General features: G+C 41.3%; 2 protein-coding genes across 10 annotated transcripts; one reads left to right on the plus strand and one right to left on the minus strand.

The window, feature by feature from the left end:
* The first annotated feature begins 6645 nt into the window (after nt 1-6645).
* On the plus strand, nt 6646-100673 carry KIDINS220 (kinase D interacting substrate 220). 9 transcript variants are annotated; one of them, XR_008200121.1, is made up of 34 exons: nt 6646-6766; nt 12382-12525; nt 21531-21629; nt 22784-22882; nt 27325-27423; nt 28311-28412; nt 31292-31390; nt 33059-33256; nt 34933-35031; nt 36930-37028; nt 38035-38133; nt 39272-39449; nt 42277-42441; nt 43399-43578; nt 44564-44729; nt 46388-46539; nt 46699-46988; nt 48072-48212; nt 49013-49256; nt 49417-49505; nt 50980-51124; nt 51801-51963; nt 70861-71039; nt 72248-72474; nt 74751-74864; nt 75606-75662; nt 81942-81974; nt 86112-86240; nt 90630-90728; nt 92211-92444; nt 94786-94866; nt 97574-97758; nt 99184-99241; nt 100301-100673. XR_008200121.1 is itself a non-coding variant. In XM_052648346.1 (33 exons), exons 2-32 carry the CDS (start codon nt 12418-12420, stop codon nt 99238-99240), a joined length of 4224 nt encoding a protein of 1407 aa, XP_052504306.1. In that variant the 5' UTR covers nt 6646-6766; nt 12382-12417; the 3' UTR covers nt 99241; nt 100301-100673. The 9 variants fall into 9 exon arrangements, 8 of the variants coding, with proteins under 8 accessions (XP_052504306.1, XP_052504305.1, XP_052504298.1 ...); XM_052648346.1 differs by lacking the exon at nt 97574-97758; XM_052648345.1 differs by lacking the exon at nt 97574-97758 and having other exon boundaries at nt 100374-100673.
* A 20811-nt stretch (nt 100674-121484) lies between these two features.
* ID2 (inhibitor of DNA binding 2) lies at nt 121485-123823 on the minus strand. Its single transcript, XM_052649229.1, has 3 exons — nt 123358-123823; nt 122973-123036; nt 121485-122175 (listed from the first exon to the last, which is right to left on the minus strand). Exons 1-2 carry the CDS (start codon nt 123703-123705, stop codon nt 122980-122982), a joined length of 405 nt encoding a protein of 134 aa, XP_052505189.1. The 5' UTR covers nt 123706-123823; the 3' UTR covers nt 121485-122175; nt 122973-122979.
* Nucleotides 123824-144179: the final 20356 nt, after the last annotated feature.

Consider the following 144179-nt stretch of genomic DNA (forward strand, 5'->3'; position numbering starts at 1 on the left):
AGGAGCCTGGCAGGCTACAGTGCATGTGGTTGCAGAGAGTCGGATACAACTGAGTGTGTATATGCAACCTAACTCCTCCCTTAACCTGCATAGACTCTCTGCTCTGTAATTAGTTTGTAGTAATGCTTACTACTACGGCTTGAGCCCTGTTGACTGCTACAGGCTTCTGTCCTAAAAGCACAGAGATTCTGATGAATTCTATGTTGTGTGACCCAGCAAAGAAGAAAAATGAAGTGCTGAACATTGCAAAAATATGTTCTCAAATAACAAGTTTATTTTATATATGTGTATACCAAATACTTTGGGACTTCCCTGATGGCTCTGTTTGTAAAGAATCTGCCTGCAATTCAGGAGAGCCAGGTTTGATCCCTGGGTGAGGAACATCCCCTGGAGAAGGGCACAGCAACCCACTCCAGTATTCTTGCCTGGAGAATCCCATGGGCAGAAGAGCCTGGCAGGTTATAGTCCATGGGGTTGCAAAGAATTGGACATGAGTGAATGACTAAGCACATACCAAATACTTTATACATATATACGCTAAGCTTTTTAGAATAGTCTTAGATTTACGGAAAGTGTGGTAAAGATAGTATAGCATTTCCACATACGCCACATGTTTCCCAATGGTTAACATCTTACGTTAGCCACAATAATAAACCAATGTTAAATAAAGTCCACACTTTATTCAGATTTTCGTGGCCTTTTTGTTTCAAATCTCTTTTTTAGAAGTCAGGAAACTCTGAGTAGTAAGTTAAGGGAGATCGCTTCTTCAGATGTTTCTGTATTTTTTGAATACTTTATAATGAACACATATTCCTTTTTTAGTCAAAGAAAAACATTTTTTTAAAGCAAGGTGGTGTGTCAAAGATCTTAAGATTTCCGTGGAAAATCTGATGTACAATGAAATTGAAACCATGTGAAAAGATTGAACTGCTGAAGTCATTATCTCAATATGCTGATCCTGTTGAAACAGATGAAAGTGTGATTAAAATTACAGTCTTGACGGGAAGAGTGGTGAGAACTTGAAAGCTAACTTATGTTCTTCCCTCTCTATAACATCACATGACAAGTAGGAAAGCCAGAGTCTTGAAGTGATTTGAGTGATCCTGAAGCAAGAAACCCTTAGGATGCCTTTGCCAGAAAGATTCAGGCGAGCTGCATAAACCCCCAAAAGACCAATGGACAGAGTGATCCATTTGAAACAAAATTGAGGAGAAAGCATTTCAGTTCTATTTTTACAACTGTCATATCATCACAGGATGAGAGTTTGAGTCCACAAATATGAAAGGAGTCAATGGCATTTGGCAGCAGTGAGAAAATATTTATTAGCACGATAGATAAAATTTACTAAATGTAACCACTAAGTGAATGAGAAGAATGAGCTACAGTGGAGTTAAAAATCAACTTTAAACAAGGTCCTACTGTAGAGCACAGAGAACTTTACCAGTGTAATAATGGAAAAGAATATGTAAAAGAATATATATATATGTATAACTGGATCACTTTGCTGTAGAGCACAAACTAACACGACACTGTAAATCAACTATGTTCCAATAAAAAAAGGGAATTAAAAAAAATTTTTTTTAAACCACTGTATTTTTCCTGAGGACAGCTCCTGTAAATGCTCCCTGTCTACTTCTTGTTTCCTGGACATTTCTGATTGGCCTTATAATTTTCATAATCTTTTCTCCTCAGTCTTGGATCATCGAATATCACCTAATCACGTTTAGTCATTAAAAGTCCTTATTTTAGTAATGAAATGCCTAATCTGAACTGTTAATAAAACCCCTGAATATAAGATTTCTCCCTTCCCCAGTTTAGACTTGCCATAGAGGGGAGGCGTGTGTGCATGCTAAATCTCTTCACTCATGTTCAACTCTCTGAAGCAACGCTATGGACTATAGCCCACCCGGCTCCTCTGTCCATGGGATTCTGTAGGCAAGAATACTGGAATGGGTTGCTGTAGTGGGAATTTCTAATAATGTACTGTACTTTCACAGCCTTGAGAAATTTCATAGAAATAGCACCTGGAAAAACAGCATATATCAAGAAACTGTGTTGATGATTATTTTTCGTGTTTTTCTTAGAATAATAGCCTTGTTACAACCCTAAGGCCATACCCAGAAGGAAGTATAATTGGGATCATGAAAGCATGGACCTTGGAATACTGGGTTGGCTTGGCATTAGGTATGAACACTGCCTACGCACTTGCTGATTGTTCCCGAGACTATCCCAGAAGGAAACGACCTAGGGTAAAAAACAAGGAGAGCTGGATTATGTCAATGTAGTGTCTTGGGAAAGATAGATCAAAGAAAGTTTTGTAGTCTGCAATTAGGAATAAAAGCTGGACTCAGAGCGGACTCTGCATCTCAGTTGAATAGAGGCTGCTGGTCCCCTGACCCATTGCAGTAGATTTTGTGCTCTGTTTTCATTCTCTTTGTTTGCTCCTGGACCTTTAGGGCAACAGGTTGCCACGTCCTCCTTCATGGGATCTTCCCGACCCAGGGATTGAACCCATGTCTCTATGTCTCCTGCATTGGCAGGTGGGCTTTTTTTTTTTTTTTTTTTTTACCACAAGCACCACCTGGGAAGCCCATGGAAGGGGGACTCTTGTCTATAAACCCATTCCCCGTCCAGGGTTCCTCCACTTTCCTGCCATCCTTGAACCCCACCCTCCTCCTCCACTCAAATGTTCACTAAAGGAAAGCCTGTTTCTAGTAGCTTCTTTCAGGCTGCCATCTGGACTACTTTGAAAACGTTTCTAAAAGGACGATTTGTACACTACCTTCAGGATTTTTACACGACAAGAAGAGGCAGGGAGGGGGTTCGGGCAGCGTGGGCAGTTGTTTTGACAGTGTCGGAGAAGGAATGTCCCACTTCTAGACTGGGGTTTGCAAAGCTCTTGACTGACAACCCCCAAACTGTGGTGGTGTGGTGTTTGGGACAACCTGAGCTGGAGAGCCACCACGTCCTGCCCCACCCCGCCCTCTCGCCTACTGTTGGATTCCAGTTGCCCCCAAGGCTGGCACCCTGTTTGCACTGGTTCAGTGCCCCTCCCCATGGTTCATACCTGGAGGGCAGGAGCCAGCCTAAAGCCAGCCCCTGGGCTTGTTGTGGAGCAGCTGGTTCACCAACCAGGGGGTGCTGCTGGAGTGAGAGGTTATGAGGTGAAGGGGCTGGGGCTGGCAGTGGTGAGGGAGGCTGGAAGGTGAAGTCATAGGGGAAGTTCTTCTCAAAGAGATGTTCCATAGGGGGAATGCTCAGAGACTCGAGATCCCCGTGTCCCCGAGGCACCATTTCCCAGCCCACACACCTCATGGAGACCTGTCAGTGTCCACCTGCTGATACATAATCTACATTTTCCCTTTGGTTCCACAAACTCACCCAGAAAGCCTGTCAGAATCCCCAGGGAAGAGCCAATCTGTGCTCAGGAGTAGCTCAGATGTCAAAAAACTCAAAGGCGAGGCTTAACGTATAGACAATGTTCTTAGAAGCACAGCAACCTGCATTTTCCCAGTACTGGGAATGCTGGAAACAAATTTAACCACTGAGAGATGAGAGTGCAGCTTTTTCGTGCATGGTATCTTAGAAGGTGTCAGGAAGTCTAGTGAGTCTCATCTCATTTTTAATATTGTTGCTCAGGGATTCTTAACCATGTTTTGCGTTACAGCCCTTTTTGGCAGATGGGTAAGACCTACGATTCTTTTCCCACAATATGTTTAGATTGATAAAATAAATATGATTACAAAATACACCAAATACTTTGCCAACAAATGTACATATAGTCAAAGCTGTGTTTTTTCCAGTAGTCATGTATGGATGTGAGAGCTGGACTATAAAGAAAGCTGAGAGCCAAAGAATTGATGCTTTTGAACCGTGGTGTTGGAGAAGACTCTGCAGAGTCCCTTGGACTGCAAGGAGATCAAACCAGTCAGTCCTGAAGGAAATCAGCCTGAATATTCATCGGAAGGACTGATGCTGAAGCTGAAGCTCCAACACTTTGGCCTCCTGATGCCAAGAGCTGACTCATTAGAAAAGACCCTGATGCTGGGAAAGACTGAAGGCAGAGAAGGGGACGACAGAGGATGAGATGGTTGGATGGCATTACCGATTGGATGGACATGTGTTTGAGTAAGCTCTGGGAGATGGTGAAGGACAGGGAAGCCCGGCATGCTACAGTCCATGGGGTTGCAAAAGAGTCAGACACAACTAAGTGACTGAACAACCACAACAAAAGACACCATAATATTAAATTGCAGTCATTTAAATATAAAAAAAGAACACCACCACAACAATAACAACAAAAGAAAGCCTGTCAAAAGCCTTGCTGATTTTTCAGATGGTTCATTATGATGAAAGCCCCAGCTCCCATACTGGGGCCACAGATCCCCATGAAACTACACATTCCAGTTCCCTTGTTATTCTCACAAACAGTCCTACTAAAGGGCCACCTGCTTTCCCGTGCAGGTCCTCAAAAGATTGTTTGACATTGAAAAAGGACATTAACATTTGAAATCACTTCTCTGGACACACTGGGACAAAACCGAAGATTGAGAATGGTGTTTCACTGGGATCAACTATGGAGATATTTTAAAAATCTCCAGCAAGAGTCAAGTTTTTTTTTTTTTTTTTAATGAACTAAGGATGATTCTGATGTACCAAGTTTGGGCACTATTGAAAAGCATCTCCTAATGAATCAATCTGACAACTTATGGAAAAAGCCAACAAAGAGCCAGCATCCAGTCCCACATCTGGTGTGGATGCCTAGGACCATGAGAGGGCACCCAAAGTGTGTGATAGAGTCTTAAATTGTGCTTTTTCTTCCTTGAAGGCTTGCCAAGGCCACTCACTACTCTAAACCAGGTGAGGGAAACGTGTGAAATAAGGATGGAGTGAACTTATAGTGTGGAGAAGGCAATGGCAACCCACGCCAGTACTCTTGCATGGAAAATCCCATGGACGAAGGAGCCTGGTAGGCTGTAGTCCATGGGGTCGCTAAGAGTGGGGCACGACTGAGCAACTTCACTTTCACTTTTCACTTTAATGCATTGGAGAAGGAAATGGCAATCCACTCCAGTGTTCTTGCCTGGAGAATCCCAGGGACGGCAGAGCCTGGTGGGCTGCCGTCTATGGGGTCGCACAGAGTCGGACATGACTGAAGCGACTTAGCAGCAGCAGCAGCAGCAGCAGCAGCAGCAGCAGCAGCAGCAGCAGCAGAACTTACAGTGGGGGAGAGACAGGCTAAACATGCTTTCACAAGTACTTTCTAGTACCTCCTGTGCCCCAGGACTGTAGACTAAGAAGTTAATAGAGTTAATAGAAGTTAACAGAAGATAGATGATGAACTCTTCTTGAGGTCACACAGAAAGCTACACAAGAGAGGACCTCTTAGACCGCCTCCTGTTGGTCTAAGACAAAAAGAATTCATCTGTTGGATTCAGCTGGACAAGATGTGGAGAAGAATATCCAGAGGGAGAGAGAACAGCACTCTGGAAGCAAAGTGGAGGTGAGACTGAGTATGGCCTGATGTTCCAGGAACTGAACTTGCCAGCCTGGGATGGGGGCAGGGGAGAGTGGTGGACAGTAGAATGGCAAGATGTTTGGCAGGGGCCAGCTCCATGGGAGCCTCGTGTGTTAGGTTCTATTTGGGAATTTGTTCTATGGAAACTGAAGGCTGCTGAGAAGTTTAATCCAAGTGACATGATCCCCAATCTCCTGGGGATCGCCAGCAGAGGGATGGGGAGGGTAACTGGGGGCTTTTGATAGAGTCCTGCTGGGGAGCTTCTGAAGCCTTTAAGCAGATGAGGGATTATGAAAGTGGCTATAGTCAGGCAGTGGGCTGACTGGGTGACATCAGGGAGGGGCAGAGGAGGGGGTGTGTATCTTCCCAATTCCTGTCGTCGTGGAGGGAGACAGGAGGCAGGTCCCCTGCCACCGTCAGTACACCAGGGTCACATCAGGTGTGATCACAACAGGTCGGAGGCTGAGGATCCCAGATTTGAGCTATAAACCCTGGAAACAATCAACCAATTTGAGGGAGGCGAAATGCGAGAAAAATTAGGAGAATTAGTCACAGAAGCCCAGGGAAGGGAATATTCCAGGAGGCAATGGTCAAGGAAACTGTGAGTGGAAAAGCTGTCAATCACGTTTGGCCGCAGGCAGGTCAAAGGTCCCTTGTGCGGAGGCCGGGGTGAGGCTGGGCTGCGATATTGCTGAGGAGGGAAATAAGAAAGCGGTCAGGCGGTGGCTCTGGGCGCCAGGATTACAGACCCCGCAGAGGCTCTGGGTTCGGGAGGGATTTCAGCCGGCCTCCACCGGCAATGTGTTTTGAAGTTAAAGATTGCGGTTTATTTCCCTGCATAAGCTTTGATGATAATGGTGAGCAGGGATAATAAACTCGCCAAAATATGAAGAGTGACAGTGACGATGAGTTATATACTGCCTGGGGCGCTTGCCAAAATACATCTACTTGGAGGTTGGAGACAACGTGCAGAGGATGGCTTGCCTCTTCGGCGCCCGCAGCCCCGCCTCCTTCAGGCTCCCTGGTCAGCTGGCAGGGGGCGTGGCCACCCGTCACCCCGCCCCGCAGCCTAGTGTCACGTGATCTGCCAGTTCTGGGCGATAGCTTGAAAATGGCGGCCGGGTGTGGTGAGGGGCACGCGCCGAAAGCCCCCGTCACCCCCTTTCTAGTCTTCTGACAGCACCTGCGGCAAAGCGGCTCCTTTCCGCCTCAGCGGTGGGCGCCGTTCTGGGGCCAGGTTGTGAGACGGTCAGTGTGGTGGTCCGCGGGGAGGGGCGGTGTGTGTGTTTCTGTGTGTGTGTGTGTGGTGAGGGGGGCGAGGCCTGTAGGAAAGAAGACCTGGTTTGTAGGGGGATGTTGCCGAGCGAGGAGAGACGGCGGCGATCGGGCGGGGAGGGAGCGAAGGCCTGCTGAGGAAGGGTGAGGCCGGGTGTAGGGAAGGGAGGGTGGACGGGTGAGGAGGGGGCGACGCAGGGCGCGCCGCTGGGTCGGGGAAGGTAGGGGGCGGGCGGGGGCGCGGGGCCTGGCTCTTGGGGCGGATCCGCGCCTGCCGGGGGCGCTGGGACGGTCTCGGACTTGCTGTCCCCAGTGGTCAGCCTCTCCCGGGGCTGCGATGGGGGATGTGTGTGACACAGGTGGGTTTTTTTTTTGGTTCGTTTTTCACCGGGCAGCCTCAGGCACACCCACCACCACCTTGAGAACCACCTTAGGCGGTCGCGCGAAGGCAGGCGTCCCAGATTCCTTTTCCCTGGGCTTTCCAAGGGCGTGGTGGTTGGGTTTTCTCGTTTTTTGTTTTCTCACCGGGCTCCATTACTCCATTGTCCACTACAGGCCGTTATTTCAGCTAAGTATCAGCGAGCCATTGATTACGATGCTTCCATGATTTCTTTATATCGAAGCGACTTCTTTCTCAGCCACTGACGTTCGGTTAGTTTTCTTTCAGATTGTTTTGACACATATAAAGGTTTAAACCTATTATTATTTAAACCTCTTTTATTAATAACTATGGACCCGTCTTTGGTAGCCGCTAGGGGCACCGGTTAAAAATGTGGCTTTCTTAGCCTTACCCTCAGAATTCCCATTCAGCAGACCTGGGGTGTGGCTCAGAATTCCTAGCCCCCATCTCTACCTTCCGACGGGTAATTTTAATGCGTTTTGTCAGTGCCTCAACTTGGAAGACACTGAGGGTGAGACGTCTAAATTTTTTTTTAAGCTCCTGAGGTGATCTGATGCAGAGCCAAGGTTGAGAAATACGGGGGCAAGGTTGTGTTCTTTGTTCTCTAGCTTTACCAGCATGGAAACCTTCATCAGAATCATTTTGCGGTGCTTGTTAATAAAATGTCAGTTTCTGGGCCCCAGATCTAGTTGGGGGAAAGCCCAAGGAATCTGTATATTGGCAAGCTTCCCCAGCAACTTTGCATACAAGTTTGAGAACCTTTGTTTTACACTCCTGAGTGATTTCCAGATTTGTTTTTCCTAATCCGACTGCAGGGAGATCCAACCAGTCCCTTCTAAAGGAGATCAGTACTGAGTGTTCTTTGGAAGGAATGATGCTAAAGCTGAAACTCCAGTACTTTGGCCACCTCATGCGAAGAGTTGACTCTTTGGAAAAGACTCTGATGCTGGGAGGGATTGGGGGAGGAGAAGGGGATGACAGAGGATGAGATGGCTGGATAGCATCACCAACTCAATGGATGTGAGCCTGAGTGAACTCTGGGAGTTGGTGATGGACAGGGAGGCCTGGCGTGCTGCAATTCATGGGTTGCAAAGAGTCAGACACGACCGAGCGACTGAACTGAATCCTAGGTGGATTCTCCAATTGAGGTTTTTTGGAGCACCTCACATTCAGCCTGGTCTTGTTCATCTAGCAAGGGTGGTGGGGAAGGAGGGGCCAGTAACCAAGCAGAGGAAAGTCCTGAAACTTTCTCCTGATTTTGCTGTTTGTTAATGGGACCACCATCTTCCCATCACCGGTGTTTGGTATCTAGTCATCTTTGACCTGGTCTTTCATTTCCAATCACATAATTTTTAAAATTTCTACATCCAGAATCTTTGTTCTAGATATTTTGGTAGGTCTAAGGGTCCAGTATGGGGGATTTTATCCTATTCAAGTTCCTGTCTCTCATTTCTCCATCCCTACTGCCTGTCCTCTCTCCTGTAGGCTGTTTTGGTGGTTCCCTGACTGTCTCTAGGGTTCTGATTCCAGGCAGCACATCCTACTGGGGGAAGCTTTTCCTGGGATCATCCCCCTCTTCCCTGCTTTTGCTCAAGTTCTTTGTCAGTTTCTCTGTTATTGTGTTAGTCAGGGCTGTTTAGAAGGCAGGAAACAGAGATATACTCTTTTACCTCGGGGAAAAGGTAATTTATAGGACTGACTGAGAATCAGCAAGAAATTGGGATCTAAAGCAGCTCCCACCTTCTGTAGCTCCCTCAGCGGCCTCATTTGTTTTCTCTGGAGAAGTCTTTTTCTCAGTTCATACCTGTTGAGTCCTCTTTCTGCTGCCTGGCTGCCTCAAAACTGTAACATTTTGTTCTTGGCCTGTAATGAATGGGTATCTGGTTTCTAATTTCCAGGTTTAGAGAGAGGAATCTGATTGGCTAAGGTTTTCTTTTTGAACAGTCACATGTCCTCATATGCTCATACCTGGATATGGCTGATGGTAGTAGAGAAAGGAGGGAGAGAGCAAGCCCTAAGCTGGTCTGGGAGGAGGGTGGGTGGTCAGGGAAACCTCCCTGGGGGAAGGGACTTTGAAATTGCAACCTCTAGGCTGTCTCTGGGTGGAGGCGGTGGGGGTGGGGGTGGTGGGATGAGTTGGGCAAATGAATTTGCCCGGAGGAGGGGAAGATCCTGGTCTTCTAAAGGTGAAGGGGAGAATGGTTTGAAGCTGACAGTTAATTTCTGAGTGACAAGAGCAGAGGATGCTCTCATATGGAGAATGTGTGTGTGTGTGTGTGTGTGTGTGCGCGCTCGCGTGTGCGCTCGTGGAGAATGGGGGTGTGTGTGTCTGTTTTGAGATAGGTGAGAATAGTGTGTATTTGAGATAGGTGAGAATAGAACCTGTTTAAAGGATTTCTCTGTGTGTGTGTATGTGTGTGTGTGTTGAGATAGGTGAGAGTAGAACCTGTTTAAAGGATTCATTTAAGAGGGAAAGCAGAGATGAAAGAAACCTCTGAGGGAGGGATGGGGGCCTTCCAAGAACATCATCTGATTTATGGGCACACTTGGGATCAAACTTGATTTGTTAGAAGTCTGGCTGATGAGAGTCATTTTATAACTGTCAGCTGTGGCAGATGGTTTTGTCCTGTTCAGTTAATAAAATGTGATGTGACTTGATCAAATTCAGTTCAGACAACATTTATCAGTTCTTTTCATATGCACAAGAAACTGTTTTAGGTACTTCTGAATTTGTGAAGGTGAGACTTATGAAGTTGCTCCTATTAAGAAATTTAACAGTAAAGAAGTGACGGGTGGATGAATGCAGAGATTACCAGATTTCAGGCATGTAATATTCAACGATCAGTAAGGTCTGCCCTAGTATCCGCCCCCCGCTCCCCAATACACAAAGCAGAGCAGCATCTAATGCAGCGCTCCCCAACCTTTTTGTCACCAGGGACCAGTTTCATGGAAGACAGATTTTCCACGGACCAAGGGGGTGGGGGACGGTTTCGGGATGATTCTCATAGGGAGCCCACAACCTAGATCCCTTGTGAGCACGGTTCACAGTAGGGTTCATGCTCCTGTGAGAATCTGATGCCCCTCCTGATCTGACGGAGGTGGAGCTCAAGTGGTAATACCAGTGCTGGGGAGTGGCCTCAAGTACAGCTGAAGCTTCCTTCGCTCACCTGCTGTGTGGCCTGGTTCCCAACAGGCCCCAGTATGGGGGTGAGGGACCCCTGACCTAATGAACCCTTACGTACCCATCCCCCAGATCCGACAGTTATCAATATTTTACCAATTTTATTTTGGCTGTTTGTTCCCCCAATACCCCTTTTCTCCTCCAGTACTTTAAAGAGCGCTGAGACTCTGTAGGGCAGGAATAGTGTATTGTTCAACTTACCAGTGATAACCTGAAGCATAGTGCATTGCAGATTATAGCCTTTCAGCAGACTACTGTTAGATCGGACTATTACTCAAATACAGCAGTGTAGAATTGCATGCATTTTCTCAGTTATATAACAAAGATCATCTTTCCTTACTAGATTTGTTTAAAGAGTATCTTTCTGGTAGCTTAAGGGATGCAGCTTCAATTTCTAAGTTGGTTTTATAGAAAAATTTTATTACCATTTTCTGCTTAATCTTAGTCTGAAGGAATGTATGTTTGAAGTCTTAATCTTAGTCACTATCTATGATTGATGACTGTTAAGTTTTATGTGTCTTAAAGTGATATACATGCAATCCACATAATGGATTGGGGAGAGAGGTAACAAGATTTGAAAATCTAAGATTTTCAATTTTTTTAATAATTGGTCAATGTCTGTTACTATTTTTCTTTACTCATTCTAGTCTTGTGGGATTTTGTGCTGAGAAAAATCTTTGATCCAAATAAGACTTTGTCAGGCATGTGTGTGTGTGTGTGTGTGTGTGTGTGTGTGTGTGTGTGTGTATGTGTGTATGTATATATGTGTGTTTATAAAGTAATTGCAAACTTACAGTCAACTTGTAAGAATAGTACAAGGAACTCTCTTCCATGCCTTAACCAGATTCACCAGGTGTAAAATTAAAAGTTAAGGTATATATGGTTTCTGTAATTATATTCATATTAATTTCATGTGGGAGAGGCCTATGTGTGCAGGTCTGGTGGAGGAGGGATTTAGGCAGAAAAGCTAGCCAGAGGCCTGGACGTGGCACAGTGCTTGGCATGTTCAAGCAGTGACGCGGTGAGGGAGAGGGGTAGGAGATGAGGTCAGCAATGTTAACACCCTGTCACTTAAAGTCATCTAGGCCAAGGTCAGACATTCGATTTTTACCTTGAGGGCTCTAGGAAGCCACTGGAGGACTTTGAACAAGAAAGGATGGAATCTGACTCAGTACTGCTTAAGGTGTGGTTCTTCAGCCAGCAACCACAGTGGTAGCATCACCTGGGAGCTTGTTAAAGGTGCCGGGGCTGCATCTGGACCTACTTGTCAGAATCTCCGAGGGAAGGGCCCAGGCGTCTGTTTCACAAGCTCTCCAGGTGATTTTGATGAATATGATGATTTAAGAAGCTCTGGCCCAGCCTACATTTTTAAAAGATATCTATGGTTGCCTTGTGGAAGACAGACCATCAGGAAGGCAAAAAGGGAGGTAGGGAGAGCAGTTGGGATCTAGGTGAGAGGTCACAGTGACTGGGCCAAGGTGGTTGTGATGGAGGTGGTGAGTAGGAATCAGATGTGAAATATATTTTATAAGTAGAACCAAAAGGTTTGCTCTTAGATTGAATGTAAAGTGTAAGAGGAGGTGATGAGTCATTCATAATTCCAAGGTTTTGGCCTTAGAAGGATGGAGCTGGAGTGGCCATTTACTGATTGGGATTATATAGCAGGGGGAACAGTGTAGTGCTTTCTCTTGTTTGTGGGTGATGAGGGGTGGGTTTGGGGGTGTGAATGAGTTAAGGCAGGAAAGCCTGGTGTGCTGCAGTTCATGGGGTTTCAGAGTTGGACACAACTTAGTGACTGAACAACAATAATGAGTTAAGAGTGAGATGAGTTTGAGTCTTGGGAAGAGGGGGTTGCACATTTTGACAGCTGAGCTTTGGGGCCTTGTTTTAACTCCTGCCAGTGGAGGTGTATTTGTACAAGCCTAAGGTTAGGAAAGATATAGTTAGTAGTATCTTTTTTTTCCCCAATCCCAAATTACATGTATTTTGTCTAATCTGCTTTAACAGGTATTGGAGTAAAGAAAATTATAGCTTTCTGTGAAAATGTCAGTTCTAATATCACAGAGTGTAATAAATTATGTAGAAGAAGAAAACATTCCTGCTTTGAAAGCTCTTCTTGAAAAATGCAAAGATGTTGATGAGAGAAATGAGGTAAGACCAAGATTCTAAAGGTTAATTCTTCTTACAAATGTTTGTGGACTACCTACTCAGTAAGTGCAAGGCACTTTGCTAAAAGGGTAAAGGTAAGTAAGAAATACATAGTTCTCACCCTCAGTAATATTGACATAACTTCTCACAGTTAAAAGTACTTCGAATTTTGTACCTTTGAAATACATCTGAACCTCTATAAATGACTGAACATTGAATTAATGATTTAAATTTATGATCGAGAATTGTGGTTGACTTTTTTTTCCAGATAGAATAATCACTATTCAGAAATGATTCAAGAATTACTACAGAAATCAAAAGTATTTCTAGAAAACTTTAGAAGGGCTTCTAATCGCAATCTTTTTATAAAAGATGAACCAGAAAAAATAGATTAACCAGACACTATTAGGGCTTTTTGAAATATTTTCTTTATTGGAGCCTCAGCTGTCTTCCTTAGTTGTTTATTATACCCAGCTTGGGGTTTTAAAGACCTGCATCTTTAAGAGACAGCTAAATAGGTTGTGTGTTCTGTTTACTAAGATTGGGGAGTAAATATTTATTGTTTTCATTAACTTGTATTAGATATTTCTGTTCAACAATCCTAGCAGATAAAATGGTAATTTTATCATGAACAGCTGAGCTGCAACATTTTAGGGACTAATAAACTTTTTGTATGATTTTTTAAGTGGCCAAGTATGTACGTTTTATAAAACTTAAGAAAAATAATTCTTTTTATTAGAATTATAGTTTCAATACAGTATAAATTTTTTTTGCCTGTGAATAAGATGAATAAGGACTGATTTTATTTTTATAGAAATGTATATGTATGTATATATGTGACTTATGTGTTAGACCTGCAGGATTTTCTTTATGATTTTTTTTTTTTTACAGTGGGAAAAAAGTAAAATTTACTGTCTTAACCATAGTGTGCTGTTCAGTAGTGTTTAGTAGTATTAAGTAATTCACATTGTTGTGAAATACCTCCAGAATTGTTTCAAAGCTGAAACTCCATAACCATTATACAATTGCCTGTTCCCCCCACCCCAGCCCCTGGTAACCACTGTTATACTTTCTATCTCTGTGAATTTGACTACTCTAGGCACTGAATATACGTGGAACTGTACAGTGTTTGTCTTTTTGTGATTGAGCTTCCCTCATAACTCAGTTGGTAAAGAATCCGCTTGCAGTGCAGGAGACCCTGGTTCGATTCCTGGGTTGGGAAGATCCACTGGAGAAGAGATAGGCTACACACTTCAGTATTCTTGGGCTTCCCTTGTGGCTCAGCTGGTAAAGAATCTGTCTGCAAAGTGGGAGACCTAGGTTTGATCCCTGGGTTGGGAAGATCCCCTGGAGAACGGAAAGTCTATCCACTCCAGTATTCTGGCCTGAGAAGTCCATGGACTGTATAGTATGTGGGGTCCCAAAGAGTTGGACACGGCTGAGTGACTTTCACTTACTTCATTTAGTATAACATCCTAAATGACATGCTGGTTCATCCATGTTGGAGTGTGTGACATGATTTCCTTCCATATTAAAGCTGAATACTATTCCATTATATGTAGAAGGGCTTCCCTGATAGCTCAGTTTGTAAAGAATCTGCCTGCAATGCGGAAGACCTGGGTTCAATCGCTGGGTTGGGAAGATCCTCTGGAGAAGGGAAGGGCTACCCATTCCTATAGTCTGGCCTAGAGAAGTCCATGAACTGTATAGTCTATGGGGTTGCCAAGAGTTGGACATGACTGTATTTTGGTTAGTTTACATCATTATTCCCTTCTATGATTATGCATAGTTAACAGTTGTTACACATAAATGAGATTAAAATTTATAATTGGAGATTGTTCATTGTTTTAAAAGAGCTGCTTATGGAAGTAGTCATTCTGTTGGCATTAAGTAATATATTTGGAATAATAAAATGATAGTTTAAAAAGATTAAGCTTTACCTCATAGATACTTTCTTTGGGAATATTGAGAAAATAGCTTCACTTGCTGCTGCTACTTACTGCTAAGTCGCTTCAGTCATGTCGGATTCTGTGCAACCGCGTAGACGGCAGCCCACCAGGCTCCGCTGTCCCTGGGATTCTCCAGGCAAGAACACTGGAGTGGGTTGCCATTTCTTTCTCCAGTGCATGAAAGTGAAAAGTGAAAGTGAAGTCACTCGGTCGTATCCAACTCTTAGCGACCCCATGGACTGCAGCCCACCAGGCTCCTCCGTCCATGGGATCTTCCAGGCAAGAGTACTGGAGTGGGGTGCCATTGCCTTCTCCGAGCTTCACTTGGAAGGAGAAAAATAATACACAATAAGCACAAAATTGTATTGATATTACTCACACAAAGAATGAAGTGTATTTGGTAAAAAACGTAACGTTATCAGGCATGTAGTAACATTTAAGGAGTTTTAATGATATTTACCTCTAGTTTAGTATTATGTCAGTTAAAATTGGAGTTTTAAAATAATACCTTGAAGCAACCTGGCATTGTTAAATTATGGCTCAGTGTGAAGGTTATAGAGAAAGTAACTTTTTCAAGGCCTTTTTTTTTGTTTTTTAGCATTTTGCTTCTACAGCTTCTGATAAAATTTAATTTTTATAGAATTCTAAAGAGTTACTTAGACTTTCTTTCCTTCTTTCTCACCTTTAAAAAGTGAAGTGTTTGGTTATCAGTTTTCTAAAGGTTTCTTAAATGTTATCAGTAAAAGAAAATAATGTGGGGGAAATTGCCTGTTGCCGTCCTTAGCGTATAATCAGTTGCAATTAGTAAATACCAGTTTTCTCCCTTCTTTCCTTTCTACTTTATTTGTAAACTAGATAAAATTCTTGGCCTCTGAATATTGTCAAGGATGGCAAGTCTTTGCCCTTTGTATGAATATTCTCTATGATGGCAAGTCTTTGCCTTTTATAGAGTAGTGAAGGGCTTTAATTTAACTTTATTTTTGAAAAGAGCAAAAAGTCACTCTCAGCTCTTCTTAATAGGGTATAGTGTTGAGGTTGAACATTATTCTCTTGTTGAAGAAAGTGAAATGGGACTCTTAAGTTCAAGAGATGAATTTTGTCACGTGCTTACAAGTAGAGGCCCTGAAGGAAAGTTCAAAGGAGAATTTTAAAATGTTTTACTGTCACTATTATTATTGGAAGAAGTAGCAGCTATCCTCAGAATGCCACTGCTTTAAAGAGCAATAGTTATTTAGGTCCAGAAACGTGGCTAAGACAGTAAAGAATCTCCTTGCAATGTGGGAGACCTGGGTTTGATCCCTGGATTGGAAAGATCCCCTAGAGGAGGGCATGGCGACCCACTCCAGTATTCTTGCCTGGAGAATCCCCGTGGCCAGAGGAGCCTGGCGGGCTACATACAGTCCATGGGGTCGCAGAGAGTCGGACATGACCGAGCGACCGAGCACAGCACAGCACAGCACACCTGAATACAAGTGGGGCTACCTAGGAACTGGGAAGACCAAAACGATGCTGGAGAGGCAGTGTTTTTGCATGGTAGCTTCTCGGAAGCTGAGATAAAACATGGTACATGCTGTGGGGAACTTCAGCTGGAATGGCAGGGTTCTGTTTTGGTGTGTTTTGGTTTGAGGTTCTTACCAGTAGGATAGGGGTTTTATGAGTTATGTGATCCTATATTTTTGGGGAAAGAAATGGACTTGAGATTTGCTGAGATGTGTGTAGCGGGTTAGGTAGGGAAGGGGCTTTTAGTGATTCACATTGAAGTAAAAGAATCAAGTTGTCATGACTGTTTGTTTCTAAGTCGCTATCTCTACAACTGTAGTTACTAGATGGATTAAGCCAGAACTAATAGAATAAATATGTTTTGTGATAAGGCACAACTTACAAGGTAAATATCATTCTATCTTTTTGGATTAATTTATGGCAGCCTTTCCTGAGAATCACTTATTTATTTGGATAGTGAAGCTACAGAAGGTTAAAGATTGCTTTTGAGTCATGTAATAGCTCCTCAAATAGTGGCTTAATCAAATTAAGGTCTTACTTTTCTCACGTAATGACAAGCTGGAGGAGCCATTCCAAGGTCTCAGGATATCTTCCCAGGCTCCTTCTGCCCTTCTGGTCACTCCATTGGGTGCCAGTTATTCCCATCAGTTGTTTTGATACAACTGCAGCATTGTGTCCACATATCAGGCAAGAAGGAAAAGGGCACAAGCCAGCTGAGTTGGTCTAATTACCAAGCTTTCCCGGGAGATTTCACTAGAGTGGTAGCATGGATAGTTTCCAACTGCAAGTAAGGCTGAACAATGTAGGTTTTTTCGCTAAGCAGACTGCCACCCCCAACAAAATCCTGTCGCTGTAGATATTGGGTAGACAAATGGTAGTTTCTGCAAGAGAAATTTATGACTATTCAAGTCTCATTTAGCTTGTTTATAGTTAATCACGTTTATACCAACTTTTTTTGTATTATGGTTTTTTAATACACATCTAATTTATTTTTTCCCTCATACTTGAAGAGCACCTTTCTTTGCGAACTATCTGAAGTATGCCTGTGACCACAGAAGGTGAACAGAAAGCACCCAAGTCTTTGGATTTGCAGTTTTGAAAACTGATGTGCAAGTCCTGTATCCTTCAGTTCAGCTCAGTCACTCAGTTGTGTCTGACTCTTTGTGACCCCGTGAACTGCAGCATACCAGGCCTCCCTGTCTATCACCAACTCCTGGAGTTTACTGAACTCATGTCCATTGAGTTGGTGATGCCATCCAACCATCATCCTTTGTTGTCCCCTTCTCCTTCCGCCCTCAATCTTTCCCAGCATCAGGGTCTTTTCAAAAGAGTCAGCTTTTTGCATCAGGTGGTCAAAGTATTGGAGTTTCAGTTTCAACATCAGTCCTTCCAATGAACACCCAGGACTGATCTCCTTTAGGATGGACTGGTTGGGTCTCCTTGCAGTCCAAGGGACTCTGAAGACTCTTCTCCAACACCACAGTTCAAAAGCATCAATTCTTTGGCGCTCAGCTTTCTTTACAGTCCAACTCTCACATCCATACATGACTACTGGAGAAACCATAGCCTTGACTAGATGGACCTTTGTTGGCAAAGTAATGTCTTTGCTTTTGAATATGCTATCTAGATTGGTCATAACTTTCCTTCCAAGGAGTAAGCATCTTTAATTTCATGGCTGCAGTCACCATCTGCATTGATTTTGGAGCCCAGAAAAATAAACTCAGCCACTGTTTCCACTGTTTCCCCATCTATTTGCCATGAAGTGATGGGACCAGATGCCATGATCTTCGTTTTCTGAATGTTGAGCTTTAAGCCAACTTTTTCACTCTCCTCTTTCACTTTCATCAGGAGGCTCTTTAGTTCTTCTTCACTTTCTGCCATAAGGGTGATGTCATCTGCATATCTGAGGTTATTGATATTTCTCCTGGCAATCTTGATTCCAGCTTGTGTTTCTTCCAGCCCAGCGTTTCTCATGATGTACTCTGCATATAAGTTAAATAAGCAGGGTGACAATGTACAGCCTTGACGTACTCCTTTTCCTGTTTGGAACCAGTCTTGTTCCATGTGCAGTTCTAACTGTTGTTTCCTGACCTGCATATAGCTTTCTCAAAAGGCAAGTCAGGTGGTCTGGTATTCCCATCTCTTTCAGAATTTCCCACAGTTCATTGTGATCCACACAGTCAAAGGCTTTGGCATAGTCAATAAAGCAGAAATAGATGTTTATCTGGAACTCTCTTGCTTTTTCCATGATCCAGCGGTTGTTGCCAATTTGGTCTCTGGTTCCTCTGCCTTTTCTAAAACCAGCTTGAACATCTGGAAATTCACGGTTCACATATTGCTGAAGCCTGGTTGGGGAATTTTGAGCATTACTTTACTAGTGTGTGAGATGAGTGCAATTGTGCGGTAGTTTGAACATTCTTTGGCATTACCTTTCTTTGGAATTGGAATGAAAACGGACCTTTTCCAGTCCTGTGGCCACTGCTGAGATTTCCAAATTTGCTGACATACTAAGTGCAGCACTTTCACAGCATGATCTTTTAGGATTTGAAGTAGCTCAACTGGAATTCCATCACTTCCACTAGCTTTGTTCATAATGATGCTTTCTAAGGCCCACTTGACTTCACATTCCCGGATGTCTGGCTCTAGGTGAGTGATCACACCATCCTGATTATCTGGGTCATGAAGAGCTTTTTTATACAGTTCTTCTGTGTATTCTTGCCACCTCTTATTAATACCTTCTGCTTCTGTTAATTCCATACTATTTCTGTCCTTTATCGAGCCCTTCTTTGCATGAAATGTTCCCTTGGTATCTCTGATTTTCTTGAAGAGATCTCTAGTCTTTCCCATTCTGTTGTTTTCCTCTGTTTCTTTGCATTGATCACTGAGAAAGGCTTTCTTATCTCTCCTTGCTATTCTTTGGAACTCTGCATTCAAATGGTTATATCTTTCCTTTTCTCCTTTGCTTTTTGCTTCTCTTCTTTTCACAGCTATTTGTAAGGCCTCCTCAGAGAGCCATTTTGCCTTTTTGCATTTTTTTTTCTTCAGGATGGACTTGATCCCTGTCTCCTGTACAATGTCATGAACTGGTGTCCGTAATTCATCAGGCACTCTATCTATCAAATCTAGTCCCTTAAATCTATTTCTCACTTCCACTGTATAATCATAAGGCATTTGATTTAGGTCATACCTGAATGATCTAGCGGTTTTCCCTACTTTCTTCAATTTACACCTGAATTTGGTAATGAGTTCATGATCTGAGCCACAGTCAGCTCCTGGTCTTGTTTTTGCTGACTGTACAGAGCTTCTCCATCTTTGGCTGCAAAGAATATAATCAGTCTGATTTCGGTGTTGACCATCTGGTGATGTCCATGTGTAGAGTCTTCTCTTGTGTTGTTGGAAGAGGGTGTTTGCTATGACCAGTGCATTCTCTTGGCAAAACTCAACTAGCCTTTACCCTGCTTCATTCTGTACTCCAAGGCCAAATTTGTCTATTCCTCCAGGTGTTTCTTCTACTTTTGCATTCCAGTCCCCTATAATGAAAAGGATATCTTTTTTGGTTGTTAGTTCTAAAAGGTCTTGTAGGTCTTCATAGAACTGTTCAACTTAAGCTTCTTTAGCGTTACGGGTTAGGGCATAGACTTGGTTTACCATGTTATTGAATGGTTTGCCTTGGAAATGAACAGAGATCATTCTGTATCCTTAGGGCCATAGATTCACCTAGTTGGCTTTAATTTATATATTATACCAATGAATTTTTTATCCCAGTTAATTAGAAGGCAGAAACATGCTGTAGAAAGGAAGTCAGAGACATTAGCGCTGACAGAGGCAAGCCTGGTATAATGATTGATGTCGGTAGTTATGACTCAGAGTCATAAACATAATGTTTTAGTTAATCTGTTTAACAAGTAGCAATGTGCACATTACTTTAAGAAAAAAATGGTTATCATAAAGTTATAATAAAATATAATATTTAAAGGATAAACTTTTCACCTGGAAAATCTACTTATGCATAATATCTCATTCTCTAGTGACTCTGGTTGAATGACATGTGACTACCACTTGTAATTTAGCATCCATCATTATATGAGTGTCTGTCCGTAACTCAATTTACTTGTGTATCTTAACTCAGTCTTTGTGTTTCTCTATACTTGTATTCTTACAGTAGCATGTATTGTTACTAGGATTATTTGCTTGTTCATATGTTGCCATTAGTAGATTTATAAATTCTTCTGTACTTTTCTCACTCATTTACTCATTTACAAATACGTGAACACCTGTGTGGCAGTCACTGCGCCTTACGGGGGAGTTTCAGTATTCAACAAAACAATCATGCTTCCCACCCTCAGGGAGTTTAGGGCCTTTAGAGGAAAAACAATAATAGTTGTTTATCATGCAAATAAAAGTGTAAGTACAAACAAGGATTAGCATGGTACACAATATTAGAGTGGGTTAGCAAGGCTTCCCGGCTGGGTTGGTGTTTGACCCAAGAGATGCCAGGTGGGAAATAGTTAATTGGGTGGGGTAGAGGGATCTAGAGGTGTGAAAGAGCTTGCTTACAGTTTGAGGGCCCACGTGCGAGGAGGAAATGGCCTGGCTTAGGTTTCAAGGTAGACTTTAATGGACTGCAGGCCATATAAGGACTTCAGTTCTTACGCAGAAGAGTCTAGGAAACCATTAAGGATTTTAAGCAGTGGAATATTGTCAAATTAGCATTTTAAAAAATTACTGATGTTTTCCTGCACATTGATATACATTCAGTAAGTAGGTGCTTAATCTGTCAAATGGAACTTTGGTTTTGGTGAAATTTTTTTCCTTACATCTTGGTATGTTTTGGCACCTTTAGTACTGTCACTGCTAGCCCAGAGCTTCTGGTCTGTTTCATGTCACGGCATGTACAGAAAATGATCGTGTGGGTCCCGGACTTGGGATAGACGAAGCTGACAGCTGGAGGGAACCTGTCCCAGGATCCAGCTGTCCAGGCCCTGCCCCATAGTCTAAAGGCTCGGGAGCCCGTGTCTTAACTGCCGTGACTCATTCTGAGACAGGCTGGACAGCGCTGCTGTAGCTAGTAGGAACTTTAGTGTAATGAGTTAAGGTTATAAGGGAAGGCTTCAGAAAACTCCATGATATTGCAGCACCTGTATTGTTTTTACTGTTTGACTTTTCTCCCTCTGGTCCTGATAAAAACATCTTATACACACAGCAAAACTACATTGTGTATCACATTCTAGCTGTATTGTTAGAGGATTTGGTTGCCATAGATATTCTGAGATTATTGTGGAAATTGCTTTTCAGTGCCTAGTATTACACATGTTGCTTATTTTGAATAAAATTGCAGTGCCCAAAACAGATTACGAATGCTATTGTAAGGGAAAAAAAAGCATTTTCTCTTTGACTTTCATATTATTTGTAAGCTGAAAAGTTGAATTCAGAGGTGTTTCTAAATTAAGTGCTGTAAATAGAGCTTAACATCATGGAAATGTATGGGTGGTATATTTAACTGGTGTTTCAATTAACATGCAGCATCCTGAATGTTCTCCATGTCTCTTCCGTCTCTAGTGTGGCCAGACTCCATTGATGATAGCTGCTGAACAAGGCAATCTGGAAATAGTGAAAGAATTAATTAAGAATGGCGCTAATTGCAATCTGGAAGATTTGGTATATATTGACTTACTCATTTGCCTTTTTCGTTTCTTTAACTTTGCTGCTTGGTTTTATGAAGTGATTCAGAAGTAATAGATTACAGATTGTACTTCTGCTGTGTATCACCATTGCTCAGTAGTATGCTAACTTGAGTTTTTAAAAAGGGTAATATAGGAGAGGAATTTTTACCTTCATTGAGAAGTCTCAGCTCTTTGTGTATTTTTTTATGTATAGATAGCACTCACTGAATAAGCAGCACATGTAGCCACTCCAGTATTCTTACCTGAAAAATCCCATTTACAGAGGAGCCAGGTGGGCTACAGCCCATAGCATTGGAAGGAGTTGGACACGACTGAGTGACTAAGCACGCACGGATATACACACACTCAAAATTAAATGCCTGCCTAGAAGATATCCGTGTAAGAGTCATACTGCTAAGTAACTCCCCATAATGGTATCTTACTATTATAAACATCATTACCTAGGATAAGCCAGAAAGGTGTGGTCCCTTCTGATACCATTTGTGAAGGATAAATCACTATTCGAGAGGCTTACTTCTCTGTTTTTGAGGAATTATTTTTCAGGGTCTCATAGCCATATCTGTTTTTCTGTTTGTCTTTATAATTCAAATTGATGATACTAAATTGACGATTGTAATTCAACAATCATTTAAATTAAATGACAGTACACGTGAATAAAAGGATAGGATAATTGCAGCCTTTAAAAAATAAAGGCTTTATCATTTAGTTTCTGAACACATCACGTGGGATGGTTTTAGTTTAATAGTTTGTAAATATGCTTTTTTATTTGATTACAGGCTCTTGAATTTCAGTTTATAATAGTGGTTGTAGCCACATGGATTAACTTTGAGGTTTTGATACTTATTTTTTCTCCTTTTTAAAAAACACAGTGATTAAAAGTCCAGTGAAAAGACTGCAAAGAGTTGTAAAGCCATTTCTACATCATTATAGTCAATAGGTAGAGAGATAAATTCTCTTTTTTTTAGATAAATTCTTAACAGAGCTTATGCTTCAGTATTATTTCAGAGTAGCTTAGAGTGTGTCAGATCATGTCAATTTGGTATGATCATCTGTATGTAAATTCAAATTTAACTGACTTTGGAATGTTATTTGTTTTGAAACGATAACATTTGTGTCTGTATGTTTTAGGATAACTGGACAGCGCTTATATCAGCCTCAAAAGAAGGGCACCTGCACATTGTGGATGAGCTGCTCAAGTGCGGGGCCAGCTTGGAGCACCGGGATATGGTACAGACTCACTTTACAGTTGTCAATCAGCTGCAGTCTCAGTAACAGTAATAGATATTTGTGAAGTCTTGTATTTTTGTGTGTCAGGTGACATTGTTTTTAGGGTTAGGCATTGAAATGACCCTCAGTTCAGTTCAGTTCAGTCACTCAGTCGCGTCCGACTCTTTGCGACCTATGAATTGCAGCACGCCAGACTGCAACCATGAAATTAAAAGACGCTTACTCCTCAGAAGAAAAGTTATGACCAACCTAAATAGCATATTTAAAAGCAGAGACATTACTTTGCCAACAAAGGTCCGTCTAGTCAAGGCTATGGTTTTTCCAGTGGTCATGTATGGATGTGAGAGTTGGACTGTGAAGAAAGCTGAGCGCCGAAGGATTGATGCTTTTGAACTGTGGTGTTGGAGAAGACTCTTGAGAATCCCTTGGACTGCAAGATCCAACCAGTCCATTCTGAAGGAGATCAGCCCTGGGATTTCTTTGGAGGGAATGATGCTGAAGCTGAAATTCCAGTACTTTGGCAACTTCCTGTGAAGAGTTGACTCATTGGAAAAGACTCTGATGCTGGGAGGGATTAGGGGCAAGAGAAGAAGGGGACAACAGAGGATGAGATGGCTGGATGGCATCACTGACTCGATGGATGTGAGTCTGAGTGAACTCCGGGAGTTGGTGATGGACAGGGAGGCCTGGCGTGCTGCGATTCATGGGGTTGCAAAGAGTCGGACATGACTGAGCAACTGAGCTGAGCTGAGGACTCCCTGTTCATCACCAACTCCCGGAGTTCACTCAAACTCACTTCCATCGAGTCGATGATGCCATCCAGCCACCTCATCCTCTGTCGTCTCCTTCTCCTCCTGCCCTCAATCTTTCCCAGCATCAGGGTCTTTTCCAATGAGTCAGCTCTTCGCATGAGGTGGCCAAAATATTGGAATTTCAGCTTCAACATCAGTCCTTTCAATGAGCAATCAGGACTGATCTCCTTTAGGATGGACTGGTTGGATCTCCTTGCAGTCCAAGGGACTCTCGAGAGTTCTCCAACACCACAGTTCAAAAGCATCAGTTCTTCGGCACTCAGCTTCCTTTGTAGTACAACTCTCGCATCCATACATGACCACTGGAAAAACCATAGCCTTGACTAGATGGACCTTTGTTGGCAAAGTAATGTCTTTGCTTTTGAATATGCTATCTAAGTTGGTCAAAACTTTCCTTCCAAGGAGTAAGCGTTTTTTAATTTCATGCCTGCAGTCACCATCTGCAGTGATTTTGGAGCCCAGAAAAATAAAGTCTGACACTGTTTCCACTGTTTCCCCATCTATTTCCCATGAAGTGATGGGACCAGATGCCATGATCTTCGTTTTCTGAATGTTGAGCTTTAAGCCAACTTTTTCACTCTCCTCTTTCACTTTCATCAAGAAGCTTTTTAGTTCCTCCTCACTTTCTGCCTTAAGGGTGGTGTCATCTGCATATCTGAGGTTATTGATATTTCTCCCCTCAAGAATGCTTTAAAACCCAGGTGATATAATGTACCTCCTTAGAATACTCTTAATCACATTTTCTGTTTATTTCAGTTTAAAATTCTCAAATATTGTTAAGACAACACATTACTCTTTATAATGTATCAATGAGAGAATTGTTTTCTTTAAGGAGAACTTTAAGAGAGACATAGTATAGTTTTGAAAATATTTTCACTGATTAAAGTTATGGTATTCAGAATAATGTAAGTTTATTTTAAAAATATAACTGTTTAGATATGCCATCTGTACACATTTCAAGATTCTCAAGATCTGATTCTTAATCATGTTAGCTCTTGTTTGATCTTAGCATGTACCTAAAGCATAAAGGTGAAGAAAAGGATCGTGAATGCTTCTTACTCTACAAAATGTTGAAATTGAACTGCCTTGATAAAACATGTGTTATTTTGCTGATGATGCTTTATGAAGTACAGGTGGTCTGAATTTTTAAGAAACTTCAGCATTCTATCACCTTTCATTTAATATTATACTGTACAATATAATTTACACAGTGTTGTTGCTTCCACAGTATTATACTTATTCTAAAACTCAGTGAAGGTATTGGTATACTTATTTTTATAGAAAGATACAGAAGTATTTGTATCCTTCCTTTTGCTGAAAAGAAATGGAAGTACATCGCTATAAAAGTTTAGGGAGAGAAGGGGATGATGTCAGTAACCTAGGCAAAGGATGGATACCTGACAGGCAGGAGGAAAATGTAGTGTTCTTATCTTATTGGCATGTAAAGTAGAAGAGAAATTCATAGAATTACCTAGTTCCCAATATTTTATTAAAAGCACCATACCAGTTTATCAGGTGAATTAATATATTTTTCTGTTTGCATAATTCCATTACATTTAGTAATTGAAATGAAAAAAGAGTTCTCTCTGTCTCTCTAAATAAATATCTATATGTAGATATATATTTTAGCATTTCCTTTCCCTGATAGCTCAGTTGGTGAAGAATTCGCCTGCAATGCAAGAGACCCTGGTTCTATTCCTGGGTTGGGAAGATCTGCTGGAGAAGGGATAGGTTACCCAGTCTAGTATTCTTGGGCTTCCCTTGTGGCTCAGTGATAAAGAATCCGTCCGCAATGCTGGAGACCTAGGTTCAATCCCTGGGTTTGGAAGATCCCTTGGAGAAGGGAAAGGCTACTCACTCCACTGTTCTGGCCTGGAGAATTCCATGGACTATAGTGTCTGTGGTGTTGCAAAGAATCAGTCACGACTGAGCGACTTTCATTTTCACTTTCTTGCATTACAAAATGCTTCAAGTTCAGATTCATCTTGTATTTTCCCTGTCTTATTTCTGTGATTCTCTCTCCTGGAATCAGTTTCCCAAGGGGCCCTAGTTCGTGATATTCAAAAGTGATATTTAGAAACCAATAATCTAGTCAGGTATACTTATTGCTACTGAGATGTCTCTGCTTCTTGTCCTCCTCAGTAGATGTAGAAAATACATAACTCTTGCATACACGTTACATACGTCTATTCTGTATATATCTCTGTGTGTGTATATATTAATAAAGAGACTCAGTTGATGTGTGTGGGTGTATGTTTTTTCAATGAAAAGACTTAGTTGATAACTGTGAACTCAGTCTACAGTAAGCCTTCTCCATTTTCTTAATTTGTAACACTCTTCTGACTGTGAGAAATCTGGCTCACACTATCTACACAGAATATTTATTTATTTGTTCAACTCTAGTAAACAAATAGTTTCAGAATTTCTAACTCATACCCTGAAACAGATTTGCCACTAAACACAGTGTTTGTATACAGTTCTTTTTGAATGTAGCATTACAGAATTCAGTCAAAATACTGCTTTCTGCCATTACCTAGATCAGGTTCTAAGTAATTGTGTGATATACTTGTAATATAATTAATTCATCCTAGTCTGTATTCTGTCTTGCCTACATTCTAGTTGATTTTTTAAAGATTTACATACAGTAAAATTCACTCTCTGGTGCTCAGTTCTGTGGGTTTTGACACGTTTGTGATATCATTCATCCACCATAGCTCTGTGCAGAGCAGTTCCATTGCATCAACTGTACCCTCATGCTGCTGCTTTATAACCATCCCCTCCACCTACTCCCCAGTCTGTGGCTACCACTGTTTGTTTTCCCTTTCCATGGTTTTGCCTTTTTCAGGTTAGAGCAACTTATTTTATTTTACCTCTTTTAGTGATGATGAAACAGAATCTAGAGGATTAAGTGGTTTATATTCTTGCATCCAAATTTGGATTGGTCCAAATACTTTTCTAAGCAAACAAAACATTCACTTCTTAGTATAATTTGCTTACATTTGTCTCTTTTATTGAATTGCGTGATAGCTAAAGAGAACACTGCTAAAGCTAAGAATGTTGCTTTATAGCTTAGGAAATAGGAAGTTACCATGCCGTTAATTCATACTTAATGACTTTGCTTGCCCCTGGAAATCATGATCTATAGATTATTGCCTTTGTATCTTCTCTTTTAGCAAGAGGTACAATACCAATCTGGAATTTATAGGATGAGTTTAGATGCAGGAGTTGAATGGGACGGCTGGAATCCATCTCTGGAAAAAATCTAGACTCACACCAGGAGGAGAGTATCTAGGGACATAGAATGTTTGCTGAAGGAATATATTTAAACAGCCAAAATAAATCTTGGAAATTTAGAAGAGTCCAATGTGAATGTTCCCTGTATCAATTTCCAAAAATATAATACAAACTCCGGAGTAATCATTACTGGACTTAAGATGTCGGACTTTGTCCAGATATGATTGTGTATTTCCCTGGGGAGCTTGGGTATTTAGAACTACATAGTAGTGATTTCATAAAACAGTGGTTTTATAGAGAACGTTCACAAAAGAAGCTTCATTGATGACATTTTTGTCCTTGGAGACAGTCCGGTGTTTTATTTCCCTTCTCTCCCCCCTTTTTTTTCCCCTGAAGGGAGGATGGACGGCTCTTATGTGGGCGTGTTATAAAGGCCGTACTGAAGTGGTTGAGCTGCTGCTTTCTCATGGTGCCAATCCAAGTGTTACTGGTCTGGTAAGCGTTAACAAAAAATTCATCTGTAATAGAAGTGGTAAGTTCTTCTAGGAAATACTTAAGATAGGTTGTACTTTGGACTTCATATTGGATAAAATGATCTAGATCTTACTAAAAATAATTCTCAATGTGATTTCAAAACACAAGGGAATGTTTTTTTCAAGCTAAGCTTTTTTCTCAATTTTTATCAACCAAAAAGCACCTTAAATGTTAGTTACAGCTATATAACATTTCAAAAGGAGATTTTGAAATCCTTATGTCATCTTGCCTGTGTTCTGTGGGTATGCATTCTTACCCTAAGCTCTTTTAACGAAGAGAGACATTTACCAAATAATCAGGCCAGTTTTCTGTACATTGTTATTGGTCGTAATACATGCATTACTGCTTTGCATGAAGCTTGCTCTGACTGCAGATTAAGTAATCATTTTATTGATGGGGGGACTCCTTTCACAGTGCATATGTATGTCAAGTCATCATGTACACTTCAAGTACCTTACAGTTTTGTTTGTCAGTTATGCCTTAATACAGCTGGGAAAAAAATCAGTTTTATTCAAGTTGATAGAAGGATTATAAAAAAAGGTTTTACATTCTTCTTAGTCTTACCTGTTGGCTAGATAATTACATTAAGTGTGTTGAATTTATAAAAATAAATATGTTCATCATATATATTTATTTAAGGTTGAGTACAGCTCAGTTCTCAGTTACATATTATGAGATTTATGTGTGTTTTTAATGGTCTGTGACTTGACTTTTTAAAAAAATACCTTGTATTGCTCCCTGTGTTATTTACTCTTCTTAAAAAATGTGTGCTATAGATACCAACCTAAAAGACTTTTTCTTTCCCTCCCTCCTTGTCTACCTCCCCGCCCGTCTTGACTGTCTCCCAGCAGTACAGTGTCTACCCAATCATTTGGGCAGCAGGCAGAGGCCATGCTGATATAGTGCAACTTTTACTGCAAAATGGTGCCAAGGTCAACTGCTCTGACAAGGTAGGTCAACGGGATCTTCCAGGTTCAGTTCATGTTGTGTCCACTCTGTGTGTCTGACTTACCAGGATTTTTATATGATCTCATGAGGCTGCACTGATGTGTCGTATGTTTATATTTATTAATATATTTTATAAAGGCATACATCTCATAGATGGGTTCCCTATAGGTACTGAAAGTGTTAGTCACTCAGTTGTGTCTAATTCTTTGTGACTCCATGGACTGTAGCCTGCCAGGCTCCTCTGTCCCTGAGATTCTCCAGATAAGAATACTGGAGAGAGTTGTCATTCCCTTCTCCAGAGGATCTTCCTTACCCAGGGATCGAACCTGGGTCTCCTGCCTTGCAGGCAGATTCTTTATTGTCTGAGCCACCAGGGAAGCCCAAATTGGTACTCAGTATTTTTCCATTGTCTTTTATATCACATTCAACATTCTCAGGAAAGTAGAATTGATTCCCTAGCTTCATTATTTGAAATTTTCTGTTGTAGCTCTTCTTTCTATCTTGGGTCCTATCTACCTTCTCTGTATTGTTGCCAGACTATCTTTTTAAAATTTTTTAAATTAATTAATTTATGACTGTGCTGAGTCTTTACTGATGCTCATGAGGTGTCTCTAGTTGTGGCGAGTGGGGGCTACTCTATGTTGCGATGCGTGGACTTCTCATTGTGTTGGCTTTTCTTGTTGTAGAGCACGGACTCTAGAGCACAGGCTCAGTAGCTGTGGTGCACGGGTGTAGGTGCTCCACGGCATGTGGTATCTTCCTGGACCAGGGATCGAACCCATGTCTCCTGCACTGGCAGATGGATTCTTCGCCACTAAGTCATCAGGGAAACCCCAGATGATCTTTAAAATTTAAGTTTTGTTCTTTCTCTCTCATACGTAAAGTCCTAAGGATGTCAGTCCCTGTTATGATGCGTAAAGATAGTCTTTGCCTCCCTTTCTCCTGCTGTCTCTCCCACAGACTGCCTTTGCTCAGCTGTCAACGATGCAGGTTCCTGAGTTCCTGGCAGGTGCTCTTTCACAGTGTGGAGCACCCTCTCCTCCTCTTCTTTGACTTCTATTCATCCTTCACTCTCAGTTCATGTGCCATCAGTTCCAGAAAGCTCCCCAGGATTTTGTTCTATTCACTTTTTAAAAAATCCTTAATATCCCAAATGGGGCTTCTCACATGGCAATAGTGGTAAAGAATCTGCGTGCTGGTATAGGAAACACAAGATGCGGATTTGATCCCTAGGTTGGAGGAGGAGATCGCAGCCTGCTTTAGTATTCTTGTCTGGAAAATTCTATGGACAGAAGGGTCTGGTGGGCTACAGTACATGGAGTTGGCAGAAGAGTTGAACGTGACTGAGCACAGCCCACGCATTTGAGAAATGTTTACTTGTCTCATTCTTTTCTTGCTTTTGGGGAGCTTTTCTAGCATCTTTGGTTTCAAAGCCCAGATTTTTCAGTTTGACCCAGTCTGTCTTCCCAGGCTCACTTGTTGCCATTGCTCTCCAAATATACCGCACTTTTGGATGCAGAAGATGGTCTACCATTCTGTGAACTTTTATGAATTTCTGTGAAGTGCGTGTCTTTGTTTATTCTTTTCCCTCTGTTAAGAATGTTACTACCTCCTCTGCCTGATGAACTCCTGTTTATTTTCTCAAGGCTCAGTTGGAATGTTATCTTCTCTGTTAAATCTCCTTAACTTACCCAGTCAATGTGGATGCCTCTTCTTCTGTACTGTCAGTATTTATTCACTGTCCGTACCTCCGTTAGTACACAGAAGTTCTCTTAGTCAAGGCTGTTATAAAAAGTAGGCATTCATTAAGCATTCACGTCAATCTTCTATGTAGTTAAATGTCACTGCAAGTGTTCCTGTGTCTCTTCATTGCCACATGAATCTCCCCAAAGGTAAAGCATTGCTTTTATGCATGATTTACATTCTCTGATGCCTTTTGAGTCATGTTGCAGCAGAACGTGCTTTTGAGTGCCGTTTCTCAGCTGATGTTTATTTTGTCAGGCATAGAGGCGAATCTAGGGAGGTGGTGAAGAGCACAGGCTGAAGCCAGGCTTGTTGGGTTCATGGGTTTTGCTCCACCTCTTAGTAGCTTTGTGACATCGAGCCTGTAATTAGCTTCTCGGGGTCCTGTCTGTTCATCTGTTTAAAATGTGATGTTGTGATTTGTACTTACTCTTGTGATGAGGATTACACAAGTTAACCTATGTCAACTAGTTAGAACTGTATTTGGCACTTAGCTGTCACTATTTTTGACTATAGTCAAATTGTTTAAATTCATATGTCACAAGATATGGGAAGCAAAGAAAGTGTGTTGGAAATTAAAGGCTTTATGACTTTATGATGAAAAATTGTCAATTATTATAAAACTTAAAGTTTGTTAAAACACATTTCATGCAGTGGTTAACCATCTATTTGGGAGAAATAAAACAAGAAAAATATGATTCATCTAGGCTTAAAATTATGATTGGTGTAAACTGTAATCTAAAATAGTGTGACTTTTGGACTCAGAGGGAGAGGGAGAGGGTGGGATGATTTGGGAGAATGGCATTGAAACATGTATACTATCATGTAAGAATCGAATCACCAGTCTATGTCCGATGTAGAATACAGCATGCTTGGGGCTGGTGCACGGGGATGACCCAGAGAGAGGTTATGGGGAGGGAGGTGGGAGGGGGATTCATGTTTGGGAACGCATGTACACCCGTGGTGGATTCATGTCAATATATGGCAAAACCAATACAGTATTGTAAAGTAAATAAAGTAAAAATAAAAATTAAAAAAAAAATACTCAGTGTGATTTTTATCAAAATTCATGTTGAGAGCCTAGTTTCTTTTAATATATCTTCAATAATAATTTAAAATTTGTTATTTCTTTTAATAGTATGGAACCACCCCTTTGGTTTGGGCTGCACGAAAAGGTCATTTGGAATGTGTAAAACATTTATTGGCCATGGGAGCTGATGTTGATCAAGAAGGAGCTGTAAGTATCTTTTCTACTTAACTGCTGGTAGTAGAGAGATATTTTTAGTTTTGAGAGAGAATATTTTTTCCTTAGCATATGTCTAGAAAATTTTCCCTACAGTATCTAAATGATACTTAGAAAAACAAACATATTATCCTGGTAAATTTAGATATTATATATTACAAATATGTGCTCTTAAGGAGTTTTTGCCAATGCACATCAATTTTAGGAGGCTAAAGCTATAAGGAATATCTTTTAGTAATCTTAGTATAAAGTACTTCCCACATCAAATGATTTGAATTACTAATGTGGAAAGAATTGCTGTTCTTTCAAAATACCTTTTCTTTAAAATCTTAAAATAATGCCATAATTTTTTGATTATTTAAGCTGTAACTTGTTTTCCTTCTCTGATAGATTTTAAAATATCAGAAATCAGTGGTGAAAACCTAGATAGTTTAAAAATTGGTTCAGTATATCTGAGCGACTAGGAGTTATGGATTCATTATTGAGCCCCTGCTTGCACCTGGCCTGTGCCAGATGTGCTAGGGGTACTAGAGGAGACCATCACATCACTTTTCTCTTGAACTTCTAAGAATATAGTTAAAGGAGATGACATTTATGCACAAGAAACACTATAGTCTTCTGTTAACATAATTAGATTATGTGAGGTGGATCATGAGGGATTCTGAGAAGAGTTGCTAGCAAACCTGTGGCTGCAGTGTAACAAGAGTGGGCTCTAAGTCATATTGACTTATTGGCATAATACCAACCAGCTCCTCCTATTTTCCATGGTGGCAGAGCTGCTAATTGCCGACCCTCAAGGGGCGTGGAGTATGTTACTGCTGTGTGGAGACAGAGCATGATTCTTACCCAACCCTGGAAGCCATACTGTTCACCTGCCTCTTTTCTGGGCAGTTTATCAAGTGAATAAGTGGCCTGTCTCTATATTGACTGCTGAAGAATCTGAAAAGGCTATGTTATTTAATATTGAGAGTTATGGCTTAGTTCCAGGGGCTGATATAATAACTAAAATATTTCTAGAAGGGAATTGCATGTTATCTCAAACTAGACAAAAATCTCAAGAATAAATTTTAATATTTGTTTTGCAGTGAGTCAGATTCTTGTATTAGGTGATTTATTTTTAATAAATTAAATGTGAAGTTTTTAAAAGAACCACTAAAAATAAGATAGTTTTGAAAATGTGGTTTCTGGGTCACTATAAGAAAGAAGAATATATTATACTGTTATTGAAATATTCTGTACTTTTTAATTCATTGTTTCACTTACGTTTTTCATATAGATTCTATTATAGATTGTTACTTGTTTGAAGTCTGTTAACCTTACTTTGGGTTACTTCATTTAGAATGTGTTTAATTTTGAATCATCCTGTCAGCTATTTTACCATTCAGTACTTTTGTGAGAGGATTTGTTCATTGTAAATGAGTCCAAATTTAGGTTATCATTTAAAGATTTTGATGTCAGAGAACTAACACATCTTCAAGAATGGAAAATATGCTTCCTGACCACTTTTGGTATGATCACTTCTGATTATTTATGTTGGCATTTTATTATCAGAAATAATTATTAATTATAGGTCACCTATTTGAAAACATCAGTTTTTGACTAGGGCATAAATTAAGTTGTCTGAAATGACTAATTTATTGGACTTTTTTGTTTGTTCTTTAGAATTCAATGACTGCACTTATTGTGGCAGTAAAAGGAGGCTACACACAGTCAGTGAAAGAAATTTTGAAGCGAAATCCAAATGTAAATTTAACAGATAAGGATGGAAATACAGCCTTGATGATCGCATCGAAGGAGGGACATACAGAAATTGTACAGGATCTCCTTGATGCTGGGACATATGTGAACATACCTGATAGGGTAGGTTGTCTATTTAGAACTTGTCTTCCAGTGGTGATCTTGATGGAAGGTACCTTAACTTCTCAACACCTTTCAAGATTCTTCCTGCATAACATATTTAAGATGTTTTATTTCTACCTTTAAAACTAATAAGTTAAAACATATTTAATCTTTGTGAAGGGTGTTCTTTTCAGTTTTAAAAAAATTATATTGTTATTGATAATGTGATCTTAAAATCATCCTTACTGTAGGTCTTGTTCATGGCTGGTGGTGTTCGTTGTTCTAAGACTTCAGGTACCACCCTTACACTTAATAGAGTTTTCAAGTTTGTATCTCTTGCTGTGACCTCTTCTCAGAAGTATACACTTGCATGTCCATTTCCACTTAAACTTTCCATGTGAGTGTCTAATGGTCCTCTTAATTTTCAGCACAATAGATGGTTTGTTTGTTTGATCCCAAACCTGCTTTCCCCTCAGACTTCTCCATCTCAGATGGTTCCACCATCTACCCTGGGTTAAAGACCCATACTGTACACATTAGTCTTGAATTCTCAGTGACTAAAGTCACTCCCCAGTCACTTTCTATTGCATCACTCTCTTTTATTTGCATTACATTTATCTTGTTTTTTATTTTTGTTCATTGTATGTTGTCTGTGAGTCTCCTCTAGACTATACAGTCTCCCGGAGCTGGGACCTTGTCTAACTTATTTCCTAGAGCCTAGAATAGTGCATGGCACATAGTAAGCAATGGAATATTTAGAACCTTGTGTTAATATCCTAGTTTGAACCCACATTAATGCTAATATTCTCAAAGTGTTTTTGCCATGGGTTTATACTTTTAATGTAGTAGTTAAGATATTACATCGTGGCTCAGTTCTCAATGGCCTGCATCTTGAATTGCAGCCCACTGGGGCCCGCTTAGGATTGAGATGAGCCATAGCTCATGGAATAATCCAACTCAAACCCGTATAACTGATTTGTAATTTAGCAGTTTAAAAAAAAGGCCATCTACAGTATTTGAAGTAGAGAAAGATATAATTAATAATGATTATTGCTTGGTGAATATAATTTTAGGGCAGAGCTGTCCTTAATGAGGTAATGAACTTCATCTAAACCTTGAATTGAGGAATGAGTCAGTCCTGGGCACTCTTGGCCTGTACTGCCAAGTAGAATATAGATTCTGTTCTGGGAACCAACCTTCTCCCTTAATTAAACATCGTTATAAACCCACAGATGGCTCTAGCTTTGCAGCTCCCTTTAGAGTCAGTGGCTTTTGTCAGATAGCATGATTCCAAGGGGTTTGTGTTATGTAATTTGCAAAGGTTCATCTGGTTCATTGACAGTCATGGCATCATTTTATTTAATTTACATTTGTAATGAGAGGGTGCCTTCAAAATAGAATGGCTTGTTGTTCTGAGTGACTTACCTTTCTAAACTTTTGTCCTGGAATTTCAGATATAAATGTCCTTATTTTGATGTATAGTTTTCTGTCCCTTATTCTACAGGCTATTAATATCAGGTATTAATACTAGTTACCTAAAAACTTTGTTGTTTATGGAAAGTATCTGAGATACTTTTTTCCCAAGACATTTCCAAAAAAATTTATTGTATTAACATATGATTAATCTTAACTTCAAAACAGTTTTTTTTGTTTTCCTCATCGATTATCTCTGGCTGTCTTTTTTTTTGTCTTTTTAGAGTGGAGATACTGTCTTAATTGGTGCTGTCAGAGGTGGTCATGTGGAAATTGTTCGAGCACTTCTCCAAAAATATGCTGATATTGACATTAGAGGACAGGTGTGTGTGATTACAGACTGTTATCTGTGACTGTAGTTGGTCATATATGTTGGTTGATCATAATGTCATTGAGTTTTCCTGTGAAGTTAAACTTATAAACACTAATATATTTAATGGATGCCTGTATAATTAAGTTTCCCTGCCATTATTTTGAAATTTCTGTATTAATGTCAAGTTAGATAGAAATGAACCATAAATAAGCTCATGTTTTTCAAGTACCCCTCCCTTATTAATGTCTGAATATATTCAATCCTGAAATTAATAGTTTATAATACTGAGAAATGGCAGCACTTTGAGTGTGTGTGACTTGTTTTCTTTAGTGTTCTCCCTCTGTTTGTCGTCTTCATCCGTGTATTATTCTATTCCTGTTTTGTTTTTTTTTTTTAGTCTTTCATCTCCTTTCTCCCACTTGCTTGCCTTTCTCAGGATCACTTGGTGTAGTGCCTGTGGACTTTGTTTAAGGCAGTCACAGCTCACAGAGCTATAAAGGTTATTCATTTTAGGTAAAAGCACTCCTAAAGTTGTAAATGTATTCAGTATGTCAAAAGCTTTAGATTAAAAAAGAAAAATCTGTACTTTACAACCCATTTTGCTGTTGGACAGTCTGTATTTCTGCTCAGTTTTTTCCTTGTATACAAATCCATTTTTGAATCAAACTAATAAACATTACGCCAAATGCCATGAGAGTCTTTTAACACGGACCTCTTGCCTGTAAGAAACATGTATTTTAGTTAGGAAGGTTTTAGTTCATTTAGTTTATACTTAAACTTACGTTTTTATCTAAACATAAAAAGTGATGCCACTTTTGATATCAGATAGTGTATGGTTGATTGCCTAGTGAAGATTCAAATGCAAGAGTCTTGAGGTGGTGAAAGAGGGCATTAAGGAGAACTTTTGAGGGAAGGTAGAATTTGCTAGTTTGAAAAATTGGTTGAGTTTGGATGAAGAAAGGCTGAGTAATTCAGGCAAGGATAGTAGAATAATGGGATGAGAAAGTTCAGGAAAGTGGGAAAGTGAAAGACTGTAGTCCTTAGCTAATGAATAAATCAGGTTGTTAAGGAGGGTGGGATGGGAGATAGTAAAGTACAAAGGGATGTAGGACCAGAGAGGTTAGAGTGTCAAACTCAGAAGGTTCAGAAGCTAGTGTGCAGTTTTGAGAAGGGAACTGTGTTGAGAAAATGTTGGTGAAGCAAACAGTGTGATAGTGGCTGAAAGTCATTCATTGAGGAAAAAATCATATTTTCACTAAAAGTAGGTGCCTTGATCACCTATTTTGACTTTTATCTAACTCCTTTGTGTCTGTCAATTCTGTTTTCCAACATTTTAATCAGTTTTTGTTTTTCTTCTTTAGCTCTGCTTTCAAAATCCATTTGAATCTATTTTTGGTGTTTGAACTAGATAGGATTTTAAAGGATCTGATGAAAATCAGTTTATGGATATGGGTGGAGATTAAGAAAGCTGAGAATGACAGAAACAATTCAGCTTATGTTTGTGTAGTACATTTTCATGCATTATCTTTTGAAAAGATTGGGCAGATGAAAAGCCACAAGCCAAGGTCAGAATATTTACGTGACTTCTCAAAGGACACAACTCAAGTCCTGAAGACCTCCAACACAGTGTGGGGTCCTGAAACCAAATTGCATTCCAGAAGCATAGTTGACTCTATCAGCTGTGTGGGGTTGCTGCTTCCTAATCAAGAAGTGTTAAGTTTTTCTAGACTTCTTTTGTAAAGAATTTCCCACAAGTAAATGCAAGGTACAATAAGGATTAATATTATTTTCTATCATGCTGCTTCTTGGTAAAATATATTAATGCTTTCTGACAGAAATGTTAATACTGTTGAATTTTTAATATTCTGTCTTATATGAAGTGATTGTTGGTTTTTAAAATTAATACAGGACAATAAAACTGCTTTGTATTGGGCTGTTGAGAAAGGAAATGCAACAATGGTGAGAGACATCTTACAGTGCAATCCTGACACTGAAATATGCACGAAGGTATAAACGCCATTTCTATTCTTTTAGCAATACCTAATGCTGAATGTTAGTAGTGCTTTTTTTTTTCCCTTCAGTTTTTACAACTGTTTGATAATTAGAATGACAGGGATTTTACCGGTAGTGTTCTGTATTAAGTTGAGGAATAGCTTTATATCCTTTTAGGAGTTGGGTATTCACAGCAGAATACACTATGTAATTTGTTATTTTAATTAGATACTTTCAGAAAGTACAGCATCAGCTGTTCATAAACTGTGGCCAGATCATTTCCCCAGAATTATTTTATGCGCCTGTTGTTTGGAATGCCGAACATGTTTCTTTTTAAAAGATCAGTTTGTGTGTTTATTGGTTCCTCAAACCAACCACTTTAGTCCGTTTTACTCCATGTGAAAAGTATAAAACTGTGTAAGACCTCAGTGATTATATTTGGCCTTCTGTGTAGTAGTTGTTCTTGAGGAAATTATATTTGAAATTCTGAAATGAAATGGCAGGAGTTCTTCCTGAATAAAGCAGACTTATGGAAGCACCCATAATACAGCCCTGTTTCACCTACCAGAGATTTGGAGCAGTGTTATCTGAACCAGTGATAGTGACTGCAGTGCCCTGGGATACCTTCTGGTTTGCAGGCTCCTTGAAATCTCTTTTCTTTTGGAACTGTGTGTCAGCTGCTCTGACCACATGTGGCTTCTGACCACATTTTGCTTCTTCCTAATTCAGTGCTGAACTATGGTCTTTTCTTTCTCTTAATTTGGTTTTGAAAGCAATTAGGTCATTCTTTAATAAGCAAGTAGTGGGTACATCCCTTGCTTGGCTGAGTGACATATAAGTATTTTGATACAAGTGGTTGGTTATGGAAGGAAAAGCACTTTCTTGTTAGTTTTTGCAACTGTGTTTTCTTGAGAACATTTTCAATATAGACTGGGCAAATATTTGACTTCTTGACGTGTGTTTATGTGACTTTAAAGACTAAAGGTATTAATCTGGCAAACCTTTTTATCTGTACCCACAGGATGGTGAAACACCCCTTATAAAGGCTACCAAGATGAGAAACATAGAAGTGGTAGAGCTGCTGCTGGATAAAGGAGCCAAAGTGTCTGCTGTCGATAAGGTAGTAATAAAACATCTGTGCAGAGAGCACAGGGCAGTTGGTAAGACCTACCTGTATACCTGGTGGACTTAGGGGAGTCTCATGTTATTTTGTGGAAGGAGAGATGACTGACTGGGGATATCTGTGTGGGATTTGAATGCTGTGAGATCTTGGCTGTTCTGAGAGGTGCTGAGGAGTGGGCAGGCTCAGTTTAAGAAGTTCCTTCCTGTGTTCCCTCTGTGGCTCAGATCAGTTACGGGGAGCTGAGCTGCATTGAGCACCATGCAAGGATGATGTCACCAGGGTGGATCTTGTTGCAGAGAAACAAGAGGAAAGAATCAAGATAAGCCACAGGAAGAATGTGGCACATCATTTCCATTTAACGTTCTGGAGCGACCAGAGTGGGCGGGAACTGAGAATTTCATCTGTTAGGTTTTGGGTCATTGTCTTTAAGAGATGTTTGTAAAGTAAAAGGTGGAGAATAAGTTTAGTCTTTGCAGACTAAATTTCTTTTTTACATGATAGTTTTCATTAGTGCTGGATATGAAGAGTAAAGTGATGGAGATCCTAATAAGGGAAGAAGGCAGGTTGATGTTTGAGAGAGGTGAAAGCTGAGGGAATGAAGAGGTGGTAAGTAGGCAGAGAACGTGGATACAACAGAGAGGACTCCGAGGGAGAAAGTGTAGAGAAAGACGATGATGGTGACCAAGGGCATGGGGAAAGACAAGTTCACTCGTGATAGTGAAATACCAATAGGGACTGAGATGCTGTGTAGACCGACGACGAGAGCATTGTGAAATAGAATATAAATTAGTTGAGGAAGACGGTTGACATAGGTGGACAGTTAGTATCTGAATGGTAGATGGAAGTACCATTAACTTCTGATGGAAATGGATCCAGGGCCTGTGGGAAGCCTCAGGGGAAACCTGTTCCTTGTGCTCTTTCATTCTGGAGGCTCTGGGAGAAAGAATACCTAACCAAGAAAAGCCTAGGGAAGGAACTAGAGAAAGAAAATTGCAAGGAAGATAGAAATAAAAACTCATATGAAAAATATGGAGAGTTTGGGTATTCTGTTATTTTGTAGAAATATGAAAAATGTTATTTTGTATATTCGTCCATGAGAAATGGGGAAGTTCAAGTGTCCCTTCACTGTTTACAGAAAGGAGACACCCCTCTGCACATTGCTATTCGTGGGAGGAGTCGGAAACTGGCAGAACTCCTTTTAAGAAACCCCAAAGATGGACGGTTACTGTATAGACCCAACAAAGCAGGCGAGACTCCCTACAATATTGACTGTAGCCATCAGAAAAGTATTTTAACTCAAATATTTGGAGCCAGTAAGTATTGGGTTTTGTATCTGCCTGAGGTTTTAAGAAATGAACGTCTATGAAGAAATTAAGAGAATGACAGCAGTTTTGTGTTTATCGCTTAACCAGAGATTATAAAAGGTGAAAATGTTATTATTTTGCTGTAGAAAAGTAACTTCTTCCTGTCTAGAGTTCGTTTGCATTATATTGGAGCATTCTAAATTAAGTACATTCAGAGTCAACAGTAGCTTTTAAAACCTTCAAAAATCTAGCCTACTTTTCTAAAAATCTCTTCCCCCTGTTATTCTCTCAGGGTAAACTTTGTTCTTTTATCAACATGCTCTGTTTTCAGTGAGTGGCTCTCTGCCTCTGCTTGTGTTGTGCCCACTCCATTCCCATGAATGTTCTTGTTAAAATCCTCTTTCTCCAAGGCTGGGGTCAACCGTCTCTTTCTCAGTGACGTTTTGACTGATCTGCCTAACCAGATAAAATTTTTGCCTTATTTGAATACTTAAGCACTGTGTTAATAATCCTTTTTAAATACCTATTACGTATGGCCTTTTATTTTGTTTCTTTTAGAATTTTCTCCCAGATTCCAAGTTATTCAGGGCAGGTTTTCTTTCTTATCTTGTATCCTCCGTAACACCCAGCATAATGCCTTGAATATTGTACTAAAGTAGTTTTTGCTTGTAGAGGATGCACTTGAGACTCTAATCATTCGCATGTGGTCTTTTGAAATATGGAGCAATTTTCTACTCAAATTAAAAAGAGACATGTTAGTCCTAGAAACCAACAGGAGAGAGTAGAATCCTGCCACCTTCCAGTTTCGCTGTTTACTTACATCTTGTTTTTAAGTATGATTCTATTGTATTGAGTTTTGCATTTTAAAATATTTTTGCTGATGATAATAATACATGCATTAAATTTTAAGGATGAAAACACAAATATAGTAGAAAAAAGTGCAATCTTCCCATTGTCCCTTATCTCCTAATTTGTCATTGTTTGGACAAATTGTAAATTCTTTACATTTCTATACTATGTATATAGCCTTATAAAAAACTTGAGATACCATATTATAAAAGTTTTAAATGATTGTTGCATAATGTTTCAAAGTTTTAATAGTATGTTCAGTTCTTTATTGATAAATATTTTGTTTGTTTTACAATTAAAAGCTAGTGCGTCAGTGAACATACTTATACAAATATCCATTAACTCTTTATTTTTAGGGTTATTTTCTTGGAATAAACTTCTAGAAGTAGAATTGGCAAGTCACTGGGTATTCAGTTTTGATAGACTTTCCAAAATGGTTGTAACAGTCTCTTCTTCCTTCGGCCACGTTTGTGCAATTCCCTACAACCTTGCTAACACTGGATATTTCCAGCTTCTAATTGACCTTTGCTAATCAGGTTGATAATAAAAAAATTTGATATAAATTTCCATTGTAAAATTATTAGTGAGATTGAGATCTTTTAATAACATTTGTAGCCTATTTGCATTTTTACTATTTTCCTCTTTGTATCCTTTGTCCTCTTTTTCTTTTAAAGTATTTAATAAAATTGACTTTTGTGTTTTTAAGGATATTGATCCTGAATCCAGCTAAATATTGTATCTCTCTCCCCAGATTATTCTTTGTTTATGATGATGGGAGTGTTTTTATTCCCCATTCGAAAGTTATATAAATCTGTAGTTTGTTGACCTTTTCTTACAGCTCTGGCTTTAATATTATATTGAGAAGGGAAGCTCTTTTCTACACAAAGATTTTTAAAGGTTTTTCTCTTATATTTTCTTGTACTTTTATAGTTTTACTCTTTACGTTTAATTTTTTGTTTCAGAAACTTACTTTTGTTGAAGTATGAGATGTAGAGTTTTAATTTCATTAAAAAGAAGGAAAAAAAAAAAGAATGGCTTTTCTCCCAACACCACCTACTAATTCATCCTTTCCCCACTGATTAGACATGCCACTTACGTTAATATCCTATGTGAGTTCTATGGTATTATAATTATTATAGTTTTAGAATGTATTTTGATTCTTCTCCAAAGAGAGCTAATTGTTGGTAGTCTTTAAATTTTTTTCATAGCTATTCTTGTTTTTTAATTTTTTAGAATATTCTCATCGATTTTTATTGAGATTGCCTTAAAGTGATAGATTAATTTGGGGAGAATTGCTGTTTTTTAGTCATTGACCCTTTCTGCTTGGAACCATAGAATTTTTTTTCTCTGCTTATCTCTTGTGTTTTTAACTAACATTTTATAGCTTTATTTTTATTCGTACTGTACATATTAAATTGATTCCTATGGACTAGTTTCTGTTTTAATCTTTTTATTGATTTTATACTACACTTTACTCCACATTTTAGTATCCTTGAAGTTGGACTTTGTCTTATAATTGATGGGTGAGAAAGCATTGTGTCATAATTTGGCAACATTTCTTCTTCTCTCAGTTGAACATAATAATGATGCCTCTTGTAATTAGTAGGTATCTTAAGTTCTGTGAAATATGGTATTAACTTATTAACCTTTGAACCTATTTTTACACAGGTCTAACCTTGGTGGCTTAGATGTTAAAGAATCTGCCTGCAATGCAGGAGACTGGGGTTCATTCCCTGGATCAGGAAGATCCCCTGGAGAAGGGAATGGCAACCCACTCCAAATTCTTGCCTGGAGAATCCCATGGACAGAGGAGCCTGATGGGCTACAGTCCATAGTGTCACAGAGAATCAGACACGACTGAGCAACTAACACTTTCAACCTTTTTTTCCCTTTAATTGAGTTAACAATTAATACTTGAGAATTGATGCTCCTTTATAATAATAATGTCTCTTTTTAATGTTAGGGTATCATGTGTTTATAATTACAGGACACTTGTCTCCTACCGAGACAGATGGTGACATGCTTGGTTATGATCTGTATAGCAGTGCCCTGGCAGATATTCTCAGTGAGCCTACCATGCAGCCGCCCATTTGTGTGGGCCTGTATGCACAGTGGGGAAGTGGTAAATCCTTCTTACTCAAGAAACTAGAAGGTAAAGGGCTTGTTTATAAAGTGTCTGTGTATATAACAAGGTTTTCTCTTGTGTGTTTTTTAAGTAAAAATAAAGTTTTATGTATGGGTGTGTGATTGATCCTCCACCCAATCATTTGAGTTCTCTTTCTAAAACAAACATCCCACTGCATTAGAACCCCTCTGTAGCAGATTTCCTGCCTGCACTGTTTATAGATATCTTAAACCTATAGGTATCTTAAACCAGGGCCCTTCGCAGACATGTGAGCTTGTGTGCTCCCACCTGCCAGCACTACCTCTTGTGCATGCTCAGTGCTGTAGTTACAGATGGCTGTTTGCTCTGCTAGGTGCAGACCAGACACTTATGGAGTGGCTCCTCTGTAGGAGCTTCCTAGACATCTCCCCTGACCTCTGACCTGAGACCCCACTCCTTTTGCTTGGCAAAATCTTACTTGTTTCTTCAAGGACAGGTTTCAATATTGCCTGTAAACTTTTTTTTTTTTTTTCACTAAGTTTTGTAGTAGGAATGAATGACTTGTTCCAGGATCATTTGGGCTCACCTTTAAGAGCAGTGATCCTCAAATGTAACTGGAGGGAGAAGTGGTGAGGAGGTGCAGAGGAATGGTGATGCTATGTTTTCTGAAGACGCATAGCAAAGTAATAATTTTTAGTTTTATATATGGAAATAATACTTTGTTGGTTGCATAATACAAATCTCAAAATATCAACAAAACCTTGACAGATGGGAATATATGAGAGAGGATTTTGTACATTTTCAGTAGGACGCAAGAGAGTGGGTAGGGCAAGGGTCAAGGGTAAATGTGCCTCTAAGGAATGAGATTCTTAGCAAAAGCGAACATTGGTTAGCATGGTTAAGTAGCAACATTCTAGTAGGTAAATAAATGTTTATAGTGAAAATGTGAAATTTTCAAAATGTTTTATTTCTTAAATAATGTTTTCTTATTAATTTCTCTTTCAGATGAAATGAAAACTTTTGCAGGACAACAGATTGAACCTCTGTTTCAGTTTTCATGGCTTGTGGTGTTTCTGACCCTGCTCCTTTGTGGAGGGCTTGGTTTATTGTTTGCTTTTACAGTAGACCCAAATCTTGGAATTGCAGTGTCATTGAGCTTCTTGGCTGTCTTGTATATATTTTTTAGTAAGTCTTTGCCTTTTATCTTTTTCAAAAATGTAGAGAATGTAAAAACTCATTATTTTATTTAAAATTGTATCTGTGTCTGTTTTCTAAAGTCTCTAAGTGGTTTTCCTATTTAGGTGAAAATATTGATTTTTTGCTATTTTGTAAGTTGGCTTACAGGAGCGTTGTCCCCAGCCTGCCTGGCAAAACTTCAAAAGCTAGTGCACTACTTGTTAATATTGAAGCAGAACTTTAAATTACTTTCCCTTTTTTATGTTAATGATTTATATTTGAATCTGTTTTGAAAATAAGTCTTCATAGACATCATGGCATGCTCTTGATCATTTTGATCATGACTGTAATTTTTATTTGTCTAAAAGCAAAGTAATAAATATATATAATCCCTGTTTTTAGGAGTGTCTTCAGTTGCAAGAAAGGAAATAGGTTTACTGTTGGTAACTTCATAGCAGTCACAAATAGAGATAAAACCAGTCATTCTGACATTTGAATCTGAACTAAGGGATATGCTTTGGTTTAAGGCATTATCCTTCTGATTGTGTTTATTATGTCACATTTTAGTCAGCTTACTTTCTCTTTTTCACATACCTGATGATATGTTTTTGCTACTGCTGTTGGTCAGATGCCCGCCCAGTTGTGTCCGTTTCTTTGTGACCCCATAGTCTAGCCCATCAGGCTCCTTCGTCCATGGGATTCTCCCAGCAAGAATACGGGAGTGGGTTGCCATTTCCTACTCCAGGGGATCTTCCTGACCCAGGGATTAAACCCAGATCTCTTACGTCTCCTGCATTGGCAGGTGGATTCTAGGAAGCTCCAGATGTATGTTGGGGGAGGTTAATTAGTTGAGAGGACTAGTTAGGAAATAACAAGGGACCATGAAAAGTATGTAAGCTTACCTGTCACTACTTGATACTTGACTGTTTGCAGAAAAGAGGCTGCTTGACTAATGATTGTTCTGGATAATTTTTTTTAAAACTTTGACTTTTAGTTGTCATTTACTTTGGTGGAAGGAGGGAAGGAGAGAGTTGGAATTGGGCCTGGGTCCTCAGTACTAGATTGGCAAGACATATTGGCTATTTGGAGCTCCTCCTCAAATTGATGTTTGTGAACCCACCTGAGCTGCCAGAGCAAACCACTAAAGCTCTACCTGTGAGGTGAGTTGGTCCCTTTGACAGAAGTAACTTTTAATAAAATGAAGCAAATGAAAGTTGATAATGAATCTTTTCTCATGTTTTTTTTAAGAGACCAAAAAAACACATTGATCCCTTAAACTTTTTTAATGTGAGAAATAAACGTGCCCTGGTCAAATACACTTGGAAAACTCTTCATATTACATCTCCCTCATGTACATTACAGGATCAGAGACACCTTTTCATAAAAAATTATATTTAACTTTGGTTTGCTGAATTTTATTTGAGTGAAGCCCCGCATTGCCCCCTTACGATACTTGTTACCATCCTTTGGACAAATCAGTAAAGAGTACTGGGTCTAAGATGGAGTCCTGGAACCTTTTGACATCAGGGTGTGGCCTTGGCAACTCAGCATGTGCTCCAAGCTGTTCTTTCCTCACCTGTGGATATGTATTTACCCACTCCTCTAAAGTTATCATCATATCAAATGATAATGATATCATTATTAGGTATGATAATACCTGATAATAATGGGATGGTATGAGCAAACAGTTCAGAAAAGATGAGAAACTTGTAAGTCAAAGAGTAAAGGCAATCTGGAGGGCCCCAGAGGAAAGTAAAATGGGAAAAAAAAGGTTAAAGAACTGAAAGTAGAAGGAATTCAACAGAAATTAGTAAAATAATTAAATATGCAAAGATTAAGAATTTAGAAATTATTGTAACATAAAATATGTGTAAGTTAAGCTGAAAGTGAATGGACCAAACCTGGTAAGACATCAGAACTATGAGAGGAAGATAAAAATAAAACCTTACAGGTAAATAAATGGTATATAGGATTAAGTGTTAAGAAAATGATTTAAAATGAGAAGTTAAAATGAAAAACAGAAAACACAGAATAGAATAAAAAGAGTTGGGGAAGATATTTTTACATAAAAGCATTTAAATTAATGAGATCATTATCTTATAAAAAGTTAGAACAACTAAAATAGCATTAATTTAATTAAGACCAGGCATACATAGAGTACACTGTGATCCTGGATTGTGTTTTGAAGGCAGTGCTTGTCTATAAGATTAAGATGGGAGTTTAGCAGTAGAAAGGAATAAAGGAACTAATGCAGAAGTAATACCCATTCAGAGGCTCAAAATGCAAATAATTCAGTTATTTCACAGAACAACCAGGAAAAGAACATAACTTCTTTCTCAACCCCTGGTAGATGAGTAAGCTATAAATAGGACATTCTGAAGCTTGAGTCTTTAAATGGCATCAAGTTCTTAATTACTATAGTATTTTCTCAAGGTTCTAATCTCTTCAGTTGGTGTTTACAAAATGTTCTTTGTGCGGCTCTTTCTGACTGATGTGGGGCACCACTGTTGAATTGTTGTGTCATGAGATCTGGGGAGATGTCTGGCTCCTTTGTCTAAGTTCTGTCATAACCTTTTCCCTTTTCTGCTTTTAGTCAGAATTGCTTTGTATAACTCTACTAATTTAACTTTTGTTACTGTCTTTTCCTAAGAAAAGAATATAAGCTGTTAGAAATGGAAGATACCTAATTACAAATAGAATTTTAAAAACAATGTTTTGACAGAGACATGAAGGAAACACAGCTACATGATAGACATGATGTATGTTGAAACTGTTTCTTTAGGTAGCGGCATAACATTTTCTTTCCCCTTTTCCCAAGGTTTTTGTTTACAGATTATAATAGACTGTCCAGCGTAGGCGGGGAAACTTCAATGGCTGAAATGATCGCCACCCTCTCAGATGCTTGTGAAAGAGAGTTTGGCTTTTTGGCAACTAGGCTTTTCCGAGTGTTCAAGACTGAAGATACGCAGGGTAGGACCGTCTTCTCTTCTTTCTGTATATGGAGAGGTTGAGGATGGGATGGACAAAATGCATGGAAACATGAACATCAGGTTTGTCATATGCTGTCACTGTGATGAGTGGGGTTTTCTGGATGTTTGAGATGTTAAAACCAGTTGTCGTATTTTACAGGTAAAAAGAAATGGAAAAAAACGTGTTGTCTCCCATCTTTTGTCATCTTCCTTTTCATCTTTGGCTGCATTATTGCTGCAATTACTCTTCTGGCTATATTCAGAGTTGACCCGAAGCATATGACAGTGAATGCTGTCCTCATATCAATTGCGTCCATAGTGGGGTTGGCGTTTGTGCTGAACTGTCGAACATGGTGGCAGGTACTGGACTCACTTCTGAATTCTCAAAGGAAACGCCTCCATAATGCTGCCTCCAAACTGCACAAGCTGAAAAGTGAAGGATTCATGAAAGTAAGCACACTTTGCTTGTTAGAAAATAATTCTGGAAATTCTCTGGCAGTCCAGTGGTTAGGACTCTGCTTTCACTGCCAAGGGCCCAGGTTTGAACTCTGGTCAGGGAACTAAGATCCCACAAGCTGTGTGGTGCAGCCAAAATAATAATAAAAAAAAGAAAATAGTCCTAATGTGAATATGCTCCCGTGATCATCATCACTGGGGCTTTAGGGAGTTTATTTTCTGTTAGAGAATTGCACTTGTTTTTCATTTTAATCCAGATTTTTCCTATGAAAAATGCATGTGTAGTGTGGGAAAAAAGATCCTCATAGAGTTAACTATAGCTTCAGTACTTTGGCCCCCAGATGCAAAGGGCCAATTCATTGGAAAACAGCCTGGTGCTGGGAAGGATTGAAGGCAAAGGAGAAGGAGACGACAGAGGATGAGATGGTTAGATAGCATCACCGACTCAATGGATATGAATTTGAGCAAACTTGAGATAGTGGAAGACAGAGGAGCCTGGTGTGCTGCAGTCTGTGGGGTCACATGGACACAACTTAGCAGCTAAACAGCAACAGCAGAGTTAGCAGATTATCCTTCAGGTGGTAGTTATTACCTAATAGTTTAGGTTGCTCTGCAGCCTGATAGAGGAGACAAATTGAACCACCAAAACATAGAGGATAGGAATGTACTTTTTAGAGTAAAAAGGACTTTATACAATTATCCGCAGCCCCTTCCTTTGATCAAGGTCACATGCCATCAGGAAGCCAGTTGTGGTGTGGCATGTAGACCATTTGGATTTGCATTCTAATTTGTCTTCTGACCTTCAGAGCATGTGATCTTAGCATGTAAGTCACTTCAGCCAAGTTTGTTCTTTTAAAATGGATATGACATTGTCTACCTCTTTGTAAGAAATGCTTTAATTTAGATGAAGGCACTTTGTAAATGGTGATGCATTCAGTACAGTTCTACTAAGTGGAACCACAGCTGGCAGCAAGCACTTTGGGTTTCTTTTCTCCCAGTAGGCGACTTTCAGGCTCTTTAAGAGAGGTACTCAAGTTTCTTGTATCTTCAGTGCAGTGTATCCTTTCTTTTGCACAGGTTCTTAAGTGTGAAGTGGAATTGATGGCCAGGATGGCAAAAACCATTGACAGCTTCACTCAGAATCAGACAAGGCTGGTGGTTATCATCGATGGGCTAGATGCCTGTGAGCAGGACAAAGTACTCCAGATGCTGGACACTGTACGTCTTAACCATCTTGAAACTTGTAACTGTCGCATATGTGGCAGCTGAGAGGAACAGCTTCTTGAATATCTCAAGTGGAATTTGAATACTATTTTTTCTTTTATAAAAACAACTGTGTGTTTTATGCAGAAACAGCAGAAGTTTCATCCCAAGCAGATTTAACCAATTTTAGGTTAATGGCAGTGTGAGGGGAAATGTGAGTAGGGGGGTCTCTAAAGTCCAGGGTGTGACTCTAGAATTTCTCTACAGATGGTATGGTTAGAATATAGATAGGGATGGGGAAGCCACAGAATTTGTGGAGTTTTTGTTAAAAAGTAAGAAAGATTCATGGCTTTCTGTAAGGTCTGGTATAAGCAGCGGTGTGTGCCTGTGGTCAGAGACCAGTGTGTGCAGTTCACCGTGTCTGCTCATGAGGACTTCATGAGTGTTTCTCATGTGTATTGCTCTTACTAGACCAGCGTGTACAGTGCATCGTGTCTGCTCATGAGTATTTCATGAGTATTTCTCATGTTTGTGGATCTTACTTCTTATGTAGATTGAGTGTCTCAAAGTAGGACAGGACCAGTTGTTTCCTTCGGAGATTCTATTACTGTCAAATGTTGAAAAATTGTCAGGTGGTGAAAAACCAGATTGAAACTTCAATAAAATTTGTTTTCACATAGAATAACATTTGAATGAAAAGGAAATGCTGTTTTTAAAATGTAGTCACAAAGGCTAATGCAGATTTTGAAGAGAGGTTTTATTACTTTGGATAATTTTAAGTTTTTTATTGTGATTATACATTTTTTCTACCACAGGTCCGAGTTTTGTTTTCAAAAGGCCCATTCATTGCCATTTTTGCAAGTGATCCACATATTATCATAAAGGCAATTAATCAGAACCTCAATAGTGTGCTTCGTGACTCAAACATCAATGGACATGACTATATGCGCAATATTGTTCATCTGCCCGTTTTCCTCAACAGTCGGGGACTAAGCAGTGCAAGAAAATTTCTTGTGACCTCAACAACTAATGGGGATGTTCCATGCTCGGATAATGCAGGTAAAGATCAAGTTCCTCAGGTACTTTGGGTTTGAAGTGATTCCACAGGTTTTCATTTTGCATCTCCTCTTACCTTGAAAAGTATTGTTCGAATTTCACAACTCTATCATTTACAGCAGAGTTTCAGGACAAATGGTGCTTTCTTGATAAACTCTTTTAGGGATGCAGGAAGATGCTGACAGAAGAGTTTCACAAAACAGCCTTGGAGAGATGACAAAACTTGGTAGCAAGACGGCCCTCAATAGACGGGTAAGATAGTGTATGTTTTGAGCCATTTGTTTGTATTGCTGCTGTTTAAGTAAAACCAAGGTAAGGCCGCTTACTTATTTTATAAATACTGCATTGAGCTCATAAAGTATATTTTATCATTGGTGGTTTTTCAGGGAATGTCTGAACCTAGAGCCATAATAACTGTAAATTATATAGGAGTGCCCGGTCTCTCCCAGCCTGCTCTCAGCCCAGGTCCCACTCCAGACCAGTTGAATCAGAACCTCTGAGAGTGAGATTTGAAAGCTGCCTAGATGATGTCACTGGGGACAGAGAACCATTGGGTTCATCCCAGGTCAGGTTGTGCTTGTCCCAGGGGCCATTGTCACCACAGCTGTAAGGGGGAGAGGCTTATGGTGTGAGAACCAGTCTTTGCTGTGTTGTCCTGTTGGCTGGCCTCCTGCCCTAATGTTTGTGAGCTGTGCGCTCTTTTTTTCTAGCCCCACGTAGTGACCTTGTGTGCCTTTCCCAGTCTGTTGGTTGTCTCCTGGGAGACACTGTAGTTTCGCTGCCCTGCCCTATCCCAGGAGCCTTTTGTAAAGAACTGGGGCTATTATAAGAAAGGAGATATACCTTTGCAGGTAAGTGATGGTAACAGTGCTGCTTATGGATGGCGAACTCGGGCCATCATTGGTGATATTTTTCACTACCCACCCCGCTCTCCCCGCTCCCCCCCCCCCTCGCCCCCAGTTTGCAGATCTTTAATTGGGACATTTTACATTTTAAAAACTGTCTTCAGGTATTTTGATTTTATGCCTTTACCATGTACAAGTATGGATGCAGAAATAATGTATCAAGGATAATTGACAGCTCTAAATGAAGAGTGGGTTATGAGTTCCCATTTAGAATTTCTGTCCTGGGAGCCTGGACCCTTGGGTTCCCCTGTCTCATGACCTTAGATGAGAAGCACCCTCACTGTGCCTGCTTCTCCTGATTGGATGGAACCCCCACCCACCCTGCCCAGTAGAGAGCCTTTCATTCTTACTAGACGTGAGGATACAGCAGCTGTGCCCTTTCGGTAACTGTCACATTTGAAAATAACCTAAAAATCAAAATGCTGAATCCTTAAATCTGGGCAAGGGGTTATTTGCTTTGTTACAAGAGTTCCTATAGATACTGAGCTCCCATAAGAGTTCGAATTGAATTTTCTTTATACAGTTCAGCTTATTTATAATTTTCAAGGCATTGGGCTTTCTCTGATTGTACAACTATAAATCAGGTACACCCAAAGCTAAACCATAGTCTCTGATGCATTTGCTGGAAATACTTTAGAGTTCGGTACATATGCTACTTCAGGGAGTAATAATAATGCTTTGTTACTATTTCATCTTCCTCTTTGACTGAAATTTTGGATTGTTTTTGTTATTGACATAGACATGTATTAACTTCTCAAAAGAGCCTCTAGCTCTCAGGGTTGAAGTGAGGGTTCATGCTCACTGACGGTACCCCGTTTCAGGACACTTACCGAAGAAGGCAGATGCAGCGCACGATAACCCGGCAGATGTCCTTCGACCTCACAAAACTGCTGGTTACGGAGGACTGGTTCAGTGACATAAGCCCGCAGACCATGAGGAGACTGCTCAACATTGTTTCTGTGACAGGTGGGTTTCCTTGTTGTGTGGTAGACAATAAGGTGCAACATCAACAGAGCAATTCCCTTCCAGAAACAAAAGGATGGACTGTGTTTATAGGTTTACACCACTGAACACCAGTTTTATTTTGCACTGTGTGTCTAATAAAACCAGTATTGGTTTCGATAGTGAAAATCGACTATCAGTTGTGTACTGTTATTTATTTGATTTAAAAATTTCACCTCAGGTTTAATTTTTCTCTTTGTATAAAAATTATTTTATGCTAATTTATATAACTAATTAATTTATAATTGAAAATGTTGAAGTTCAGATTTTTACATGCTGCTATTCTGCTTTAATTTTCAAATTACATTTTTTTCTTTTTTTTATTGTGTTAAATGATATGCACATAAAATTTACCATCTTAACCAGGGTCCATTTGGGTGGTATTAAATACTTCCACTATTTGTGTAACCTTCACCACCATCCATCTCCATAATGCATTTCACTGCATTAAACTGAAACTATACTCATCCCCCTGGTCCTCTCCCAGCAGCCATATAAATATCAGGTGTGAATTTGTAGTGTAAGTTAAGTGGCAAATTAAAAAACAGTGGAAGTTGGTTATTTGTGAATATACAGAATGGTTGGCTTAACATAACGTTACATACCTATTAATTCTAAAATGTTTTTGTATTCTTTAAAGGACGATTACTGAGAGCCAATCAGATAAGTTTCAACTGGGATAGGCTTGCTAGCTGGATCAACCTAACTGAGCAGTGGCCGTACAGAACTTCATGGCTCATATTGTATTTGGAAGAGACTGAGGGTATCCCAGATCAAATGACATTAAAAACCATCTATGAAAGGTACTTTATCTGACCTTTTTATATTTAAATTTGTTTTAAATTGAGTTGACTCTTAAGAAAAAATGCATACAAAGCAAAATGAATGCAAAATAATATGTATAAAATGTAGAGTTCTGAGTTTAATCATTCTCATTAGTAATTCTTCCATTATAATTTCAGAGTTGTATTAGCACAGGTATATATCCCATCATGTAAAATTTACAGCTTTATTTGGATAGATTCTTTCTTTCTCAGTATAACCTAATGATAAAAGATGTTTAATTAATAGTCCTATTAAATTTGTGTATTTAAATATACAAAAGGCAAACCTTAAAACATTGTTTAATGTCCATTTTATTTTTTATTCCAAGTGTCTTGATAGCGTATTGAGGAGGTCACATTTTCCAAATCATTAGTGCAGGTGTTTTCATAGCTTTGTATCTGGAGGACCTGGGTAACTGTGAATACAGGATGGTAAACGTACTTTGCACTAAACAGTAAAGAAATTTATTGTTCTTTTATAGTCATTTGAAGTACTTTAAAAATCTACTTCTGAAAAAGAAATTGATTACGTTTTTTTCTGGGAAAACACACAGTCAAAGCTCAGTGTAGTGTCAAGTGTGTCAGGTTTTAAGAGTACCACTTTCTTGTCAAATTCACAAACAAAATTATAATCCTCTTTGTTTACCAAAATACTTAATACCTTCATAGCTTTCAATTATAACTCTAAATAAAAGTATCTCTTAGGAAAAAATGCAATTCAAGGGGGCTATGCAATTGTATAAAACTTAGTATGATTGAAGCATTATTTTGAACATGTAAATAAAATGGTAAGCCTGACCAACCATTCAGTGTAGAGTTTCTATATTAAACTTTTAAGATTGATCAGCATATGGTTTTCATTATTTTCCAATCCCCATTTTTCACGTACATGTTTTATCTAATATTTTTAGGTAAATAACTGATACTAGAATATAGAGGATGGTTGTAGTATTTGTCTACACACTTGAGCTCTTGAGGTTATATGTTCCATTTATGCTACATTAATCATTGTAAACTGTGTGGGCTGTGTGAAGTAGGTGTTCCAGTAGATGGCAGTGATCCACAGCTGCCAGGGGCCTGCAGAGCAGTGTTACTGGATGCATCTGCTCTTTGATAGCTTAGAAATCCTCTTTTTATTATGAGATACATGATTGGTGTTTTCCTTGGTTGTGTAATAGACTGTTGTTTTGTTTCATGAATAAACATTTGCATCGTAACAGGTGCTGCATAATGAATATTTGCTGGATGAGCACAGTTTTAGGTTTTGGTACAAATAGTACTGAAGTCAATCTCTTCACCTTCATAAATTGAATGTGATGCCTAGAAGTTTCCTGTGTCTCAGGAGTACAAAAACATTGACAGTGTTTCACATTTTAGGGGCTGTACGCTTAGAGTTCAACCCTTGGCCCCATGCATGCTCTATGAAGAGGGTGAGACTTGGTGAGAGAGTCTGTGTTCTCAGGAAGTAGAAGCAGGAGAGATGTAAAACTATCAAACGGTTTTTAAAGCTCTCAGAAAAATTCATGATTCAGTTCAATCAAAAAAAGTTTATTAAGTGTCTGCTGGGCCCTGCCACCAATACTGGAGATACAGTGGTGAACAAGTAAATATGTATTTACTTTTTCACCCAGCAATCCCACTGTGGAAATTTACTCTGAACACACACCTCCACAGTGATAAAACACTTATACATTATTGTGACCTTATTTATTTATTGTGTTATTTATTGTGACCTTATCTGTAGCACCATAACTTAACTGCATGTTTTTAGAAACATTAGTTGAATAAATTATGGCACATCTACCATAATAGAGTGTTTTTTAACTGTAGAAAATGAGAAAAAAAACTATGATTTGATATGGAGAAATTTTAAGGATACATTAGTAAGTGAAAACTGCAAAATGCGAGAGTATATAACATGCTCTATTTATATAAGAAAAAAGGGGGAGTAAGGACATCTACATATAAATATGTAAATATGTATTATTTTTTGTGAAAATATAAACCCACAGGAAGGAAAAAACAGAAAGTAATAAAAATGTTTACCTGAAGAGGATGCTTAGATGGGGAATGAGATGTACTCTGAATGTGTATTTTTATATGGTTTGCCTTTCATATATTAAAAAAACTAATTCAAAAAGGATGGAAAAACACAAACCCTAATATTGAATACAAACAGGAAGAATTGATGCTAATGATATATGAAATTGATAGTATAACCACACAGAAAAATATTAATTCAAACACCTTGGAACTCAGTTTTCTCTTGACTCTTTATTCTTAGTAGAATATACTGAGGACAAAATTAGCTACAATGAAGTCTTGAACTTAGTAGGTTTATTGTTTCTAATTGTATTATTATACTCCTGAAGTCCTTTTGCATGTATTGTAAGATAGAGTAAATGAATAAATAAATTGCTATTCTTGGAAGCCAGTGTTTTCTCTGTGGGAGAAGGAAATACCAATATTGGATGGAAAAAATTAGGAAGAGTACTGTGGTATTAGATTGGATTTTGTTGTTGTTAGGTTGCTAAGTCATGTCTGACTCTGTGACCTCATGGACTGCAGTGTACCAGGGTTCCCTGTCTTTTTCTATCTCCTAGAGTTTGCTCAGATTCATGTCCATTGAGTTGGTGATGCTATCCAGCCATCTCACCCTCTGTCGCCCCCTTCTCTTTTTGCCTTCAGTTTTTCCCAGCATCAAGGTCTTTTCCAGTGAGTCGGATCTTCACATAAGGTGGCCAAAGTATTGGAGTTTCAGCTTCAGCATCAGTCTTTCCAGTGAATATTCAGGGTTGATTTCCTTTAGGATTGACTGGTTTGATCTCCTTGCAGTTCAAGGGGACTTGAAGATTCTTCTCCAGCATCGCTGTCCATGAGATTTCCCAGGCAAGAATATTGGAATGGGTTGCCATTTCCTTCCTCCAGGGGATCTTCCTGACCTAGGGATTGAACCCAGGTTGCCTGTGTCTCCTGCATGGAAAGCAGATTGGATTGGGAAATGTTAAATTATTAACTCATAATTTAAAATGAGATTTTCCCTTGCTTTGCCCAGCGAAAGGGAGCAAAAATATCCCCAAACTGTGAGCTTACCTGGAGCTGGACTCCTTGGAGAAATGGCTGATTCCAGGTCAGAGGCAGGGAAAGCTCAAGGGGAGTCTGCATTGTTGTACCAGAAACCAGAGAAGGATGTGTTCGAGGACAGCAGGGTTTGCACAGACAGCCACGGGACGTAGTCTGAAGGAGCACCTTTCAAACTTGGGCCCATTTTCACAAAGAAAAATGATAGTAATGGATTATAACATATCAACAAAAAAAACCCATGAGTCCATAGTAATGCTTAGAAGAGAGCAAACAAGGAATAATTCTTTGTTTTAGAATGCCAGCTAATAAATGTAGAAGGAATGAGTGAAATAAAATTATTATTTTTTAATCCCCAGTATAATCATTGATTCAAGCAAAGATCATCAGTGGTTGCAAAAACTACTGGGGGGAGGTTGTTGGGGAACACGAGGCACACATGATCTCAAAGTGTCACTCCCCAGGTTATGTGCAACCACAGAAGAAATGCCCTTGCTGGGAGAGACTTGTCACCAGTTTTAATCAAATAATCAAGTCTGACATCAGTAATGGGAGGCATAGCATTGTGTTGTTGTCTAGTTGCTGAGTTGTGTTTGACTCTTCGCAACCCCATGGACTGGGCACTCCAGGCTTCCCTGTCCTTCACTATCTCCTGGAGTTTGTGCAGATTCATGTTCATCAAGTCAGTGATGCTTTCTAACTATCCCATCCTCTGCCACCCTCTTCTCATCTTGCCTTCAGTCTTTCTCAGCATCAGGCTCATGTGACTCTAGACAAAAGGCAGTAGAAGGTACCACATCACCTATGTGCTCCTGTTGCCAGCCGTGTTTTACTGTGATCCTGATTATGAAGAAACGGCCAGATGAATCTGAGATGTGAAACACGCTACAAGGCAACTGGCTTAGGGTCCATATTGGCCGCTGAGGGAGACTGAAGAGATCCTGCAGCCCAAATGCAGCGTGTGAGCTGTGCTTGGAATCTGTCATAAGAGTAGAGCACTGAAGGGCATTTTGTGGGCAGTTGGGGAATTTGAGTTTTTGAGTTAATGTTAATATCCTTTGGTATGCTAAGGGTGTTTGGGGGACATTCATGATGAAATACTTCGGTGTGCAATACACTTTCAGATGGTTTGGCAAAAGGAAAGTATGTATGTGTGTGTAGATGAAGTACCTGGTTCTTATTAAAAAGTTTTCCTTTTCCCATGCCTTTTGTTCTCCCCAGTGACTGTCCAGTAAATGTTGCTTTGTTAACATTTTTACTTAGGGACATAATTTGAATTAAATGAATCTAAGAGCTGTACTCCTTAGTGCACTCCTGTGATTTTAGTAACCTTTTCACACATGCCAAATTGAAAATCATTATGTATCTATACATGTGTCTTTTGAAAGCGCTAAAAAAAAAACCCTACTATTTTGTTCTGTGGTGGTAGAATGAATCACAAACCACACTTTATTCACTGGTTGATTCTAATGTCAAAATCAGCCAGTACCTCTAAAGGTATGGAACAAGCAGGTACGAAAGGTGCAGTTTTCATTAGTGTACCCATTCTAGTTAATTTTCTTCATGTGATGTGTGTTTAGTGTGGGTCTTTACTGTAGGTTAGGGCTCAGATTGTGTCCTTTGTGCTTTTATGTGTTCCAGGGGCTGCCTGAGGAGGTAGGGTAGAGGGACAAACGTGCAAAGCATCTAATGCCCTTGAGGAACTTACAGACACGTTTCTACACACATACATACCCTTTTCTTTTGCCAAACCATCTGAAAGTGTATTTCACACCTAAATACTTCAGCATTCACAAAGACACCATTACCACACCCCCCCCCCCACACACACACACGTTTTTTTCTAAACCATTAGAGGGTAAATTATATGCAACATATCTTTGTCCCTCATCACTCAAGTATATGAGGAATATATATTCTGATTGAAAGTAAAATGTACACATTTGAAACAACTGGAATAAAGTAAAAATGTGATGGCTCAAACAATTAGCCAGTTAACAAGTTTTATCAGTAATGGGCTGAAACACTGCTTTCTGGATGATAGAAAGCTTTTCAGGCTAAAACTAACGTTCTTTGCTAATAGACCTTTTAAAAGGTCTAATTAATTACTTGCCCTTTTAAAACTTTCACACTAATTTCCAGCACTTGAGCCTCAGCTTACACGCTACTTCCTAATGTTCAAGGAAGTTCTCAGAAATTTACATCTTAATTAGTTAAAATATACAGACCAAAGAAAATATATTATCACCTGTAGTTTTAAAATAATGGTAAAATTTCACCCTGTTTTTTAAATAGAACATTTGTCAAAGAAAAGTTTTGGGGGAAAGTGTATTTTTAATCATAAAAATTAAAGATTTTAAAATTAAAAAAAATAATAATAATAATAAAAAAAAAAATAAAATAAAAAAAAAAAAATAGCATGGAGTGAATTTTTGTAGTGAGAATATTCTATGCTATAAACATAGACTTTTGTATATTGGGGGTATAATGAGGTAATGAGACCTTTGCTTTGGAATTAAGTTAATCTATTATTTTAGACTTCAGCTCTTGGTGGGCCTGCCATCCACGAATGGGTAGAATGCAGGGTGACTTTGAGATGTGTGTCTTTTTTTTAAAAAAAAGAAATGACTTGTGTCTTATATGCCTGCAGATACTTACAAATACTGTTTGGTAGCTATTCTAAGGGAAAGAAAAAGACAATTTAGTAAGAATCTTTGAGAGTTCATTAAGGAATTGACTTAATTTAAGATCTCAAATGAAAAACTGTAGGGAGACAGTTTGATCAGTATATCAAAAAATCATACTGGAATATGTTAGAATAACTCAGATGACTGTTCTAGTTAACCATAGTTGAGTTCTTTGGTGCTATTGCTTGTTATTTGAATAATAAAATGTTGTATTTATTGCAGACAGAAAGCAGCAGTATATAATTGATATTCATTTATTTTATTAAAGAAATCTGATTTGGTAAAAACAATCAGAAAATAGTATTTTTAACACTAGTAGTAAAATTTTTTTAATCCATAAAAAGCCTCATTTATTTTTATAGCAATTTGATGACACATCTGCTTGCTTTATTCAGCTGAAAAAGAAAATGTTGGTTCTTGGTGTTTGGTAAAATTGCTTTGTTAAATTATTTTCTAAATTGTTCAACTTTTAACAAATGACATTTGATACTAACACTGGAAAGCAATTTCAGCTAATTAAGTAGATCCCTCTATAAACCATTGGAACATTAAGATGACATACTGTTCATTCAAGATTATTTTAATTGGTACAATTATTGTAATTTTCTTGCAATTATGTGTTGAGCTAAAAGCTTTTGTCTAGATCATTTGAGGGTTTTTTTTGTTAACATACATTTAGTAAGAAGAAAAGAAGTAAAATAAAAACTGTAGATAAAGATTTTCTGTCTACTTTTATTGCAGAGTTTTAGACCCCACTGAGATATTTTAGTATAAAACTTTATTTCTGGCATTTTTTAGTATTAAGCATTTTAAGCAATGATAGAGGTTTTTGAAAGATCAATTTAAATGGCTTCCGTGAAGGTGCTGCTTCAAATGTCTGTTTTGACGCTACTCAGCCAGTCTTTTACTTAGAATGATGTGGTCAGAATTAGGGTTGTGGTAAGGATAATGTACTTGTTTTGGTGACTTCTTGTACTTGATTTTTTTCGAGCAATTGAGTAAGTTTTGAGAGAGCTTCAGAATGGTGGCCATTTCCATTTCCCTAAAATAACTATTTGCTGAGTAGACACTATAGACATCTAATTTATAAAATTCATCCAAAGTTCAGTATATTTAAACTGTTCAAGGAGTAGTTTTTCTGTACTTAAAACATTTTGCATAATAAAACATCATGTTGGATGATACTTAGCCAAACTTTTCATAAGCTTAGTTTTATCACTTCTAGTTACTTCCCACCTCTCTTCGCTCTCACCAACTACCTTCCTCTTTCCTTCAAGTTCTGGGTCATTACTGATACCCCTCCCCAACCCATCACGTGGCCCAGATTATGCACAGGCTTGTTTCCTTTTCATATGGACGGAAGTTATGAATCTGAATAACATAAAAAATTGGACGCTAGATAGTTTAGATTTGTAAGGAAATTGTCTTATCTTCTTGGTGGTATGAAGTTCATTCTTGTACTGATGATTTTTTCCTTAATTTAGGTTTGAGATACTGTAAATATTTATTCCCAATACTGTTTCATGCATGTCCTTTTATTGTTTCTTGTAAGTAGTTGAGAATCCTAATGAAATTCTGTATTTTTGATGTGTGTTGGTGTTGTCACCATTCCACAGTTAATAATTTACTTTCTCGTGTGTAATTGTTATTTCCATTTTTATTCCCAGAACATTCTTGCCCTTAATGTATGTATAATGAAAACACTTTTTTCAGGAGTTCAATACTTCATCAATATCTTTATTGGCTCAGACGGTAAAGCATCTGTCTGTAATGTGGGAGACCGGGGTTTGATCCCTGGGTTTGGAAGATCCCCTGGAGAAGGAAATGGCAATCCACTCCAGTACTCTTGCCTGGAAAATTCCATGGACGGAGGAGCCTGTTAGGCTGCAGTCTGTGGGGTCGCAAAGAGCTAGCTGGACATGACTGAGCAACTTCACTATTTCTTTTCTACTTTCTTTTTTATCTTAAAAAAAAAAAAAACCCTCATCAAATTCTTTGCAAGCTCATGAAATGATTCTCCATATAGAAAAGGAAACTAAGCAGGTTTGTGTTGAAAAAAAAAGATTTCAATCTAAAACAGAAATCACATTTTAACAGGATAAAATAAATAACAGTATATTTGCAAGGTTTCATGTGAAGATTGAGCCTTCAAAGAACCGTGAACAAAGATGCCTGTAAATAGATGTAGTGTTGACAGTTAAACATGCATTTCTTGTGTGTTGTTTATTTTTACCCATTGTCTATGTGGAAATTACTTGGAAAACTCAGGTTCCTAAAGATAAATAAAGATGAAGGTCAGAATTTTTTAGTTTATTTTGATAGGCCTGAAAAATATCTCTACGTTTGTTTGGAGAAAAAATGAAACAGAATGAGACATGTTTGACTGTTTTTTGAGTTTACCTATTTATATATTTTGCAACTTCTTTGTTTTATCATCGCTACCAGGCTCCTAGTAACATTCAGTATCTTTAATAGATAGTTGCATTGCAGTTTCTTTAATATTTGTTTCCTGAACTAGACTGATAACTCCATGAAGTGTAACTTCGTTAAACCTTGCTAAATTCCTCGTTTCTAGACATTCATGACATAGAGTAGGCGGTGGTGGGTATTTCTGAAAGAATAATGAAACATTTGCTTTGGGGAAAGCATGGCGTGGGGGAAGGTGGTAAGTGAGAAGTCACATTTTATCTTGAAAACTATCCATAGTCCTCCTTTGGTTCTAAATGTAGGTGAACATTTTCCTTTGTTATTACAACAGTGGATCCCTGGGTAAGGCACAGAGAGTTTTTAGAACACAAAGATTGAATGATGACATATTTCAGCTAACACCTAGTAGATTCTGCCTTTTGTCAGGTGATAGTAAAATCAAAGCAGTGTTTTCATAGGTGTTTCCCTGTAGGTGAGTTCAGCTGCATTTCTAGGGTTTCTTACATTCATGATCGTTTCATGAATGCTGCAGTCTAGAGTTGCTTCGTATCAGCACACTTTTAGACAAGTTCCTCTCACTTCTGTTTCTGTTCACTGGCTGTTGTCAGTATTGTTCGAAAAGGCCCTTTGACTTAGCTGTACTCTGTTTTTGTTATGCTGAACGTTTTGATTGTGTTCATTCATTAAATATTTATAGAGTTTATTACATGCTGGGCACATGCTAATAAAAGCACTAGCTAGTGCTATTACTTGAGCCCTCAATATATGGATTTACCTAGATTATTTCATTTAATACCCATAACTCTGGGAGGCAGGGAGTGGGAGTTACCTAAGACCACACAGCTGTAGCTGCTGGAGCTTCCCCAGGCCTATTTCTGGAAGCCAGCAGGCTGTCTGTGACTACAGAGCTAGACAACTGGTCTGAGAGATTAGAAAGACAGAAGCGAACTAATTTTATTTTTTATTTCCAGATATAATTTATTCATTTTCAAATGAATATTTAGAATCATTTATTGTGTATCAATGGGAATGTTATAGCAGACATTTTTTAAGAGGATGGAATTTATCTTAATTCCGTTTAAAAAAGGCAGACTTCTTACCAACTTATGTAAAACCCCAAATCAATGCTTTATTCAGTTTTGATTGTGTCTGCTAACTGCAGTAGGTTTTGTATGGAAAGCTTAAGAAAACTCATTTGTGATATTTGGCACTTACACAGCTGGTACATCTGTGTGTTTAAGCCTTTAGACCATTTTTATGTACACTAAGTGGCTGTAATTTTTTCCTTGGTAGCTTTTTAGATAATTTTTCTTTTGCTTTCAATATGATAAAATTGATTTTTAAAATATTTTCTCATTTAAACTCATAATGCTGTTTTCAGTATTTTATACAAATGTGGAACAGAGAAAGAATTTTAGATGTTTCAAAGTTGTGTGTTTCTAACATGAAAAACTAAAATATGTTAACTAAGGCTTTGATATTTGAAAATATTTAAATATTTGAAAACTATTTAAAAATCAGGTTTTCTAAAATATCTTTTAATATGTAAAATAAAAATATCATTACCTGTGCAGACTTATAGTTTATTTTATAGTACAGCAAGAATATTATGCACATTTACATTAAAAAACATACTATTGAAGGATTCAGATTTGTCAAAAAGATTCAATTAGAGATCAGGTAGAGATCAATTTTTTCCTGAAATTATTTCTTTAGTAGAGGTTTGTAATTTTGGCATTTCAAAGCGCAATACTTTTAAGACGCTTCAAAATGTAAGAATAAGCAAAAGTAACATATAATAAAAATGCTGTGTTATGCTAAGCCGCTTCAGTCGTGTCCGACTCTTTGTGACCTATGGACTATAGCCTGCCAGGCTCCTTTGTCCGTGGGATTCTCCAGGCAAGAATACTGGAGTGCGTTGCCATACCCTCCTCCAGGGGATCTTCTAATTTAGAAGGTGCTCCCTAGTGGAAATACTAAGATAACGGTGAGATGCTGATGTAAAACCTTGGAGCATGTGGCCTTTGTTTGCAATGTCCGGAAGGTCCACGAGGGGGCAGTATTTCACCAGAAACATGGTTAACGTGGTTGACTGAGAAATAAGAGCTAATGCATTTTGCTTTCCCTTTTTCATAGCAGAAAAACAAGAAAGACACTGAGTTTAATGAATATGTTAGTCTCTGAAGTTCAGCTTTCATTGCTATTATTTAAAGAATGGCTTCAAAGGACACTAGTAAGCACCAAGAATTATGATCATAAACAAATGAATGATTATCTGATTGAATAGTGTAGTTTTCATTAGGTTGAGAAAAGGTTAGATATGAAGAATGAAGAATGTTTTAAATTAATCTTCTTACAAATTTGTATTTCTATATTAAAATACTAATATAGATCTTGGGTTCTATTCTAATTAAACATTTAACTTTTAAGATAACTTATATAATAGAAGTTTTGGTTTAACCTTAGACATATTTATAGGCAGACTTTGAGTGCAGAGCCTTCATTCTCTGCTTGTTATTGAAAGTTTTATTGCAGATTTTTTCAGTAAATCACTGTGTGATTAGTCACTTTTTAAGATTTCTTGAAGGCGAAAATAACATGAACATTTTCTCATTGCTTTCTAGCACCTCACAGTGTTCCTTAAAAGGTTATGAAAATTGGATCTTATTTACTTTTGTTGGAATATTTTAAAATATCATCGTATATGCTTTTGATCTAAAACAATGAGCTTTGCTTTTTTATGAGTGATAACTATTTTCATTGAGCCTGTTGTGAAATATGTTGCCTCTCTCTTAACCTTTCAGCTGAAGTTTTCTCTTTACTCTAGCTTGAAATCACCATTTTGTTGTCATCTGATCACTTATGTGATTCAGGCTTTCCCCCTGCTAGTGGAAACCTTTCTGCAGATTCTGTCTTATGCTGAATCCCAATAAATAAAGCAGAATAAATAGAAATTAATTGAAATTAGAACATTTCCTGATAAATTCATTTGGGAAAATGAGCTGTTTTGAAGATTATTAAAATTGAAGTGTATGGACGATGGTTGCAGTTCTGCATTGGTTTACACATCTATTTGTTTCTGTACTCGGTTTTGGCAATGTAATATCAAGAAAATTCTAAATCATGAGTAGATGCAGATGGTAACCGGTTTTTAAACTTGCTTTGCAATGATAGGGTATTTTCAATTAATGTAATTCAGAAATGTGAAAGTTTAATTGGGAATTTTACTTCTTAAGTGACTCATTAATATAATTTAACAGTTGCTCACATTTTTTTTTTAATAATAGATGAAGTGTTGGGTGCTGCTTCTCTGACGAGGTCCTATCATTTGAAGCATGTCTTTATTGTTGCTATTTTTTAACTGGCTTTTGCATTCCGTGCTCAGGCCTGTGGGGTGGAGTAGTAGTAGTGTCTTGTTTGCATAATTTCGTTAGCAGAAAAGTGCTAGCCTGTATTTTAAAACCGTGAAGGAATTTAACTACATCCACAAAGATGGAAGAGAAACTTTATTTCAAAAACTGCAAAAAACTGAAACAAAAAGCCAATATAACCAGCCAACTTAGGCTTATGTGTTGGTCTTCTTCAGTGTGTATAATTTAATATGTAACAGCATTCTACTTTATATTTTTAAGGAGTTAAAAACATGTAAATCATTAATTTAAGAATCATGAGCCAGTGCAAGGAGCAGGGTACAGGCTTGTGAATCGGCAGACACACCCACCAGCTCTTCCCCTTACAGCCAGGCCATGTCAGGCCAGTTGCTTAACCTCTCTGAGCCTTAAGTTCCTCATTTTGAAAACTGAAATAATACTTCATGGGATGTTGGGAGATAGATAAAATACTAATTTTTAAAATTCTCTTTCTTTATAGCATTTAAATACCTTTTTTTGTTAGATTTTATATAAGAAAGGGATACCTTACTCAGAACATTTTACATAATGCCCATGCATGAAGTCAGTGCCTTATAAGGATTTTTGGTGCCATGGAGCGACTTGTGGGATCTTAGCTCCTCCAACCAAGGATTGAAGCTCTGCCCTCAGCAGTAAAAGCATAGCATCTTAACCACTGGCCCACCAGGGAAGTCCTTCAAGATACTCTTTATGAGAATTTTAGGGGTGATTAAATTTATGGGATGCAGCAAAGGCAGCACTCAGGAAAATTTATAGCTATAAATGCTTATATTTAAAAAGGAGAAAAATTATGAATAGCCCAACTTTACACATTGAGAAACTAGGAAAAAAGGAGCAAATTTTAAAAATTTCAAAGTTAGCCAAAGAAAGGAAGTAATAATGATTAGAGTGGAAATAAATAAAATAAGAGAATAAAATAGCATTAGTGAGAACTGGTGAAAACGAAAATTCTTTGCAAACATCAACAAAATTTACAAGTCTTTCACTAGATTGACAGGAAAAAATAAAAGAGAAGACAGAATTAACTAAAATCAGAAATTGTGGATGTTACCACTCATTCTACGGAAATAAAAAGGATTGCAGAATACTCAAGGGAGGCACAAAAGGCATCTGACGAAATACAACATCCTTTGGGGATAAAAACAGAAAACTAGGAGTAGAAGGGAATTTACTCAGCGTGGTAAAGGGCACGTAGGCAACAGCCCACTGCCAACAGTCTCAGCGATGACAAAATTGCAAGCTTCCCCCTAAAGACAGGAATAAGACAAGGGCGCCTCCTGCTATGGGCAGAATGTGTCCCCTGCAAAATACCCCCAGTGTGATGGTACTTGGAGGTGAAAGCTTTGGGAGGTTGAGTGAGGTCATGAGGGGCAAGTCCTTATGATGGAATTGATGTCATTATAAAAAGAATCAGAGAGCTAGCTGCAAATCAGAGAGAGGGTTCTCATCAGAACCTGATCATGCTCTCAAACTGCATGAGGAATAAATGTTGTTTAAGCCCCCAGTCTGTGAGAACCTGTTAGAGAAATCTCAGTTGACTTAAGTCACCTGTTCTCACCACTGCTGATCGGCATTATCCTGGAAGTTCTGGCTAGCACAGTTAGACAAGAAACAGAAGTAAATGGATCCATTTGGAAATAAGGAAGTGAAAATACCTCTGGTCACAAATGACGTGGTGCTCTATGTAGAAAATCCCAAAGAATTTCACAAGAAAGCTAATAGAACTGATAAATTTGGCAGTGTTTCAGGATACAGATCAGCACAAAAATTAGCTGAGAGTTTTTATACACCTGAAATGAACAATCTGAAAGGAAATTAAGAAAACAGTTGTATTTACTGTAGTGCTGGGAAGAATATCTAGGAAAAAATTTGCCCATTGAGGTAAAGACTTGTACACTGAAAACTACAAAACATTGGTTAATTAAAGTAGTTCTGAAGAAATGAAAAGATATGCCACATTCGTGGATAGGAAGACTAAATATTGTCCATATTACCCAAAGTGATCTATAGATTCAGTGTAATCCCTTTCAAAATTCCAGTAACCTTTTTTTTTTTTTCTTTAAGCTGAAACCTGATCCTTAGATTCATGATACTGGAGTGGGTAGCCTTTCTTTTCTCCAGGGGATCTTCCCAACCCAGGGATCGAACCCAGGTCTCCCACATTGCAGGTGGATTCTTTAGCAGTTGACCTATCAGGAATGACCTATATGAAATTGGAAGGGATCCCAAATAGCTAAAACAATCTTGAAAAGGAATAAAGTTGGAGAACTCTTTCTTGATTTTAGAACTTACTACAGGGACTTCCTGGGAGAAGGCAGTGGTACCCCACTCCACTACTCTTGCCTGGAAAATCTCATGGATGGAGAAGCCTGGTGGGCTGCAGTCCATGGGGTCGTGAAGAGTCGGATACGACTGAGCGACTTCACTTTCACCTTTCATGCATTGGAGAAGGAAATGGCAACCCACTCCAGTGTTCTTGCCTGGAGAATCCCAGGGACGGGGGAGCCTGGTGGGCTGCCGTCTATGGGGTTGCACAGAGTCAGACACGACTGAAGTGACTTAGCAGCAGCAGCAGCAACAGGGACTTCCTTGGTGGCCCAGTGTTTAAGATTCTGCCTTCCAATGCATGGGGAGTGGGTTTGATCCCTGGTCGGGGGGCTAAGGTTCCAAATTCTGTAGAACACAGCCGAAAATTAAAAAAAAAAAAAAACTTACTACAAAGCTGTAGTCATCAGAACACTATGGCACTGACATGAGAATAGACATAATGAAATAGAATTGAGAGTCCACACGTAAAATAAATTCACAGCATCTACAGCCAGTTAAGCTGTAGCAAGGTTGCCAAGTCCATTCATTGAGGGGAAGAATAGTCTACAAGAAATGGTGCTGGAACAGCTAGATTTCCACATGCGAAAGAATGAAGTTGGATGCTTATTTCACACCATGTACAAAAATTAACAGGAATGGGTCAGTGTACTCTTTCCCAAGCACAAGGTTTTTTCCAATCAAAAAGGATACTTAAAGTGAAACTTACTTTAAAAGAATAGAGTTCTTTGGGAGCAATACTTTTTTATGTGTAGTTTTTTCACTCTGCAAATTATTTATTAAGCAAAAGTGATATGATGGCTCTTCTGTGCTAAGCATTCGAAATACACAACCAAACTCGTCTTTAGCTTTAATGGGGTTTATCTTTTAGCAGGGTAGATAGGCATTAATAAAATTATTTCACTCTTGAATAACAACATTCTGATTGTGATATGTATATGCAAGGAAGCATATGTGGTTTGAGCTTTGTAATAGAGGAATGCAGTGTAGTTTCACGGAGGACTCCCTGAAGAGGGGGAGCTGAGTGGAGAGACAGAGGATGAGTAGGAATTAACCTAGTTAAGACCAGGAAGGGGAGAGCATGGCTAGCTCCTGACATGTTCTGGGGATTTTGATTGTCCCCAGAGAGTAATGGGCTTAATTTTATCATTTTTTTTTTTGTTTCTGACCCTTTGGCTGCAGTGCTGAGTGGCGGTTTTGTGTCTCTGTGTTTCATCTGTGTTCCAGGATCCCCAGAGTGCTCTGTGCACAGAGAGAATTTAACAAATGTGCCCTCACTGATAGAAAGTATTTGAGAATCTACTGGAAGTTAAATGGTATCAAAGTAATAAGATTCTGAGGCAGTGAAGAGTTTTCCATTTTTAAATTTTTAAAGAAAATGTATCTTAATTTTTAACCTCTTATGATTAAATAATGACATTATCAAACAGCTACTTTTAGACAAAATATGGTAAATAATACCTTCTTCATAATGATGATCTTAGAACCTATTTATATTTTGATTTAAAATAGAATTTTTTTCCATGTAATTTAAAACCTTATTTTGAATGGAATTGATATGAATGGCTTATGTACTTTCTGCCAAGGAATTAATATGGACTTCCTAGAAACCACTGTCATTTATAATCAAAGTGCTTTTGACTTACATTGACGTTGGCGTTAACAAGTTCTGCTAGATTGGTAGCACAGAAAGAAAGTGCATTTAAACTTACTGGGAGACCGTTGATGCCTGAGGCTTTATAATGCTTTCTGTGGGCCATTTAACTGCTGGCAACTTTAATTCACATGATTCATAATACTGGAAATTTAAATTCACTGTTAATTGAAAAGTGAAGTTACTTAAATTCTTTAAATACTAACCTTTGGGGAAAATATCTGAAAAATAAAAGCACATATGATTTTGGTGGCCTACTGCCAAAAGATTATCATTTACATAAATATCTCTTTCAGTAGAAGAGTTTAATGTATTGAGCTCAAAAGGTTAGAATAGAGACTTCAATCTGGAAACCAGCAGTAGACTGTTGGCTTGTGAACAGCAGTATTGTTCATCATATTGAGAACACTGTTCACATTCAAGCTTAAGCAGAGCTGGCATTAAAATTCAGTTAATTTGTTTCATGTGACTTGTCAGCTGTGTGTTTTTATCTAAATCTTTCTAGCTTCTCTTCTTAGCATTTTGTGTTAAACTCCTGAAATAGACAAACTACCTTTTTAACTGTTTAAGCTCTGATACTGTGGTCACTTCTGCAAAGTGATTTGCAGAAATCTGGGGATTCCATGAAACCATTCTCTTAAGTTTTCCATTTCATTTTAAATATACTTAATAATTGGTTTGAAAGTCGGCTTAATTTATTGGCCTCCCAGGTGGTGCTACTGGTAAAGAACCCGCCTGCCAATGCAGGAGGCGTAAGAGACTCAGGTTCGATCTCTGGGTCAGGAAGATCCCCTGGAGAAGAAAATTGCAGCCCACTCCAGTGTTCTTGCCTGAGTAAGCCCATGGACAGCAGAGCGTGGCGCGTTATAGTCCCTGGAGTAGCAAAGAGTTGGACACAACTGAAGCAACTTAGCACACACAGGATCCTGTTTCAGAGGGCTATTCTGTTTTGTGCATATGTGCATGACCCCATAAAAGGGACTTCCTGAAATTCATTAAGATGCAATTGCTGTCCCTGTTTCCTCACCAGTACCCTGTTCTGTTCTTATTTGCTGATTATGGTCTCTGGATTTCCCCTTAGATGGCTTTTAATAAATGGCTGCTAGTCAAATGGTGAGCCTGAGGAATAAAATGCTGGTCCCAGAGAAATCATGTTGCTGTAACCAGTATTAGAGTCACATCCCATTTTATTTTTTTTGAAGGGCAGGAAAATCTTACTCTTTCTCTGAAACTAGGCTTACTATAATCTCACAGTTAATATTATTAGCTAATTGGCAATTGAGTGTTTTGAGGATATCTTCAAGTTTACAGTGATTTTAAAACAGCTTTTGAGGTGTAATCAACATAAAAGAAATGGCCATATTTAAATTGTCCAGTTCCTGAAGTTTCAATATATCTCTATAGCCACTAAATCACCACCACCACCAGGAGAGAAGACGTGTGACTTCCAAAAGTCTCCTCCCATTCTTATGAAATCTCTCCTGTTGCCTCTCTCCCCCCATCCCTGACTTTACAGCAAACCTGTCACTATAGATTAGTTTCTATTTTCTAGTTTTGTATAAATGAAAAAAATACAGCTGTTCTCTATTTGCTATATTCTTTCACTCAACATAATTTACTATGAGATTTATCAACATTGTATATATAAAAATAAGCCCATTCCTTTTTATCGCTAAGTAGTATTCCATTATGTGGATATACCACAAATTATTAATCTCTTCATTGTTAACAGACATTGAGTTATATCCAGGTTTTCCATCCACCTCCTTGTCTTTTAAGTTCCTTCAAATTTTCCATTCTTTTCTCTCTCTGTGATGTATTTTTACTTACTGCCTCAGATTATTAGCCCATGACCTTGCATGTAGTGGGTTGAAACCTATGGAATTGTCAGTAGTTTACCATTTTGACCTACAAAATTGGCAGTTTCATATAGTTCAACATAGAAGTGTTTTTAATTTTTAAAGTAGTTTTTAATGTCACTTTTTTTTACATTTAAGACCTTTGCCTGATTTACTTATAAATTTAGCTATGTAAAAAGTTATGCATAATGAAAAATAGACTGATAACTATATTAGTAGTTATTGTGTCTGATTGGTAAAATTATGTGGTTTTTTAACTCCCTCTGTTCTTTTGTACTTCCTTGTCTTACATATATGCTTATATAGTAAGCACCGGAGAAGGCGATGGCACTCCACTCCAGTACTCTTGCCTGGAAAATCCCATGGACGGAGGAGCCTGGTGGGCTGCAGTCCATGGGGTCGCCAAGAGTTGGACGCGACTGAGCAACTTCACTTTCACTTTTCACTTTCATGCATTGGAGAAGGAAATGGCAACCCACTCCAGTGTTCTTGCCTAGAGAATCCCAGGGACGGGGGAGCCTGGTGGGCTGCCGTCTATGGGGTTGCACAGAGTTGAACACGACTGAAGCGACTTAGCAGCAGCAGCAGCAGCAGCAGCAGCATAGTACGCATAGCTTACTTTCTATTTTCTAATAGAAAATAAAACCTTTTTTAAAAATGGAAAAATCTATGCATTTTTCTAGTTTGCATAATTTATTTATAAATTATTCTTTATTTTTCTTTTCTTTGCAAGAATCATGGCAAGAATCAAGGCATTTTAGGGACTTCTCTGGTGGTCCAGTGGTTAAGACTTCATGTTTCTGCCACAGGAGACAGGAAGAGACCCCTGGTCAGGGAACTGAAATCTCACATGCTGTGTGGTGCAGCCAAACAATAATTTTTTTTTTTTAAAGAGCCATGACATTTTATAATAAAACATGATTTTTAGAGTCTGTTAGATTCTCTTTCATGTCATGTGACTTCGGCAGACTGTCGAGTTTGTCTGAGGCCACCGTTCACGTGTGTAAAGTGGTAACTCAGTCTTCACTGTGAGGTAATCATTAGCATGTTACTGTCCTTTTTCTGTTTTCCCTGCCCAAATTCTGCCTTTGGTTGGGAAAGTCACTCAGTCGTGTCTGACTCTTTGTGACCCCCATGGACTGTAGCCCACCAGGCTCCTCTGTCTGTGGAATTCTCCAGGCAAGAATATTAGAGTGGGTTGCCATCCCCTTCTCCTTTGGTTAAGGCAATATAATTCTAACCTCACACTTGTCCCCTTAGTAGTTTTGAAAATGTACCATTTATTTTGTTCCTTTGTCTTTAAAAAAAATTAATGAGAGCAAACTGAGTAATGTGTTATTTATTTTTATAAATAACACATTTTAAGTTCGATGCAGGATTTGCCTGTCTAATAATGACTTTAATGACCATTTTCATTTGTTTCTTGTTTGAAGAATATCAAAGAATATTCCAACAACTAAAGATGTTGAGCCACTGCTTGAAATAGATGGAGATATAAGAAATTTTGAAGTGTTTTTGTCTTCAAGGACCCCAGTTCTTGTGGCTCGAGATGTGAAAACCTTTTTGCCATGCACTGTAAATCTAGACCCCAAACTGCGGGAGATTATTGCAGGTAGGTATCAGTAATAAGTTTAATTTGCCCTCTCTGAAGTGCTAAAAAATTTTCCCGTTTCTAACTTGGCTGTATAAGTTTCTCCTGCTCCATGAAAAAAATGGGAAATATTGAACCAAGCACCACCCAGGGGAGTTAATGAACTGAAGATGGGGGTCTCAGCATCCTCTGGGAATGCTGGGAAAATGCTGTTTGTTAAACTGACCTTATTATGTTTCCCATCCTACACACCTGAAGCGTCACTGGAATCAAATTCCTTTTACTACACAGTTGCCACTTGAAGTGTCAACCCACTGTGATTTTTCTGTCACTAGTCTTCTGTTTTTAATAGGGATCTGTATCCAGAGCAGTAGGAAAGTTTATATTCCTTTCAAAGGTTAAATCTGTGGGCTAGAACTTGATGATAATGACGTGAAGGTTTTGGATAAGTTAAAGTTGCTCTTGAGGCCCTGCTGTATGCTCACGAAAACATGTTAACTGTCCTTTTTCTGTTTTCCCTGCCCAAATTCTGCCTTTAGTTGGAAAGTCACTCAGTCGTGTCTGACTCTTTGTGACCCCCATGGACTGTACCACACTCAACCTTTATTGGAACACACATTCTTTTGTGTGATACAGTACTGCTGACCCACCTTTGCATTTTCCATGAATTATGGAGAGGGAGAGACTGTACTTTCATATGTTCTTTTTTAAAATACCTGTTATAAGGCTGTTGTCTGAGGTGTATTTTCTGACTGTGGAAGTGTTGGTGGTGGTTGTTCAGAGGTGGACGTGTCATATGGTTTGCAAACCCACAGTCTTAGCTAACATTGTACTTACTACACAAGGATGAATTGCTAATATTTAGCAAAACTGTCAGAAGAATTGTTAGAATAGCACAAATACCTTGAAAAGTCAAGAAAAAAATTCAGAACTCTGGTAACTGAAGAGAAGAATACAGATGTTGGTGACTTCACATGGTGAAAAAAACTTTTATGTGAAGTAGTTGAGTGCCTCTTACTAAGAATGTCTGTGGAGTATTCAGAGTTCCCTGTCTGCTTCTGTAAAGCCAGTTGGAATCTTTGGCAAGAGTGATATAATCAATCACGTTTTTTTTCTGTCGGGTAACTAAAGGAGGAAGTGGTAATTGGACTAGTTACTAATGTTCTATTTTCTTTGGTTACTAATGTTCTATTTTCTTTTGCCTTCTGGGGTATCATTTAATCTCTTAGACGTTCGTGCTGCAAGAGACCAGATTAATATCGGAGGACTTGCGTATCCTCCGCTACCTCTGCACGAGCCTCCCCCACGACCGCCGTCCGGCTACAGTCAGCCAGCGTCTGTCTGCTCTTCGTCCACCTCCTTCAATGGGCCATTCGGGGGAGGGGTTGTGTCGCCGCAGCCTCATAGCAGCTACTACAGCGGTATGACAGGACCCCAGCATCCCTTCTACAACAGGGTAAGCAAGTGCCTGGCATCTTAAATTGAAGAATTTCTTCCAGGAAAAGGCTAGAAGTGTTCTGCTAACGGAGTCTGTTACCATTTTGAAACTGTACTTTAGCTGTAAAGACAAAAAAAAGTTGTTTGAATGTAATATTTTTTAAAAATCATAAGATTTTTGAATCTTAACAGGTTCTAGATCTCAGTTGAGTCTGAATAGTAGAGACGCTTTTTGCTTTGATTTATTGTCCTGATAAGAAAGTGAACTCTGTGGGGTCGGCAGTGATTGTCCTGAGCTTCAAAGCAATCTGTTTTTCTCTTGGTTTCTAAACAGATTTTCCATTTGTTGTATCTTGTATAATTTTTATTGGCATTCAAAACAATGGTAATTTTTATCTTAGTTCAGTAAACCTATATTCAATGTGATACAGCTTTTAAATGTGAGATAATGGTGGGTCCTAGTGCTTGAAGGACTCAAATGATATTGGCCAGATAGCATGTAGTCTATTTGTAGAGCTTTATTTCACACTACCTTCAGTCATGTATAATTATTTTCATACTATAGATATGATAACTTTCTACTTCAAATGATGAGAGCACAATTCATTATTAGCAGTATTCAGACCCTGTCGAGTTTAGTAGCTCCAAGCTATCCTCATTTTAATGGTCTTAAACACTAATATTTTCTGTAGGAAAACATAACAACAGCCCTACTATTATATTGGGTTGGTCAAAAAGTTTGTTCAAGCTTTGCCATAAGATGGTATGGAAAGGCCTGAATGAACTTTTTGACCAACCCAATATTTTCTGCAACTGAACTCTAAAATCCATTGTTTCTTTATTTTTGTTGTCTCCCTCTTTAGTCTGAAGTGAGAAAACATAGGGGCTAGCATTCACAGATGGAGAAGGAAGTGGCAACTCACTCCAGTATTCTTGCCTGGAGAATCCCAGGGACAGAGGAGCCTGGTGGGCTGCCGTCTGTGGGGTCGCACAGAGTCGGACACGACTGAAGCGACTTAGCAGCAGCATTCACAGAAGCCAATGCATGCCTAAATAAACTTTCAGTAAGCTAGAAAGAGAAATTTGAATAAATGTGGCAAAGAAGAAATTCTAGAGTTTAAAATTTTCAGTTTTTGAGAAATGTTTTAGCCATGTAAGTAATTAGGTATACCATCTTTAGAGGTCTTATGAATGTTATTCCATCATTTTACTCAAATAAGGAGGAAAAGGTGGAATGATAGCATTTGATAACATACTTTATCTCTGTAAACTTTAACTGAGTGCTAGGCAGTGTGAAATTCAGGTTTTTATTTAGCAGTCTTGAAATCTGCTGTAATTTTACATAAATGTCTCAACTAATAATTAGATGACAATTGATGTTTTGAGACCAAGAAGGTTTTTTAGTAATTACCATACCATCTAGGTGGAGACTTTGTGTTCACTAATTTCTTGTGAATAACAATGATGTATAATGCTTTAGTAGTGTTTTATTATTTTTAAAACATTAAAAAATTCTTATGCTTTTAGATTTAGTTATTTTTTGTCTGAAAGTTAAAAGCTGAACAATTTTCTTAAAATGACAGGAGTGAAAAAGGTAAGGGAAGATGTTACATCAGTGTAATGAAGTTTAATATGTTTTAATCTTTATTTTTAGCCCATATAATCTGATAGCTCATGTTTATATGAAGCTGGCTACAGATAAATCCTGTAGTTATAGATTTCCTCTAAACAGTGGATTCCCCTTTTAAATAATATCCTTGCTTATTTAGCAGATAGCGTAAACTCCGGGGTATAAAGTAAAATCTAGCAACTTGGAGTAACAGTATTCCTGAAATCCATGCTAGGAGGTTCTTAAATAATTCAGACTGTTTTTTTTGGTCTTACTTAAGGCTAATCTTTATTTGGTAAAGAATAATACTCAATGAAGATTCTATTTTGCTTTTTTTTGGTGAGATTGTGAGTTAATATTTGTATTTGTAAATCACTTAGAACCTGACACATGGTAAACCACCGATAAAAGTGTTAAATGTAAAGAGAAACTCTGGTGTCAACTTGTAAAGTACAAAACTTTAGTTGCTTTATAAAAAGATTGTATTAAATCAACAGTATAAAAATTTAAATAATATGACTTAAGTTTGGGTTTGATATCTTATAGAATTGAGTGAGGCATTTTTTTCTTCTGTTTTGTCACTTGCATTTAAAAATTTGGAGTTGTATTTTGTTGGTTAGTTTCATTTGATAAAGCTCATTATACTTTGATTTCGGTAATTGTTTTGTCACGTGTTTTCTCCATAGCCATTCTTTGCCCCCTACCTTTACACGCCAAGGTACTGCCCTGGCGGCTCCCACCATCTCATCTCACGTCCATCAGTAAAAACGAATTTGCCCAGAGATCAGAGCAATGGCCTAGTAAGTATAAAAAAGGGTAACTAAAGTATTACAGTCAGCATAGAAGTTTGCTTATTTCCTTTCTGTAGTAAAAGCACAGCTTATTTTATAAATAGTTTCAAGAAACATAACCTATTACTAACACAAAATGTATTTTGTTTTCATTTTGGTTAGGATCTATGGAAGGAAAATGACTAGCAGCCTCAGGGAATGAATGATGAGTTGTTTACAACCAGAGTTTCTGGCCTAGAATATATTGTTTGTTATATAGCTTTTACAACTAAACTTTTACATCTGCTAATATCTGGTTTCTTTTTAAAGGACATTCATATATGGTATCTTTATCTATCTAAATATATGCTAGCCCTATGTATAAAAATTAGCGCTTATATTAGAGGAACACTTTGATTGAATAGCAGGAATTAAATAGGGCAAGGAAATTATCCAGATGTACTATTAACTCTAATCCAAAGCAAAATACATTTGGGCCTAAAATTCTAAGTGTTACTGATGATAAACTTAGTTTACCAATTTAAAGAAAGACATTCCCTGCTAATGTTTTCTTTTCTTTTTTTTTAATTAGGAGGTAAAAGCTTTAGAACTTAAACTGTTTTTTAAATTTAAAAATAATATCATTAAAGAAAAAAGTCTGATCACATCCAGGTGTCACTGTCACATATTATTTTAGCATCCTGTTCATTCATCATCCTTGTTTGGCTCAGCCTGTCACCTTTCACCCACACTCTTGTTTTGTGTTGCTAGGAGGTTATCAAGGAGGATGCTGCTGAGGGCCTTTCTTCACCCACAGACTCCTCGAGGGTAATGGAGTAGTCTTGTGGTGTGGGCCGTGAGCCTCTCCCGCTTTTGCAGCAGTAATGACTCTTAATCGTGATGACAGCGTTTCACTAACTCTGCATCTGTGGTGTGATGGGCTGCTAGTGTAGAGTAGCTGAGTACTAATAATTATAGCTCACGGATTAATTTAAAAAGCTAATGTTTAACTTTACCCTTCATTTCCTCCCGCTTTTCCCCTTTTTCAATGACGTGGGGTGGGTTTTGTCTTTTTTCTTCTTTGTTCGTCCAGTAAGGAAGGGGTTCTTCCAGCAACCACCAGGAGCATTCACTTGGTGGTATTTGTTCCTTAATGTTGGGCCTTATTTTCACATTTGCCTGTTTTTTCCCTGAAATTGGTACTGCGCATGTAGAATATTTTTGAAAATATTCATACTTGACCTTGAGACTACAAAAAAGACATTGTGAGCTAGTTTGATGTAGACTAGGAATGGATCCTCAGTGACCCATGCTTAATCTCGGTGCCCACACTTAGTGTAAATTCAGTGCTGCTACAGTGCTGCTTTTCTTTACCTTTATACAGCTGGTCCTTAAACAGTGCAGGAGTTGGAGCACTGACCCTCCTACCAGCCTAAAATCCTAAGAGTCTAAATTAGAAACTAGAACTTATAGTCAGCCCTCCAGTGTTAATCTTTCATCCTGATCTGTGGTTCTGTGTCTCTGGATTCAGACAGCCTCAGAGTGTGTTTGTGTGTCAGTCGCTCAGTCATGTCTGACTCTTTGCAACCCCATGGACTGTAGCCCACCAGGCTCCTCCGTCCATGGAATTCTCCAGGTGAGAATACTGGAGCGGTTTGCCATGCCCTTCTTCAGGGGATCTTCCTAACCCAGGAATCGATAGACCCTGGGTCTACTGCATTGCAGGCAGATTCTTTGCTGTTAGTACTGTTATATTTACCATTGAAAAAAATCTGCATGTAAGTGGACCTGCACAGTTCAAACCTGTGTTGTTCAAGGGTCAACTGTATTTATTAAAATAAAATTTCCAGGTAAACAAAGCTAGTCCAGCATGTAAAGGGGATTATTTAAGACTTTCCCCCCAACACTTTAGGATGGGTTTCTTTAAAAAAAATAACTTTTGTAGGAAGTCACTTTGTATATTTATTATTTAAGTCTTTGTACTTAATAAGTACATTTAATATGATGAGACTTACAATCTTCATTCAGTCAATGAGGAATTTTAAGAACCCAGTTTGTATTTTTCAGTTATGTTGATTTATTTGCAGAATGTTATGCCCATGTAAACATCAATTTAATATGAAGAAATGTGGCATAGCAGTTGGAATTAATTTAGTGAAATAGTGCATCCTGAATTTATGCATAATTTTTAACTTAAAACATGGGCTTGAATAGGCAGTGGTTTTGTAACTTTAATTTTCTTTGAGTTAATATTAGTGAGATAGAAAGAGAACCATTTTGGTGTTTTCATTGAGGGGCTGATGATTCTTTTTTAAGTCATTAACATTTTAGCTGAAGTGTTTGAAAGACTTCATTATCCACGAATGATAGACAATAAACCATAGTAATTTCATTTGGGTATTAGGGGAATCTTTAGTCCATGGATCATTGCCACCATATGCAAGAATGAGTTTTAGTTTAGTCAGAGAGCCTTTAATACATAGATTCATGGATGCAGTGCAATTGTCTGAGCTGAAATTCCTCAGCAAACTTCTGATGAAAGTTAGGTCCTGTGAAGAATTTGATGGTCTTAATGACAGAGACATGCTGAAATAGCTATTCCCATCCTTAAGGACAAACACTTGTAAGTAAAAGGTGTCTGTAATTTCAGGGACCAGTGAAGGAGCATTAGGCAAATTTTAAAATGAGTTTTTGGGGAAGGGGAAATAATGCAATTCTTAAGTTGTGTGTATAAGCCCAATAACAAAGAGTAAACATGCTCTGAATATATTAGTGCCTTTGTTTAGTGAAATAACTGTAGGATTTGCTGTTCTTTTACTATTAAGTGATAGTTTTATAATTTGCTTAGTGAATAATAGTTGCTTCCCAAGCCTTCTTTGCTTTTAGGAAATTAACAATGACAGTAGCATGTAGCATTTATTTTGCAGTAGACTAGTCCAAGTAGACACTTAGTTCAAAGCCATGTTAAAAAAAACAGTGGTGGAAATATGGAGAAGTATATATCCAGGGGAACATCTTATGGGATCTTTATAACTGAACCAGCACAGAAGTAGTTAATGTAAAATTTTTTAGCCCTTCATGGCTCCTGTGACTTGCCAGGCCTGTAGTAAAAGGCTGTAATTCCTGAGATAAGAAGACTGCAGACTGAGTTCACATCTGCCCACTCAACTGTCCCCCTATGGGCAACCCTTGATGACCAGAGCTGCTTATGGATAAGCAGGAGCTACGTAAACATTTTTGGACAAATTGTCTTGTCAGTGTGGACACAGAATAATGAGTTAAAAAAAAAACCCACCTGATCGCACAGAGTTAACCAGCCCTCTGTGATCTTTTCAGTATAGATGGTCTCATCTTTTTTTTTAACCTCTAGAAATTTCTCATCAACCTTGATAAAGTGGATCCTTATGAAAAACAATTCGGTTTTCTCACATTCAGGAACACTGCAATGACTATGACTTTTGAAGGCCAGCCAAGACTTACCAGATAAATTACAGATATGTCCAGGTGTTTCATGAAGGTGAAGATGCAAAATGTAAGCCTCGGTGCTGGCTGTCTTCCTCTGTGATTGTATAGTAGAGAAAATAAGTGCCAAATCATAGAAAACTGACAAAGAATACATTAACATTGGGCCCGAGATAGGATCCCCAGGATATTAGAGATAGAAAGGACTCATGTTTTTCAGACTTTCAAAGCAGAAAAGACTTCTTAAAAAATGAAATCTCAATCAGAATTTCACTTTATGAAACCAGTAAAAAGAAGAACTCTGTCTTGGGGGATTTGTGTTGCCTCTGGGGGAGCCTCGTGCTCTGTGCTCAGTCATGTCTGACTCTGTACGACCCCACGGACCGTAGCCCAGCAGGCTCCTCTGTCCATAGGAGCCTCCAGGGAATAATACTGGAGTGGGTTGCCTTGCTCTCCTCCAGGGTATCTTCCCCTCCCCAGGGATCGAACCCATATCTCCTGCATTGGCAGGTACATTCTTTACCATTGAGCCACCTGGGAAGCCCGGAGAACACCAGTACCCATGGTCTAGTCCAGCACCATGCTGCAGGTGTACCTGACCTGAGGCTCACAGGAGGGAGCCCTCGGTGCAGAACTGGAATCCGCATGGCCAGTACCTGGAAGCGTTCCTCACCACTGTGCTGCCCCCTTGCCTCCCTTAATACTAAGCCTGACTTGGTCAGGAGCTTGGCGTTCAAGGTGAATAGGTCCTGGTGATTAGCTCTCTACCTTGGAGAAATCACTTAAGCTCTCTGATACTCCCTCATCTGGAAAAAGCAGGCCTTACCTCATAGGTCTGATTTAAGGATTACTCAGCCTTCGCATACTTGAATTACTTAATAATTATTACTATTACTACCATCCCAGAGGCCAAATTCCATGGAACTTTAAAGACTCAGAAACTAAAACTGTGTTAAATAACCTCTCCTCAGGGGTAGGAGCGGTGCACACATGCTCCAGTCCTTTTAGATTAACTCGGCCCTTTATCTGTTAATGCTTTTCTGGCCCCCAAAGGTGGTTTGATTTCCTAGAAGCAGTTTGTTTTCCTAGAATTGAGAAGGATTTCCAGGTTGTCTGAATGCTCCAAATACTTTACACTTTTGAAAGCTTTCCAGGAGAATTTTACTTGGTGCCTTTACCTTCTTTCAGTCTAGGCCCCTCTAGGAAGTAGCAGCATTCAGATCACTCAGTAACCATGAAGGGATGAACCCACCAAGGAGGGCCTTTCATGAGCCAGGTGTCCTCAGTGGCATTTTGTTGTGGTCTTTCAGAGAGTTGCCCTTTGAAAGAGTCATATTCGGTCTATTTTTATTTACAGTGTGGCTACTCATTTTTCAAAGGAGGGAGTGTTTCCTTGAAGACGATGTTTTCAAAGGAAAGAGTAATGGAGGATTTCTTTATCCTTGTATCCTTCCTTGTATTACTTACCATCAAGTCCTTCACGTGCCTGTGTGATCATTCACTGTTTCACTACTGCAGTGGGATGGGTAGTGAACAAAACTGATGGAAACCCTGGCTTCCTGGAGCTGATGGGTTGGAGGGCTGCCAAGAGAGGGGATGATCAGTGCTACCAAGTCACTCTTTCTCGACCTTCTCTGCTGCAGGGTTTGTTCAGTACCTTTAGATCAGCTGCTTCACTGAAAAGGCATAAAACTGATTAGCACAACGTTGGATGGTAAAGAACTTTAGAGGCATTATTAAGAGCAGTATTCTGCCTTCTGGTGTGCCATTACTTTTACTTTTAGAGATGGATGAAAATAACTGAATTAATAAAAGTCCTAGAAATGAAGGCTTGGTTTTCATTAAATTGAATCCAGTTGGTGGAATAACCAAGTGAAAAAATGATGGGACTCCACTGTAGATCATTTTATTTCCACCACTGGTTTAGAACTAGTAACTTGTTTTCAAACAAATGGATGTCCAACTCATGCCTGTCTGTCATGGATGTCTGTCATCGTTCAGGAGCAAACTTGGACAAGAAAGCTAAAGATGCCATGGGTAAGGCAGGGCACATTTCAGGTTTCCCTGGGCTGTAGTCATAGGGTGGGTGCTCCCTGCCAGCCCCCAGGACCTTCTCTGGAGATTCACTCACACTGTCTAAAGCAATTTAGTAGTGCATTTTTATTAACTGCTTTAGTTTGGAAAATTATTAACATTTTTTTCTTTCATAAATAGTGAAAAACTGTATTCACTTCCAGCTTCAAAGTCTTTGTGCCAGACTTCAGCTCAAGAAAACATTTTTCCTAATCACTAAACTACAACTAAATTGGTTGAGACACTATTGAAGAAATAAGATATTGTAATATCGATACCATTGAAATACTAGAGTACAGTTAAAAGTTAAAAAAAATAACAAAATCATATTTTGAACTTGAGTTTTTTAAAAAGATTGCCCTTTGCATGTAGTATCAAACCTCATCTGTCAGCTTTAACCTACGTATTATTTCTCATGTAGTTTGAAGAGAAAGTTATATTTTCCAGCTTGATGACAATAGCCTTCTTTTGTGTTTTGGTATCTTGTAGAAAACTGTAATCTCATCAGTGCTCCTTTTTGATAGTTTTTCAAGTTTTCACAGATTATTCGTAGTAACTTTCTAAAAGTACCTATAGTAAGTTTAATATGTAAACTAGAAAGCAGAGTTCCCATGAAGTGCTCCAGATAGTGAACATGTTAAAAGAACATTGTAAATTGACACAACATTGTTGGTTATTTCTAGATTATTTGAACTATTTTGAGAATATTTACCACCAGCCTAATCTGTGCAGAACAATAATTGATAGCTGTGTGTCAGCTTTGAATTAGGGATTTAAAGAGCTACATCGGGAATTTCCTACTGGCCCACTGTTTAGGATTCTGGACTTTCACTGACAGGGACCAGGTTCAATCCCTGGCTGGGGAACTAAGATCCCACAAGCCATGCCGTGAGGCCAAAACAAAAAAATAAAAAAAGAAAACTGCATCAGTAAAATAGTTACCTTACTGATAGTGTGCCAATATTTTTTCACTGTTGCATTTATGATTTCTTGAGCTGCTAGGCTCTTATGGCCTTTCTTTTCAAATGATACTTCAGTGCATGCCCAGTGAAACAAAACCTAAATCTGAAAAGTATATTTCTGAACATTAACTATTAGTGTGACTAGAAAATGTTTTATGAAGAGATCATGTGAATTCCAAGTATTTAAACCTTACTATTAAAGGTTGCAATTAATGGGTCTGAAATTAATAGTTGCAGTTTTTTAATCAGAATGTTAAAAATTAATTTTTAAAATAATTGTATATAGTAGGAATATTGACTTTTTATAGCAAATTTGATTTATCTGGTTTTCTTGTTAAATGTATGGCCCATGGCTTATTCTTCTAACAGCAAGAATATTAAATTTGAGAGTACAATTTTAAAATTACCAAGCACATGTTAATGAAATTAAATTGTGTGTGTGTGTGTGTGTTGTGTGTGCACGGGTGTTCCTTTGTGTTGCTGCAGAGATGGTGTGTTCAGAGTTGTGGGAAAACAGTGTCAGAAGTGCTGCCTATGTTTATCACAAAACTGTGTTTGATGTTTTCCTTTAAGCTCGTGTCCTTCATTCTGTTTTATTCCTTCCTTAAAGCCGTGTGACTCTGGGTTTAACAAACAGAGACAGGTACAGAAACTTTCAGTGAAATTTTCCTCATTTTTCTTATTTTAGTCTGTTAGAAGCAATCATTGGCAACTTCCTGCTGGGCTGTTTATAAACCTGTGCTCATTTCAGTGCCTTGGGTTTATTTTTAATAGCTGCTTTCAGCCTCTGCATGGCTCTCATTTCTGGCTAATCAATTCTAAGCTTGTTTGATAATTTACTGAAGATGATGATGTTACAGAGTATAGTTTTAATCTACTTACAATATAAAATAATGTAATTACATAATAGTAATTTAAATCTGTTTTGTTTTACTTTGACCTGGAGGAATTCTGATTTGTCTATATTTTGAAGTTTGTAAATATTTAACAGTCCTAAGCAAACTAACATCTTCTGCATTCAGTTTTCTGTGTTAGAAAAACAGTTTTTTAGTAGATTGTGATATATACTGAAATGATCTTTCCTTGACTTATAACAGGTAAATTTCAAGTAAGAATATGCATGATAAACTCTTTAAGTATTACCATTCTGTGTATTAAGTAATGTTTTCTATTAAGAACTTAACATATTGAATTATTGAATATACCTTTTCCTTGTCAACTATTGTGCTTTTTCTTCTTTCGTGAGGTTTCCATCCAGAGATTGTTGTTTCAATACTAAGGGTTATTTGGTTTCAAAATAATTTTATTGTATATGATTACTTTAGAAAAACTGGGCGAGTAGTTACCATTTCTCTTTTATTCAAAGAAGCATATTGTATTTTAATATATTGATAATCTACTCCTTATCTTGGTAAGATCCAACTCACAAAAAATCAATATTCTGACTGTAGCTTTGATGGAATTACAGGGTACCCTGTGTGTCTTTTTCTTAGAAAACTCCTAAAAGTCATTCAAAGATAATATGTATTTTCTACATAATCCCCAGTGAGGGACAAAATATGTTTTCAAGTGATAAAATGTAGAAGTCTTGAAGGATCATGAAAGTAAAACAATGTGGAGTTTCCTGTTTTAGAGGAAAGAGTAGTGTCTTTATTAATGTGTCTGTCTTGCCAAATTCTCTTGAGTCCCTTCTTAAAGGGAATGTTACTCTCTAACATTTTACATTTCCCCTACCCCCACACAGACAGAGTTAATCAGTTCCATGTCTATTATACTTGTTGTTTTTAGCACAATTAAAAAGCTTTTTGTGATTAAAAACTTTTTTTACTCTAAAACAATTTTAGACTTCAAAGGTACAAAAATGTATTCCCCTAATATTAACATCTTTCCTAATTGTAGTGTATTTCTCCAGAACAGAAATGAAAATTTGTATAATACTCTTAATACAGGCTTTATTTTAATCTTACCAGTTTTTCCACTAATTTCATTTTTCTGGTCCAAGATCCAGTCCAGTTGTATTTTGTTATTTCTCCTTACAGTTTCCTAATCGGTGACAATTCCTCAGTCTTTCCTTGTCTCTTATGATCATAAAACTTTTGAAGAAAACTGATCAGATATTTTGTAGACTGCCCTTCTGTTTGGGTTTGTTTACCATTTCCTAATGATTAGAAGGAGATTATACATCTTTGCAAGAGACCCACAGAAACGTGATGCATGTCCTTCCCCGTGTGTCACATTTGAGGGTCTGTGAGGGCCTGCATCTTCCCAGTGGTCATATGGACCTCAGTCACGTGGTTAGGGCAGCATCTGCTAGGTTTCAACACTGTGAGGGTGTGTCTTTCCCTTTGTAATGAATGAATATTTAGGGGGAGATACTTTGAAACTCTGCAGATAATCCTGTTCCTCCTTATACTCTTCTCAGGAGTTTCAGTGGTGTCTTGTGTACAGCCACTTTTGTTGTGCTTTCCAGGTGGTAATTTTCTTTTCCGTTCTACATTTATTAATTGGAATTCTATAAGTAAAAGCTGTCTCTTCTTCCTCACTTACTTACTCAACTTTTTATTTATATCAGTGTGGATTCATGGCATTTAATTCTGTGAATTATAATCCAGTATGATCATTATAATCCAGTTATAATCCAGTATGATCAAACTGTGCATTTGTGATTTATCTAATCACGGAAATGTAGACAAGTATAAATGTACCCAGAAAGAAGAAATAGGTTGAGGAATGAAAACATTTGAAAAACAGTATTAAAGATCACTTAAAAGATAAATACTGTTCAGCGATAAGAAAGAGTGAAGTATGAATCCATGCCATAGCATAGATGAACCTTGAGAATATACTAAGTGAAAGAAGTGAGTTACGAAAGGTCACAGATTGTATGGTTCTGTTTAGATATCCCAAATAGGCAAATCCGCAGAGACAGAAAGTAGGTCAGTGGTTGCTAGGGGTTGGGACTGGGTGTTGGGAGGCATGAAGGTTGACTGCTAATAGTGTAGAATTGCTTTTTAGGGCTCTGATAATGTCTTAAAGTTGAGTGTAGTGATGGTGTCACAGCTGTGAGAAGATACTCAGCATCACTGAATTGTGTACTTTAAATCGGATAATTGTTTGTGAATTTTATTTCACATAAACCTGTTTAAAAAGAAAGAAAAAACAAATATGGTTATTAAAAATTCATAGAAAGCATTTAAAGTTTCCATAACAGATAGTGGGTAATTAACACTTAAATATTGGCTGTTCTCATCCAGGCAGAAAATAGAACTATGTATAGAAATATGAAAACTAAATCGTGGAAATACTAGTGTTGTGCTCTACTTAGTAGTTTTGAAGTAATTGAACTTCAGACCATATAATATATGGCATATTTTAAATTTATATTTAATTAAAAACAAGCTATAAATAGTATATTCCAAATCATTAATTTACAGATTTTTATGGGACTGTTTTTTACACTTGTAAACTTGCTGAGGCTCCCTCTTATAAAATGACTACCTTACTGTCTGTTCAGTATGGTCTCATTTGCTAGCTATATTTATATGTAACTAGGTATATTTTGTTTATATACTATGTGTGTATATTTATCTATCAATTCATAATAGAGTATTATGTTATGCTTTCATGTTACAAATAATGTTTAACAAATAGCTCCCAGGCAGTTTTGGCTGTCATCGTCTACTTCTTTCTTGATGATGACAAAAGAGGCAGTAGAAAATTTAAATTGACACATCCTTGGGGACAGGATAAATGATATTTATCATTTTAAGACTAAATTGACTGGTAAACAAGACAGATCATTTGTAACACTACCCTCTATACTTGTTGGCTTGTCTTCTCTTTATTTTGGTCATAGTTTCTATAAACTCTTTAAAAATAGACAGTGGCGACAAAGAAAATAGGAAGTTGTAAGACCTGTTAAGCTAGGGTTCCAAGCTGAATCTACCACTAACTAGCTGTTTATTCTGTGAGTTTGAAGCCAAAACTTACCTCTTTGGACCCCAGTGACCACATCTGTAATTGAGGAGATTCGCATGTAATTAGCCACAGGCAAATACTTCTTTAGTATGTCTTTATTCAGAAAATATTTTTCTTTTCAGTAAACACTAGGTTTATTATTTTGATTTTTATTTTAAATGAGACTGAATTTTGATGGATTATATTTACTTCCACATGTGTTAAGAAGTAACACTGTTGTTTTTATATTTACACGATTATTGTATAGGTTCTTATCCAAGATCTCTTGGATATAAAATATGATCAAGATCTGAAAACTTCAGCTTTTGTAGACTATTAAGGTATTCTGTGAAGGCATTTAAAGCTGCTGAGTGTCAGCACTTTTAAAATTATCTCATAGGTTTACCTTTTGTATTTTTTGTATGTTATAGGCATCAGTAATTCCCCCTATTCCTTTTATTTTTTTAAGGCCCTGTCTTTCTGTTATTAAGGGCTACACCTTTCTCTCTTGAGGTTTGAGGTTAGGCTTTCTTGAAGTTGGCCTTGGGTTGGCTCATGGAACTTATGTCTTCTTAGAAAAGTGGTTTTGATCAGGCTATATCTGCTATAATAAAAGATACTCTTTAAGGTAAACAGTAGCTAAATCTGTTCTCTAATGGCATGTCCCATGCTGCACACGTTCACTGTTTTTACTTAAGTTTGAAAATGTATCTTTAATTGAAGTACCTTATAGTGTAATTTCATAAGTGTTTCTCTGTCACATGACTGCATATATCTGACATTAAATGCTGTTTATACATGTGTTTTCCCATGACTTACCTAGGGATCAGGCCCAGCCTCGGGTACAATACCACTGAATTCAATGAACGTGGATGCAGTTTGTGAGAAACTGAAACAAATCGAAGGGCTGGACCAGAGCATGCTGCCTCAGTACTGTGCAACCATCAAAAAGGTGACCTGCACTTTTACCTGCTCACTCGAGGGCACGGGAGGCGGGCTCTGTGGACAGCAAGCATTAGGCTATCAAAGATGAGTTCTCTGCTGAGATGGGAAAGCTCAGGTGGAAATAGGTTTCTTACTATTTGTATCCTAAAATTGCCCTTTTGTGCCCTAGTTTAGAGATGGATAAAAGAAAGTCCTGTGTTACAGTGCTACTTCACAGTGATCTCATGTAAGTCAAAAGTGCTTTGATGAGAAATATTGATTGAAAGCTCTAAAGGATTTCAGATTAAGGTTGACAACTACTTACATTTCCAGTATCCAGCATAGAACACTTGAAAGCCTTTTCTTTTATGTTACACTTTCTTTAGTTGTAATATTTGTGATATAACAATTATCCAAGTAAACCACGCTTGCTTCATTTCCCTCTAATTCTTAGAGGACTCTGATCATGTCCCGTTTAACTTTTGGGTTTGCAAGGCTGACACATTTGAAGAGGTTCTTTTCTTCCTAGATCTTTTATTGCAATTCCAGTAACTACCAGGAACCTGAGATTGCGAGGATGTCTTTCCATGTACAGGGCTAACTGAGTCCCAGTTTTAATAGATATTTCTACTAAGTTATACTTTTTCTATCAGAAATACAGTGAAGTAGAACATTAACAACAGCATCTAGTATTTACATACCTTAAAGAATGGCATCTAAAAAGTTAATTATGGACATATATACTATCTTACTGCCCCAAGAGAATGCACTGGTCATAGCAAACACCCTCTTCTAAATGATGACTCTACACATGGACATCACCAGATGGTCAGTACCGAAATCAGATTGATTATATTCTTTGCAGCCAAAGATGGAGAAGCTCTATACAGTCAGCAAAAACAAGGCCAGGAGCTGACTGTAGCTCAGATCGTGAACTCCGTATTATAAAATTCAGGCTTAATTAAATTGAAGAAAGTAGGGAAAACCACTAGACCATTCAGGTATGACCTAAATCAGATTCCTTACGATTATACAGTGGAAGTGATAAATAGCTTCAAGGGATTAGATCTGATAGAGTGCCCGAAGAAGTATGGATGGAGGTTCTTGACATTGTATAGGAGGCAGTGATCAAGACCATCCTTAAAAACAAATGCAAAAGCCAAAATGGTTGTCTGAGGAGGCCTTACAAATAGCTGACAAAAGAAGAGGCTAAAAGCAAAGGATAAAAGGAAAGATATATCCATCTGAAAGCAGCGTTGCAAAGAATAGCAAGGAGAGATAAGAAAGCCTTCCTCAGTGATCAATGCAAAGAAATAGAGGAAAACAATAGAATTGGAAAGACGAGATCTCTTCAAGAAAATCAGAGACACCAAGGGAACGTTTCATACAAATAATGGGCACAATAAAAGACAGAAATGGTAAGGACCTAACAGAAGCAGAAGATACTAAGAAGAGGTGGTGAGAATACACAGAACTACACAAAAAAGATCTTCATGACCCAGATAACCACGATGGTGTGATCACTCACCTAGAGCCAGACATCCGGGAATGTGAAGTCAAGTGGGCCTTAGGAAGCATCACTACGAACAAAGCTAGTGGAGGTGATGGAATTCCAGCTGAGCTATTTCAAATCCATCATCCAAGATGCTGCTGTGAAAGTGCTGCACTCAATGTGCCAGCAAATCTGTAAAACTCGGCAGTAGCCACAGGACTGGAAATGTCAGTTTTCATTCCAGTCCCAAAGAAAGGCAATGCCAAAGAATGCTCAAACTACCACACAATTGCCATCATCTCACAACGCTAGCAAAGTAATGCTCAGAATTTTCCAAGTCAAGTTACGTGAACCATGAACTTCCAGATATTCAAGCTGAATTTAGAAAAGGCAGAGGAACCAGAAATCAAGTTGCCAGCATCTGCTGGATCATCAAAAAAAGCAAGAGAGTTCCAGAAAAACATCTACTTTATTGACTACGCCAAAGCCTGTGACTGTGTGGATCTGAACAAACTGTGGAAAATTCTTCAAGAGATGGGAATGCCAGACCATCTTACCTGTCTCCTGCAAAACCTGTATACAGGTCAAGAAGCAACAGTTAGAACCGGACATGGAACAAAAAACTGGTTCCAAATTGGGAAAGGAGTGCATCAAGGCTGTATATTGTCACCCTGCTTATTTACCTTACATGCAGAGTACATCATATGAAATGCCAGGCTGGATGAAGCACAAGCTGGAATCAAGATTGCTGGGAGAAATATCAGTAACCTTAGATACACAGATGACACCACCCATGTGGCAGAAAGCAAAGAGGAACTAAAGAGCCTTTTGATGAAAGTGAAAGAGGTGAGTAAAAAGGCTGGCTTAAAACTCAACATTTAAAAACGAAGATTCTGGCATCTGGTCCCATCTCTTGATGGCAAATAGATGGGGCAATAATGGAAACAGCAAGAGACTTTCTTTCGTTGGGCTCCAAAATCACTGCAGACGGTGACTGCAGCCATGACATTAAAAGACACTTGCTCCTTGGAAGGAAAGCTATGACCAACCTAGACCGCATACTAAGAGCAGAGACATTACTTGGCCAACAAAGGTCCATTTAGTCAAAGCTATGGTTTTTCCAGTAGTCATGTATGATGTGAGAGTCATGTGTGGATGTGAGAAAAAGAAAGCTGAGTGCCAAAGAACTGATGCTTTTGAACTGTGATGTTGGAGAAGACTCTTGAGAGTCCCTTGGACAGCAAGGAGATGGAACCAGTCAGTCCTAAAGGAAATCAGTCCTGAATATTCATTGAAAAGACTGATGCTGACTGAAGCTCCAATACTTTGGCCACCTGATGCAAAGAACTGACTCATTGGAAAAGACCCTGATGCTGGGAAAGATTGAAGGCAGGAGGAGAAGGGGATGACAGAGGATGAAATGGTTAGATAGCATCACCGACTTGATGGACATGAGTTTGAGCAAGCTCCGGGAGTTGGTGATGGACAGGGAAGCCTGGAGTGCTGCAGTCCATGAGGTCCCAAAGAGTCGGAGACAACTGAGCAGTTGAACTGACTGATACTATCTTAGTAACCATAACTTACATTTGGTCAGAAATGCTCAGATAGCACCGGTTTTCTCACAGATGTAGTTAATTCCCGTTCGCAAAAGTGTCCAGCACTGCCTTTCCAAGCTACTGACCTCACTCTCTCCTCTAGGCAGCTTGATTAGAGTCAGGAGAGAGTGAGACCTCCACATGAATCCTTTGTGGGGATTTTATTTCCCTCAGGACAGTGGTTTTCTCCCTGCTCAGCTCTTTGCTAACAGGCCCTTGCTGTTTAAAGCCCATCATGGCCATTGATTTCTTAAGAACTGCTAACCTCCTTGAATTTCCATAGAGGACCCCTGCTATAGGCTTGCTCCGTACAGTCTTTTCTTCAGAATTAATTTGGAAACTGGGCATTCTGTCGATTTTAAACACAGGTATCTAATACTTTGCCACAGTTAATAAAGTCAGGTTTTGTATTTTTGTAAAATAAGTAAACTGCCTGTTTATTAAAAAAATTCTATCCTTCCTCATCAGAGACCCAGTGGTGATAAGATTGTTTTTTTGTGCATTTAATAGACTGGGAACCTTGTGGTAGACATTTGTGGTGGTTGAGGTTATCTGGTGTAGTTGATGAACATGTTTGTCAGTGCTTACTTTATTTAGAAGTAAATGAAGGCTTAACAGGGCTTCCCTGGTAACTCAGCTGGTAGGTCAGCTGGTAAAGATTCCACCCGCAATGCAGGAGACCTCAGTTCGATTGCTGGGTTGGGAAGATTCACTGGAGAAAGGGATAGGTTACCCAGTCCAGTATTCTTGGGCTTCCCTCGTGGCTCAGCTGGTAAAGAATCCGCCTATAATGCGGGAGACCTGGGTTCAATCCCTGGGTTGGGAAGATCCTCTAGAGAAGAGAAAGGCTACCCACTCCAGTATTCTGGCCTGGAGAATTCCATGGACTGTATAGTCATGGGGTCACAGAGTTGGACACGACTGAGCGACTTTCACTTTCACTTCATTTAGAACTTTGTCAGTGAGCGACCAGCATGCTGATGGACATCTGTGTCCCCTCCCAGCAGCTTGCCTTCGTGCTCAGATTTTATAGGATTAGAAGGGAAAAGTTAACAGTTTTATTATTGCTCATGGCAGGGTAGGTAGTTTCGGAAATAATTGGGTTTAACTCTGAGGTTGATCCTTGTGATTTATTTTACTTGAGCGCCCAAAACGCTTGGGAAAGCATGGAGTGACTTACGTTGTTCAGACTCTGCTTTTTTACTAATTATGTGGGATGATAACCTTCTTTAGGTCAGTGTATTCTAATCTCTAATATAAATGTGCTTTTTAATCACTGGAAATTCATAATTTCTCACATTTTGTTTATCTTGTGTTTGTTTTTATTCAGGCAAACATAAATGGCCGTGTGTTGGCTCAGTGTAACATTGATGAACTGAAGAAAGAAATGAATATGAATTTTGGAGACTGGCATCTTTTTAGAAGCACAGTAAGATATTTTTAATACTTGTAGATTTACAGCATTTTATAAAAGAAGTGCCAGTAAGTACTGGTCTAAACTGATTTTTTCCTATATTTTTAAAAAACATGTAAGAATGACATTTTACATTTGTGTGTAGGGCTCCTGTATGTCCTGTTATGTAGAGTATATACAGCAGCTCTTAGCAACATCTGTTTTTGGGCATTTCGCTCGGAAATATGGGAGAGAGAGCACCTGCCAATTCTCCACGCTTTCATTGACCAAGACACTCTCCTTGACCTCATTCAGTCAGGCTTCTCTAATCCTATAGGCCTTGACCTTGGTATCTGTTCTTGTTGGGCCTGTGTTGCTGAGTTGTAGCAAGAATTCTGTTAAAGTCAGTTTAGAAAGAACCTCACCCTTAATGCCTGATCACCTTCGATATCCAATCAAATTCCTCATCGTCCCCCAACCCCCAGTGATGTGCTAGACCCCTGGCCTGCCTCCAGCACAAATCCCGTCAAGATGGTTCAGCCAGAAAACACCCCTCCCCACCCCGGTACTCCTGAGGCTTCCTCTTTGCATCTTCCCATCCACCCACCCCCTCACTCCTGGGCTGTAAATGCCCACGTGTCCATGCTACTTTTGGAATTGAGCCCAGTTCTGTCCTGAGCTCTCCTTGCCCCACTGCAGTAGCTTCTACTGCTTTAGCTGCCGTCCAGCTCTGCTGCTCAGTGACACGCTCCAGTTGTGCTTCACCTTAATGTTATGTTACACTAGTAATACAATGGCCAAATTAGAGTGTACCGTACGTACGATGATTGTCGTCATTCCAGTCATCCTTTAGTATCTGGGGAGTGGTTCTGGGACCCCCGTGATTCCACAGTCTTTGTATGCACAAGTCTTTTCTATAAAATGGCATGGTATTTGTACACGACACACACCTTTTTGTATACTTTAAATTACCTACAGATTACTTACAATACCTCATGCAGTGTAAATGCTGTGCAAATAGTTGCCAGTGCATGGCAAATTCAAGTGCTGATTTTTGGAACTTTGAAATCTTTTTTCCCAAATATTTTCAATCTGTGATTGGTTGATTCTGCAAATGCAAAACCACTGGATTCCGAAGGCCAGCTGTACTACTTTTAGTACAGATGACCCTTGAACAATTTGGAGGTTAATCCACTGACAACTTGGAGTCAGCCCTTCATATCCAGGGCTTCTCCACATCTGTGGATTCAGGCAGCCCTGGACCACGTAGTAAAAACTGCCATCTCCACTTACTGAAAAACATCTGCGAGTAAGCGGACCTGCACAGTTCACACCTGTGTCATTCAAGGGTCAGTTGCATTGTTAATATGAAAGATAAGCAGATATAGGAGAACTTTATTTGAAATTCACTTACAGGAAGTTTGCTTTCTCCTTTGTGTTTAATTTTTAAAATAATTTCTAAAGCTTCTAAAATGTGATTTGTCCGTGTGGATATTGATGACTTTGTTTACTGTTAAGATATTAGAAATGAGAAATGCAGAAAACCAAGTGGTCCCTGAAGACCCACGTTTACTGAGTGAAAACAGCAGCTCTGTTCCTCACGGTGAACCTGCTCGTCGCTCCGCACACAGTGAGCTGCCCCACACCGAGCTCTCCAGTCAGGCTCCCTACACTCTGAACTTCAGCTTTGAAGAGCTGAACACGCTCGGCCTGGACGAAGGGGCTCCTCGCCACAGCAACCTGAGTTGGCAGGTATTTACTGGACTGCCGTTATTTACATGAGCCGAAGAGGAAGGACGGGGTTGAATTAGCCGGGATTCTGTTGGTGCATTCAGAGAGTCATTTAGAAACTCTTCAGTGAGTCCCCAAGTGAACAGGGTGGAGGGAGGCAGTCCTGTTCTCCAGGAGCTGTGTTCTTCTGGAGAGGACAGTCAGTAAAACAGAGACAATAACATTATTTCTGAAGTTGATAAGAATTGTGAAAACAGTAAAATAGAGTAATGGCATTGAAGGTAAATAGGAACTGGGCTCTCTAGGTAGTTAGCTGAATTCATCCTTCACTTTATTTTCTTGTTCAATTCAGTAAGCATTGGCTTAAGATACATCTTCACGGATATTCATTTCCTTTTTATTATCTGATGGTAGTCATGGAGGGGCTCTTTCTTTGGATGTTCTTAGAAGAGGGAGGACAGGCAAGGATCAGGATTAAAAACAAAAGTGAGAGAACATGAGAAAGAGAAAGGAAAAACAAACTAGGAAAAGATCAGAGCAGGGCACACAACAGAGAGAAGACGAGCAAAGGAGGAAAAACAGGAAGTAGTTACAAAGAACTCTATGGAAAGGGAACTGTATTTAGAAAAAGCAATGCCTGTTAGGCCTGCCGTTTGTAAGGATGCTGTGTTTGGTTTGGTAGTAAAAATATTTTGTTGTTGTTACTTTTTTCTACCTACTATAAATCTTATTTCTTTAAGTTGGAAAAGCATTTTATTATTGTGCATTAACTAAGATAAAAATTTCTATATTTTTCAGTAAATTAAGTCCACACTTGACCCTTTTATCTCTCTGTTTGAACAGCAGTGATCCCTTTATTTTCTCTGGAATTCCTTTGAACATTTCCTGAGAAATCCTCATCCTCCATACTTGGTGTTCCCACCATGCCCTGGCAGCTCTCCCAGCCTCCCTCCAGTACCACTACTCTCAAACTTATTTCAAATCTTAGAACCTGTTTACACTCTTAAAAATTACTGAAGAACCCGTAAAGAGCTTTTGTTTTTATAAGTTTTATCTTTCAGTATTTGCCATATTAGAAATAAAAACTGAGAAACTTAAAAATAAACCAGTTACCTTTTAAACCAATGTAAACCAACATAGATGACACTTTTATGAAAAATGACTATTTTTGAGAACAAAACATATTTACTGAAAATGATAATTGTGTTACCAATCTTTCATGCTTGGCTTAATAGTAGTCAGCTAGATTCCCTTAGCTGCTTCGGCATTCAGTCTCTTGGGAGGTCACACATGAGGGAACCTCTGGGGACTCCACTGTGCATTATTGTGAGAATGCAAGTGGAAAGGCAAAGGTCATCTTCATATGCTTAGGAAAACAGTTTGGCCCTCATGGATCCCTGGGAGGGGTACAAAGACTGCACTTGCTGTGAGGGAGTGGCATCGTCCTCTCAGTGTTCACTGGGTCTAAGGGAAACTTCTTGCGAGCTGGGTTATTTCCTCCCTGTACAAGGAAGACTCTACCTTGTTTCTGCTTTGTTTCAACCTTGGGTGTTTCCTTTCTCAAACTTCCTTGATTCTTTTCTCTCCATTTCCTTCCTTTTTTCCCCCTAATCTTTATTTCTTAATCGTTGTGTATTACCTTCTGTGGGATCTAAAGCAATTCTCATCCGAAAACTTCACATTGGAGATCAAACGTCTAAAAATATTTTATTTCTCTGTTTACTTGGACCTCACTGTTGACCTCGTGGCTTCCATTTCTATTCATTTGGACCCAATATTCATCTTCTCCATTGCACTCTATACTTTTGCTCTAAAATTTTTTGTTTTTGTTTTTGTTTTGCATTTTGAGTACATTTACTCTCTCTGAATTGAAATTTGACAGAAACTTCATGTTGTGCAAGTTGAGAAAGGTTCTTTTTAACATACGTTGAAGATGTGAGTATTTTGTTCTTGAGATCCTATCTTAACTCTCATTTTCTTTCTCTTCTAAGAGGCACTTTTATATTTTATCAATGAAGGTGACTTTTGCCTTAAATACATTTAAAAGTTTGAAATTATAAAAACATGTCCTAAGGTTGTTAATATAACCTTAAATTATACTTTTAAATATTAACAGTAAACTAATTTTATTAAAATTTATATAAAGCTTTCTAATAACACTAAAATTACTCATAAGTTCACAGCTTTTGTTAAACTGTGTTATACAGAATTCTTTTAAAAGAATTTGGTATTTTTAATAACTTTAACAATTCTTATTGTTCATATATATATATATATTTCCTAAGCTCATGTTTATTTTGCTTTTTTTTTGGTGTGTTTGAATTCTTAAATTATTGTTTTTGTTTTTTTTTTGTCTTCACAGTCACAAACTCGCAGAACCCCAAGTCTTTCCAGTCTCACTTCCCAGGATTCCAGTATTGAAATTTCAAAGCTTACTGATAAGGTGCAGGCTGAGTATAGAGACGCTTATAGAGAGTACATTGCTCAGATGTCGCAGTTAGAAGGGGGCACAGGTTCCACAACCATGAGTGGCAGGTCTTCTCCACACAGCACGTATTACATGGGTCAGAGTTCATCCGGGGGCTCCATTCACTCTAGTCTAGAACCCGAGAAAGGGAAGGATAGTGAACCAAAGCAAGATGATACACGGAAGTCATTTCTGATGAAGAGGGGAGATGTTATAGATTATTCCTCATCAGGAGTTTCCACCAATGATGCCTCACCCCTGGATCCTATTACCGAGGAAGATGAAAAATCCGATCAGTCAGGCAGTAAGCTTCTCCCAGGCAAGAAGTCCTCAGAAAGGTCAAGTCTCTTCCAGACAGACCTGAAGCTGAAGGGAGGTGGACTGCGCTATCAGAAACTCCCGAGTGATGAAGACGAATCTGGGACAGAAGAGTCAGACAACACTCCACTGCTCAAAGATGACAAAGACAAGAAAGCTGAAGGGAAAGCAGAGAGAGCATTGAAGTCTCCAGAGCACAGCGCAGAGCCCATTCGAACCTTCATCAAGGCCAAAGAGTACTTGTCAGATGCCCTGCTTGACAAAAAGGACTCTTCTGACTCAGGAGTGAGGTCCAATGAGAGCTCGCCCAACCACTCCCTTCACAACGAGGCGGCAGATGACTCCCAGCTTGAAAAGGCCAACCTCATAGAGCTTGAAGATGACCCCCACAGTGGAAGACGGGGAGTCCCACACAGCCTGAGTGGCCTTCCAGACCCCCTCGTAGCCAGGATGTCCATTTGCTCTGAAGACAAGAAGAGCCCTTCCGAATGCAGCTTGATAGCCAGTAGCCCCGAGGAAAACTGGCCAGCGTGCCACAAAGCCTACAACCTGAATCGCACCCCCAGCACTGTGACCCTGAACAACAACAGTGCCCCAGCTAACAGAGCCAACCAGAATTCCGATGAGACGGAGGGGCTGAGGGAGACGCCTCAAGTCCTCCTGAGGTCAGGCTCTAGTTCCCACTCCACTGCTCTGCAGAATGAGAACCTGAAGAGCATTGCACACAAGCGAGGCCAGCGTTCCAGCTACACGAGGCTCTCAAAGGACTCCTCAGAGCTCCACGCAGTAGCCTCCTCCGATAGCACAGGCTTTGGAGAAGAAAGGGAGAGCATTCTTTAAGAACAAGCACAAGTAGAATAGCATTACTGTGCCCCTGTGACAGGACTGACCTGAGTTTTTAGTGACTCCATCTGTGCATGTTATCTTTGTCCATTTCACTCACAAAACCTTCACGGATGAGAAGATCTTGGGTAAAAGAGACACATACTATACAGCAGAGGGAAGTGTCAGAAAGCCTGGCTCATCCATCAGCCCCATTGTCTTTATACTTAGAAGCGTAAAATCCCACTATTGTTATGACACCTTTCATTGGCATACAGCTGCAAGACAAGATCTGAGTATACAGATAGGTCAGAAAGTTTATTAAATATAAGCTGAATTTGCCAACAAAAGTAACAAGCTAGAGACTCCTTTTGAGGAACATTCAATCACTAAATATTTGAGGGAAGACATGATACTGAGTGAACCAGAAGCACGTTTTGCTCTTAAGGGGTGAAAAGTCATGGAATAGCCTCTAGAGACTAAAGGTTAATGCTCTGTAAGTTGAGAACTGTGTGCTATATAACAGATTGCTTATCAAAGAGTTTTAAAATTGTAAGTAGAAAATACAAAGAGGGCTTTAAAAGTTGATAAAAGAGTGAGTCAACAGTGTCCAGAGTAGAGCCCCAGAAACTGGGCCCTTGTGAGTGGCTAGTAGGTTGGCCCGTGGGGCGAGGGGCATTACCTCCCTATGACCTAGACACTCTTCTTTCTAAATCAAGAGACCTGTCCCTATATCAGCATGTGAATGCTGGGAGAGGATCATATGAAACACTTATAGAAAAAAAGTTTAAAGACATGTAACAAAGCAAGGGTAAAAAGATGAATCTCGTGTGACTGGTCATTTACTGATAGAGTTAAGAGAACGGTCCCATTGAGGTGTGGTGTGGACTGGAGATGCCCCCTGCCATCATGTGTTGACATCTTTTTGGCCTTTTGAACATAACGTATCCATGTAGCACAATAATCTTCAGTCACAAATAGGATTGTAGATGTTGAGATCCTAGATGAGCAGTTACCTAAACGTGGTGTTACATTTTTGACGTTTTCCACTTAACCGGGTTTTTCTTGACATGCTGAATAGTTTGTTTATTTGACCAGTCATTGCATTAAAAAGTTGCCTCTTGTGGGTTTCGTTGCCTTGCTGTTTGAGTGTAATCTAACATTTCCATGAAGCATTTATTTTGCATGACCTTAACAAATGTTTTAATCAATTAAAAAAGAAGGCAGAATGTTGTTGACGTTATATGTTGAAATGTTAACATTTTAGTATTTATAGTGTTTATTAGTTTGCAGTATTGTGTAATCAGCAGTTATTTGAGGGGCAATATTTTGTTCCTTTTCAGGTGAGTAGATGCAGCTTAATATCATTATAGTGTATTCTTTATTCTGTTTGTGAAGTTAATACCAGAGTATTAAGTGTACAAATAGATTTAGAACACAATAAAAAAATTGCATGCTATTCTGAGTCATGAATTTTTATTCACTGCAGTGATGATTCACATTTTGATTAAAAATAAAGTAATTTGTGTGTTTGTTTTGTCAGAGGTCTAAAGTTCGTTGAAGACGTTCAGGTTCACGTAGCAGTCACGCAGCTGGCAGGAGTGTCCTGAGTGACCCTCCCTGGTCTCTTGGAGTGCATGGCTATTAGGTCCAGCGTCTGAATGGTGCTTTTGTGAAGCATAGCGCCCAAGCGCTGCTCTGTACCGTGCGTTTCTGTAACCACAAGAAGTGGGTTTTCCAGATCCTGGGAGGATGTCGGTTTAATTTGTTGCATGAGCATCCTGGAAAAGTTTGCTTTTTCACAGTGCTTTAGAAATTGACAAACCAGATGGGTTATTGAGTCGCACCATGATCCTTTCGAGTCTGTGTGTCTCTGTGTGTGTGTGTATCTGTATCTATTTATAACCTGTAGCCCAGCCTGACTCTCACATATGCAAAACTTTGCTGTAAACTGGGTGAAAAATGACAGAAAAGAATCGGTGCTCTAAATTTGCCAGTCCCTTAAGAGTCTGCCTCAGTTAGCGTCTTGCCGTGTTTTGTTAACTGTTTCACCTTTACTTTAAGCCACAGATAGTTCTGTCCACATAGCTAATGTTAAGGCAGATTCATTGACCACAGACGTGTGGGGTGGTGCCTGTGAGAATGGCCTTTCTGTAGAAGAGACTGGAAAAGAACCGATGCTCTCTCAGTTGATACAGTTTTCATGATGTTGAATGTTTAAGGATCAGCTCTCAAATTTGGGGAAACTTAAAATTCCTAACAACCATTTTCAATATTAACATGAAAACTTGTTTTTGTCTTATGTTTTATTTATGTGAGTTTTACACAGCAGTCAGAATAAGTTTAATTGCCTAGCCAAATAATTTTAGAAACTTATTTGCTAAAATTCTTAAATTGAGAACTCTTTAGATCACCTGCATGCTATAGTTCTGAGTGAAATATATTTGTAATCATGACTTTTTTTCCTTATAAATACTAAGTATTAGAAAGTATTTGTGAATGAAATTAAATCCCTTATCCTTCTGGCTAAAATACTAAATTTAAAAGGTTTTAAGATTACATAAGTTTTGGCTATACCAGGAATTCTCAGCCTGTTTAGAAGTATCCTAGGTTAAAAATCCCTGAATTCCTGGTTAACTCTTGAGTAAAATCAATTCAGCTACCAGGAAAAGAGAACCAGAGGGCACTGTCCCCTCAACTTTATGGAGTGACATTGAGGGAATAGCTGGTAAAAGAAAGGAGCCGTGAAATTAACTTCTTGACACTTGAGACTGAATATATCTAGGCTCCCTCACTGCTTGCCCTTCTGGAATTATGCTGACACTTGGCAGAAGGGAAGGGACAGCCGATGGGACTTTTTTGCTTGGGGTAGGGGTTGGGGGGGTGACCAGCCTGGGTGGGCTACCTGAAATGACTGCATTTTTTATTTCCGGGTTCTGGTGCCCCTAACCCTTCCCTAACTCAGAATTCTAAGCATAGGCCATAATTTTGCAAATGAATTGAGAAACATAAATTAATCTATAACTGAGAGCCTCCCTTTGGATGGTTTTTTAATGGCTCATCACTTCAGAGAGGTTGAGAATCCTTGGTTGAGACTGATTAACTAGAAGGCAAATTTAAAATCTTACATATCTCAAACCCTTTCATGCCTAGGAAGAAAATGCTGCCTTTGAGATAGATAGATCTTCCGAGGGATCCAGTTTAAGCTAAGGTATGTAAAAAATTAGTTATCAAAGTCATTAGTTTTAACCCACCACTGAAACAGTTCTTACCAAGAAGAGAATTAATATTTTCACCACTTTAAAAAGAATTATGGTTAAAGTAAGAAATAGCTAAAACAGTTGGTAGAAATCAACAACCACTGTCACCGACATGGTCAAAGCCTTTTAGGTAGAATGGTAAAGCACAGCCTTGGTTAACACCATGCTGCTGTGCCCTGGTCTGGGGGTGAGAGGTTTCTTAAAAGGGCAAGAGCTCTTTGAACAGGTCTGGCTGGCTCTGTGGTGAGCTCTGAATCTCCAGTTACAGTGACACATTAGAAAATAAGGAATTAATAGGAATAAATGGATCCATCAAGAAAGGCAAACAGTGATTTCCAGACTATTAGTAGAACGACTCCTCAAAGTCAGTAAAACAGCACGTGGTTTGACCTCACCGAAGTGAGAACCAACCAAAACTGGCCAGAACTGTGAATTACAGTGATACTGTACAAGAAAGGCAGCGGGAATGTCTTGAGGCCCACAGAATGTTCTGACAGTGTCTATACAGGGTGATCAGCTCGTTTACAGAGACTACGGTTAGGTCCTTTGTTTCCTGAGGTTAATATGTTTTGTGTAATGTTACTTCCCGCCTGCCTACGCAGGAGACGTAAGAGATGCAGGTTTGATTCCTGGGAAGATCCCCTGGAGAAGGGCATGGCAACCACTCCAGTATTCTTGCCTGGAGAATCCCATGGACAGAGGAGCCTGGCGGGCTACAGCCCATAGGGTTGCAAAGAGTTGGACACGACTGAAGCGACTAAGCACGTGCAGTGTTCTTTACACCAGTGACGTATGATATGAGCCCTTTTTTAGTTTTGCCCGGATTTAACAAAACACAATCTATCAAATGATTATTAGAACTTGAATAAAATTTTACTTAAAAAAAGCATTGAACTCCATGCTCCCTGTTACTCAAATTGAGTTGCTTGAAATAAGATCATCTTGATTACCCACCATCGTTCTCTTAATTTTAACGTGTTTTATACTTATTTACCTCATTTTCTTTCAAGGTGACAGGGGCTCTAGGTCTTAGCACCCTGCTCATAGACCATTCCTTCTGACAATTCGGTTACCTTCTCACAGTTGTTGGCTCCACACCAAATACAAGGGGGTAAAGAAGAGACCACCTACTACTCGGTGATCCTGCTTCCGGTTGGTTGAAGAAGAGAGATTTATCACTTCTGCCAGTTTTCTTTGTTCCACATAGTTGTATAGTGGAATAGTTTGAATTCATTTTAATGAAGTGTTTCTTTTAGAAAATTTTAGATAAAAGCCTGAATGTATAGCAAAATGCATGTAAACTCATATATAACTTGACATTTCTTATATCATCTTGGTCAAGTGTCTAGTAAAAAGTGAGACTGTTATTTTCAAAATTACTAAACTTGCCCTTTTTAGTTGTGTTTCAGAGAATTTATAGACTATATTGTTATACTTAATGCAAATTAAACTTTTTATTTTCAAAGAATTTATTTTCTTTTTGAGTTCTTTGAGTTTTTCCCCTCTCTCTCTGTTTTACCTGAGTTCACTCTTTTTGTGTCTTAAGTTTTTTTTCTTTTTGGTTGTCATGCGTTCATCCATTTTACCATAAAACACTCCTTAGAGTATTAGAATGGGAAAGAACCTCAAGAATGCCTGGATTTCAGATGACCAGGGGACACACAGTACTTGATAAGGGAGTGAATAAGGAATACCTGAACCAGGAGAGTTTGCCCACAAATCCTAAAGATAATGAATTTGAATGCCTTCAGACAGTATGTTTGTGCTGCAGTTCCTTACAGACCCTGCCCTCCCCTCCATTCAATACAATGAATGGTGGTGTCCTTTTAACAATATTAAGTTCTCCCCCACTTCCCTATCACCTTATACTTACCTGATAGCTGTCTGACCGTATAAACTTTTCTGTTGACTCTGGGAATCTTTCAGGACGTGATATCACGCATTGCTGAAAACTCTCAGGGAGGAAGACGCAGGGCCCATCTTGATGAATGCTGTCATGGTAAAGTGCCAGGCTGCCTGCCCTGTGTGGCTGTATTTTACAGTCCCTGTGTGCCTTAGCCTTTTGTCTAGTCCTTTGTGGAGATGCCCATCTTATAAATTAATCACAGAATCAAATTAAAATGGTTCAGTTCGACATTTTACCTCAGGATACTGAAGATATTTTTACGTATTACTTGGCAACAATGAGCATGTTACCCTGAGCCCAAGTTGCCCACATCATTACGGTGGGGGTAGATAATGTCAATACCATCCCCCCCAAATCTGATACGTAGGTTTACCCTTTTCCCAGCTCAAATTTTCAACGTTCTCTTTTCCCCCCAGTAGGGACAGTTATTATTTTCATTGACCGCTGCTCATTGCTGTCTCTCATGATCTCAGGCTTACCACTCTGATAAATTTGAACTAGAATACATAAATTATACTGGGATTCTGTGCTGAATGTTTTATATTTGAGTGGGCCATTATGTGTGGATTGAAAATTTCTTTATTAAGGTAGGCTAACCACTGTTCCAACCACCTCAAAATCTCATGGACTTAATACATTTGAGGTTTGTTGATTGTTCCTGTAACAGTTCAGTGTTACCTAAGTTGACAAAGATACAGGAGCCCAGGCTTCTTCACTTTTTGGTTCCACCAGCTCCCAGAGCTGAATCCAGAGTCCTTTGTCTGATCTGCGTTCTGTTGATACAAGGGGAGGAGAGAGGGGCGAGGCCCACACATGGGAAGTTTATGTCGTCCAGGTATGGAAGTGGTATTTGCCCATTCCACTGGTCTTTCTAAGGCCCCTGGTTGTGCTGAGCTGCAAGGGTGGCTGCAGAATTAGGTGAACTGTATGCCCTGGAGAAGGAGCAAGTGTTTTGGTAGCTCATGGGCATCTTCCCACGTAGATACCTGACGTGGATGTTCCAGATTCAACACTGTCTCAACCTTGTTTTCAACTTTAATCGCAGTATTTTTTTTTAAGGCATCTCTTAATTTTTGCTTTGTATGCAGTTTTCATGCTGGTACGATTTCTATTAAAATTGTAACACCTAACCTGGAAGATTTTAGGATTTTAAGGGAAAGTAATTTTCAACTAGTTATTTCCATACATCTAAGGAACTTCACAAGCTTCTCATATCGAGCAGGCTGTAGGGAGAAATAAGCAAAGTTAAGAATGAAAAGAATAAAGTTTCACAATTTCTCTAGAATCCTTTTTTATCCAAAGACTCAGAGCATCCATAATCTGCCTGATTCTTAAAATTTGATTATAGAGCAAGACTGTCTGTTGCAAGGATCTATCCTTTCAACGTGCTTCCTCCTAGAAGAGTGGCAACAGGACCTGGTTGCTTCTCGTACCAGGAAGACGTGGCAGGACGTGGTCCTGGGAGGCCCCTGCTCCCGGCACAGGGACTGGGAGTTAAACAGAAGCTAAACTTCTGTTAGTGGGCACTCCCATCTGGGAAATGTAGCTCCCACACTTAGAAAGCAGTGTGAAAATAAGACTTGATGTCTACCATTTTGTTTTTAAGCAAATTCATCTGCAATCTAACTCTGTTGACCACTTTCCAGTTTTTTTTCCCTATTGGTATTTCATCAATTTCAAGGTGCAGTTTTTCACACCTTGACTTTTCTGAAATATCTTCCATAACATCAGTGGGAATGTTGATATTCCCATTTTTCCTTTAATGTTTCCTAAACTAATGACACATCCCACAGTTGATGGAGTCTTGTTTGGATTAATGAGACATGATATTATTTTATGCCCTGGTCACATTGAGTTGTATCTTTAGCAATAGTAATGGACAAGTGATGGTTTATAGTCAGCTGATCCCCCAAATTTAACAATTCATGATGACCATTTGTTTTATCAGTTATTAGTTCTGTATTCATTTTGGATAATGTTATACATTTATTATAATTTAAAAGTACATTTATTGAACACGTATGCCTCATATTGCTCTATAATCTCTATATGTAACTGATTTAATCTCCACAACTTCATGAATTAATTACTATTATCCTCAACTGACAAATGAAAAACGGAGTCATTTCCCAAGGTCATACAGCTTCTAAGTGGCAGAACTAGAGTTCAAGCCCAGGTGGTGGACTTCAGAAGGCCCACACTTATATTACATTTATCTGTATTGTTCTTTAGCTAATTGGGGATGAGTCAATTTTTACACTTCTTTCAAGATACACTTCAACTATAGCTTAATTTGCTGTACCATTACCATTGTCTACTTGTTTTAAAATAGGGTTTGGGGTTTAAGAAAAAGTCTTTTAAAAAGCTATAGCCATGTAAATTACATATATAAGGAAAATTCTGTGTTTTTTTTTTAAACATCAAACATCTTTATTCCTACTAGTTATTTTGGAAAATGTTTAATTTTTGGTTTAAAAATCTTTAACTTTTTTTTTTTTTAACATGCTTTACCCCGTTATCATTCATGGATTAGACCATCACATTAAAGTTGTACATAGTGCTGGATATATTAATTTTATTTGCAGTCTTGTTATATGGCTCTCAAATAGTTGCCCTTCTGTATGCCTATTGTCAGTATTCTGTGTTAGATTGCAATCTTAAATACCACCATATGTATTTTTCTTTATATCCTATTATTAAAAGTACTAATAATAAATGTTAATAGATAATATATATATTGCCTATCTAAAAAGTCATTACTGCAGCAGTTTTTTTTTTTTTTTTTAATGATTCTGGTCACTGTCTTCTAAGAAGAAAAGAAAATAGGCAAAATGAGACTTTCTGTCTTTCTTAATGTCGGCTAGTCACTAAAGGCAAGAAACCAATAGACACATCAATAACAGTGGGTTGACAGTGGATTGAGGTGGTGGTGGGTGACAGTTGAGTTTTATATAATTACCTGCCTAATAATTTGAGTGCTTATTTAAGCCAGATACTGTTATAGGCATTTCACATGGATTAACTCATTAAATCCTAGTAAGTATATGCTGTCGTTGTCCCCAGTGTAGAGATAAGGAGACTGAAACACAGATGTATAACTTTTACATGACGACAATGCGTTAGATTTTTATAGCTGTTTCTTAAACTACTGACATCGTTATCTTAACTTTGAGAAAACCAAAGCCTTGGCGGTTTGAGACCCCTCTGTCCCCCTGCTCCCAAGGTCACTCAGCTAGTAAACAGGACCAAGACCCCAGCCCTGGTTTTCTGGCTCCAAATCTAATGATTCTTCCAGTCCACTCCATTTCTGCCAGTTAGCCATCACTCTGTCCTCCATGGGTCTGCAGTGCTTCCGTTTCCCATATTCCATTGCTGTAGAAAATGTTAGTGGAGAGTATTAAACACGCCCATCTTCACACTCTGCAGGATGAGTCCTGGTTTTCCCAGGAAGCTCTTCTCCTTTCTCGGTCCTCTCCCCCTGAGTGCGGTAGCCTCAGAGCCAGCAGTAAAGGAGCCCAGCTTTGTAGGCTACCTGGGCCTTTAAATCCTTGTGTATCTCAAAACGAACCGTCTGTCTGGTTCCACTGTTCTCATTGACTGGATCTCCTAAACTGGTGCTGGGGGGCGGGGTGGGGAGTGTGTCAGAGTGTGCCTGTGCAACTGTGTATTTAAATGTGACCTTGCCAGACAGCTGACTTGATTAAGCTCATCACTGAAACCCCATAGCATTAACAGAAGTATTTTTCCTTCAGTGTTTCCCAAAAAGTAATGAGACATTGACAGCTGATGGAAACACTATCTGTGAGGTCTGTCCCTGGTGATGTACACAGCTGTAAGTCATTACTTTTCACTGCAGAATAGTATTCTATTATATGAATATGTATAACTTATCTATTTACCTCATTGGATATTGGGTTGTTGCCAATTTTCATTGCAAAGTTTGTATGACTATGCATTATTATATGTCTCCTGTTGTGCAAGAGTTGGGACTTTTTCTGACAAATTTCTGGATTTGAGTTATTTTTTAAAACGTGTAGTTTTGTGATCACAGGAAAATCACAGGAAGAAAAGACTGTCTTGGTTTACTGAATCGCTAAACCTCCCCAGGGACAGGTCTAATTGGAATTGCTGTGACAATCATGAAACCTTTACTGAGGTCTCAGGGGCTGGGAGTGAGTCAACACAAGAGACTGATAATGAATACAAGGGGCCTTGTATTTTGAGACGATGCAGGAAGACAGCTATGATGGAGGCCCTGACGCTGTGGATGTGATGGGGAGAACGTGAGTGTGCCAAGCACGCCCTAGAATTCCAACCTCCCATTCCTCTGTCACCAGCTGAATGTATCCCCTCAGATGTCGGCCGTCACTTCATGTGCCGCTTGTCTAAAACAAAGCTCAAGACCGTCCGTCAGACCAGCTCTCCCCACTGGGTTTTTCTCCTTGTCATGGGTGCCATAATGATCTCTGTTACTCAGGATCAGAACTGGAGATGTCTTTGCCTCCACTCTCTGCCACCCCCTCAATGCATCCATCACCAGGCTCTCAGGTCTCTGCAATGTCTCTCCAGACCACCCCACTAGGGTCCCTCCACCTTGAATCCAGCCACCTCCATCATCTGCCTCTCCCTCTCCCCGCTTCATTCCAGACTGCACACAATGCTGATGGAGCCTCCAAAAACACAGAGTTCATTTCCTGCTCATTGGTGGTGATGACTCCCCTGTCACTCAACGTACCCAATTTGAGTCATTTGGAGTTTATTCCTGTGCAAATTGATTTCTAAGCTAAAGTTGTTCATTTCCCTAGTTTTTCCTGAATATTACAAATGTCTTCAGGAAACTAAATTCACAGATGGTCCTTATTTTTGTGAGTTTGTTCTTATTTCCTCCCATGCCCAGGTGCATGCTCTTTTCTTCCTCACATGCTGTTCCTTCTTGGCACAACATCTTCTCCTGAAATGTGATTGTCTGGGGTACCCATTAAAGCTTATCACAACCCAAGGGAGTGCCCATTTGTCACTGCCATATGCAAGGCATGGGCCAAAGGTCGAACTTGAACTTGGTGTGTAGCAAGTTAATGGAACTTATGACTGTGAGAGTTGCCATAAGTTGAAAAATAACTGGCTCTCAAATATTTTAGAAAAATTTAATGAGTGATAAGTGATTAAGAGGGTTATTGTATAACTTACGGAAGCACAAGAGTCTGGTGCTTAATGACATTCAAAGCATAAAGGTCTCCAAAGAGACCTTGAAAGATTCAAGTGCCCTTAATTTGGAAATTAAAAATGAGATTCCAAATGTTTTCCAACATGTTGCAACTTGTTTTGACTTGCAGCAGCTTTAATCTCGACATTGTCTAAATTAATCTTGTTCTAGCAGCCTTGAAAAATAGAAGAATGTATTATTATGCATTGACTTAAAAGGGAATTATCATTACTCGGAGAAAAGAGTAGCAAAGGTTATGTGAAGTCAATTTTTCATATGAAATATATAAAGAGTGATTTGATTGGAATGAAGTGACATCAAAAGTGAGTGTGTGGCCTTGAAACTTAAACAAGATACAGATGATACTGATGATCAGAGTGCTGGTCATTTACATGATCGTGATAAAGGTGAGTGCTGTGACTCCAACATTGTGACAAGGGCTGGGAAAAGAGGTAACACTGGGAGCAAGTCACGTGTCCTGAAGGACAAACTGAACACAAGGTAAGACTTTAGAATCTGTACCATGACTCTGAATGGCAAATGGAGAAATCAAAGGCTTAGCATTTGTTCTGGTCTTTCAAAGGAAATTGGACGAAAATAGCGTGGATTTGAGGAAAACAGTAATTGGAGATGAAAGGTGGTGTTTTCTCTGTGACCCAGAAACAAAGCGTCAAAGTTTGCACTGGAAAATTACAACATTCCCAACATCCCCCAAAGCACACATGTCAAAATCTCAAATAGCAGGCCTGTTGCTTTGCCTGTCTGCCATCTGCAGGCCGTTCAGACACAGAGGTCAAGAGTCCATCCAGCTCATCACATGCACACAAGCACATGCACACACACACACACGCACGTGCTGATGGCCCACGAGATGCACAGCAGAGTTGCACAGTCAAGTCCATCCAGCCCATCACACACACGTACACACACACACACATGCACACGTGCTGACAGCCCATAAGATGCTCAGCAGAGTTGCACAGTCGAGTTCATCCAACTCATCACATACACACACACGCACACACATGCTGACAGCCGACAGGATGCTCACCAGAGTTGCACAGCTGAGTCCATCCAGCTCATCACACACACACACACACACACACACACACACACATGCTGACGGCCCACAGGATGCTCACCAGAGTTGCACGGTTGAGTCCATCCAGCTCATCACACACACACACACACACACACACACACACACGCTGATGGCCCACAGGATGCTCACCTGAGTTGCATAGTTGAGTCCATCCAGCTCATCACACACACACACATGTGCATGTACACACACACACACACATACACGTGCTGACGGCCCACAGGATGCTCACCAGAGTTGTACAGTCAAATCCATCCAGCTCAGCACACACACACACATGCAGGATGCTCAGCAGAGTTGCACAGTCAAGAGTCCATCCAGCTTTTCTCTCTCTCACACACACACACACACACACACACACATGCTGATGGCCCACAGGATGCTCAGAGTTGCACAGTCGAATCCATCCAGCTCATCTCACACACACACACACACACACACAAACATGTGCAGGATGCTCAGCAGAGTTGCACAGTCAAGAGTCCATCCAGCTTTTCTCACACACACACACACACACACACACACACACATGCAGGATGCTCAGCAGAGTTGCACAGTCAAGAGTTCATCCAGCTCATCACACACACACACACACACACACACGCTGATGGCCCACAGGATGCTCAGCAGAATTGCACAGTCGAGTCCATCCAGCTCAGCGCACACACACACACACACACACACACACACACACACACACACATGCAGGATGCTCAGCAGAGTTGCACAGTCAAGAGTCCATCTAGCTTTTCTCACACACACACACACACGTGCTGATGGCCCACAGGATGCTCAGAGTTGCACAGTCGAGTCCATCCAGCTCATCTCACACACACACACACACACACGTACATATACATGCACACGTGCTGACTGCACAGTCGAGTCCATCCAGCTCATCTCACACACACACATGTGCTGACGCCCCACAGGATGCTCAGCAGAGCCGCACAGAGTCTGAGGCCTCACCACATAAGGACCAGCTGAAAGGGGCTTTCGGAGAAACAGCTTCTCTCCAAAAGCTATTATGAGATTTATCAGTTAGTTCAGCCTTTCTGAGAAAGTTCGGTGGAAGGCTCTTTAGGTGAGGGCCTTAGCGGGTGTTACACGAAAAACTGGATTTGTGGTCTCATTAGTCTTGAAAGTCCGATCAAACAGGTTTTTGTTACATAATTTCTTAGACCTTTCAATGTGTGCTTTGAAACTTCAAGAAGAGAAAATGATGTGCAGTCGCCTCCAAATATTGCTGTCGTTTAGGTGCTCAGTCGTGTCTTACTCTTCACTACCCCACGGACTCTAGCATACCAGGCTCTTCTGTCCATGGCATTCTCCAGGCTAGAATACTGGAGTGGGTTGCCATTTCCTTCTCTAGGGGATCTTCCCCATCCAGGGATCAAACCCATGTCTCTTGTGTCTCCTTCGTTGACAGGTGGATTCTTTGCCACTGAGCCACCAGGGAAGACCCTTCCGAATATATCCCACCCGGCTTTCTGTCCCCCTGAGCAATGTGTAGGACACTATTCCATGCAACAGCCTGTAAAGTGTCGCTTCATTAAAGCCTTTCCTCCAAAGGACTTCTGGAAATATCAGTAAAGCAAATTGGCCATTGAGCACACTCAAAAAGCAATGATGTTCCTGTTTAAATGATCCCAGGAGGAGAGCCATCTCAGGCTGGTCCTCAGAGTGTAGGATGCTCCTGTGGCCAAGTCTAAGTCCTCAGGCTCTCTGTTAACTAGTTACTGACTTCATACCCATCAGGGCAGGAAGAATGAACACATGCATCTCTCTTCTCCATCCTGATGAATCAACCTGCAAGGTCAGAGAGCTCACGAAAGGAGACCCTGTTATCTAGAAAGCCTGGGGAGGTGTGAAGTGATTTAGAGAAGTGAGCTAGGGGCCTGCCAACAGGCCCCTAAAGAGAAGAGACTTATGCGGGGCTCGTAAAGGCCCTCGAAGGCTCTGGGGCCACAGGGCCGCGCCCTAGAGGCCGAGCTGAAATGGGATGAAAAATGGACAGTGGATGGTTTAAAGTCCCCTCCTCCTTTTGTTCCCTAGAACTGTTTCCAGCTGGTGATTTCCAGTTTTTTGGTACCAATAAAATGGAAGCTAGATGTAATCGAGTTGTCATGGGATAGAACACTAAAAATAAGGTTTGAGAGTGAATTGCTACATAATTTCTATCATATAACTTGGAAGAAGTTGATGTTCTATCAAAAGAGCACCCAATTCCATCTACTTCTTTATATGAGGTTTATTGGCACTTAAATCTATTCCAGTAAAAACACCAGTATTAAAATTCATGCTGAACTCTGGCTCATTCTATACAAAAGTAACCTTCATCCATGGATTCTTTAAATAACTGAAAAACAGTCTTACCTATATCATTAAAAAATGTGTTTCCTATAAAATATCTTAATACTTATAAAAATGTTTAAATGTTGATAACTAGAAACAAAAATGTTTATAACTTCAATATACATATGTGTATATACATATACATATATGTTCTTTTGCAGAAAGGCATAGTAGAATACTAAGTAAATGATTTTCAAATGCAAACACACATTACAATAGAATAAAAATTTGTGGGTGAAGTGGGATAGTAACAGCAGTTCAGGGAGAAAAAGAAACCATATGAAATTCTTGACTTCTAAAGAAGAAATGGCTCTTGTACTTTAAATACGGGTGATCACTGCTATCAAATTGTGCTGATACACTTAAGAGAATAATGTAATGAGTTTGTGTGTAAATGTGTTTTGCAGACATTTAAACTTCTAACAAAAATGTTAGATGGCAACTGAAAACTATATGAGTAGATAGATGGTTTTTCAAAATCCTTTAAGAAAGTTATACCAAAAGAGTATTTTGAGATTATAATTCTTTTTTTTTGTGTGGAAGCTGCATTTTATTTGAAAATCCACCCATTTTTGCTAACATACATTTTAAGACTGTAAACAAAAATAGAATCTGCAGAGACAATGCAACAAGTATGCTTAAACTCACGTACAGAATTGCTTTCCTACAACAAACTGTCCTTCGTAAGGCCCCTCTCAACCCAAACATTAAGATGTACTTACACAAAGAACCAATCAACAGTGCAGTTTAATTCTTTGTTAACTAAACTCTTGGCTAGACATTAAAGATACTATTTCCCCTTATTTCAAAGGTACATGAACAAAACATGGCATGAGCCAAATGAAAGGTTCAGTTCAGTTCAGTTCAGTTGCTCAGTCGTGTCCAACTCTTTGCGACCCCATGAATCGCAGCACGCCAGGCCTCCCTGTCCATCACCAACTCCCGGAGTTCACTTAGAGTCACCTCACGTTCATTGAGTCAGTGATGCCATCCAGCCATCTCATCCTCTGTCGTCCCCTTCTCCTTCTGCCCCCAATCCCTCCCAGCATCAGAGTCTTTTCCAATGAGTCAACCCTTCGCATGAGGTGACCAAAGTACTGGAGTCTCAGCTTTAGCATCATTCCTTCCAAAGAAATCCTAGGGCTGATCTCCTTCAGAATGGACTGGTTGGATCTCCTTGCAGTCCAGGGGACTCTCAAGAGTCTTCTCCAACACCACAGTTCAAACGCATCAATTCTTCGGTGCTCAGCCTTCTTCACAGTCCAACTCTCACATCCATACATGACCACTGGAAAAACCATAGCCTTGACTAGAAGGACCTTAGTCGGAAAAGTAATGTCTCTGCTTTTGAATATGCTATCTAGGTTGGTCATAACTTTTCTTCCAAGGAGTAAGCGTCTTTTAATTTCATGGCTGCAGTCACCATCTGCAGTGATTTTGGAGCCCCAAAAATAAAGTCTGACACTGTTTCCACTGTTTCCCCATCTACTTCCCATGAAGTGATGGGACCGGATGCCATGATCTTCATTTTCTGAAAGTTGAGCTTTAAGCCAACTTTTTCACTCTCCACTTTCACTTTTATCAAGAGGCTTTTTAGTTCCTCTTCACGTCTTAGCTTTTCTGATGATGTTCAGGTTATCAAATACTGTGTAAGGAGTCCCCCAAAACTGATTGGCAAAACAATTTTATAGGCTGTTATTTATAAAGATTTAAAAAATATTTTATTAAATATTTTATAAATATTTTTATATTTATCTTATAGTCCTAGGTTATAAGTATTATTCCAACCATCCTGGGGTTGACCTGGCTCAGCTGGGTGTTCCCACTTAGGGTCTCCATGCAGCAGTGGTTGGCCAGACAGTGGCAGGGCTGGAGGCCTCTCAGAGGCGTTCTCACTCACGTGTCTGATGTGTGACGCAGTGGCAGCTGCAGGTGTCAACTCCCACACATGTTCTCTCTTTCTGCAGCTTGGGCTTCCTCACAAAACGGCAGTTACATTCCCAGGGTAAATGTCCTGAGATTGAGAGAGTGAGAACCAGGCAGCAGTTAAATCGCCTCTTATGACCTAGCCCTGGAATTCACAGAGCACCTTCTCAGTCACATTCACAAGGTTCAACCCTGTTTCAAGGGCAGGAGACAGGCTTCAGCTCTTGTTGCTGGAGCAACTAGGTTCTAGAAAACCATGTAGAAATATTTTTGCAGTTATTTTTGGAACATACAAACTGTCAAAGATCACTACAGGGATTGTTGTTGTTGTTCAGTGACTGAGTTATGTCTGATCCTCTGGGACCCCATCAACTGCAGCATGCCAGGCTTCCCTGTCCTTTACTATCTCCCGGAGTTTGCTCAAGCTGGTGTTCATTGAGTCGGTGATGCCATCCAACCATCTCATCCTCTGTCGTCCTTTTCTCCTCCTGGCCCCAATCCCTCCCAGCATCAGGATCTTTTCCAATGAGATGGCTCTTTACATCAGCTGACCAAAGTATTGGAGCTTCAGCTTCAGCCTCAGTCCTTCCAATGAATATTCAGGGTTGATTTCCTTTAGGATCTACAGGGAAAAGGAAGACAAATAAACAGTCTGCTAGGAGGGTCCCTTGGACTGCAAGGAGATCCAACCAGTCCATTCTGAAGGAGATCAGCCCTGGGATTTCTTTGGAAGGAATAATGCTAAAGCTGAGACTCCAGTACTTTGGCCACCTCATGCGAAGAGCTGACTCATTGGAAAAGACTCTGATGTTGGGAGGGATTGGGGGCAGGAGGAGAAGGGGACGACAGAGGATGAGATGGCTGGATGGCATCACTGACTCGATGGACATGAGTCTGAGTGAACTCCGGGAGTTGGTGATGGACAGGGAGGCCTGGCGTGCTGCGATTCATGGGGTCGCAAAGAGTCAGACACGACTGAGCGACTGAACTGAACTGAAGGATGCTATCATGGCAGAAAAATGGATGAAAATATAGCTCTGCTACATGCTAGATGCACCCAGACTGATTTTAGAGAGCTGTTCATCTCCAGGGCAGAATTACAGACAGCATGATGGAGCTCAGAGGATCTCTTGCTGAGCTTCTAGTGAGATTGAGAGCTGGCTGGGGCACGTGCTTGTCCACACCTCCTGAGGGTCAAATGCTTGCGACCTCCCTCCTTCCAGGGGCTGCACAGAAGCTCTGTCTTGGCTGAAAATATTTGAAATCAAGCAGATCTTTTCCCTCAATGCTGAAGCCTTCCACATACTTCTGGTATGTGATTGCCTCCATTTTTTTTCCCCTGCAGGATGATTTTCTTCATTGGGAAATGTCAGTTAAAATTTACACCCTTACTGTAGTGAAAAAGATGTAAAAAATAGAAATGGCTTTCTTTTCAGACACTGTCACTATCTCTCTCTTGCATATGGCTTCCAGTAAGAGTTTTTTTTTTTTTTTTTTTTCCCTCTTCTTCTCCTACTTCACTGACTGTTTGGCTATGGAATCTCAGAAAACTTGGGCTCTTGCCTATAACTAAGAATGCAAAGTCCTGATACAGAAAATGTTGGTGTATAAAAATCGATACTTACTATTTTTAGATTGCATATCAACATAAGACTTAGAATTCAAGTCCCTTGACTTTGTCTATTAGTAGATGCTATGCAAAAGCGATCCCTTTCTTGTGAGTAAAGGTGTAGAAATAGCCCATTTCCAGAACTTTGGTCCTTTTATCTACTTCAGTGGGTCACTTGAACTTGAAGGGTGTCATTTTCAATGGTGAGATTAAAGAACACTATTAATGCTGTATAGTATGTTTCCAGTAATTAAAATATTTCCCCCCAGACAAGCTGCATTCATGTGAAAGCCAGGTAAGGAAAAAGAAATGAATTTTATTCTTGGCTATTATACCTTGCCATTTCATTCTTTAATAGAATGATCATTTCAAGTCCAAAATATTTAATAGTATGATTTCACATCTATCTATCTATCTAGTCTTTGAGATATGCCAAAATTACCCCTCCCATTGTAGAAGTGAAAATATTATTTACTCCAGTTTGAGGTTCTGCGTAGAGTCAGAATTAGGTATTGAATTAGGCGAAAGTAATATTTGGGAAAAGTAAAATGTAAACAGTAAAGGTAAAATGGTTGAATGAGTGATGATATTCTATGATCTGAGGTTACTGGGTACTTTTTCTTGAGTTCAAAAACTAAGTTAATTGTGGTCTTATTAATAAGTTTAAAATGCACTGGCTACAACTAAAAAAAGACACATGTACACCGGTGACATCTAGACATTGTATCAGCTGGAGGAAATGCCGGCAGAATTCCTAAACTGAGAGTTTAGTGATACAGCAAGACACGCCTGGAGGAGGCACACAGCCAAAATTATCGCTGCCATTTCCACCAAATGTTCCCAAGGAGCTTCTAAAATGGTGCCTGTGGTAGAAAGTTGGCCCTTTCCTCCTTGCGGGCCCCCTGGCTCCCTGCTCAGACCATGGGGTCCCTACATTGTCACCAGCAGCAAAGGCATCAAGACCCCCAGGCAGGCCCTGATCCCACCGCACCCCCTCAGCCAAGGTTCTTTATAAAAAGACTGTGTGTAGCCACCTCCAAGATGGCCCAAGAGACCTGTGCCTGCTGTGTGCCCCTGCAGCCTGGTGGTCCCCACCCTTGTGTCCAGGTTGGTCTGCATGGCCGATAGCAGAGGTCTGTCATCCCCGAGATCTGGTGAGTCGAGGCTGCAGCTTCTGTCCTGTACGTTCTGTCCTCGCTCCGGGGGACACCAGCTGCCCGGCCCTGCTGTGACTGGCCCATAAGAGAGGCTCTGGGGTCTCTGGCCGACAGCTGGGGATGAACAGAGGTGACCACAAGATGGAATCTGGAAGCTGATTCTCCAGAGTCGTCAGCCTCGAGGTGAGAGAACAGACACTTGATCCAGAGTCACCCAACAAAGCCACTCTCACTTCCCAACCCTCAGAAACCCAGCAAAGTGAGAAACATTCACTGCCTTAAGCTGCTAGTTCAGTTCAGTCACTCAGTGGTGTCCAACCCCATGGACTGCAGCACGCCAGGCCTCTGTGTCCTTCACCAACTCCTGGAGTTTGCTCAGACTCATGTCCGTGGAGTCGGTGATGCCATCCAACCATCTCATCCTCTGTCGTCTCCTTCTCTCACCATCAGTCTTTCCCAGCATCGGGGTGTTTTCCAGTGAGTCAGCTCTTCGCATCGGGTGGCCAAAGGATTGGAACTTCAGCTTCAGCATCAACCCTTGCAATGGATATTCAGGACTGATTTCCTGTAGGATGGACTGGTTGGATCTCCTTGCAGTCCAAGGGGCTCTCAAGAGTCTTCTCCAACACTGCAGTTCAAAAGCATCAATTCTTCAGCGCTCAGCTTTCTATATAGTTGAACTCTCACATCCATACAAATCACTGCATATGGTGACTGCTGCCATGAAATTAAAAGATAGTTTCTCCTTGGAAGAAAAGCTCTGACCAACCTAGACAGCATATTAAAAAGCACAGGTATTCCTTTGCCAGCAAAGGTCTGTCTAGTCAAAGCTATGGTTTTCAAGCTGCTAAGTCTTATTTATTTATTTTTAGCTGCACTGGGTCTTCATTTCGGCTTTCTCTGGTTGCGGTGGGAGGGTTCTCACTTCGGTGGCTTCTCTTGTTGCAGAGCGCCAGCTGTAGAGCTCGGTTTCAGGAGCTGCGGGGCACAGGCTTAGTTGCCCCTTGACATGAGGAATCTTCCCTGACCAGGGACTGAATCCATGTTCCCTGCATTGGCAGGTGGATTCTTAACCACTGGACCACCAGGGACGTCCAAGCTGCTAGGTTTTAGAACGCTTACTCACCCAGCAATATCGGATCAGTATAGCAGTAAAATTCTATTTTGTTGTTTTGCTATTTATTTAGCTTTATTTTATATTGGAATATAGTTGATTAATAATGTTGAGTTAATTTCAGGTGTACAGCAAAATGATTCAGTTCTATATATACATGCAGGTATCCTATTTCAAACTCTTTTTTTCCACTTAGGTTATTACAGAATATTAAGCACTATTCTCAGAACTATACAGGAGGTCCTTGTTGGTCATCTAATTTTAAACATAGCAGTGTGTACATGTCAATCCTAAATTCCCAATCGATCCTACTCTCCCCACTTTCCTTCCCTGGTGGCCCTAAGTTCATTATCTAAGTCTGAAGAAAATCTGCCTTTGCCCATTTTTGAATTGGGCTGGTTTTTTACTTTTTTGGTGATTGTTGTTGAGTTTTAAAAGTCCTTTACATATTTTGCATATTAATCCTATATCAGTTACATGACTTGCAAATATTTTCTCCCATTCCATAGGTTGCTTTTTCACTCTGTTGATAATGCATCAAGGGATGCACAAAGTTTTAAATTTTCATGAAGTCCAATTTGTCTATTTTTATTTGTCTATTTTGCCTGTGCCTTTGGTGTCATGTCTGAGAAGTCATTGCTACATCCAGTGTTGTGAAGCTCATGCCATATAAGAGTCTTTTAGTTTTAGGTCTTATATGTTATTGCCTGTAGTGCATTTTGAGTTAATTTTTGTATATGATATTAGGTAAGGGTCCAACTTCATTCTTTTGCACGCGACTATCCAATTTTTCTAGTACCTTTTTTTGTAAAGCCTGTTCTTTCCTATTGAATGGTCTTGGTATTCTTGTCGATCATTTGACCACATATGTGAAGGTTTATTTCTGGATTCTCTAGTCTGTTCCATTGATCACTCTGCCTGTGGTCATGCCAACACCACACTGCTTTGATGACTAGAGCTTTATAGCAAGTTTTGAAATCAGGAACCATTAGCTCTCCAATTTTGTTCTTTTTCAAGATTGTTTTAGTTTAAGGATCCCTTGAGATTCCATATGAACTTTAGGATGGATTTTTCTATTTCTGCAAAAAACATCATTTTGATTTGACATGGATTGGCCTCGAATCTAATAGACTGCTTTAGATGGCATTGTCATTTTAACAATATTAAGTTCTCTAATTCATGAGCATGGGAAATCTTTCCATTTCTAAATGTCTTCTTTAATATTTTCAGCAATGTTTTATACTGTTAATTGTAATGCCTTTTGCCTCTTTGGTTAATTCCTAAGTATTTTATTCTTTTTTGATGTTATTGTAAATGGAATTGTTTTCTTAATTTCCTTTTCAGATTGTTTGTTGTTAATGTGTACAAACGTTCTGGTGGTTTTTCATCTGGGTTTTAACTTTTGCATCAAGTTTTCAATTTCAATATCTTGGGATTGTCTTATGTTTTCAATTAGTTCTTTGATTTCTTTAATCATTTTAGTCATTCTCATTCTTTATAGTTCTTTGGTTCCTAATCTTTCTCTTCATTGTATCTATTGACTCTTTCTCTCACAGTCAATTGTTTTCCAGTGGTTTAAAAAAAATTTACTTTAAACTTATTTCAGCGAGCCATTAAGTATGAGAATTTTATGTGGTCTATATGGAGGGCTTTTCTATCCAGAGAAGTTTTGCACTTGCTACTGCCAAACACCCCAGAAGCATCACTAGATAGGACCCCACTTTATATTAATTTATGGGCATTAGCACAGTGGCTGGAGAAGGAAATGGCAACCCACTCCAGTGTTCTTGCCTGGAGAATCCCAGGGATGGGGGAGCTTGGTGGGCTGCCACCTGTGGGGTCGCACAGAGTTGGACACGACTGAAGTGACTTAGCAGTGCAGTGGTAAAGAAACTGCCTGCCGACACAGGAGGTGCAAGAGATACAGGTTTGATCCCTGGGTCGTGAAGATCCCCTGGAGGTGGGCAACTTGCTCCAATAGTCTTACCTGGAGAATCCCATGGACAGAGGAGCCTGGAGGGCTACAGTCCATGGGGTCGCCAAGAGTAAGACACGACTGAGTGTCTGAGCACACACACACTGGCATTAGAATTTCTGAAACTAACTGGGTAGTATATATTTGAACCTGAGGGCAGATCTACTGATATGAATTTTCAAGGGAGCTATTTCTTTCCCAGCCTGAACTCAGGCTGACAGACTTTCTTAGGATCTAGTGAGTAATGTATTTTTTTAGTCTATACGTCAGCTGAGGGGGCCTTCAAGGGTTCTGCGTGGTGGTCACAGCTGCAGCGTCCTGCTTCCACGTGCTTTCCAAACCTTGATCCCTATCCCGTCGGGCCAGTGCCCTTAGGTTGCCGAGCCAGGAGCCCCCAGCCAGGACGGCCACAGTGGTGGGCACTCCCCTCCTCCCTCTACTCTGCTGGAGCTCTGTCTGCACGTGTCCTCTGCAGCCTTCCCTGGCATTCTTGTGACCTTGGGCTGGTGCCACTCAGAGTGCCTGTGTCCATGGTTGGCACTGAACACAGTACCTGTGCTGAGCTTCTCAACCCACCTCACAGCCCCTGTCTCAGATGATCTTTATGATGAACCAGAAAGACATCCGAAGTCTTGGCAGCGTCATCAACCAGAACAACGACACTCGGAGCCTGGAGGCGCCTTCCCACCAGCACAGAAAGGGAGGGTGGGTGGCAAGTCAGGCTACCGACTCTCCGAATGGTCCTGGAGCCACATGCCCACACTGTGGAGAGCGAGCCCCATAAATAATTAACATTGATTTTTTTTTTTGAGAAAAGCTCCACAGTACAGCTTTTTATGGACAAGAATGCTATTTCCTTTTCAATTCAGAAGCCTCTTCTCCATTCCAGTAGAACACTGGGCCGAGTTGCTCTGTCCACGAACAGCTGTGCATCTTTCCTCACTCAAGTCACATCTCTGAACCCAGTTTCCACAGGATAGAAGATGTATGTCTGCCCACCTCGGAGGATTTATCCATGACTTTGAGGACTAAGAGTAAATGTAAACTGACATTTATTGTTTGAGGTTAGTGTGACCTTGATTCCAAAATTAGATAAGGTCTGCACAAGATACCACAGCTCTATTTCATTCTCAAAAATTCCAAGCAAAATATTGGCTGACAGAACGCAACAGTGTCTATAAAAAGTAACAATACGTTGTGTTCAGGTAGGATTTTTTTATCTGTTTTTTTTAAATTTATTTATTTTACTTTACAATATTATATTGCTTTTGCCATCAGGTAGGATTAATTGCAGAAATGAAAGGGTAGTTCACATCAGAAAAGTCGGTATCATATACTAGAGAAATAATTTCAATAAATATGGTAAAAGTATCTTACCAAATTCACCCCCCAAATTATGATTTAAAATTCTCAAGAAATCCCTAACAATGGAAGGGTTCTTCCTAGAACGATAAAGACTATATATTACAACAAAATCCTAGAGTCAGGTCATCCATAAGGGATGGCGGGTGACCTGTGCTCCAAGGGCCAGGATAGGATAAGAATACCCACTCTCACTCGCCCCTATTCCTTTAACACAGCATTGAAGATTCTGGCTAAAGTGCTTAAATAATTTAGAAAAATAAATAAATAACATTCAGTTAAACAGAAGCTTAAGGTAAGAGAAGGGAGAACGTTCAGGCTTTCGTTGGACTTCACAATTCATTTTTCTCCACAATCCCCTTATCATCTATTTGAGGCCAAGGATCACATCTGATACTCTTTAAAAAATCCAGGACCCCACCTGGTGTCAAGTTGGTGGTAGATACTAGTTTGCAAAAGGGATCTTATCCAAGTTATGAAGTAGTAAAGATGAAATGAGTCGCATGTGGAAACCACTGTACATGTGCTAGAGAAGTAAGCTTGCAGGACACCATCCTTCATTTTCAAAAGGCTGCATCTCCCTGATGCCAATTTCACTTCTAAGCCTCAAAGCCCCCCGCCCGCGAACGGCCCTCCTCGAGGCGGCCACCAGGTGGCGCCCGGCCTCCACCGGCCGGACCCGGAAAGACCCACTGGGCTCCGACGCCCCAAGTCCCCTCGGAAGGGCTCCCGTTTCCCGGACGCGGCTGCTCCCTTAGGTCGTCGATCGAAAGGCGCGAACTGCCCGCGGCTCCCAGCGACGGTGCAGGCCCGGCTCGCCCCACGCTTCCCTCGCAAGACCAGGGAGCCCTCGCGCGAGGTCCCCTCCGTCCGGGTCAGACACCGTTTCGGTCCGAGCCGACTGCGGGCGGGGCACCGAGCCTGGGGTCTGCTCCCCCCGCCACCCGGAGGGAAAGGACGCTGGTGGCCAGCGACCTGGCCTGGCGCTTCCCGCCCTCGCCGCTCCCGGGTGCAGCCCCACGCGGAGTGGCGGGTCGTGCCGGGCGCTGGAAGGGCGGAGGACTGGTGGACCGACGGCCGGGGCCAGTCCTGAAGGGCGGCCACGGTCGGAATAACCGGCTCCGGACGGGGGCCGCCGCCGGAGCCTGCCTCCCCGGGGGTATGATGACCCACGACAACAGCGACGGCCCCTGGATCCAAGGACCGGCCCACCTGCGGGCGAAGATGCGGTCCGGGGGCGGGGACGATGCGCAGCGCGCGGGTGATGCGCAGAGCTGGCCCGGCCGGCTGCACGGGCCCCACCCCCGCCCTGGAAGGGTGCAGGAGCCCGGCGATGCTGGGACCGCCGGTGCCCCCGCCCCCGCCCCGCGCTCGGGCCGCGAAGGATTCCGCGTCTGGCCCGGAAACGCCGCAGCCGCCCGGGGCGGACTCGCCGGCGCCACCCTTACACCTGCTCGGCTAGGCCTGAGACGGTGGCCCCAGGTGAGACCCCTCCACCCCACGCCCCATCCTCACCGGCCCGTCCTCCCCGCTCCTTCTCCAGGTCCCGTCCACCCCGGACCGGCCTTCCTAGCATCCTACCCCCACCCTCAAGCCACGCGACCCAGCGAAAGTGTCTTCCAACGTGAGAAGGTAGTATCAATATACGGGGATACAGATGAATTGTAAACACGTACCTACACCAGCTCTGCATTTTAAAGCCAGGTCCCAGCGTTGCCACGTGAGGGATGCGGTGGGCACAGCACTCGGATCCTTCCCTGCGCAGTCCAGGCGCAGCCAAGGGTGAAGGGCGATTTAAAGATTTAAACAGAAACCTGTCTCGGAGCCCCGGGCAGGGCCCAAGCCTCCTCCCCAGGCTGGGTGAGCTACAGGTGCAGGAGGGAGCTCGCGGCCGTATTACAGCTTCATCCCTAGGGCAAAGGGGCCTTAGGAGCAACGAGTAGCATGGAGGGTTGTTTTTTTTCTTTTTGCCCCACCTCTAAATCTTAAAATCAGGTTCAGAAATTCTGTGGATTCTTTTCTTTCCTGATTAACAGCAGTTTCATTTGCTGCAGAAGTGTCTTATCCACTCAGACAGGTCGTCCTCCAGATTCCACATCTGAAGTGCTAGGAGGCCCCACCACAGTAACTCTTGGGTTGGAAACCCCACCCCAAGGCACAGAGCTACTTTCTCCTTGACAGACTAAAAGAAACTTCTGGGTTTACAGACTCCCCAGGACGGTCAGCTTCCCTAAAAAGCAGCAGCAGCCCTTTACCCCAGAGTGCTAGCCCTGACCACACATCTGTCTGATAAGGGCCTTCTCTGCACTGCAGATTCCAAGCCTTAGGGGTGGTAGAAGCGATGAAGGAGGAGGGATTAAATAAAATGGCGAGATAGAGACAGAATCTTAAAAATCATTCAGAATTCAGGCATTGACTTCAAACATGTTTTATTATAATCTTATACAGTCTACATAAATTTGAACTTGTATTTATTTGGGTTCAGTTATAACATAGCATAATAAAAATCAAAGCACTGGTCCTCTGAAATAAAGCAGGCAATCACCATTCAATAAACACACTTGATTTATTTTGTATAAAAGGGTTAAGTTTACAACTAAACTTTTATAAAAAGTTTAGCATGAATAAGTACATCATTACACTTTGTATGCAGAAATGTACATTTCTGCCACTATACAAGAAAACTCTAATTAAAGAGTTCACAAGGTTTCACTCAATATATATATATTTATATATAAATATATACACAGCATTCAGTAGGCTTGTGTCAAAAAGGTAATTTCTGACCAAAAGACTTCATTTAAGTAACTGAATACTGATCCTTCTGGTATTCACGCTCCACCTTTGAAAAAAGGCAAAGTCTGCTTAAATTGGGCAATTCCTTGTGATTTTAACGTTTTCGCTCCCCATGGTGGGAATAGTATATAAAGAAAACCTTCCAACTGCAGAAAGGGCATTTAAAAGTCTTTTTCATAAATAACTAATATCACAGTCCAGGTCAGAAAACACCCTGGGGAAGTTGATCATTCTTAAGTTTTCCTTCCATTTTTTTTTTTAAAGGTCCATTCGACTTGTTGTCTTCCTTGTGAAATGGTTGAAAAATAAGTTCAGCGCCTTAAAAGAGCCTGTGGATTTGTTGTTGTTGTTGTGCAAAGGGAAAAAAAAGTCATGAACACCTGCAAGAGATCGGGAGAGAAAGGACTGTTTAGGAGGTTTTCACCTAAGGGCAGAGACAGGCAGACTGGCGCCAGGAGGAAGCCGCAGTTCGAACATTTAACCAAACACTCAAACATTGGGCAAACCCTGGCGTCCAGATGCAGCGCACACACTCGGCCTGGACAGCGCAAATTAAACATTAAAATAGCAGAGACTCGGGGGAAAACTTCCCAACGCAATCTCCTATTTGGATCTCCAACGGCAGTGCTCACAGGCGCCAGTCTGCTTCTTGTAACAATTATTTGATTGAAAACAGCCCTTTAGTTAACAGATAGGGAAGTCGGAATCCCACACCACAGGGTCTGAGACACAGGGTAGCAATGCTCAACTAGCCGATCCCAGGGGGCTGGAGTTTTGGGGAAGGAGGATCCCTATGGAATTTGCGGTGATAAGATTAATTATATGGAGGTTAGTACCTCATAGTACCAGAGCAATAGCAGAAAACATCCGGGGCATGTTACAGGCGCACAAGAAGCCAGTACGTATTCTCCTTCACCACCTTGGGAGTAAGTTACAGGCATTGATTTTTTTCTTTTCTTTTTTTTTTTTTTAAAGAAAACGTTCTGGGATTTTGAGTAACAGAAGCTAGATGGCTCTTCATGTCTAGTACGCGTAAACAATGTACTACGTGCAACACAACGAAGTACACACGTTCATTTACCAAACCCCCAAATTTTACAGATACGCAAGTACCCATGCGCGCACACACACACTCCAAGCGCCAGTTCACCAACGGGGGACACAAGCAGACACTCACCATTTATTCAGCCACAGAGCGCTTTGCTGTCATTTGACATTAATTCAGAAGGGAATTCAGAAGCCTGCGAGAGAAAGGGAGGGGGGGGGTAAGGCACAAGACGTTAGACAACCTTAAGGAGAAAGAACCTCTTAAAAAAAAATAGTTTAATTTTGAACAGCAAGTTCCAATAACCCACGTTTATGATGAATTCAGACTCAGAGGCATTCACATGTCATAACAATTTCACGCACACGAGTCCTTCCACAGCAGATTTGTTTTTGTTTTTTTAAATGACTGTAACAGGGACAGTGATAAAGTTATTAGCCCATCTGTAAGTCAGCGACTAGGGCCCGCCGCCTGACAACGGCTCTACCCGAGCATCGCTGGGGGGAGCGGGTCTTACCTGCAAGGACAGGATGCTGATGTCGGTGTTGAGGGTGGTGAGCGGCGTCCTGGACGCCTGGCTCTGTCCGGGTCGCTGGTGGTGCAGGCTAACGATGGTGGGGTGCGAGTCCAGCGCGATCTGCAAGTCCAAGATGTAGTCGATGACGTGCTGCAGGATTTCCATCTTGCTCACCTTCTTGTTTTGCGGGATGCTGGGCACCAGCTCCTTGAGCTTGGAGTAGCAGTCGTTCATGTTGTACAGCAGGCTCATCGGGTCGTCCACTGGGGTTTTGCTCCGGGAGATGCCCAGGCCGTGGTCCGAAAGGCTGTTTTTCCTAACGGACCTCACTGGACTGAAGGCTTTCATGCTGATCGCGGGGAAGGGAAGCGAAGCGATTGGGAGGAGGGAAGCGGGCTGCCCCGAAGCTCAGGCCGCCGCCGCCGCCGCTGCCGCCGCCTCCTGCGAAGCTCGCTGCCCTCGGCACCGCGCTCGGCTCAGAATGAAGCGGAGAGCCCGGCCCGGCAGCTTTTATACGCGCTCGCCGGGGCCACACGACCCGGCTTCCCCGCGACCCCATTGGTGGAAGGCGGCGCGTCCATCAGGCCGGGCGGGCGCGCCCATTGGCAGGTGCGGGCGCGAGGGGAGAGCTCCGTCCTTCCGCGTTCGCAGCCAATCGCCGTGGGGGTGGGCGGAACGGGCGCCAGCCCAGCTGAGGTGGTAAATAGAGTACTGTGAGCGCCGGGCCCAGGGGAACCTGGGGGTGGGCAGGGGCCGGGGGACGGCCGAGCGACGGGAGCAGCGGGGCGCAGACGCGGTGGGGGCGGGGACACCCCGGGACCGTAAGTGTGCACCCCAATTCCAATCCCGATCACTAGGCGGGACCCTCCCCCTAAAGGTGCCCCCCGACGGAGGCTGCTACTCCTTCAAGCTTTCAGCATCACTAAGATCACAGCACCCCCGCGGAGTCTGCACGGCAGAGGGGGAAAGCTACCGCGGTTCCCCGCTCCTCCCGGAAAGTCATCAAGACGTTATGGAAAGCATTTCCGAAAAAAGGGAAAACGCAAATAACTTTGCCATCGACAACTGATGTTTGTAGATTGACATCGGCCTCTTAAGATCAGGAAAAGCTTTATAAAAACAAACCCCAAAACACCCACGCGCGCGCATTTCAACGACAGGTTTAAGTGTGGGATCGTGCAACCCGGAGCAACGCAGAAGGCAGTATAGTAAACTCTGTGAAGTGAGTACTTACTGGATAACCGTGCTGATCGCTAAGGAGCTCGAGACGCGCGGGACCCTTCCTGGGTTCCTTCTCTAACACTGGGAAGGGCTATTATAATAAAGCTATTAATCGGAAATCATTAGGAGTATTTGCATATTGAAGCTGTATTTACATACACTACCCTTGAGAGGCTGCTGGTCCGCTCTGCAGTGTCGGTGGCAAAGCAAGGTGACTAGCTATGCACACATCGTGATTTCTGGTGTCACATTTCAGCGCCTGCTGTATTTTTAAAGTTTTGTACAGGTAGGTGGCCCTAGCCACGGTCAATATCTTCACACTGTTTTTAAAAAAATCTATCAGGTACCAGGTTGGGAATCTTCTTAGCACCAGTACTGGAGGCAGCTTCAGGTTGTGTCACCCGCCCTCAACTTTTTAAAAATTTTTCTTTCTAGAAATCTTTTAAGAACTACAGTTTGCAGTTCTTTACTCAAATCCTCTTCAGTGAATTCACACATAATTCTAACTTAACGGAAGACTACAGTAAGTTAGTTGTGTGTTTTAAAAATCATTTTTCTAGAATACAATAAACTAGAAAGTCTGAAAAAGCATTCTACTTTTAAGTGTCTTGTTTACTTTATCTCAATCTGCATCTCCTCGGCCTTTAAGAAGGAAAAGGAGGGCAGAACTGGAGAAAAAGTAAAGCTTAATAATGGGGAGACAGTATATTTTTCTTCAGTTAATGATTAATTCCTCAGCTGGTGGACCAGCCGGTCTGGTCCTGGACACCAACTACAGCCATGTGCCTGCACTACAGCTGCTCTCGAGGGAGGAAAAGTTGGTGGCGCTAGGGTGGATATCACCTTCCGAAAATCCAGCCACCTCAGGTGGGAGGATAGAGGTGATGGTTTCCTGACCAGCAGAGAAATCTGCTCAGGGCCTGCCCAGCAAATGCTGCCTGCGACTTCTTTGCGCACAGCAGTGGAGTCCCCACCTCTCCTCTGATATTAAGTCTGGAAATGATTTCATCCTGAGTCCCCACAGTTCGAACCTTTTGATGTTCTTTGTGTGCATGTGTTTCTGTCACATACGTGCCACAGTGGAACAGATTTTGTTTTGACACTATTTTGGTTCATGATGTTATACTTTGACTATTTTACAATAATAGCCAATGTAAACAAACATCTTTGGGATTCTCAAATTATTACTTGTGATTCTTGGACATTGCAGCTCTGAGATACTGACGCATTCCTAGCTTTTTCCAAGGACACCGTATGTTAACATCCGTGCCAGCCTCATTATCCCTCCAGCCGGGCTCCGGGCTGCTTCCTAATGAGCCTTGTGCGGGATTACTTTGCACACTCGCAAAGTTGATTAAGGCACTGCCTTCTCCCAGGCTCATGTGTGTACCCTGATGCAGTAAAACTGCTAAATATGGTGAAAGTTTTCTGGTGTTTCTTCCTCTATCGGCCATGTCAGAGTCCAGTCAGCCTGGATGAGTGGAATTCGATTCGACTGGCAGGCCAACCAGTTCTACATTCATTTAAAGATCAACTTAAGCGGACTATGAGGCTAAGTTCATGATTTTTTTTTTAAAGGCCTGAGTTCCTAGTACGTTGTGTCTCAGCAAGCCCAATTCGCCATTACCTTTAAAATTATGTTTTCATCGGGAAAATGGTGAGGTGGGTTACAAAAAAAAATCTGTCCATTGGTGTCTCCGTGGGCTTGAATTTGAGGCCTCTAAAGCTGCAGATGGGCCCTGGTTCTGCTAGATCCGTGGGTGGTGGGAAGGTGTGAATGGTTTCCGGTGGGGGGGGGTGGGGTGGAGATGCATGCCCCTACCCCCACCCCCACCCCCACTTAAAGTCACACGCCGGCCCAGGAAGGTCGCCTAACCTGGTTCCAGGGCTTCACTCCCTCGGTCTCCACCCCGGCCCGGCCGCCGGCTCCCAGCGCGACTGGCCCCTCGCGGTAATGAGAAGCAGCTCCGAGCCGGGCGCGCCAGGCTGGCCGGACGGCCTTTGCAATTCCTACCCCCACCCCCCGCCCTGCGTGATGCAACTGGGGGCGGGAGGAGCCTGCGGGAAGGCAGGGGGGGGGGGGCGTTGCGGAGGAGGGGGTGTCTCAAGGTCCTCCCGGCACATCTGGCGCGCTGGGGAGCGCTCGCCTCTCTTCCCCCCGGTTTTGTTCTCCCAGCCGCGTCCATCCCGCCCGTGACCCCCCGAGCGAGCCCTGACAGGTGATGAATGCGCGGCGGCGGCGGCGGCGGCGCGCGGGCCGGGCCGCGGCGGGGCCGGGGCCGGAGCCCGGGAGCAGACTCTCTGGCGCCAGGCGCGTGACGCCGCCCATTCACGCCGCCCGGCCGCCTTGTCCTCGCGGCGCCGCTCAGGCGGCTGCCATGGCAACCGCGCCGTCACTCAGCGCGCGCGCCCAGCTGATCAATGCCTGCGAGGCCCGGCCGGCCCCGGCGCGCCCCGGCCCCGCCGCCCGGCCCGCGCGCACCTGCAGCCGCCGCGCGTCTTAAGTTTCCAGCGATTTGGGGCAAGGAAGGAGGACCAAGAAAAAAAGAAAAGGGGGGATGGTTGGGAGAGAAGAAAACACACACACACACACACACACAAAGCCAGGAGAGGGAGAAGAAAGAAATCTTCCTTGTGCAGAGGAGGCGTCATGTGGCTTAGAGGTTGCCAAAGCAAAAGGTTTTGCTTTATTTTATTTGTTTTTGCAACCGAGGCGCTCAGGGTGGGGCCGGCGCGAGGGGAGGGCTGATGGGGAGAAAGTGACTGTCTCAGTGGAGGGCAAAAGTGATTTATTCCTTGGGATCCTCACGAGGAGGAGCTGGACTCCCCCAAAATACCTTTGAAGGGCTCCCTCCCGCCCCCACATACTGCCCATCCTCGGAACCTTGGGAGGTTGCCCTAAAAAAAAAAATCAGATTTTTTTTTTCCCCCTCCCAGGACGGCCCCCTCCCCTCGCCCTTCCTGAGGCTGGAGGGTGGGCAGCCGGTTCCCGCGGCTCCCAGCCTCTGCGCGCGGACGACCCGCGTCTGCGTTCTCATTACCACTACAAAGCCGGGCAGACGTCGCCTCTTTCCAGAGCTGCGCTTTCAGCTGCGAACATCAAGAGGCCAGAAAACATCCAAGTGGGGCCAAGGACGCAGACGCCGCCTCGGTCCTGGCTTTATCTCTAGGGAAAGTTCCATTTTAAGAACCAGATGCCAACATTCCCGGACAGTTTATGGTATCTGGATCCCTCGGGGTGCGCATCCGCGGCTTAGAGTGTTAGCAGCAATTATTTATCGTCTTCCCTGGAGAGGAGGTCCTGAACACGACTGTCCTCGGCGGACCCTGGGGGTGGGGGTGGGGTGAGGACACACGACTGTTCCCGAGCCGGTTATCTGGTTTAGCAGAGTTTGTTGTGGTTTTCGAGGAAACAGAATCTGGGTTACATAAGGATTCAAGTTTTTGCTTTGCTTGTTTATTTAATACCTTGGCAAGAGGGAACCCTCACTGAAACCAGATAACCGAATTTGGGTTTAAAACAGCCTTAGATGAGGGGCAACGAGAGGGGAAGAAAATGAACCAAACCACAAAAAGCAAACAAGGGGATGTTTATTTTTCTCCCTTTTGGAAGTTTTGAAGACCTGCCTAACCTCTTACTTCTCGTCGCGCACAGCTAATAAATTGCATTAACAAAGCGCTTCAGCTACTACCGTGGCTTAGCGGGCATCCCTCCCCCGCGCTGCCCCCACCCCGGCCCTAATTCCTTCTAGGATTCGCGCGCGGTCCTGTTTGCCCAGAGATCTCAAGAGCACCAGGAAAACGGCGTGCTAAATCCAGTTGCTTTCAACCGTCTGATCTCCTTGTAGGGAGATCACCTTTCAGCCCCGTTCAAAGAAAGCAAAGTTTGGAAAGTTTGGCGGAGGGGCCGATTTAACTACCAGCACGGCAAATATTTAGTTACAAATACTGTGAAGTGCCCAGATTTGTGGCTGCGTTTGGCTTTCACAAAGGATTTTCCTGTGACTTTTGTTCCGGTCACCAAATTAAAAAAGAAAATTAACTTGAGCGAGAGATAAGGGCTTGGAAAACAACCCCGGACCGCCCGCGAGCTGGCGGGCGCGGGACTGGCGTCGCCGAGTCTGCGCCGCCGTGAGGCGCGCGTCGCGGGAGTCCGGCCCCCGCGGGGAGCCCGGGTCACCGCTCGGACCCCGGGCCGCCGTCCACCGTGCGCCACCCCTCGCGGCACGCAGCGCCTCGGCCGCCGGGCTACCCGCCGGCGTCCGTGGGAAACCGCGGTAACCCTCTCCAGCCAGCGACAAGGGCGGGCTTGTCCGGAATCAGGCTGCATCTTAATATTATAATACTGCCCCCAAAGCAAAACCCGAGGCCCCGCTTGCGAGTCTCTTAACAAGAAACACATTGTGCGCTTTCCTTTTTTTTTTTTTTTCCGCCTTTTTGGCCGAAGCCACATTGGCGCGCTGGCCACGGTACTGTGAGCCAAGTCCATGACTTCAGAGGGGAGGAACCCGCCTGCCCCACACCACGTGCGCGCCCGGCCCGGATGGCCACCCCGCCGCGCCCTGCCGCCCTGTCCCGCCGACAGGTCAGGGGCTCCGGCCGGGCCCGGGCCGCGCTCGGCGGACACGCGTCCTGCGCCCACGGCGCTCTGGTCTCTGCCTTTTCTCGACCCGGGGAGGTACCCAGGAGGGTACCTCCAGTGCGGGTAACTGATCGCTGGCCGCTCTAGTCGGCTGGTGGAGACGCTTTATTTTAAAATACTTTGACAGCCTTCTATGTCCCCCCACCCCCAAGTCCTTGGGGCTTTTACTCCCAGGTTCTACCATCCCTCTTCCCTAAAAAGGACAATTTACAGTATACCTTCTCTCAACTGGAAATAGCCCGAGGGTTCTGCAAGCCCTCTGACCCCTGTCACATGTCACTGCTGTCCCTGTCCAGAGGAGGTGACAGGATCTAGAGCTGCATTTTCAGGGAGGTGAGTGCTAGGGACCTGTGGGGGCGCCCCGGGAGGAGCAGTCGTGGGCACCCACCCTCAGCCCGGTGGTGATCACGCTGTCTTCCCACCGCTGCAGATGTCAGGACCCTCATCTGTTTCGATGCCAACGCTGCCCATCAACCAGACTCTGCCGGTTGAATTAAGTGGTCCATTTCATCTTAACCATTTCTGCCTTTCCGGCAGTCTTTGCGAAGAGCACAGATACATTACATTTCAAAGCAAAAAGGGAACCGTGATGACCCTCTTTATTTAAAAATTTTTATTGGAGTACAGTTGATTTATGGGGCTTCCCAAGTGGCTCAGTGGTATAGAATCTGCCTGCCAATGCAGGAGAGGCAGGCAGGAGACCTGGTTAGATAGCTGAGGGACAAGATCTGGAGAAGGAAATGGCAACCCCCTCCAGTTTTCTTGCCTGGAGAGTCCCATGGACAGAGGAGCCTGGTGGGCTACAGTCCATGAGGTCGCAAGAGTCAGACACCATTTAGCAACTGAGCTCCGGCACACACATATGCACACAACTGATTTACAATGCTGTGTGAGTTTCAAGTGTACAGCAAAGTGAATCAGTTACACATATGTATGTATCCACTCTTTTTTTAAAGATTCTTTTCCATATAGGCCATTACCCAGTATTGAGTAGAGTTCCCTGCGCTCTACAGTAGGTTTCTTTTTTTTTTAAGTCTTTATTTTCATTTTCTTCTGTTATGTATGTGTGTGTGCGTGTGTGTGTGTGTTAGTCACTTAGTCCTGTATGTTTTTTTGTGACCCCATGGATTGTAGCCCACCAGGCTTCTCTGTCCATGGGGATTCTCCAGGCAAGAATACTGGAGTGGGTTGCCATTTCCTTCTCCTACAGTACGTTTTTTTTTTTTTATTAGTTATCTAGTATATATATAGTAGTGTGTATGTCAGTCCCAATCTCTCAGTTTTATCCCCCTAACCCCCTTATGCCCTGGTAACCATGAGCTTGTTTTCTGGTGATGGCCCTCTCTAATGGGAGGTTAATCGTTCATACTAGGTAAGAACAATCATTTACAAGCTCATGACAGCTTGCCTATTTTGCTCTTCACTTTGCCCCCATGAGTTAGGAGGGGCAGATGCTGCCTGCATTTTACAGAAGAAGCTGAGGCATGGAAGAGTGGCAGTTGCCTGTGTGAGCCCACACTCCCTAGAACAGTCCCTGTGATGATCTGGAGGTGTGTGACCTTCACCCCAGGTGGCATGTCAATCACTTCTTTAACCTTGAAGTTTGTTCCAGTCCTGCAGGGAATTCATAAAATACTTTGCTTTCCCCTTCCTCAGGTATTAACATTGAGGGACTGAGCCTGACTCTCTGCTGACAGAAGTTCAACTCAGGTCTGAGGACTTCACTTCTTAGTGGAGGTAACCTTTACAGACACAGTCCTGGGGCCCACATGTCTAGAAATTCTGCCTAACTGGGTTTGGTTAGCGGCCAAGGAAACGCTCAGGAGACATGGATGCAGGTGCTGCGGGTTCCACACTGACGGAATGACAGGTAATCTGTGAAATCAGTCCCGCGGCAGGCGCGGTTTGCCTCTTGAGGACCCGTGCATGTTTGCTTTTGGAAAGCCGAAGAAGAGGAAGACAAGGGGTATGTTGCATTTACCCCCATCTTTATTTTCTCCCTTGTTTGTTCTTCCTCCTAATGTTCCAATATTCTTTCTTTTAGAAGGAAATTAAAAAAATTTTTTTTTAAAATTTATTTGTTGGCTGTGCTGGATCTTCGCTGCGGCACGTGGACTTTCTTTAGCAGCTACAAGTGGGGCTTCTCTCCAGTTGCGGTGCACGGGCTTCTCATTGCAGTGGCTTTTCCTGGGGCAGAGCATGGGCTTTAGGGGCATGTGCTTCAGTAGTTGCAGCACGTGGGCTCAGCTGCTCCGAGGCGTGTGAAATCTTCCTGGACAAGGGATCAAACCTGTGCCCCCCACGTTGGCAGGTGGATTCCCAACCACTGGACCACCAAAGACGTCCTTTTTAAAATATTCATTTATTTGGCTACACCAGGTCTTAGTCGTGGCACATGGGATCTAATTCCCTCACCAGGGATCAAACCCAAGCCTCCTCTGTTGGGATCATGGAGTCTTAGCCACTGGACCATCAAGGAAGTCCCTCCAGTTTGCTTTCTTTTATTGTTTCCTTTCTTGTTCAAGGGCATCCTTTAGACATTTTTTAAGGGTAGGTCTGCAGGTGACAAGCTCTCTCAGTTTTCCTGCTTCTGAGAAGGTCTTGTTATCTTCTTGATTCCTGATAGATGTTTTTGCTGGATCTAGACTTCTGGGCTAACCCACTCCAGTGTTCTTGCCTGGAGAGTCCCAGGGACGGGGAGCCTGGTGAGCTGCCGTCTATGGGGCTGCATAGAGTCGGACATGACTGAAGCGACTTAGCAGCAGTAGCAGACTTCCAGGCTAGAATTCTTTCCGCATTTGACATGCTATGCTGCTTTACTCTAGCCTCTATGGTTTCTGATGAGAAATCTGCTGTTTCTCAAATTGTTTTTTCCTTTGTAAATAAGATGCTTTTTCTCCCTGTTCTTTGTATCTTCAGTTTTTAGAAACGTGTCCATGATGTATCTTGGCAAGGATTTCTTTGTTTTTCCATTTTGAAGGTGTCTCAGCTTCTTGACTCTGTAGGTTTAAGTCTTTTGCCAAATTAGAAAAATTTTCAGCCATTATTTCTCAACATACTTTGTCAGCCCCTCCCTCCTTCTCCTCGCCTTCTGGGGCTCTGATGACAAGCATGTTAGATCTTTTCTTATAGTCTCACAGGTTTGTGAGGCTGTCCTTTTGTGTGTGTGTGGACAGAGTCGGACACGAAAGAAGCGACTTAGCAGCAGGTTTTGCTTTGGCTATTGTACTTTTCATTTTGAAATTTTCCATTTGGTTCTTGTCTATATCTTTTATTTCTTTACTGAGATTTTCTGTTTTTTCCATTTTTTGGAGAGTATTCAGAATTCCTCCTTGAAAGACATTTCTTTTCTTTTTTGTGGCTGCTGTAAAATCCTTAATAGTTAATTCCAACATCATGTCAACTCAGTATTGGCAACTGTATTCTTTTCCCATTCAACTGAGCTTTTCCTGTTTCTTAGAAAGAAGAGTGATGTTTGTTTGAAACTTATTTGGACTTTCTGGGTGTTATGAAACTCTGGATCTTATTTCCATCTTCTGTGAGAGCAAGTCTTTGCCGCCACCAGCCTGGCTGGGGGCGAGGAGTAGGGGTAGGGGGAGATGTGCCTCGGCTTCATCCTTCACGGTGGAGGGTGAAGACCTCTTGGTTCTGGAAGGGTGTGAATGCCCCAGCTCCCCACCCAACTCTTGCCGAGACCAGCCTGTGGGGAGGGGGAGCAAGGCCTGGTTACTGCTGGGTGGGCGTGAGAGTCCAGGTTCCCATGTGATCTCTGTTGACACTCTTGAGGGGGCTCCTTGCCGAGGAACACCGCTACTCCCCACCCCACCATCTGTATCACCACCCTTTCGTGGAGGGAGGCTGAGATACAGGCTCTCCACTTGGCTTTTGTGATGGGGGTAGAGTTGGTGCCTCCGCCCTACCTGTGGTGCTTCTTTCGAGTCACATAATTATTGTCTGGAAGTTTGCTGTCCTACCAGGCTGCCTCGTGCCTGATCTGCTGCTTGAGAGTACAGGCTTTTCTTTCTCTTTTTCCGTGTCCATTGATGCTTCTGGGTACCTACTTCCCCAGCCCCTGATCCAGGATATAAAAAGCACAAAGAAAACCCAGGGAAAACATCACCATGTCCTTCCTTGGCTCCCAGAGTCAGCAGCTAGTCTGCCCTTCTCTTGCCTCTCAGAGTCTCCCCATGTCTGTTTTCTCGCTGATCTCCAGGGTTCTTAGCTCTCCTTGGCAGGAGGAATGAGGAGAAGTACATCTACTCCATCTTGCCTGGAATAGAAGTACCAAATGTTTATCATTTAATGAAGTAAAGAACATGAAGCAGTGGTCTCTGTTTGAAGAAAACTATTCACATTTCCTTATTGTTTGGACTTGCAGGTGTTTTCCCAGGTACATTATTTCATCAAGTCCTGGATTAAAAAAAAAATTAAAAATATGATTTAACTGTTGTTTTCATCGAGCCCAATCGGGCCCTGACAGCAGGTGTGTAGAGGCATCCTTATGTCTGATGGTTGTTGGGTCTCCAGTCTGAATGAGTACTGTCCTCGCCCTTGGCTGGAAGAATTGCTTAGAATTCTTTTCAGTGGCGTCTGATTCGTTCCACTAGCACCGTCTGGGTCCCGGCTAGCTGGACAAGCTGGAGGGATCATTCCCCTCCCGTGGCAGGTGCCTGCTCATGTTGCTAAAGCTGCTGGCTCTCCGGCTCTATCATTTCTCCTTGGCAGACCCAGCCCCAGTTGCATGTCTGCTGGGCACCTAGCTCAGAGGGGCCCCATGCCTGGGGGTTAATGCTCTGCAGGTGTTATCTTGAGAGTCTTAACAATTCTTTCAGTTGTGTTTTCTGAGTGATATTTGATGGGAAAATGGAGTATGTACTGGGGGTTGGTGCCTGGACTGTATGGGGGTCCCATCTTCCTACCTCCCTGGGTTCTTGCCACTTGTTCCCTGCCTCTTGCTGATCCACCACTGCTCCTCTATCTGCTGGAACCTAGGACTGGAGCCAGGAAGGGTCAGAGTGGGTGAGTGTGGCCCACATGCTGAGTTGAATACCAGGGCCCTGGGCACCTGTGTCTTTATTTGTGTGAGTACCATTGTGACCAAGAGAATGCCATTAAATCACAAATGAACCTTGATGACAAGTAGAGAGAGATGTAGAAGAAAAGAAGAATTCTTTTTTTCTGCTGCTTGAATGAGGTGGGTGGGCTGCACTTTCATTTTGCAGTGGTCCCTGAAATTTATTTAGCTTGTCTTTCACTGATAGCTTTTCAGGTCACTACTCTCCAAAGATGCCCCTTAATGAACTATGCTTCCAAGAGTTCAATGTGGGTGTCATCCTTCCCAGACTGGACCTGGGGAGGCCCTGTGCACCCAAGAGAATGCAGTGGGTGTGGTCCTGTGTGATTTTCCAGGTTACCATCAAGGACAGGGTTTAGTGGTGAATCAGGGTTTCTAAATATAATCTTACATATGCCTTGTAGCTGTAATCATTGATAACTTATTTTGGCTTTTCCCCCCGGAAGTTTTACAATAAATGATTTACAATACACAAAATAAGTGTATCTCCACGTTTAACAAAAACGCCTTACTTTTTAAAACTGTCTGATGTTTTATTTGACATCGTGGAGCATGTATTCATGTATATAGTGTGAGTCTGGCTTCCCCAGTGCCTCAGTGGTAAAGAATCCACTTCTCAATACAAGAGCTGCAGCAGACATGAGTTCGATATCTGTGTTGGGAAAAACCCTAGAGGAGGAAATGGCAACCCACTCCAGTACTCTTGCCTGGGAAATCCCACGGACAGAGGAGCCTGGCGGACTACAGTCCATAAGGTGATTTTGGTGTTTACATGTCTTTACATGTCATGGATTTCAGTGTGGAGCCATCGGGCTTCCTAGTTGGGCCCAGGTTCTTCATCCCACTGTCTCACTGATTTGACTTCCAGGTACCCCTGGGGATACTATTTTCCCCCTGAAAGACTCTGTTGGCATGAGGACTCTAAGGTTGAGTACCGAGAAAGAGGCTGGAGCCCTCCGACAGTGGCTGTTGGCAGCTGCCAGAATGCTGCCATCTGTCTTCCTGCGATGCCGTCTCAGGGTGGTCATTTCTGGTCCTGAGACTGGAGTCAGGAGAGGGCTACAGTTCGTGAAGTCCTGCCCAGAAGCCGTGAGCCCTGCTTTCTCAGAGATCTTGGCCTGATCTCCATAAACCCTACAAGACCCTTTGGGTGGGACCAGCTCGCTCTCCATCTCACCTGGCAGGAAACTGCCCTGTCACCCATCCTGTCGATGCAGCCAGCAGGCGGGAGCCAGATCTGGGTCTGTCCTGACATCAGAGTCTCCTCTCTGCCCTAAGTTACTTAATAAGACTTTCTCAAAGTGTATTCAATCCATTTAACTATCATCGCGAGAAATGCTTGCTTAAAAAAAAAGAAAGAAACACTGACACTGGATATTTTACAAGCATTTGAAACATAACATTTTGAAATAAAATATTCCTAACCATCCTCACCATGTCTTAGGGTCCCAGTGAGCTGATGGTTGCCGGTAGGAACAAAAGCCTGTGCACAGTAGGTGGGGCTAGAAGATGTGATGCTGAGACTGGAGCATCCCTGAGTGCAGGTGGTCCTCAAAGTAGCCTCCCCATGGGGAGCCCCCAGCACTGCCACCCGTGGTATGTGATGTGGGGGGAGCGCAGGCCCTTCTGACTGAGAATCCGGATGGTAACAGCACCTTGCTCTGGATGGCATTTTGAACATCCTCTGCCACCCACTCCTCCTTTTACCTTCAGTCTTCCCCAGCATCAGGGTCTTTTCCAATGAATTGGCTCTTTGCATCAGGTGGCTAAAGTATTGGGAGTTTCAGTGCGCGTCACATGCAACACCTGGAAGAACGTAAATGCTCAGTAAACACGGCTGGCGGACAAAATGCAGCCCACATTTCCGGTGCACAGTGAATACTTTTTTTAAGTGTGAGTCCCTGTACTTTACCTGGTAAGTCTAGTCTAAGCCTTTTCGGTAAATATCACTCACAGCAGCAAGTGCTCCTTATGAAAGAACTAAGACATCCATAAATAAATAGAAACTGGCACTTAACGTTTACTAAGCTCTGACTAGTTAAAATAACTGGGAGAGAAGATGTCTTTCACTAAACTTGCAGAATTCAGAGTAAAAGAGTTCTAATTTGGAGTCCTTGGGGACCAGAATGGCCAGAAGTGAACTTCAGAGGGTTTATTTAAAAAGCCACAACTTCAAAGATGGGTAGGTCCACGGACCCCTCCTGCCTCTCTGCACAGGCCAGCTCGTTGTTTCCGTTACAAATTGATTTCCAGGGTAATACCCCTGAGGCCTGTCTCCCACGTGAGATAGGAGTCGAGACTCCAGCAACCCTCCCAGGTCATGTCTGCTGATCCAAGCCCAGCTCACGCACAGCTCAGAGTCTGTTTCTCGCTCCAAGTCTAGAGTGGGTGCCAGGGATGGGGAGGCATCTTTCAGGCACTTGGTCTCTGCTTGCTCCAGTGGCTCAGCCTTACTCACCCTGCCAGTTCCAAGGCATCTGGGCTCATCTGCACAGAGCCAGGAGCGGGGAGAACTTGGAGAGCCCCGTGGGGAAGCACTTGGCTGGATTTATGAATCAGGCCTGGATTTGGCTCAGAACACTGAACTTATCCCCTGGGCTGGACTGAGAACTTTCAGTGTCAGAACTGCTGACACTTGGGCTGACGGCTCTATGTTGTGGGGGGCTGTCCCAAACAGGATGTGCCCTGGCCTCTCCCCACTAGTAGTTGTTGTTCAGTTGCTCAGTCGTATTCAACTCTTCGTGACCCCATGGACTGTAGCCCACCAGGCTTCCCTGTCCTTCACCACCTCCCAGAGTTTGCTCAAACTCATGTCCATTGAGTCCATGTTGCTGTCTAACCATCTCATGGTTAACCAGCCACTACTCCTTTTATCTTCAGTCTTCCCCAGCATCAGGGTCTTTTCCAGTGAATTGGCTCTTTGCATCAGGTGGCCAAAGTATTGGAGTTTCAGTTTCAGCTTCAGTCCTTCCAATGAATATTCAGGGTTGATTTCCTTTAGGATGGACTGGTTGGGTTTCCTTGTGGTCCAAGGGACTCTCAAGAGTCTTCTCCAGCATCACCTCCCACTAGCTCCTCATAGAAATCCCTCTCTCTGTCAGTGGTGACAACCAAAGATGTCTCCAGACATTGCTAGATGTCTCCTGGGGGGCGCGGAGCAAAGTCACCCTGGCTGAGAACCACTGTCTCTTGGCCCCACCTGACTGCAGGGAGGCTGGGAAAGGTAGCCCAGACGTCTGATCGGGAAGAAAAGAAAGCTCATTTAGATCCTGCTGGCCAGTCTCTCTTTCTCAGTGACCTTGGGCGGTTCTTCTGGTGCTGTGGGGACACTGGAGGGGCCCAGTGCAGAGCCATTTCTACGGGTGAGGGGGTGGGTAGCAGAGCCTGAGGGATGGGACAGGAACTGCACGGGACAAGGGGGGCATCTGGAAACCAGCTGCCAGTGTGGTCAACAGCCCTCCTGAGTGTTTATTTGTGAGCAGATAAGAGGAAATGACCAAATGAAAAGGAATATCCCCATCATTCTCAAACACTTACTTAAAAGATGTGACTGAGCTCCCAGGCTGCCCTGGGGTGGGAATGGAGGTGACCGGCTGCCGTGTCACAGGGAGGGGGCTTTGATGTCCTTGTCTTACTTGAGGACCCTTGAATCATGCAGAAAGCAGAATGGATTGGGGTTCCCAGAGGTAAAAATCTGGAATTTGCTGTCTTCCCGGGAAGGGGCTGTCGTCTGGAAGCCCGGTGAAAGGGTTATTCCACCGCCCACGTGGCGTGCTGTGTGTGCACGTGATTATGCCTGGAAGAGGAAACATGTAGGAAGTTGTTTTCATAGCTTCTTTTTATTAGCGTTTATATGAGTTAATGAGCATGCAAACAGATCTGGCAAAAATGTTGATAGTAAAACAACCAATATGGTCTTAAAGAGGGAAGTCACCAGCTTGTGAGTAATCAGATCTTACCTTAGCTGGAAAAGAAGACAGGTTTTCCAAGCTCAGATATGCAGCCACTGTGAGTTGTGGTATAGTAAAATAGAGCTCAAAGACAGGTTCCCTCCCACCGACCCACCCATCCACCCACCCAGTCATCCATACAACCACCCATCCAACCACCCACCCACCCATCCACCCACTCACCCATCCATCCACACACCCACCCATCCACCCACCCACTTATTCACCCATCCACCCACCCATTCACCCATCCACCCACCCATTCACCCATCCACCCACCCACCCATCCATCCACCCACCCATCCACCCACCCATTCACCCATCCACCCACCCACCCATCCATCCACCCATCCATCCATCCACCCATCCATCCACCCACCTATTCATGCATCCATCCACTCATTCACCCATCCATCCATCCACCCATCCACCCACCCACCCATCCATCCACCCACCCATCTACTCACCCATTCACCCAACCATCCACTCACCCACCCATTCACCCATCCATCCACTCACTCACCCACTCATCCATTCACCCATTCATCCACTCACCCACCTGTCCATCCACCCATCCACCCACCCATCTTTATCATAGATCCATCCAGTATTTACTGAACACCTACTATGTATCAGGCACTTTTCCAAGAACTTGAGTATCATCAGTGAACAAAACTGATAACCATCCTGACCACCAGGATGTTACATCCTATTGGGGAGAGAGAAAGAAACAAAATTGTTGAGTAAATCACAGAGGTTATTAGAAGATGATGAAGATTGGCAATAAAGCAGGGATGGGAATATGTCGTGCCAGTAGCAAGGCACAAAAGTGACCATTTCAAATAGGTGGTCCTGGTAGGCTGCATGGAGAAGGTGACATTTGAACAGAGCCTGGAAGAAAGCAGTCTCCCCAGTCACATTGCTGGAACTTAAGTACAGTAAAGGAAGAGAGGGCTGGGCACTCGTTAGTCTGTACCTGATCCCAACAACAACCCGACAGAAACAGCTACAGATTTAGGGGCTCTGCTTTAGAGTCAGAAGCTGAGACTCAGAGAGGTTAAGTAACAAGTCTAAGGTCACAGAGCCACTGAGTGTCAGGGTTAGGGAGTAAAGCCTGGGATGATAGATACACTTGCTATGCATTTTTCAGTCAAGTATGGGGAAGATAGTGAGGAAAGTTATTCTCAAGTGGGAGAGGGTAATAAATCTCATAGGCCACATTTCCACGTTTGCTCAGGAATTGGGGGTCATTTAGGCACTGGTAGGACTTGGCTGTTTTGTTCTTGAAAGCAGAGCCAGAGAAAAGCCAACTGGAATGATTTGGAAGCGTTTGGAATCTATGGATTTGTAGATCCGCCCCCACCCCGCCTCTACCTAACCTGAGGGTAGGGAGAAGATTAGGGCTGAGAGTACTTTACACTTTTTCACAAGATTCTTGGGCAATCCTGAGATCATGTTTTAGGGAACACTCCTGGGATCCCCAGCTTCTTAGCAGAGGTAGAAAGATGATCACAGAACCTGCATTTTAGATAAGATCTCCCGGGTGATTCTTATGGCCAAAAAGTGACTAGAAGTGGCCGTTTTGTTATCCCATGAAAGTTCCGACTTGGGGACGTTGAAGGAACTATAGGTAATAACCACTCAAACTTACCCATTTCCATTTAAATACACAGCTACTCATAATCAAAGTCAGTTCATTTATTGACTTTTCAATGTACGCCATACAGTATTCACACAATGTCACAGTGCTTAGTCACTTAATCGTGTTTGACTCTTTGTGACCCCATGGACTGTAGCCCACCAGGCTCTGTCCATGGGATTTCCCAGACAGGAATATTGGAGTGCGTTGCCGTTCCCTTCTCCAGGGGATCTTCCCAACCCAGGGATTGAATCTGGGTCTCCTGTATTGCAGGCGGATTCTTTACTATCTGAGCCACCAGGGAAGCCCTCATAGAATATTGGACAGGACAAAATAAAAAAAAAACCAAACAATGTAAGCAATCCTTATCTTTTGCTGGTAATAAAATTCTGTTTTTTATTTTTTATTTTTATCTAACACTGTTTCTGTCTATATATGTGTTTAGTCCTGCTCATTGCTCTGGCTTCATCTCAGTTATGCTCTTCTGTAGGCAAAATTCTAGAAATTCAGTATTAACAGGACTTTACTCTTTGGTGAGAGCCATGCTGCTTTGGCCCCTTGTGGAACCTTGGCCTGATTCGTCCAGCTCTGCCGTCCCCTCCCCGTCCCTCCAGGGAGGCCCGGCCACGGCTGCCTCAGCTGTTTTGGTTGCCCTCTTTCCGGATTTCTCCGGGTAAGTGACTCAGCATGACTCAGCATTTAGGGGAGCCAGAATATTCTTCCATGCAGCCAGCATATGGTGAACATTCACACTGCTTGGAAAAATCATTGTAAATGAAACACACAGGAGAAAAAAAAAAAAGGCCCAGATTTCTTCACACCCAAATGAGACATTGGGTCAAGGATGAGGAGGACAAGTTGAGAAAGGGCCATCCGGCTGGGGCCCCAGAGCAGAGTGGCTGCCTCAGAGGTGAGCTGGGGAGAAAGAAGCAATGACACCTGGCCTTCCAGGTGGAGAGGGGCCCAAGTGGCCCTCCCGTGAACAAGAAGACAGCTGGCCACGAAAAAACCAATGCAAATGCATTCATTTACTGGGGGGGAAAGTGCCCTTTATTCCCAACTTTAAGCTCAGTGAATCTTTAGCTTCTCTTCGTCCCTTTTTCTTTCTCAGTGGCATGAAGGCATGGCTCTTTAAAAGGGCCACCGAGCCGCTGACACTTGGCAGTCTCTCCAAGTGGGATTTTGAGGCTGTGAATCCTGCCGGGAGGGCCCTTCTGACACCCCTCCTTGGAAAGCTGGCGCAAGCTCTCAGACGGTTTCTAGGGTCATTGTGTTAAGCCTCTGGTTAAAGAACAGCCGCTTTGAAGCAGCTGGTTTGGGCTGGCCTCCTCGTCCCGGGATGGTTTCTCGGTATTTGGTGCTCACGTGACTGAGAACATACACTGGATTCCTCGCCTTTTAGAGTCTGCTGTTCTCTTCATCTGAAGTAGCTTGTTATGCTTCAGAAAGATTTTGCTTTTTAGGTCATAAAGTGGAGCTTGAAAACTGGAAGAGGCTTTTTTTTTTTGCATGTGTATGTTTTGTTTTATGTCTTGACTCTGTGCTGAGTGCTTGAAGGGTCTTGGAGCAAGAGATGGGAACTTGAAGCTGGCGTGGAGAGGTTCTGTAGGATGTCCAGCCCATGCTAAGGGAGTGGCATTGAAGGGTCAGTCATTGAAGGGTCAGTCTTGGGTGGGGTTAAGCCCTGAGGCAGATGGACTGGGTGGCTTTCAGGCAATCACTCTCTTTCCTGCCAACCTGGTTTGGTTCTTTGAACAACAGCTAATGCCCTTGGAACATTCTCACAGAATAAACTCCCTGAGAGCAGGGCCTGGTTCATCCTTTATACCCCGGTATCCCAATACCAATGGAGAAGGAAATGGCAACCCACTCCAGTGTTCTTGCCTGGAGAATCCCAGGGACAGGAGGGGAGCCTGGTGGGCTGCCATCTATGGGGTTGCACAGAGTCAGACACTACTGAAACGACTTAGCAGCAGCAGCAGCATCCCAATACCAATAAAGAAGGAAATGGCAACCCACTCCAGTATTCTTGCCTGGAGAATCCCATGCACAGAGGAGCCTGCCAGGTTACAGTCTGTGGGGTCACAAAGTTGGACATGACTGAGCACGTATGCACCTCTGTGTGATACATAAATAGATAACCAGCAGAGACCTACTGTATAGCACAGGGAACTCTACTCGACATTTTGTAACAACTCATAAGGGAAAAGAATATGAAAAAGAATACACCCACATACTGAATCACTTTGCCTTGCACCTGAAACTAACATGATATTGAAAATCAGCTACACTTCCATTTTTAAAAAAGAAAAGTTCTGTACATCGAAGAGCATTCAGTGATTCTTACTCTGAAACAAGGGATCAAGGACTACCCTGGTGGTCCAGTGGCTAAGACTCTGTGTTCCCAATGCAGGGGGCCTGGATTCTGGCCTGGGTTCGATCCCTACCACCAGGGAACTAGATCCCCTGTGCCACAACTAAGATCTGTTGCAGCTGAATAAAAAGTAAATAGTAAGTAAAAAAATCATAGGATGCCATTTGAAAAAAAAAAAAAAAAGACATCAGTGTTTCCACTTCCTCCCAAATCAGCAGGAACATGGCAATGAGAAGACCTGCATGTGTACTGAAAAATGTTTGCTGAGCAAGGGGTCCCAGGGAGAAGCAAGAGCTGAAGAACACAGCGCCGAACGGAAGTGCCGGACATCCACCGCTGAGCAAGGACTGTGAAACCATTCACGGATGGATTTTGACCCGTTAGGGAATAGATACCAAATGTTTTTTGATCCTGTCAGGATCAAGAGAAAAATCAGTAATTCTGTGATTACTTAAAAAAAATAATTTATTTATTTTAATTGGAGGCTAATTACTTTACAGTATTGTAGTGGTTTTTGCCATACATTGACATGAATCCGTCATGGGTGTACGTGTCAGTGATTGCTTTTTAAAAACATGTGACACTCACATGGCCTGAGTTTCATGTTGTTGTTTAATTTTTAACCGATAGCACTTCCTTCCAGCTTGCTTCTGAAAGAAAATTGTATTTAGAGGTGACCTGCTGTTGACTAGAGTAGAGGGAAGACAACATAGGACTTCTCAAAGCTGTCCCAGTTTTTCTTACATCCTACTGTTCCCCTGCCTGCACCATGTAAAGCCTTTTGGAAATTTGAGTACATGTCAGCTCTGATGTTTGTCCCATTCCCCTTCCCTCCTCTACTATGGACTGAGTGTTTGTGTCCCCCACAAATTCATTATGTTGAAGCCCTACACCCCAATGTGATGGTCTTTGCAGGTGGTCCTTTGGGAGGTGGTCAGGATTAGATGAGGTCATGCGGGTGGGGCTCTCATGGTGGGCTCAGTGTCCTTCTAGCTCAGTGGGTAAAGAACCCACCTGCAATGTAGGAGACGTGGGTCAGGAAGATCCCCTCGAGAAGGAAATGGCAACCCACTCCAGTATTCTTGCCTGGAGAATCCCATGGACAGAGGAGCCTGGCGGGCTACAGTCCAGGTGTGTCAAGAAAGAGTCGGATACGACTGAAGCGATTAAACAACAGCAACGACAAAGTGGAGGCCCGGGGAGACCGCGGCCCCCACCCCATGTGAAGAGTGGCTGCAGCCCTGAGGACGGCAGAGGGCTCTTGCCAGATCCTGGACCCGCTGACATCATGATCTAGGACTTCCAGCTTCCAGAACTGTGAGAAGAAATGTTTGTCTTAAAGCCCCAGACTGTGCAACGTTGGGACAGCAGCCTGAGCTGCTACCTCGCAAACACTCCCCACCTCAGACCTGGGTCCCCATCCTCCGAGGGCCGCTCCATCTGGGAAGTCGTGGCTGCCGGGGGCCCAGGACCAGACATCTGACCCCTTGCCGCTGCCCCTGCCCCCTGGGTCGTGCCTTGGCCTGTTGTCCAGCCTGAGCTCCTGCTCCGAGTACTTGCCACCCCTGGGACACCGGTTCACTCTCGCGCTGGGTGGGGGTTTGCTGGCGTCCATCCAGCTCTCTGGGGCTCTCTTCATGCCCCCTGAGGGTGGCCCATGTGTGGCCTCTCAAATGTCACTTCCTCTGGAATCTTCCCTGGCCCACTGGGGCCCCCTCCCTCAGGGCTGTCTGCACTGGACTCGGCTGCTTCCTGCTCGAGTGGCTCGGCTGCTTCGGGCAGAGTGGTGTCCAGTGGGCAAGACTGTCTCGTCTCCACCAGGACACTAGGGCTAAGGCACTAGGCTCGAAGTGTGACCTTGACCTCAGCGCCGCCGGGAAAATCAGGGATGCCAATGATCATACCTCACCCCAGAGATGAAT

The sequence above is a fragment of the Budorcas taxicolor genome, chromosome 11 (assembly GCF_023091745.1).
Source record: "Budorcas taxicolor isolate Tak-1 chromosome 11, Takin1.1, whole genome shotgun sequence".
Taxonomy (NCBI): Eukaryota; Metazoa; Chordata; class Mammalia; order Artiodactyla; family Bovidae; genus Budorcas; species Budorcas taxicolor.

Coding starts and splice junctions, on each gene's coding strand:
- KIDINS220 (XM_052648338.1), top strand. CDS start 12,418: ATGTCAGTTCTAATATCACAGAGTGTAATAAATTATGTAGAAGAAGAA. Junction 71,040..72,247: donor ACTGCGGGAGATTATTGCAG/GTAGGTATCAGT, acceptor TTAATCTCTTAG/ACGTTCGTGCTGCAAGAGAC. Junction 86,241..90,629: donor ACTGTGCAACCATCAAAAAG/GTGACCTGCACT, acceptor GTTTTTATTCAG/GCAAACATAAATGGCCGTGT.
- ID2 (XM_052649229.1), bottom strand. CDS start 123,705: ATGAAAGCCTTCAGTCCAGTGAGGTCCGTTAGGAAAAACAGCCTTTCG. Junction 123,037..123,357: donor TCAGCATCCTGTCCTTGCAG/GTAAGACCCGCT, acceptor TTTCTCTCGCAG/GCTTCTGAATTCCCTTCTGA.